This window comes from Schistocerca cancellata, chromosome 5 (genome assembly GCF_023864275.1).
Source record: "Schistocerca cancellata isolate TAMUIC-IGC-003103 chromosome 5, iqSchCanc2.1, whole genome shotgun sequence".
In the NCBI taxonomy this organism is placed as follows: domain Eukaryota; kingdom Metazoa; phylum Arthropoda; class Insecta; order Orthoptera; family Acrididae; genus Schistocerca; species Schistocerca cancellata.
In genome coordinates this window covers 374,680,063-374,824,241 of record NC_064630.1, presented here as the reverse complement: position 1 = coordinate 374,824,241, position 144,179 = coordinate 374,680,063, and the positions used below count along the sequence as shown (strand labels likewise).

The 144,179-nt window shown below is 40.1% G+C and overlaps 1 protein-coding gene across 1 annotated transcript; it reads left to right on the top strand.

The window, feature by feature from the left end:
- Positions 1–28,954: 28,954 nt before the first annotated feature.
- LOC126187466 (cytochrome P450 4C1-like) lies at positions 28,955–134,162 on the top strand. Its single transcript, XM_049928563.1, has 13 exons — positions 28,955–29,017; positions 67,115–67,297; positions 72,874–72,980; positions 73,781–73,871; positions 83,490–83,675; positions 86,280–86,349; positions 103,587–103,713; positions 120,109–120,187; positions 128,973–129,082; positions 131,989–132,057; positions 132,164–132,332; positions 133,222–133,401; positions 133,770–134,162. The coding sequence occupies exons 2-13, from the start codon at positions 67,123–67,125 to the stop codon at positions 133,925–133,927; spliced, it is 1,521 nt and encodes a 506-aa protein (XP_049784520.1). The 5' UTR covers positions 28,955–29,017; positions 67,115–67,122; the 3' UTR covers positions 133,928–134,162.
- Positions 134,163–144,179: the final 10,017 nt, after the last annotated feature.

Below are 144,179 nucleotides of genomic sequence, written 5' to 3'. Positions count from 1 at the left end.
CACTAAATTAACTTTCGATTTTTCCGGTTGTATTAATTCTTTTGCTAAATTAAGTCAGAGTGTAGCGAAATTTATTACTTCTGACAAACTTTCAGTTTTCACACTACACGTGTCAACCTTCAGTTGCCACGCTTTTAGTGCTAATTATATATGTAATAACCTTTCTTTTTCAGATACTATAGTGATTGTCCATAGGACTGGCGACCATAATTTCCCCCAAATCTCAAATATCTAATTACCGCTAGTTAATTGTTAACGTAACGGCCGCACATTTACTTTCTTTATTAACTTTACCCCTTTTCAAAATTAATTTCCACCAGTTTCATTTGCATTTTTCCTTTCATTTAGAAGTAACCCTTTCCTCCCTCTTTACCGACAAATTAACTTAGGTGACGATTGCTTTTCCTAAATTTCCATTAGGTACACGCGGTTTAATTTTTCACTGTCATTAAGGTCGATAAGTGAGGGGGAGGTTACAACCTGACCATGATATCTCGATTATGCGGTGTGGGATAGGGTGGTACCCGCAAGGGGCAGTCTCCCTCCGTGTCGCAACCACCTTGTACACAAAATAGCGGGACTGGGTTAGGAGTTGTGTAAGCTGTATGAGCGGAAATGACATGACCGGAAATTCTTGTCAATCGTTCCCTAATGCTCTCCCTGAAACTCTCTTCAACCTCTGGTTCTGTCAGTTTATCCAGGTCTCATCTCCTTAAATTTCCACCTTTTTGCAGTCTCTTCAGTTTTAATCTACAGTTCATAACCAATAGATTGTGGTCTGAGTCCACATCTGCCCCTGGAAATATCTTACACCTTCAAGTATATCCAGGCCTATTCCATATATACAACATTGTTTCATGATTCTTGAACCAAGTGTTAGCTATGATTAAGTTATACTCTGTGCAAAATTCTACCAGGCGGCTTCCTCTTTCATTCCTTACTCCCATTCCATATTCACCTACTACGTTTCCTTCTCTTCCTTTTCCTACTATCGAATTCCAGTCACCCATGACTATTAAATTTTCGCCTCTTTTCACTATCTGAATAATTTGTTTCATCTCATCATACATTTCATCAATCTCTTCATCTTCTGAGGAGCTAGCTGGCATATAAATCTGTATTACTGTGGTAGGCGAGGGCTTCGTGTCTATCTTGGCCACAATAATGCCTTCACTATGCTGTTTGTAGTAGCTTACCAGCGCTCCTATTTTTGTATTCATTATTAACCCTACTCCAGCATTACCCCTATTTGATTTTGTATTTATAACGCTGTAGTCACCTGACCAGAAGTCTTGTTCATCCTGCCACCGAACTTCACTAATTCCCACTATATCTAACTTCAACCTATCTATTTCCATTTCTAAATTTTCTAACCTACCTGCCCGATTAAGGGATCTGACATTCCAATCCGTAGAACGCCAGTTTTCTTTCTCCTGATAACGACGTCCTCCTGAGTAGTCCCCGCCCGGAGATCCGAATGGGGGACTATTTTACCTCCGGAATATTTTACCCAAGAGGACGTAATCATCATTTAACCATACAGTAAATCTGCATGTCCCCGGGAAAAATTACGGCTGTAGTTTTCCCTTGCTTCCCTCTTCAGGAACCACACGTTTGTCTGGCCTCTCAACAGATACCCCTCCGTTGTGGTTGCACCTACGGTATGGCTATCAGTATCGCTGAGGCAAGCAAGCCTCTCCACCAACGACAAGGTCCATGGTTCATGGGGGGGGGGGGGGGGGGGTGATCTCAGAATGGTCAGGTCAATATTTTTCCCTAAATAAATCGTTTTAAGAAAAAAATGAGTGGCGCTAAATAATAAAGCTAGAAGCCCAAAAATTGGTCATAATGTGCAGATGTATATCAAAATTAACTGGTACAAGTCTCAACGTGATTAAAGAAATATTTTGGTCAGAACCCGCGTTTTTAAGAAAAATTGAAGACGCTAAATATTAGACTTAGATATATGCAAACTTGTATGAAGCTTCAGTTCAACATAAAAACATTAATTATGCAACCCCATTGAGCTACCTCTAATAGTTTTCGAGTAATTTACAGAAAACTAGATTTGTAACTATAACGTCCTCATTTGCTGTAGATTAATTACCTGTTATATTAATGCTAGAAAGTTTTGGTTACAGCATTTGATGAAACCTATTAAACAATAGATCTATAACAAGTTTCAAGACCTGGATGTAAATAATCACAAATACAAGGTCTCTTAGAGTTGTAGTTCAGAGGCCAGGTTACACTTTCAGTTCCGTTCTGAAAATTCTAGACGGTAAAGTTTAAATACAGGTGAGCTAAAACTTTTTCTGTGGTTTTAACCAACTTTATCACATGCTTACAAAAATTACGAAAATCCCAAATTAATACACAACAGTGTTATAAAATATTATGTGTACGAGAAAGAGGACATTTAATGGCTACTACCATGGACATAGGGTGGATGGCAGAAGGTGTTCCTTTGGCCGTCCGCTGCGCGACATATATAAATACAGCCCGCGAGGCAAGACTGGCTTTACTTCGCACTCAGCCACTGCACGAACCATGTCCGCTCTGACTCGTATGTCGTCGGAGACAGGCTGTTACTAAACGCATATTTTCAGTAATATTAGAAAGTGAACTCGCGAGGACTGTACACCATCCTGGATTTCGCAGAAGTAACTGTTAGTATGGCGCCCGTAATGTTAACAAATCTGCGTGGCAAGTGGTGACATTTATTTTCCACTTTTGTGGCGAGTAATTATTTTGGTTATCAGAAGTCAGGGCGCAAGACGATTTAATAGGCCGTAGAGGTCGCCTCTGAACTGCTGATAGTGCTGTTTAGGACAAAGAGATTTATTGTCAGTACTAACATAATAAATATTATTGTGTAGACCGAGTGAAACATTACCAAATACGAGGGCCGTTCAGAAAGTGACCACCGGTTGATTTAAAAAAATTCACTAAGTTAAATAAAAATATTTTAATATATAAATCTTACAACTACATCTTTGCACTATTTTTCTACATAGTCTCCATAGCGATTGAGGCACTTATCGTATCTCTTCACAAGCTTTGAAATTCCTTCTGCATAAAAATCACCCGCTTGTGCCTGGAGCCAGTCTGTGACCGCATCTTTGAGCTCTTCGTCGTCATCAAACCGCTGTGACCCGAGCCATTTCTTCAAATGCATGAAGAGGTGATAATCACTTGGCGCCAGGTCTGGGCTGTAAGGTGGATGGTTGATAACGTCCCACTTGAAGGACTCAAGAAGGGCCGTTGTTCTGCTAGCAGAGTGAGGACGGGCGTTATCGTGCAAAGAAACGATACCGGAAGTCAGCATACCACGGCGTTTGTTCTGTATAGCCCGTCGTAACTTTTTTATTGTTTTACAGTACACGTCTTGATTAATGGTCGTACCACGTTCCATGAATTCAACCAACAACACCCCTTTGGCATCCCAAAACACCGTTGCCATCAGTTTTCTGGCAGAAAAATCTTGCGAGGCTTTTCTTGGTTTGGTAGGCGAATTTGAATGTGCCCACATCTTTGATTGTTCTTTTGTCTCAGGGTTCACGTACTTAATCCAGGTTTCGTCACCGGTCACGATTCTGTTTAATAATGGTTCTCCTTCGTCCTCATAACGTGACAGAAAGTCTAATGCAGAGGCCATTCTTTGAGTTTTGTCGTGGTCGGTAAGAATTTTGGGCACCCATCGTGCACAGAACTTACGGTAACCCAATCTTGCTGTCACTATCTCGTACAAGAGAGTCTTAGAAATCTGTGGAAAACCAGTAGACAACTCCGACATTGAGAAACGTCGATTTTCACGAACTTCTGCATCAACTGTCTGAACGAGTTCGTCAGTCACCAATGATGGTCTACCACTCCTCTCTTCATCATGAACGTTTTCTCGTCCACTTTTAAATAAACGTACCCATTCACGGACAACTCCTTCACTCATAACTCTTGGTCCGTACACGGCACAAAGCTCACGATGAATAGCTGCTGCAGAATATCCTTTGGCTGTAAAAAACCTTATGACAGCACGCACTTCACATTTGGCGGGGTTTTCTATTGCAGCACACATTTCAAACTGCCACAAAAACTAAACTAGCGCAGGTACGACGTTCACTCGACCACGGCTTGATGCCGACTGACCTGTTGAGTGCGTGAACGCACAGATGGCGTCGCTACTCCCCCCACAACCCGCACTGTGCCCGATCGGAGGTTACTTTCTGAACCGCCCTCGTATATCTATGAAGTATAACTTAAAACCTTAATTTATAATCATAGTCCTGATCCCGCTGAGCAAATAGAGAATAGAAACATTCTTTCAGTGAGCTGGACAAGCATGTGGACTTGCAAACTGGGAACTATGGTCAGTATGTTCTCTATCGCTTTCTGGCTGACCACAGAAATAGTTTCCAAGCTCTCGTAAAAGATGGCGAACAATATTCCAATATTTACAGCAATTCAGCAATATTCTAATAGTTGAAATATTTTCTCCTATTACTTATGACTGACACACACACACACACACACACACACACACATATATATATATATATATATATATATATATATATATATATATATGACTGATGGGCTGCCATATTTGACTTATATCCTCTACATCACGATCACATGACCAGATATAGCCTTTGCCCTCCTATTGACTCCTGAGGGATGTGGTGGGGATAGACAACAGCGCCCTCTGGTGGTGATATTATGAACCAACTCACTCAAGACCTGAATACCTCTTGCAGTTTCAGCAAAGGTAGGCAGCTCCAGCACAAGGATCTATGTTCATGATTCTGAAATGCATCTTCGCCCCATTCCACTGCATCACCATTATTTGTCAAAAAATATTCACCCTTCACTCATCCATTATCTTTTGTTTCTAGTCTTCATGTAGGAGGCTGTGGAAGCATATAGTGCACTTATTAAGCTCCTCTCTGTTCATGACCAACATCTCCTCAATTGAACACATTACACACAAATCAGTGCTTGCACCAGAGTGGGTGAATGTCTTGCCTCTTACGTTTGGAAGACTGACTGGGCATATCTCGAATGATCTACAGTTCAAGCACAGACATTTATCTATACGAGTTGTAAAGTGTAACTTAAGTCCATACACTTACATCTTCATTATTTGATGAAGTGTGTTCACGTTATTCATATGCTTGTTCAGTATCATCGCTTTCCAAGCATCGTGCAGGTGGCTATGGACACAGTCCTCAACTACGTGATTACAGCTAACATACCCATTGATCACCTCCTTGAGCGACACAGACATCTCGTCCATTGAACATACAATATACAGTAAACTCTTACATCAGTCCTGTCTGACGACTCAGTACCGACTGAAGCTCCCTCACAAGAGGAGGAGGGGAGGGGATGTGGGGTAGGGGGGGGGCTAACAGTGCTCTTTGGTGGCGGTATTGTGAACTAGGTCAGTTGGTCTCCGGACCTCTTGGTGAACACACAGAATTTGATATTTCCACCAATGAAATTTAATTTCCCAACTTTTTTTAATTTCTCGCCAAAATTTCAATTTTCCGCCATTTTCAGGGGAGGAGCTGGAATGTGTGGTCTTTCCAGTCCAACACATCGACACAGACTGAGCGAATTTCCCTCCTTTTTCCCAGGCCACTATCTTGGATTACGTCACGGGATTGGAGGAGGAGGGGGAGGGGTGGGGACATATGCAGGATAGGGAAACCCATGACATCATACATGGAGGGGTAATTAATTGATCAATTTAACTAATTTGCATGAGTTTGATATCAAAATTGGGATAGGAACTCCATCATCCCACTACTTGTGTCCTGTGTGTAGCTGATAGCAGGTCAGTTGAAGTAGTGCAGTGAGCGGCAACGGCTGTGTTTGGGTTAGTTGCAGTGTGTAATGTCTGAAAGTGTGGGAGGCTATATCTAGTACTCTAACAATGTGTTTAGGAAACACAAACAACACGCATGGATCCAGATTGAAGTGGCACATGGTGGAAGAGCACAACAATGTTTTCAGGGACTGTGTGAGACGTGTGGTGATGCAGCATTGCCGTATCGTATGGTGACAAGATGTGAATGTATTACTGGTTGGTAGGAATATCATTCATGATCGGCCCCATTCGGGACGTCCCTCCATGGGCAACATGACAATTGAGCTTCTTGACTGCCTGCTTTATGTTGCTCACCAATGGACTGCATCCCATCATCCCTCATTACAAAGCACGATGGAACATAGCAAATCCCAAGCAGGAGTTTCTACGTATGTGTGTGGGGGCGGAGGGGGGGGGGAGGGGGGGGGTTGATACTGGAACGCCGGCCGGGGTGGCCGAGCGGTTCCAGGCGCTTCAGTCTGGAACCTCGCGATCGCTACGGTCGCAGGTTCGAATCCTGCGTCGGGCATGGATGTGTGTGATGTCCTTAGGCTAGCTAGGTTCATGTAGTTCTAAAAAATGGTTCAAATGGCTCTGAGCACTATGGGACTCAACTGCTGAGATCATTAGTCCCCTAGAACTTAGAACTAGTTAAACCTAACTAACCTAAGGACATCACAAACATCCATGCCCGAGGCAGGATTCGAACCTGCGACCGTAGAGGTCTCGCGGTTCCAGACTGCAGCGCCAGAACCGCACGGCCACTTCGGCCGGCAGTAGTTCTAAGTTCTAGAGGACTGATGACCACAGATGTTAAGTCCCATAGTGCTCAGAGCCATTTGAACCATTTTTTGATACTGGAACATCTACTGTAAACATCCAATATGAGTCCATGCAGTTATGACCTATTACCCAAACTGAAGGAAACTCTTTGTGGCACGCTCTAAAACACAAGAAACGACATCATCCGCGCCATAGGGCGGTCCTTGCAAGACATTGACAGAGATGGACGCGCTTACGATGTACGACGCCTTCCACCTGTGTGGGGGAAGGTGATCGAGATTCAGGGTGATTTATTGACGACATTTAATACGGTGAACGTCTGTCAGTGAAGTCTGGTGCGAATTGTAACAGTGTTGTCACTCCATTGTATCCATCTCTAGTGTTGTGAAATGTGCGTTTGTGGGAAATGCCACAGGTAAAAGGCTCCCCCTAAATCACTACATTGGCTTTAGCCAAACTTGGTACACATATTTGTTACGACCTGGAAAGAAATACTGTGGGAGTAAGAACCAGCAACCTCACATTGGGTGTAAATGATAACGTGGATAGGGAAGGGGGAGAAGGAGACCGAGATGGAGCGAAGGAGAGGGGGAAAGAGAAGATAGAAGAAGATGGGGGGGGGGCGAGGAGAAGATGGGCATAGGTACAGGGGAGGAAGAGACTGACAGCGTGCGGGGGAATATACAGAAAGGGAAGAGGAAAACATGGACAGAGAGAGGGGAAAGGAAGAGATGGACAAAGACGGGGAGGAGTGGGAGATGGACAAAGAGAGGGAGAGGAGGAGATGGACACAGAGAGAAAGAAGGAAGAGACTGATACAGGAAATGGGAAGAGGAAATGAACGGAGGAAGAGGGGAGAGGAAGAGATGGACAGAGAGAGCGGAGAGGAGGAAATGGACAGACAGAGAGGGAGAAGCGGACAGAGAGAGAAATGGGTGGAGCAGATGGAGAGAAAAGAGGCAGGAGGAGATGGACAGTGGGGAGTGGAGGAGGTGTACAGAGAGAAAGAGGAGGAGGAGATGGACACAGTGAGCAGAAGGACTAACAGAAGACATACCTCGGGCAACACCAGGTACTCGGCCAGTTATGTACAAACGGTCAAAACGATAACGTCGGAAGCTTCACAGTGCTCTTGAAAATTTCTCGGGTATTCAGTCGGGTAGCGTCATCCAAAAGGCGCCTTTTGGACGACGCTACCCGGCTGAATACCCGAGAAATTTTCATTATTTCTGTACGCCGGGAAAACCTCAGATCACACTTCACAGTGCTGTTCCCAGTTGACACGGTTGTCTATAAGAAGGTAGCAAGGCCATAATACTGTAGGGATTTGCAAGAACATCCGCAAAGGACTATTGAATGATGCAGTGACTGACAGTTGTTCCTGATCGTAAATAAATGCAACATAATGCGCACATACAGGAAAAGAACTCCACCTTTGTACAACTATACTATCGATGACAAATTGTTGGGAACAGTATCCACCGTAAAATATCTAGGAGTAGCTATCCAGAGCGACCTTAAGTAAAATGACAACATAAAATAAATAGTATGAGAAGCAGATGCCACACCCGGATTCACAGGAAGAATGTTAAGGAAACGGATCTCATCCACGAAAGAAGTGGCTTACAAGGGGCTTGTTCTTGAGTATTGCTCATAGTCTGGGACCCTTATCAGGTTGGGTTAATAGAAGAGGCAGACGAGATCCAACGAAGAGCGTTTCGTCACGGGTTCGTTTAGTCGGCCCGAGAGCATTACGGAATTGCTCAATAACCCCTCCAGTCCACCTTCTGCCAGCACAGTAGCTCAGCGTGTTCTGCCAGAGGGTTAGTCCCCATATGTAACCAAAAAACTGAGTAAATAGGTCAACGATGATGTTGAATGGAACGAACAATAACGAAAAAACTAGATTAAAAAAAAAGTGGGAACATGCTTACCTACGATGCATTGGGCCCGGGTTTGATTCCCGGTTGGGTTGGAGATTTTTCGCTGCCTGTGGACTGGATACTGTATTGTCTTCATCATCTCATCATTACCGACGAGCAAGTCGCCGAATGTGGTGTCACCTTAATACGATTTGCACGCGGTGATCGAACTTTCCCGGAAAGGGTCGCCTAGCCAGCAAAGCCACACGATCATTTTTTTTTTCAATGAACTCCAGTGGCTGACGCTACAAAGAGAGGTATTGTGAATCACAGAGACGTTTACTATTGAAATTCTGAGACGACACGTTCCGGAAAGACTCGGACAACACATTACTTCCTCCCACTTACGTCTCGCGAAACCACGACGAGAAAATTCTAGAAATTAGAGCTAATACAGAGGTTTGCCGACAATCATTCTTTCCACAAGCCTTTCGCGAAGGGAACAGGGAATGGGGCATCACTTAGTGGTACAAGAAGTGCTCTCCGTCAAACACCGTCAAGTGGCTTGTGGAGTATAGATATACAGGGTGTTACAAAAAGGTACGGCCAAACTTTCAGGAAACATTCCTCACACACAAATAAAGAAAAGATGTTATGTGGACATGTGTCCGGAAACGCTTAATTTCCATGTTAGAGCTCATTTTAGTTTCGTCAGTACGTTCTTCCATCTACGCTCAATGGAGCACGTTATCATGATTTCATACGGGATACTCTACCTGTGTTGCTAGAACATGTGCCTTTACAAGTACGACACAACATGTGGTTCATGCACGATGGAGCTCCTGCACATTTCAGTCGAAGTGTCCGTACGCTTCTCAACAACAGAGGCGGTGACCGATGGATTGGTAGAGGCAGACCAATTCCATGGCTTCCATGCTCTCTTGACCTCAACCCTCTTGACTTTTATTTATGGGGGCATTTGAAAGCTCTTGTCTACGCAACCCCGGTACCAAATATAGAGACTCTTCGTGGTCATATTGTGGACGGCTGTGATACAATACGCCATTCTCCAGGGCTGCATCAGCGCATCAGGGATTCCATGCTACGGAGGGTTGATGCATGTATCCTCGCTAACGGAGGACATTTTGAACATTTCCTGTACCAAGTGTTTGAAGTCACGCTGGTACATTCTGTTGCTGTGTGTTTCCATTCCATGATTAATGTGATTTGAAGAGAAGTAATAAAATGAGCTCTAACATGGAAAGTAAGCGTTTCCGGACACATGTGCACATAACATATTTTCTTTCTTTGTGTGTGAGGAATGTTTCCTGAAAGTTTGGCCGTACCTTTTTGTAACACCCTGTAGATGTAGAGGTCGCAAACAAGCGAAATGACCTGATTCCAGACATCGAATGCAAATTATTAAGACGCTTGTAAATCGCGGGTATCTTTCAAAGTGGTCTGTCTGTATTTTGCGATGTAATGACAGTCAGAACCTGTACAGCACGTGCTGGCAAATCTTATGCCGGGCTATAGACACGTCGCTTTTGGAGTCAATGTATGTTGTCAACAAAAGTTCTGTTCTGCACCTCTGAATGCATACTACCCTTGGCATTATTACTCTACGGTCTTACTAGAGATATGGACACAATTTATACCACACCATGCTGACCTTCTAAATGTAGAAAACAGGAATTCTGGACAATGACTAAATAAATTTTATTACTAAATAAAGCATATTTTCCTTGCTGCAAAATTGGTGTTTAAGTTTACAGACGCGGTTGGCCCTTTGTATGAAATACATCTTCTGTGAAACCAGTAATTTATTGCTTGTGTTGACGGACTCTTTGCCTCCTGTCACGGATTCACAGCTTAAAACAGCCACTTCCACTTCACGTATGAAAGTTCGAAACATATTCACATTGTAATTTTCCGTTTTTTTGCGTTTCCAGGTCGTGTTGTGCCTATAATATTTCACAGACGCTCAGGCAATCATTTAAGATGGTCAATGCGCAAACTGGGGCGGTTTTAAGAAAATGGAAAAGACCCTTCGTGGAAGGATCGCTCTCAGAACTTTTGTAATAAGTCTTTGAATAACGTACTTCGTCTTTCCACTTTAACGATCAGAAGTTACCTGTGAAGTACATCGTTCAGTTTCATCGGTCTATTTAGATAATATAGGGCAAAGTACATGCAAATGCTGATATGCGAATACTCGTTGACTTCAGATAATGAGCTCTCCTTGAAAATTACAAGATAACTCATGTTCTTTGCTCGTAACCTTGAAACTACGCCCTTGAAAAGAAAAGAACGGGGACATTATACTATTTTGAACACATTAAACGTTACCAAACGTAATTATTTTGTGTTTGTTATTCCATACTCGAAAAGGGGTCAATTGTGTGATTTAGAAATCTGTTGTTTTCAGGCACGTCCCAGTGAGGGTAAGGAGAGTCGTGTTTGGGAAATAGGAACGTGTGATGGAGGACTTCCAGTTTCGAATTTGCCATGACTGGAACCAGGGGATTTGGAACTCTCCTTTATTCTGTTATTCGGGCAATACTGCCACATATAAAAGTCTGTTAATATAGTGTTTTGCATTACTGTTCTTTTTCTATAAAGGAGTAATTTGGAATACTCACTTAAGACCGCAGGTATGGGGATTGTAATGCAGTTCTGATTATGTGAAAAGTACTCTCTGTCTCGAAGTCACTGCAGAAACTTTCAAGCATATTACAGCAGTTTTCTTACTGCTGACCAGGAAAAATTTAAAATATCCGGAAGAGTCTCATTACATCATAAATCACTGAAAAGAGTCATTGAGTCATTACAAGTACATGGGAGTAATATCCCGGATGACAGCAAAGCGGAACGAGGACACAAATCTCTATATGTCCACCTTTCCAGAGATGGTTGTTGGACTCGGCCGCTCGATACAGGATGTCAAATCAAAAACCTTGCAGCCGTCTAGTTTCTAAACTTATTTTATTTGGCAACCAGTTTCGGCGATTTACTACGCCATCTTGTAGGCGGATGATGGTTAAAGTGATCGCTATAGCAATCAGAAACCTACTAATACTTGGTGGCCCTATTTTGATCAGAACCGAGGTGAAATCTTCCTAAATATCGGTCAGTGGCCTGAAGATGGCGTAGTAAATCGCCGAAACTGGTTGCCAAATAAAATAAGTTCGGAAACTAGATGGCTAAAAGGCGTTTGATTTGATATCCCGAGAACACAAATGTTACTGGGGAGATGTTGTGGACTGAGGGTTATTGGAAGAACACTAAAGAAGTGTAACTCATCAGCCAGGGAAATTATTTACGAAACAGTGCACTTACGGGTACTGTTTGGCAGTTGGACCCATAACAATTTGGATTAACGGATGAGATAGAGAAATTTCAGAAAATAGCTACACGAGTCATCAAGGGTCTGTTACATCAACCAAACGTCATTGAAAGACGTTAAGCACAAATTTTAAAATGATGAGATCAGACGTTCATCACAAGTCAGGGTCATATCGCGCACTTATGACACAACTACCGTGACGCTAATATTCGAGAAAATCGGAACAACATAGTCCGGAAGGTAGCGACATTAAGATGAATTACAAGAACAGAGAACTGTCAGCAGGAACAAGCTCTCGTTCATACCATTTGGATTTTCTTGAAGTTGCTGCTCCTTTCCTTTGCTCCTCTAAACGTAAATTGATAAATTGGAAAACAGAATCCACCCCAGACTATAAAAGCTACGCTTTATCCTTTTGTGGGAAGAGTAGGGTTGTAAATGAAAAGTTTGACCCAACTACCTAACTTATCAGAAGGGCGAGTATGAGAACATAATCGATCCTCACAATAAAAATACGACCAATCTCCATTACAGAAACCAAAACATTAGAGGCCTTATGATTTCGACTGCAATTTCGAGCGTGGTCCTACGTGAGTTTATATGCAAGGTCTGATAAGCCATGTTCTCTAGAAACTAATATTTCGAACTATAGATCCTCCAAAGCTAATTACATTAGACTAATCCGCGCGTGCTATCCTTTTTTTATCACAGGAGACGTTCCGTGGTGTGACTGTTATCATAATGAAAGGTATTTGTATCTTATCTCACGTACTTGCAACGAAGTCCACGCGAGAGATAAATGCGAAATTCAATAATTGAAAGAAATTCTACGGTAAGGCTGCCGAGAAACATTACTTCTATGGAGGAAACGTAGTATCTAGGATAATGGTTGCCAACCTTTCTGACACTATTACCCCTCAATTTAACCGGTATTAGAGAGTACCTTCCCCCCTTCCTCACCTCCCGCTAATCAACATCAACATTAGCGCTTAATTACTCTACAATATAAAACAATTTTCTTTGAATACTTATTTTTGAAATGGCGAAAGATAAGTGATATTTAGTTTTTGTAGGTATTTTATTGAACCACGAACTAATGAGTCAATGAAACAATTGGTACTGCCTATTTCGAATAACCTTTTTTGTTATAGAATGTTGAAACAATTCTCAGTGCATCGCGACTGATACTTGCAGCTCCTTCTCTGAAAAGAAAGCTATCAGCCCTGAGACTAACCACATGTTACTGAACATTGAACATGCTTCCTGTGCGCCATTCCTCTGCCTAGTGAAACTTGCATCGCCCATAATCTGCACTCTCATTTAAGGTCAACCAAGTGAAATGTCTGCAGTACACTTGCTTATTGTTAATAACTTGGTTGCTTGCCTCCTTACTTCTGAACTGGCAGAAGTTGAAGACTTTAGGCTGCCAATGCTTTGTGTCTGACCCTGTCTCAAATACACTCCTGGAAATGGAAAAAAGAACACATTGACACCGGTGTGTCAGACCCACCATACTTGCTCCGGACACTGCGAGAGGGCTGTACAAGCAATGATCACACGCACGGCACAGCGGACACACCAGGAACCGCGGTGTTGGCCGTCGAATGGCGCTAGCTGCGCAGCATTTGTGCACCGCCGCCGTCAGTGTCAGCCAGTTTGCCGTGGCATACGGAGCTCCATCGCAGTCTTTAACACTGGTAGCATGCCGCGACAGTGTGGACGTGAACCGTATGTGCAGTTGACGGACTTTGAGCGAGGGCGTATAGTGGGCATGCGGGAGGCCGGGTGGACGTACCGCCGAATTGCTCAACACGTGGGGCGTGAGGTCTCCACAGTACATCGATGTTGTCGCCAGTGGTCGGCGGAAGGTGCACGTGCCCGTCGACCTGGGACCGGACCGCAGCGACGCACGGATGCACGCCAAGACCGTAGGATCCTACGCAGTGCCGTAGGGGACCGCACCGCCACTTCCCAGCAAATTAGGGACACTGTTGCTCCTGGGGTATCGGCGAGGACCATTCGCAACCGTCTCCATGAAGCTGGGCTACGGTCCCGCACACCGTTAGGCCGTCTTCCGCTCACGCCCCAACATCGTGCAGCCCGCCTCCAGTGGTGTCGCGACAGGCGTGAATGGAGGGACGAATGGAGACGTGTCGTCTTCAGCGATGAGAGTCGCTTCTGCCTTGGTGCCAATGATGGTCGTATGCGTGTTTGGCGCCGTGCAGGTGAGCGCCACAATCAGGATTGCATACGACCGAGGCACACAGGGCCAACATCCGGCATCATGGTGTGGGGAGCGATCTCCTACACTGGCCGTACACCACTGGTGATCGTCGAGGGGACACTGAATAGTGCACGGTACATCCAAACCGTCATCGAACCCATCGTTCTACCATTCCTAGACCGGCAAGGGAACTTGCTGTTCCAACAGGACAATGCACGTCCGCATTGTATCCCGTGCCACCCAACGTGCTCTAGAAGGTGTAAGTCAACTACCCTGGCCAGCAAGATCTCCGGATCTGTCCCCCATTGAGCATGTTTGGGACTGGATGAAGCGTCGTCTCACGCGGTCTGCACGTCCAGCACGAACGCTGGTCCAACTGAGGCGCCAGGTGGAAATGGCATGGCAAGCCATTCCACAGGACTACATCCAGCATCTCTACGATCGTCTCCATGGGAGAATAGCAGCCTGCATTGCTGCGAAAGGTGGATATACACTGTACTAGTGCCGACATTATGCATGCTCTGTTGCCTGTGTCTATGTGCGTGTGGTTCTGTCAGTGTGATCATGTGATGTATCTGACCCCAGGAATGTGTCAATAAAGTTTCCCCTTCCAGGGACAATGAATTCACGGTGTTCTTATTTCAATTTCCAGGAGTGTAATAATAATACAGTGTAAGAGTTATTACATAGTTACTTTTGTGTTGTGCTGTCACTTATTTCGTTTATGTGATGCGAAGTGAATGATGAAGTAATCTCTGGTCCATTTCTGTAGCTAGTTAAAACTAGGAGATGTCACTTTCATGAAATATTTAAGCATATGCAACATGTATATCTCAGGCTCCAGCTGCCGGAGACTGTGGTCATGTGTGTGTGAGTTGCGTTTGCGTGAGAGTGTGCGTGTATGTATGTTGCCTATTTCTGACAATAGCCTTGTTGGACGAAAACTAACTTTCCGACAGTCTTTTAGTTGTGCCTTTCAGCGACTCAGCATCTCCGCTAAATGGTAAGTAGCAACTAACCTTATCCTTATAATGTATCATTCCATCCTGAATTTTCCACTGTTCAATTTTATTGTCATAAATAAGTGGTACAAAGTACGTGTGTAGTTAGTGGACTACGTGAGGAAAATGCTCATACGTTCGTTTCGCAAACTGCAACCTCCACCATATTGTGTCACGCATTGCTACTAGACATGAAACAAAAATTATTGGTAACGTCTGTAATCTATATTACAGCCTTATCAAATAGTGATAATAGCAACGATCTTCTAAAAATAATTTAGTTTCGTGACCGAAAATAAAGATGTTCAGTTATGTTTCGGTCACGAAACTAAATTATTTTTAGAAGATAACTTTTAGAAGATTACCGCCGGAAGGGAGCCACTAATCTAGGTCATACGTATTTTTTAAGGACAATGCCATGTCTCGGAGCTCTTGCTTTACGCAACAGAATTCCTGCAGAAGATTCTGCAAGCATGAAGTGGTTCCAATATCCAAGAATTTTTAACATCATCGACAGTGGCTGCGAAAGGCTACGTTCTTAATTAATTAATTAACAGTATCCTCAGACATTTTCCAGATGAAGTAGTTAGTTATAATGACGCACAATCTGAAAAATCTGCACAAACACTCTCAGACAGATCTTAACAAATTTTGCAAAAGTTGGCAACTTGCTTCAGATGTTTTGGAATGTACAAGTGTACACTTCACAAAACGCAAGAAAGAACGTAGTATATGATGACTGGGGTATCAATGAGTTACAATTGGGATATCTATGAGGAACTATTTATGGGGATATGAAAACAAATAATCACATAATTTCTCGTACGTAAAACGGATTCCATATTTTTAGATTTCCAGAAGGCTTTCGACACCGTTCCTCACAAGCATCTTCTAACCAAACTGCATACCTATGGAATAGCACCTCATTTGTGCGACAGGATTCGCGATTTCCTGTCAGAAAGGTCACAATTCGTAGAAATAGACGGAAACTCATCGAGTAAAACAGAAGTAATATCCGGCGTTCCCCAAGAAAGTGTTATAGGCCCTCTATTGTTCCTGATGTATATTAACAACATAGCAGACAATGTGAGTAGCCCTCTTATATTCAGATGATGCTGTCATTTACCGCCTTGTAAAGTCATCAGATGACAAAAACGTATTGCAAAATGATTTAGATATCTGTATGGTGCGAAAAGTGGCAATTAACACTGAATAAAGAAAAGTGTGAAGTTATTCACATGAGTACTAAAAGAAATCCGCCAAATTTCGATTAGGCGATGTTGTTGTTGTGGTCTTCAGTCCTGAGACTGGTTTGATGCAGCTCTCCATCCTACTCTATCCTGTGCAAGCTTCTTCATCTCCCAGTACCTACTGCAACCTACATCCTTCTGAATCTGCTTAGTGTATTCATCTCTTGGTCTCCCCCTACGATTTTTACCCTCCACGCTGCCCTCCAAAACTAAATTGGTGATCCCTTGATGCCTCAGAACATGTCCTACCAACCGATCCCTTCTTCTGGTCAAGTTGTGCCACAAACTTCTCTTCTCACCAATCCTATTCAATACTTCCTCATTAGTTATGTGATCTACCCATCTAATCTTCAGCATTCTTCTGTAGCACCACATTTCGAAAGCTTCTATTCTCTTCCTGTCCAAACTATTTACCGTCCATGTTTCACTTCCATACATGGCTACACTCCATACAAATACTTTCAGAAATGACTTCCTGACACTTAAATCTATACTCGATGTTAACAAATTTCTCTTCTTCAGAAACGCTTTCCTTGCCATTGCCAGTCTACATTTTATATCCTCTCTACTTCGACCATCATCAGTTATTTTGCTCCCCAAATAGCAAAACTCCTTTACTACTTTAAGTGCCTCATTTCCTAATCTAATTCCCTCAGCATCACCCGACTTAATTCGACTACATTCCATTATCCTCGTTTTGCTTTTGTTGATGTTCATCTTATATCCTCCTTTTAAGACACTGTCCATTCCGTTCAACTGCTCTTCCAGGTCCTTTGCTGTCTCTGACAGAATTACAATGTCATCGGCAAACCTCAAGGTTTTTATTTCTTCTCCATGGATTTTAATACCTACTCCGAATTTTTCTTTTGTTTCCTTTACTGCTTGCTCAATATACAGATTGAATAACATCGGGGAGAGGCTACAACCCTGCCTTACTCCCTTCCCAACAACTGCTTCCCTTTCATGTCCCTCGACTCTTATAACTGCCATCTGGTTTCTGTACAAGTTGTAAATAGCCTTTCGCTCCCTGTATTTTACCCCTGCCACCTTTAGAATTTGAAAGAGAGTATTCCAGTCAACATTATCAAAAGCTTTCTCTAAGTCTACAAATGCTAGAAACGTAGGTTTGCCTTTCCTTAATCTTTCTTCTAAGATAAGTCGTAAGGTCAGTATTGCCTCACGTGTTCCAGTATTTCTACGGAATCCAAACTGATCTTCCCCGAGGTCGGCTTCTACTAGTTTTTCCATTCGTCTGTAAAGAATTCGTGTTAGTACTTTGCAGCTGTGGCTTATTAAACTGATTGTTCGGTAATTTTCACATCTGTCAACACCTGCTTTCTTTGGGATTGGAATTATTATATTCTTCTTGAAGTCTGAGGGTATTTCGCCTGTTTCATACATCTTGCTCACCAGGTGGTAGAGTTTTGTCAGGACTGGCTCTCCCAAGGCCGTCAGTAGTTCCAATGGAATGTTGTCTACTCCCGGGGCCTTGTTTCGACTCAGGTCTTTCAGTGCTCTGTCAAACTCTTCACGCAGTATCTTATCTCCCATTTCATCTTCATCTACATCCTCTTCCATTTCCATAATATTGTCCTCAAGTGCGTCGCTCTTGTATAGACCCTCTATATACTCCTTCCACCTTTCTGCTTTCCCTTCTTTGCTTAGAACTGGGTTTCCATCTGAGCTCTTGATATTCATACATGTGGTTCTCTTATCTCCAAAGGTCTCTTTAATTCTCCTGTAGGCAGTATCTATCTTACCTTTAGTGAGATAAGCCTCTACATCCTTACATTTGTCCTCTAGCCATCCCTGCTTAGCCATTTTGCACTTCCTGTCGATCTCATTTTTGAGACGTTTGTATTCCTTTTTGCCTGCTTCATTTACTGCATTTTTATATTTTCTCCTTTCATCAATTAAATTCAATATTTCTTCTGTTACCCAAGGATTTCTACTAACCCTCTTCTTTTTACCTACTTGATCCTCTGCTGCCTTCACTACTTCATCCCTCAGAGCTACCCATTCTTCTTCTACTGTATTTCTTTCCCCCATTCCTTTCAATTGTTCCCTTATGCTCTCCCTGAAACTCAGTACAACCTCTGGTTCTTTCAGTTTATCCAGGTCCCATCTCCTTAAATTCCCACCTTTTTGCAGTTTCTTCAGTTTTACTCTACAGGTCATAACCAATAGATTGTGGTCAGAGTCCACATCTGCCCCTGGAAATGTCTTACAATTTAAAACCTGGTTCCTAAATCTCTGTCTTACCATTATATAATCTATCTGATACCTTTTAGTATCTCCAGGGTTCTTCCATGTATACAACCTTCTATCATGATTCTTAAACCAAGTGTTAGTTATGATTAAGTTGTGCTCTGTGCAAAATTCTATCAGGCGGCTTCCTCTTTCATTTCTTAGCCCCAATCCATATTCACCTACTACGTTTCCTTCTCTCCCTTTTCCTACACTCGAATTCCAGTCACCCATGACTATTAAATTTTCGTCTCCCTTCACTATCTGAATAATTTCTTTTATTTCATCATACATTTCTTCAATTTCTTCGTCATCTGCAGAGCTAGTTGGCATATAAACTTGTACTAATGTAGTAGGTGTGGGCTTCGTATCTATCTTGGCCACAATAATGCGTTCACTATGCTGTTTGTAGTAGCTTACCCGCATTCCTATTTTCCTATTCATTATTAAACCTACTCCTGCATTGCCCCTATTTGACTTTGTGTTTATAACCCTGTAGTCACCTGACCAGAAGTCTTGTTCCTCCTGCCACCGAACTTCACTAATTCCCACTATATCTAACTTTAACCTATCCATTTCCCTTTTTAAATTTTCTAACCTACCTGCCCGATTAAGGGATCTGACATTCCACGCTCCGATCCGTAGAACACCAGTTTTCTTTCTCCTGATAACGACATCCTCTTGAGTAGTCCCCGCCCGGAGATCCGAATGGGGGACTATTTTACCTCCGGAATATTTTACCCAAGAGGACGCCATCATCATTTAATCATACAGTAAAGCTGTTAAGTCACACAAATCTGAAGTCTGTAAATTCAACTAAATACTTAGGGATTACAATTACAAATAACCTAAATTGGAACGATCACATAGATAATGTTGTGGATAGAGCAAATCAAAGACCGCGATTCATTGGCAGAACACTTAGACGGTGCAACAGATCTACTAAAGAGACTGCTTACACCACAATTGTCCACCCTATTCTGGAGTATTGCTGTGCAGTGTGGGATTCACATCAGGCGGGACTGACGGATGACATTGAAAAAGTTTAAAGAAGGGCGGCTCGTTCTGTATTATCGCGAAATAGGGGAGGTAGTGCCACAGACATGATACGTGAATTGGAGTGGGAATCATTAAAACAAAGGCGTTTTTCGTTGCGGCGGTAATTTTTCATGAAATTTAAATAATCAGTTTTCTCTTCCAATTGCGAAACTATTCTTTTGGCACCCTCCTACATAGGGTGAAATGATCATCACGATAAAATAAGGGAAATTAGGGTTGGCACAGAAAAATTTAAGTGCTCATTTTTCCCGCGCGCCATTCGAGAATGGAACGGTAGAGAGACAGCTTGAAGTGGTTCATTGAACCATCTGCCAGGCACTTTATTGTGGATAGCAGAGTAATCACGTAGATGCAGGTGTAGATATAGGATGGCAGACTTCTGTTCATTTCTATGAGACTCTAAGCTTTGTGCGACCCATCCCAGAATACTTTTCAAGTGTGTGGGACCCATACCAAATAACAGCAACCGTGGATATTTAACGTATACGAAGAGAGGCAACATGAATGGTTGTAGTTTTGTTTGACCCATGGGAGAGGCTTAGGCAAGTACTGAAAAAACGTGGGCAGATGACTGAGAAAAGGTCTTAGTTAACCTACGAAAGGAAGTTTCCAAAGTGTGAAGAACAAGTAATAAGTGGGGAGTCTAGGAACATACCACAGCACCCTACGTATCGTTGCCCTAGGGACCGTGAGCCAAGATTAAACTATTTATAGCGTGCAGAGAGTACCCTCTGCCTTGCACTTAAGAGTGGTTTACAGTGCATGTATGTATATGTAGACCTGCTGCTACTTTACTGCGAAATATGTGTTGTAAGTTTTTAGTTTTATACAGCAGTATAGATGTCATTGTTGAAGGTTGAACGTTAGGAACTATTAACTTTCATCGAAGATTTTGTAGTTTGTCTACGACGCAGCCTTACAAATTTTTTGCAAAGTAATGAATGAAGACCATTTTTGTGGTGCAAACTGTTCAACTGTTTTTCAAAACATTCGCGTTTAAAATTTACACATGTTTTCATACATAATCTGATCAAAAGTATCCGGAGACCCCCAAAAACATATGTTTTTCATATTAGGTGCATTGTGCTGCCACCTACTGCCAGGTACTCCATATCAGCGACCTCAGTAGTCATTAGACATCGTGAGAGAGTAAAATGAAGCGCTCCGCGGAACTCACAGACTTCGAACGTCGTCAGGTGATTGGGTGTCACTTGTATCATACGTCTGTACGCGAGATTCCCACGCTCCTAAACATCCCTACGTCCACTGTTTCCGATGTGATTAGTGAGGTGGAAACGCAAAAGGGCCACGTACAGTACAAAAGCGTACAGGCTTTGTTAATTCTTCCTATTTGTGATCCCACTGTTTTTAATTCAGATTCCAACTGTGATCCCAAATTTAATATTGCACTCATTAACTGCTCCATATTGACTGGTTCGAAATTCTTTTTGCCTCTAACATTCCCCGCAAAACCAGCTTCGTTCGTCATAGCTGTAAAGCTATCTGTGTTCGATACTATTCCAGAATCTTCTGTCGTTAATCTCGTATTCTGAAAATTTTTTGATTGTGAAGAATTTTGAAATGGTTCCGGACTATTTTCCCGACTTATTAAATTGTTTTTCACTTCATTATTCATCATTCTGTTCTCCTGTGTTGGCGAGTTCGCCATGTCAACAATTTCGTCATTTTGACTATCCATCATTTTTGCCTCTTTCATCAATCGCGTAATCATTTACAAAACATACAAAACTCGTCACTATACGAAAATTACACACAATGACACTTTATCACCAACAATATCATTCACACAAAGTGCTTCCCTCAAACATGATTAACGAACAATTGAAATCTTCATAATTGCACAAAATTGTCAAACCCGTATACAAGACAACAAAAATTAAATTCTGCAAAAAATACCATTAGAAGAATGACAATTACCAAATCTACACATGACATATAGACTACAATTACTAAACTACAAATTACTACAACAATACTACTGTCTGCTATTTTTACTATCAGAAGATTCCAAAGGACAATCCTGGCAGGGCCGCCACGTGCATGGGGGCTTAATTAATTTTTTTTTATGCAAATATTTTTACTGTCTGTCCGGTTACACAGTCTTGTAACCGGTTGGCCCTGACCAGTATTAGTACGCAATCTGACTGCATAGAATAACAACAAAGAATGAAACAAAACTTCCGTTAACACAATTAATTAATTAAGTCCCCAGCAACTATAAAACCTACGAAACAACAAAGCCCAAGTGTAACTGTTCTGTGTGTGGAAGTGTGATTCAACGTACACATCTGGCACGGTAAAAAAAATGGCTCTGAGCACTATGGGACTTAACATCTATGGTCATCAGTCCCCTAAAACTTAGAACTACTTAAACCTAACTAACCTAAGGACATCACACAACACCCAGCCATCACGAGGCAGAGAAAATCCCTGACCCCGTCGGGAATCGAACCCGGGAACCCGGGCGTGGGAAGCGAGAACGCTACCGCACGACCACGAGATGTGGGCTCTGGCACGGTACTTCCTCCATAAGACAAGATATTTTAAACACTATTTATACTGAAGTAATTAAAAAAACCAGAAATACTATAATTGCACATAGAAACCAGAAACACAGTCTAATACATGAACACGAGCCAGATGCTTTGTTGACTGAACCTGTGACCAAGAGGCATTATTGTTTAAGACACTGAAATAATTAAAAAAAGGAATTTTTTACCTTCATATATATTGACGAAAAGTACACTCTAGTCCATCAAAGCAATATGACAACATCTGAACAAGCACTCTCCATGGGATATTCTCAACGACACGCTACTGCAACATCTCCACAAGCACTCTCTACCACCGCTTCTCGACAAGAACTCTCCACGACGACTTCACGACAAGCACTCTCCACTACCACATCTCAACAAACACTGCCAGTGGAGGCGGCTGAATAATACTCTTTGGCGCAATCTCTGGCGCTGTGACTCAGTGTAGCCACCTTTCAAGGTGTCCAGCAACGTATATAGGAAACACCGGCCGTCATGAGGAAATTACTCTCGCTGAAAGGCCACCATGTAGACACCGACCATAACGCACACAGGAGGATTTGTGAAAGACAGGCGCAACAGCTCCGGTCTGAAAAACCCCCTCCCTCGCAAACAGGTACAGACACAGGCGACTACAACAGCACAAAGGGCCAGTTAGGAGCCGGCCGCTGTGGCCTAGCGGTTCTAGGCGCTTCAGTCCGGAACCGCGCTGCTGCTACAGTCGCAGGTTCGAATCCTGCCTCGGGCGTGGATGTGCGTGATGTCCTTAGGTTAGATAGGTTTAAGTAGTTCTAAGTTCTAGGGGACTGATGACCTCAGCTGTTAAGTCCCGTAGTGCGTAGAGCCATTTGAACCTGTTAGGAAATTGTACGTTCGCAGTATCCAGAGAATATCGACATAGTTCCTCAGACAACCCATTTCCAATTCGTTCTCTCACACTTCTCCCTTCGAGATAATGTTCTGCCATGAATGACTTCGATGTTGAGAGATGCTAATCTCTATCCTTGTTTCGAACCTTCTTTTCGAGAGGGCGCTATCTCTCTTCATTGTACGTTTGCTCTTCGTGGAACTTTTGCCATTTCTGGTCCCCAGCTTCTAAATATGTCTTCACTCCGTCTACCCCTCATTTACTTGGTTCCTCTTTGTTCAGCTGCTCTTTGCATGCAGATTTTTGCAGCCCTGAGGTTCACTGTCATCGCATACCGACCACTAGAAACGTGAACTATAATTCCATACAGTAACTGGACAATCAGCATCTTACAGCAGGAAGGATCAATTACTTTATAACACGACGACAAGCAATACCACACTGACATACTGCATGTGTCTTTAATATAATATCTTAATGTAACAGAAGTCTTACTACAGCTCGATACATCCTTACAAATCATTTTTTTTTTCTAATGTTGCAAGGTTAATTTGAAATTTTAATCGGTTATATGTTCCGATACTAGACATTTGTCGCGTAAGTTTTTCGTAAGTCATTAGTTTTTCGTTATATAACAGCTGTTTAGTTCAACACTGTACTTCCCCTGAGAACACTTTATGCGAACAGGTTTGACGCGGGTGCGATTTTACAAGGAAGTAAGCTCCGTCCAGGACACATGCTTCAGGGAAGGAGAATTGGTGTGGAAGAATTAGGTCTACCTATTTCACGTAGTGTTAATACCATTTGCGTGCTGTATATTTGCACCGACTGCTGATAAAATTTATTTCTCGACAGAGACACCCTGGTAATGAGCACATTTCTCCGACCAAGAAACCAATTTGTTGACGCTGGTGTTGTAGAATGTTTGACTTTGTTGACAGAGCCACAACCTCTCCTCTGCTTGCACCGCTTCATCACTATCAAAGTGGAGCCCTCGAAGATGTTCTTTAAGTTTTGTAAACAGATGAAAATCGGATGGGGCCAAGTCGAGACTTTATGGAGGATAATCGATGACGACGAACCCAAGGTGTCGGATTGTTGTAGATGTCACAGCGCTGTGTGTAGCCTCACATTGCCATTGTGATGGAGAGGGTGCTCCATGTGTGGACGAACTTTCGAATTCGAAACGATTACAGCACGCTGCTTCTCACGCATCGACTATGTTGAGTGGTACTTAAGTAAATAAATTAGTGAAATCAAAGTGAAGTAGAAATTAGAATATAAAGGAAAAACTTGGTTTAGTTTAGAGAGTTACATACTGGCAAACAGCGAGCAGAACAGAAGAGACAACGACCGTGAAGTCAGCAAGTTCCACATAAGCGGGCGCTGTCGATTCAGCCGTCAGGGCATCGCCCGACCGGCTCACGTGTTTCTCAGTTGTCGCATGTGAGCAAAGGCCCTCGCCTACATCCCAAGAGCCAATGACCGACGTTAAGAAGATTCTTCGAGAAGCTTTTCAACGTGACAGAAGAGGCAATGACCGTGAAGTCGTTCACCTCCAGTAAACTGAAGTGAATAAATACGCGAGACGCAGTGGGCCCGAGAGACGGAGAGAGAGACGAGAGACGAAGAAGCGTAGCAGTAGTTTTCACTCAGTTTCGGTGCTGAAGACCGTCATGCAAGAAGAGACTACATCATGCACAGACGCACCAAGTCCGCCGCTGTAATGGAATATAGCAAGCAGCAGCCTCGGCGCCAGAAGACAGAAGTTAAAAGGTATTTGAAGTCTGATTTTTATGTACCCGGGTGACTCGTGAGGACGGGAAGGAGACGGCCTCACATCAGCAGTCACCTGTGAGCTGGGATGAAGATCTGACAGCCGAAGACTGGCAAGCGGGAGTCCGTTGTTCGAGTCCGGGACACTGGCCTTCCCTCGCCGCGCCGCTCCGCTGGCCGACGCACAATACACGCGGCCGCTTAGAGAAGAGAAGCACTGGGACGCCACATCCAAGGTATCACCATCCGATGCACGACTTCGCTCGCAATAATTAAACGGGCCACCTCGCGCTGCGCGTCTCCAGTCAGCTGGGCGAGACGGCGACACGAGATACACACCGCTACGCGTAATCAGACGCCGACGCCGCCGCCGATGCCGCAGCAGAAAGCTACGCAAACGACACAGCTGCCGTTCTCCGAACCAGAACATCCAGTAAGATACAGTTATATGAAACTTTCAATAAAAGTTATGTAAAAATGCTGTTTCATTCTACCTCATACCCGAGCCAAGGAAGAACCCACCCTGCCCACATGTTGTTAAGAGAGAAAAGTTAATTTATTTAGTATTTTCACCCTGACATAATGCTTTAGAATGCTCATCCTGGCAATTGACTAGCATCAAAAGAGAGAACCCAGTTACATTTAGTATCACAACTGTTACAACTAGTTACGTTTAAGGCGGGGTCCACACTGAGCCGCGCACTGTTTTTCTAGTTGGAGGGCGCGCACGGTCGCATATGGAACGGGCAAAGATGTTGAAACCTTCCCGTCTCCTCTATATCTCTTTTGTTACGCAACCTTCCCTTCTACAATAACCCATGAAACCTTCCCTTAGGATATCTATCTCTTGCTTAATAATAACAAATGAAATCTTTCCTTTGAAATTAATTCTCCTTTTCAATAATAATAATAAGTGCATTCTTCGCGTACAAATTTAAATGCTGCTTATTAAAAGTGATTTGCTGATTATTTCGACGAAACATAGAATGCGTCGTCGTGGTGGCCCTCAGTCGTTACCTGCAATAACCGAAAACTGTTCCTTACCTTTTTTACTGTTACTGGATCGCCACCTGACTGCTACACCGAACTGCGACATGAATATTCTTACTCTGTTTTACTATACTCTATTAGCTGCTGGTGGGCTGTCATAATAAGTGGCTGTATTTATTACCAAAGCTGACGTTATTCTTTAATTAATTTGACTGAAGTTACGTAATTCATAGTTAAACTTTTTCTTGACAACAATAAAATTTTGCAAAGTTTTACGTTGATGGTTTTTGGGATGGATTATAATCAGGAATGCAATATTGCTGGCAAAATTAATTATATTCTGAAAACGATTCTTTTCTTCAAATATTTACTGTTGTATCAATGCGCGGTCTTTCCCGCTCTTTTCTTCAAATGTATCCATAGGCGATCTCTCCCGCCCTTTTTAAAATTATGTCAATGTGCGGTGGTGCAGACATTCCCTGCTACCACAATTATTTCCAAAATGACAAATATTAATTATTCCTATTTAATCCTATTAAAAAATATAAACATCTTTCATAAATTGTGGTTTGACAATAGACAATAGAAATATACACGTCTTACAATGTAAGTGCCGCATTTATTGTGCTGTACCGTCAGTTAAAGAAGAAGAGCAAAAACCCGTCCTCGCTGGATAACACCAGTTTAAAGAGTAGGGCACTATATGGTGGAAATGATCTTTTTAGTGAACAGTTTGTAGACAACAGTGGACAGTTCGAAAAATTTTATCGAATGCCTTTCGAAGACTTTGAATGTGATCGAGCCAGACATAATGAAGAAGGGCACGAATGGTAGACGTGCTATATCTAGAAAAGAGAAAATGGCAAATAACTTTGCGCTTTCTGGCAACTGGAGATTCTTTTACGAGGTTGATGTATCTGATCTAAATATCTAATCAAAGTATGTCAACGATTGTCACCGAAGCTTGCACCGCTCTCAATGATTCACTGAAACTTTTTGTAAAGGTAAGAAGTTATTATTCTTCATTGTTTTTGAATGAAACCAACCTTTTTAAAAGATTTGTAGTTATTTGCATAAAGTTGATACCCGTCTGAAGCCAAATTTGTTCAAGGTAAAACAGATTGAAAGAACAGTTCTGTTTTTAGACAGGCTGTTACATCGGATCGAGGACAGTTCTTTACAAACAAATATTTACTGAATGCGTTTTTGTTATTGGTTACAAGCTTATGTACGTAAGTATTAACATACAAGTAAAAATGTTATTCTAATTATAGAACCACTTTCCTGTTAGTAGAATGTACTTAGGAATCAAAAGTATTTGCGAAGGTCTGCAAAACAGAATACGATGGAGCTTCTTGGAGCATAGCTGAATGTGGTAAACGGAGCGAGATACAGTGATGTTGTCCATTGCTACCTCATGGTTGATTAGTGGCGACTGTTTGAGTGAGAGGAGTATGAAGTCCATGTGAATAGCTGGAAATTGTCCCCAGGTAGCCGAACATAACCATTTCCAGTCAATGATCGGTTCAGTTGGATCAGAGGACTGAGTCCATTCCCAACACAGACGTAGCCGTTATGGAGCCACCGCCAGCTTGCGCAGTGCCTTGTTGGCAACTTGGGCCCATAGCTTCTGTCTGCGCCACACTCGATCCCTACCACCAGCTCTTACCAACTCAAATCGGGACTCATCTGCCCCCGCCACAGTTTTCCAGTCTTCTAGGGTTCAGCCGATATGGTCACGAGCCCATGAGAGACGCTGCAGGTGATGTGCTGTTAGCAGAGGCACTCGCGTCAGTCGTCTGCTGCCATAACCCATTAACGCCAGCGCACACTTTTAACGAATACGTTCGACGTATGTCCCACACTGATTTCTGTGGCTATTTCAAGCAGCACAGCCTGTCCCTGAGCACTGACAATTATACGCAAACGACGTTAAGTGAAGGCCGTCGGCCACTGCGTTGTCCGAGGTGAGCGGTAATGCCTGAAATTTGGTATTCTCGGCACACTCTTGGCACAGTGAATATTAAATTCTCTAACGATTTCCGAAATGCAATGTCCCATGCCTCTGGTTCCAGCTACCACTCCACGTTGAAAGTCTGTTAATTCACGTCGTGCGACCATAATCGCGTCGGAAATATTTTCACATGGACCATCTGAGTACAAATGACATCTCCGACAGTGTACTAGCCTTTCATACCTTGTGTGTATATGTGCATATCATTATCCCAAGACTTTTGTCACCTCAGTGGCCGGCCTCGGTGGCCGAACGGTTCTAGGCGCTTCAGGCTGGAACCGCGCGACTTCTACGGTCGCAGGTTCGAATCTTGCCTCGGCTATGGATGTGTGTGATGTCCTTACGTTAGTTAGGTTTAAGTAGTTCTAAGTTCTAGGGAACTGATGACCTCAGAGCCATTTTTTTCACCTCAGTGTATGATAATGAAAAATGCTCATTTCCAATTGTGATATCGCTCCTCTCGATTTTGAGCTGATTACGCGTCATAGGAGGTGATGATCCAAAGTCGTTTAGTCTTTCTTTTAGGTTGTACACAACCGAGTTGCCTAGTCTAAGGCCTTCCCCTCGTAGGTGTTCACAGTTGTCATTTTATTATTGAGTGCCAGAAGGAGTAGGTGACTGCATATAGGTCCCACTGTTCACGTGCTGAGTGAAGGTGTGAAACCACCTGAAAATCTTTCTGATGCGCTCAGAGTACGCTGTTTTCTGAGAGGAGTATTCTAAACGAGCTAACTACGCTTAGTGCCACGGTGATTAAAAGGCTAGAGTCGTAAACTGGAGGACAGGAATTCAGTGCTCTCTTGAGTATCTTGATTTGTGTTTTCCCGTAGTTTTACTCTAAATCGGTTGAGAGGGATGTTGGGATGGTTTCCCCGACAAAACCATTGCCGATTACTTCCCCCTCCTCGTCCTTTTCGGGAGATGCCCCAGTTATGATGTCGGTGGGACATTAAACTGTAATCTGCCCTTCTTCCTTCCTTCGAAAGTACTCCAACCGATACCTCGATAACACCTGCCAGTTAACGTTGCAAGTGGAGTGCCCGTGTGGGGGAGTCCAGTGGCCCCATTTGGTCTACCTTATCTCGTGGAGGACGCGCCTGTTACAAGAAGCACGTCTTCTGCTAGAGTAACACACACGGACGACTGCTTGCGTCTCTGCCGGTCGCCAAACACGTGAGTACTGGGCTCTCTTTCTTTATCTGTCTCTTCATTTAAATATTCTCCGCGCCCTCATGAGTAACGACTATCAGCCACGTTACCTCGAACAGCATTCGAAATTGCTTTCACCAGTCGTAATAATAGGGAAACCTCCCTTTTGATGGAAAATCTCCGAGTGTGTTATGCAGTAGGTCAAATCGTTCAAATGGCTCCAAGCACTATGGGACTTAACATCTGAGGTCATCAGTTCCCTAGACTTAGAACTACTTAAACCTAACTAACCTAAGGACATCACACACATCCATGCCCCAGGCAGGATTCGAACTTGCGACCGTAGCAGCAGCGCGGTTCGGGACTGAAGCGCCTAGAACCGCTTGGCCACAACGTCCGCCTATGTAGTAGCAAGAGTGGTAGTAGTAGTAGTGGCAGTAGTAGTTTTACTCAACCGTGGATCACTTTCACTGGACATGTGGTATTACAGTTTAGGAATAAAAAGTACATAACTTATACAGGATGTAACGGGTATAAGTGTAGATGTTTCTAATGGTAGCTGAGGACAGTGTACTGAAGAACATTACATCAGTATTTACGTCATTTGCAGACTAATAGTTGTAGTTATTACTAGTCACATGTTTTTAGGTTGGGTAGTACCTCCAAGTATATGTGGCAAGAGCATGCCTTTAATTCTTATTTTCCTTTAGGCAGCTGGTCAGGTGCTGAAGTGTGGAAATATTGATGCAAAACATTCAGTCTACACTGACGAATGTAGTCCACTTGGTGGTGCAGTATTACCATGCAGAAAACATCAGGTCGCAAAGTTTATGGCATGTTTATGGAAGACTATTCGACACAATAAAAACAACCAAATCACTGATGTGTCAACATATTAACAAATAAATATATCTGGACTTATACCTGTTACACACTGTATAGACAGCCATTCACACTCCTATAGGTCCAGATTGATAAGGATGGGACTTGTAATCGACCGTGGCCACAGAATAGTAAGCATCCCGCAGTTCATCTGAAGTAATTTAGGGAAACCACAGAATACTTAAATCGGAATGGGGGGATGGAGACTGGAGCCTCCATACTCCAGAATACAAGGCCAGTCTGTTTAAAACAGTACAACCACATTCTGTTTTATACGTAGCGTAAAATACTGTTTTGCAAACAAGTTATTTAATAATAAAAAAATCTAGTGTTAAACTGTTCATTTATATCTCAGTTCTCATAACTGCACACACTATGCATACATTATTCCTTGATGTAACTTTACACACACTATCAGCTGATAATAGGACCATGACGACCATGTTTGGTTTCCATTTATGTACCGAATCTTCCCATTTGTTTGCCCGAAAAATCGAGACAGCATCCCCCATTGCAAGTGAGACGTTGACCTCAGAAACAGGACAACAAGTTGGTATTATCAAATGGTTCAAATGGCTCTGAGCACTATGCGACTTAACTTCTGAGGTCATCAGTCGCCGAGAACTTAGAACTAATTAAACCTAACTAACCTAAAGACATCACACACATCCATGCCCGAGGCAGGATTCGAACCTGCGACCATAGCTGTCGCGTGGTTCCAAACTGTAGCGCCTAGAACCGCACGGCCACTCCAGCCGGCTGGTATTATCCATTGCAGAGATTTAGTGTAAAGTTTTCCAGAAAGGAAATAAAGAAAGACAGTACAATACAGAACTGAATAGTGAAATGACAGAGATGTTGATTATTGTTATTATTATTACCATTTACTTGTATTACATTTTTGTCAGACCCCTACTCTGATTATCTAATCAATCTTCCACTGTATTCCCTCAATGTAATAACGTACTTCATCTTAGCTGGGATCAGAGCTGTTACTTCATCAGCAGAATGTCGTCATGGAATCACCGAACTCTCTTGTAATGAATATTAGCTTCTGGATAACCATTTTCGGTCAAACAAGTATCTTGAAGTCATGGATTAACATTACATTGTGTTTAAGGTAGGTTCATTTGCGTCAAATCGTACTTAAAATCGATGTAACGTAATATGTGACTTGAGGATGATCACTTGATCTCCTTTCCTAAGAGGAAGGGCACAAATTTAAAATCATATCGCACAGGACTGTAAACGCTACCACGTACCTATTTCATGGAGACCATCAGGAACTATTTTGAGCTAACTGCTTTTGTTTTGAAGACGTAATTCATACCTTTTGCTTATTGGGATATTTGAAGAGTTTCGCTTCGGTTGTGTCTCAGCACATCCGATGCTCAATTTATACAGAAACGTCTGTGGCGAGTGCGTTCAATGATAACTGCAATCGACGAATAGTGGTTTCATTCATCCTATTGTGGCGCAGCTTATCGAAGCACTGGATAACCAGTAATCTGAACAGGGATTTCTGCTGACTTAATAAGGATTAAAGTTTCCTTCTGAATAAGAGTGGATCTATGATTACGTGAAATATTTCTTTTGTTCTTTATTGAACCTTTTACGTTAGACCGAATGATATTTTCTACAGAAAATGGAAATAAAGCCATACCTTGTTACGCTTCAAATCTTATACAAAGACTGACATCTTGTTCTCAAATAGGAAACGGTACAGCGAGCTCTTTTTGAGGAATATGTAAGTGTACTAGCCTTTGACTGAAGGGTAAAGAACAGAACGGGAATTATTCATGCCCTATACGTATGTGGGAGTAATAGTAAGTGGTCACACTCCGTATCTTAGCTGAGTTCACTAGCGCGCGCTTTCGCTATAGCACTCGACTCGGAGGTAGACGGTGCGGTAAATTTTTGTCGCCCGTATTTTTCAGGAAAGGGCAGTAGAGTTTCTAATCACCAAATTGTGCACCAACTCGAAAACTCTCCGCAGGAGTGGGGCATGTTACCCTGCCGAATGATGCGTCCGTCGGGTGTGTACGTTAAATCTTGGCTACTCAAGATGAGAAGGCTACGTGTTGTCACTGGGTTTCACCCTCTCCGTTCTCTCATCGTCATAAACAACACAAACACGACACTTCACTACAGACATACACGTACACACTCACCGCAGCGCGCAATACGAAGCAAGTACAACCGTGGGCACGCAAGCTAGAGAAGTGAATTAAGTGACACCTATTAGGTAATGGAAATGTCGTGTGGCTAGGGCCTCCCGTCGGGTAGACCGTTCGCCTGGTGGAGGTCTTTCGATTTGACGCCACTTCGGCGACCTGCGCGTCTATGGGGATGAAATGATGATGATTAGGACAACACAACACCCAGTCCCTGAGCGGAGAAAATTTCCGACCCAGCCGGGAATCGAACCCGGACCCTTAGGGTTGACAATCTGTCACGCTGACCACTCAGCTACCGGGGCGGACACCTATTAGGTGCCCCTGAGCAAAGCTGCAGTTTTTCTACAGATGTTGTTTTTGAAGTATGTTAGTGCATTCTTCTGCCATTGCTTCGTAGATTTCGACAAGGGCGAGCAAAAATACTAACTATGGATGTTTTACAGTCTATCTTGTCCAGCGACTTTGCGCTTAGCAGTCCATCCTCGATCAACTGTCTGATGATGGATTTGCGAGGCAAAAGCAGGTTAAAGGATAAATCAATACAGTGTGTTCTTCCATATGTCCTTATAAAACAATAGCTCAATTTATTCTGTAACACTGATCACGTATGTCAAATCGTAATCGGGTTAAACACACAGCTTCTTCGTCCATATACAAACTAGAAAGACTCAAATGGCCACAGATTCCATTAACCCATGAAATGTTAAATAACCCGGACTGATAGTTATTGCAAGAAAAATAACTAGCGGAGCTTACAAAATTTCAAGAAGGAAGGGTCTGAGTAAACACTAGACTATTAACCGTCCAGGAAAACGCATATAACGATATAATCTTACTATACTTCATACGAGAAAGGAATTCTCATTTTAGTGCAGGGTATAGTGAAACATAGCATTCACTAAATTGAAATGAATCCCTTCATTCGCGTGTTAGAGTGATTTATAGACCCACGGAAAATAGATGCAGAGGTAGCAGAATTTCGCTGTTGCCTATAACACTACTTTTTATCACAACAATGAAACAATGACTTTTTTCAACAAATATTTTGATTCGCAAGTGCAAACTCAAAGAATAACAGCACAAAATTATTTGCAATTGTCGCCAGAGTTTTATTAGTCCGCCCTTGCAAGTCTATTTCTAATTGTTCAACAGATGGTTAATTACTTACTTGTTCCAAAGATCATATCACGATAAACGTTATGATGCTACATGCTGGCCATTTACAGTTCTTTCTGTAAAAACTGACTAATTATTAAAACTCAAAAATTTGTTTATAGTTTAGAAGGAGTTGTTAAAGAGAAACATATTTAATCTATATTTGACAACACTTCTACTATCTACTCATGGGTGGAATGATGGAGAGTTTTATTTATAGTTGCATATTTCACCCCTTTCTGTGCCAAAGTCAGAATCATTGAAGGACAATGCACGTCATTAACCATCTAGCGTTGTGCTTGTGAATACATCTGTTACTCTCAGATTCTGATTGATTGGTTCAAATGGCTCTGAGCACTATGTGACTTAACTTCTGAGGTCATCAATCACCTAGAACTTAGAACTAATTAAACCTAACTAACCTAAGGACATCACACACATCCATGCCCGAGGCAGGATTCGAACCTGCGACCGTAGCAGTCGCTCGGCTCCAGACTGTAGCGCCTAGAACCGCACGGCCACTCCGGCCGGCTCTGATTGATTGTTGATACAAAATTCATTAAGTGAGGCTGTGGTTAATCTTTCCAGTTGCTTACAGAGATGCTTGCGTGATGCACGTATGTGAATCCTACACGTAATTACTTTCTTTTGTGAAAAGAATACATTTGCCTAAGCGAAGAGCTAACCAGAATATTATTTCATAAGACTCGGTGAATGGGAAGGCACAAAATGTGTTAGCTTACCGACCTCTGTATCCACATAGTTGACAATTACTCTTTTTGTACACGTATTTATTGTCTCTCGTTACTGGGTCTGTCCATCAGACAGAAGTAGTGAGGATAGAACCAGTAATATTCTACTGAGTCGTATGTTTTAAAATGGCCACACGGTCAGTGGAAATGTTCACTTCCTAACCGAGTAAAACCGATAAAAAGTTACTCGAACCCAGATCATTATTTTTGTAAAAAACATTCAACAAAATGAGGCATCTGGGGTGGTACACCACAGTGTCAAAGCAGTTTCCACTACATAATAAAATTTTAGTTATAATCACGAGAGTTGGTTGTTTTGGCATTGTTTTGGACACTAAACTGTAATTATTAACATTCAATTAACTGTAATAACTTTTCTGAATACAAATAACGTGATTTTATTCACCTCACAAAGAGGTGACCTGGAAGACTAAAATAACCACTATCCGGTACAGAATGAAAGTTAGTGTCGTTTGAAGTTCACCTCCATAGTATTGTTTCTATTCTGAGTACGCAACGAGGCATCGCAACTTGACTGACCTTCTCCGTGCCAACTAGCATCCAACTAGCATGAATTCCACAAACTTCGGTCATGTGAAATCCAACCAGCACTTTTCACATCTTGGATACGTCGATCAAGGCAGTCAGGTAGATGCAGTATGTTCTGATTTCTGACAAGCACTCGACTCAGTACCACACCTACGCCTATTACCTAAAGTGTAATCGTATGGGGTGTCAAGCGAAATTTCTTACTGTGTTGGTTATTTCTTGTTGGGGAAGACGCACCATGTTATCTTGAATGAAGTGCTATCAACAGATGTAGAAGCATTTTCACGTACGACCCATGGAGGTGTGTTAGAACCCTTACTGTTCATGCTTTATATTAAAAACATTCAAGACAGTAATAATAGTGACCTTAGATTTTTTTGCAAATAATGCAGTTAGCTACACACATCAAATAAAGTTTTGCATCACCCCAGTTCCCAGAACTCCTGAAGATAGACGTTGACTGTGCATATTGTATAACAGAGACAGTCCCCTTGACTGTTCAGAGAAGTAACTACCCGCCCAAAGATGTAAATAACCATGCATGAGCAGCACCTATTAGGACGTGGGGATCCGACAGCCATCAGTTCCAAACATTCCATCAGGAAAGAGGTCCACGGCTCGTGTTGTCTGTAGTTCAACCATGCCTAGATGGTCAATACCGTGGTTCGATCGCGTCCTAATTTTTACTTTGTGCCAGGAAGGGCTCTGAATAAGGGAAGTGTCCAGTCGTCTCAGAGTGAACCAAAGTGATGTTGTTCTGACATGGAGGAGATACAGAGAGACAGGAACTATCGATGGCATGCCCCGCTCAGGTCGCCCAAGGCCTACTACTGCAATGGATGACCGCTTCCTACGGATTATGGCTCGGAGGAACCCTGACAGCAACGCCACCATGTTGAATAATGCTTTTCGTGCAGCCACAGGACGTCGTGTTACGACTCAAACTGTGCACAGTAGGCTGCATGATGAGCAACTTCACTCCCGACGTCCATGGCGAGGTCCATCTTTGCAACCACGAGTGTCTTCAACCAGACAATCGTCGGAGACGTGTTTGCAGGCCACTCGGTCAGGCTGAACGCCTTAGACGCACTGCCCAACGAGTGCAGCAAGGTGGAGGTTCCCTGCTGTTTTGGGGTGGCATTATGTGGGGCCGACGTACGCCACCGATGGTCATGGAAGACGTCGTAACAGCTGTACGATACGCGAATACCATCCTCCGACCGACAGTGCAACCATATCGGCATCATATTGGCGAGGTATTCGTCTTCATGGACGACAATTCGCGCCCCCATCGTGCACATCGTGTGAATGACTTCCTCCAGGATAACGACATCGCTCGACTAGAGTGGCCAGCATCTTCTCCAGACATGAACCCTATCGACATGCCTGGGATAGATTGAAAAGGACTGTTTATGAACGACGTGACCCACCAACGACTCTGAGGGATCTACACCCAATCGCCGTTGAGGAGTGGGACAATCTGGACCAACAGTGCCTTGATGGACTTGTGGATAGTATGCCACGACGAATACAGGCATGCAACAATGCAAGAGGACGTGCTACTCGGCATTAGAGGTACTGGTGTGTACAGCAGTCTGGGCCACCACCTCTGAAGGTCTCGCTGCATGGTGGTGCGACATACAATGTGTGGTTTTCATGGGCAATAAAAAAGGGCGGAAATAATGTTTATGTTGATCTCTGTTCCAATTTTCTTTACAGGTTCCGGAACTCTCGGAACCGAGGTGAAGCAAAACTTTTTTTATGTGTTTATAATGAAGCAGGCGTTTATGAAGAAGGTTCTATCCAGTTATATTTTGATAAGATTTCAGAGTGGTGCAAATATTGGTTTAGATGTTCAGAAATGTAAAACTGCACACTTCACAAAACACGAAAACCTGGTATACAATGTTTACATAATTAACGAATCACAACTGGAATCAGCCAGCTCATAAAAAACACCTGGATGTAGCAATTTGTAGGTTTATTACATGTAATTACGCGATCCAGCCAAATTAATGCGACCACCGCCTACGTTCGAAGTCAACGTGCAATAACTGCTGACAGACCACAGGTGACAGCACTGTCGCCGTGGTTAAAGTGTACCGTGCAAGGCAAAATGGCGCTATCAAAAACATGTGCCGTGGTAGCTGTGGTGCACCATGGGCCACAGGTGACATGGGTGAACGACGGCTGCGGAGATTTGTACGGGCGAACAGATGTGCTACTGTTTCCAGCTGATCGCCCAGATTGTTGTGTACATAGTTCCGCGTAGTCAGCGCGTACACAACTTTCCCACTAGAGCGCGGCCCACTAAGCACAACAGCGCAGGCGCAGCGCTCGTCCGTCTCCGCACTACGAGATGGCGCTATCTTAGAGACGGACCAAATTCTGCTTCCGCCGATCCGCGTATTAATATGTAACGCAGCCAATGAGATTGCTGCTAACGTAGAACCTTTTCTCCTCACGGATCACACTCGCACAGTGATACCTGAACGCTCGAGGTATTATAACGAGTGTACAGACCTCCGATTAGTCAGTCTGCATTAGTCAGTGCCTAATAAGATTATCATATTCCTGTACATAGCCATGAAGAGAAATGTATAGACACTTTGTCAAGTATCAGAGATATGTGAGAATAAGATTAACGTACCAAGACCAAAGGAACTTCAGATTGTCAATTGTAAACAGCATCCAGAACCAAGTTAAGTTATTTTTATGCTTGTTATTATTTTAATAAATGTGTGTGAAAATTAATCAAGTTCTGTTTAAAGTTGGTCACCGTCAATCTGCTACTCTAAGCGTGCAAGTGGCACTTCTATCGTCTGACCTAACGGCAGAAGATAAACACGCCACAATAAGACCACGAGACATATTGCTGACACTCGCCTACTTCGCTAGAGCGACAAGTCAAATAATCTGATGGTGTGTGTACCGAAGGTCTTACAGTACGCACACCACGCAGATGAACCAAGGGGCTACCAACAGTATGTCCTCAACACGTGTTCAGCGAAAGTTGGCTGTGTAAGGGCCTCTGCATCAGGTGCCCGATTCCTGTCTACTGTTCATCGGCCCCGAAGGCGGAAATTGCACGCCAGTACCGCAACTGGTAGACTTTTTGAGTGGCGACAGGTGGCCTTTCCAGATGACCCACGTTTTATGCTCCATCGGACAGAGGGCCGTTGGCGTGTACGGAGCGAAACCTCTGGGAGCAAACATCCTGCAACCGGGAGGGAGCATTCTTATCTGGGGAATGTTTTGGAGGTATTCCCTGGGTAATCTCGTCATTCCGGAAGGCACAGTGGATCAAAACAACTACGCATCTATTCTTGAGGACCATGTCCACACATACATGCACTTTGTTTTTCCTCGGCACGACGGCATCTAGCAGCAGGACAATGCAACGTGTCACACAGCTCACAGTGTCTGTGCGTGGTTCAAACAGCTCCAGGACTAGTTTACCGTACTTCAGTGGCCACCAAGCTCCATGGATTTAAATTCGATCGAGAATCTATGGGGCCACCTCGTCTGGGCTGTTTTCGCTATGGATTATCAACCGATGGCTCAGAGCACTATGGGACTTAACATCTGAGGTCATCAGTCCCCTAGAACTTAGAACTACTTAAACCTAACTAACCTAAGGACATCACACACATCCATGCCCGAGGCAGGATTTGAACCTGCGACCGTAGCAGTCACGCGGTTCCAGACTGAAGCGCCTAGAACCGGCGATCATCAACCGAGAAACGTAGTACAGCTGGTCACAGCTATGGAGTCGGCATGTATCCACATCCTTCTCGGTACCTTTCTGAACCTCATTGACTCTTTTTCCTGCACCTCTCGCGCTGTAAAAGATGTTTCTTCTGGCTTTTGATAGGTAGTTACATTAATGTGATTAGACAGTGTATTACATAGGCTAGGACGTAGGTAAAGCAGGTGACAGACTTCGGTTTTTTGGTAGGATACTGGGAAAATGCGGTTTACAAAGGGGATTACTTACAAAACACTCGTATGACCCATCATAGAATACTGCTGAACTGTGTGAGATACATGCCAAATGGAGTAACAGGGGATACTGAACGCTTACAAAGTGGTTCAGCACGAATGATCACGGCTTTGTGTGATTCACGGCGAGTTTCAGGGATATCCGGAAAACTTGTACTGGTAGACGCTTGAAGGCTACTAATAAAGTTATAAGAATAATACTAAGTGAGGAATCTAAGAATATAGTACAGCACACTAATGTCGATCCATCAGGGACCGCTAAGACAAGATTATATTAATTACAGAACGCACAGAGTCATTTATGCAATAATTTTTCTCTGCTCCACACGCAGTGGGAATGGAAAGGAACTCCGTGGTACAATGATAAGTAGCCTCTACTACGCACTTTGGAGTGGTTTTCGTAGTGTGGTTGTAGAAGCAGATATAGAGGAAATCCGGTATAATTCTGTGAAGGGGCTACGGCCAGTTCTTAATCTTTGGTTGCGAAACCTTGCTAGGTTCCTTTATGCAAAAACTTTTTACCGAGAGAGGTAGCGGACTGGACTCGCATTCGGGAGGACGACTATTCAAATCCCCACCCGCCCATCTTGATTTAGGCTTATCGTGACTTTCCTAAAGCGCTTAAGGCAAATGGCGGGATGGATACTTTGAAATGACACGGCGGATTTCCTTCCCCATCCTTCAATAATCCGATCCTGGGCTCCGTCTCTAATGACCTGGATGTCGACGAGGCGCTAAACACTAATGTTTCTTACTTCCTCCAAAGATTCTGATGTTTGCTTGGCGTCAATCACGTAGATCTCCTTTTTTTATTAGCACTCAATGTACAAAGAAAAATTTTAGAATTCAAGTTAATTGAAGTTGTTGGCTCGCTTCAAATAAAATATATGTTTTGGACCATACAGAAAAACACAAGAATAGGAAGTTTTGGAGGAGCGAGTTTCCAATTAATCTGGAATGTTTCTGGGAATAAATTATTTAATCTTCCAGTGTCGAGATCTATCTGGATATGCCTTAGGTGACGTCGTTGGAGCGTTAGCAGGTGGCGTAGGATTACAGAAGAGCCTTCAGATGGACGGACTGTTCAGTAGTACGCGTTTAGTATTCTAATAAGCCAGGTGTACCAAAACATGCTAATTTTATAGAAAAGGCTGGAAATGATTGTAGAATCTGCAGTGGATACACTGACAGCAGACTATGGCAAAAAAGATCTCACAAAGCGAAGTTCCAAGAGTTCATATCTGACTCTTCCATTCCCTTCACAATAAACAGCAACAATCAACATCCATAGCACCTGCACTAAGCACAGTCGTCTACATTAAACATGTATACGATCCTAAAATCCTTCTGCACCTCCTGGCCTACGATGTTATACAACACTGTCTTTTTACATTGTCGATATACTAAAGTTCTACCCAGCATTAAGTCTCTCATCTCACAGTGGTTGACAGTCCTTCAGTTAATCCAACTAGCCGACTTATAACACACCGTCCAGTCACATTAATGTGACCACCTGTCAAAACCCTGAATAACCACCTCTTGCAGAGCGGACTGTTGGGCGACATGCAGGGAGTGAGTCAATGAGGTGTCAGAAGGTACCGACAGGGTTGTAGAGCCATTCCGACTCCAGTGCTTTGTCCAGTTGCACGAGGTTTCTCGAATAGGTATCCATGACGCGAAGACCGAGCGAGGTTGTGCGGTGGGTAGCACACTGGACTCGCATTCGGGAGGACGACGGTTCAATCTAGCATCGAGCCATCCTGATTTAGGTTTTCCGTGATTTCCCTAAATCGCTCTAGGCAAATGCCGAGATCGTTCCTTTGAAAGGGCACGGCCAACTTCCTTCCCCCTCCTCCCCTAATCCGATGAGACCTATGACTTCGCTGTCTGGTCTCCTCCCCCAAAGAACCCAACCCCATGACACGAACAGCACGATCAAGGTGATTCCACAGACTGAATTTAAATCCGAGGAGTTTGGTTGCCAGGTGAGCACGATAAACCCATCCTGGAGGTTTTCGAACCAGGCACCTACACAACAAGCTGTGAGACACGTTGCATTGTCCTGCTGGTAGATGCCACCGTGCCGAAGAAAAATAAACTGTATGTAGGTGGGGACATGGTCCCCAAGCATAGATACACATACTTCTGTTGATCCGTTGCGCCTTCCAAAATCACGAGATGGTCCAGGGAATGCCACGAAAACATTCCCCAGGCCACAACTCTATCTTCTCCAGCCTGGACCCATCCGGCGATGTTAGATGTTGTTTGCTTTCAGACTTCTAAGGCCGATGGAGTATAAAACGTGATTCATCTGAAAAAGCCGCCTGTCGCCACTCAACAGACGTCTAGTTGCGAATTGGCATGCAAATTCCAGCCTTCGTCGTCGATGAACAACAGTCAGTGTGGGTGCATGAACCAGGCGCCTGCCACAGAGGCCCACCCCCAGCAAAGTTCGCGTGAATGGTCGTGAGGACACACTGTTCATAACTCCTTGGTTCATCTGGGCGATCAGTTGCTGAACAGTTGCTCGCCTATTCGCCCGTGTACATCTCCACAGCCGTCGTTCATCCATGTCATCCATGGCCCGTGGAGCACCAGAGTTTCCCCAGTGCTGGTTTTGGATAGCACCATTTTGCCATGAACGGCATAATTTAACCGTGGCGACACGTGAACAGTTTACAAAGTAAGCCGTTTCGGAAATTCTTGGACTGTTAGCCCCAAAATCAACGATCGTGCCCATTTGGACGTCAGATAAGTCGCTCCAGTTCTACATTACGACAACGACTACACTGTTTTCCGTGTCCCCCACTCCCCTGTCCCCGACATACTTCATATAGCCCCCAATGCTGGTGTTGCCGTTTACTGTCTGTGAACGGTTATTGTACGTTGACGTCGAACAGAGGCAGTGTTGATATTAATAAGGTTGGTGAAAATCAAAATGTTGAACATGAGTATCCAGCAATGAAGAACACAGCAAAGTGCAACATACAGTTTGTGAGATCCTGCCACTCGTGCAATATAGGGTGCCCAGGAAGCTGCTTTCTCGAATGGCTAGACAAAATACAAGCAAATTATGTTAATAGAGTTTATTTCAGAATTTGAATTGACAATATCTAACTTGCGTATGTACAAGGTGGGTCGCAATCAATTGGCTACATGCGAACAGTGTTCTTCGATAGATACAGTTTTCATGTAAGCTAATTCCACAAGTTCGTAAGTCACGACTCTTCTAGTGTGGCTCTTCTAGTACGTCTTCTAGTGCCTCTCTTCTAGTGCCTGGCTTCTAGCGCTGCTCTTCTAGTCCGGGTCTACTAGTGCTCCTCTTCTAGTGCGGCCGGACTAGTCAGCATGCTGTTGGCTGACGTCGTCTCACATCCCTCTCTGTTGTATCGTTCTTCATCTTCGTACCGGCGCTTGTCGTTACGCTGGAACGCAGTTTATGATGTCGAATATTGCAAAGAATCGACTCTATATCTCTAAAATTACTGGAGAACGGAGGATAGCTACTTCATGTAAGTATTCTTGGAAATGTAAGGAAGCTTCACTGATTTTGGTAATGTAATCACCACGAGACTCTGTACGCCTTTGTTGTGTCAGTATTTCCTAATGCGTACAAGGGTGTACCCCACGAAAGGCAGCAGCCATCTCCCTCCCCTCCTCCTCATAAACACAGAAAAAAATGGTCTTCGCAAACCAAGTCGCATCCTGCCAAGCCACACAGTGCCGTATCAATTCAGGATCAATTTGAAGGCAGCCGGAACATGGTATGGACAGTGACTTGTAGCAAGTGTGCTCAGAGTCATTTGTCACGTAATACCCCACAACTACGAGGGGCATTTGAAAAGTGCGTGCAAAAATAAAAACTACTTACGTGCTTCTTGTAAACCTTTTTTGGTTTTCGACATAGTCTCCTTTTAGACTTATACACTTTGTCCAACACTGTTCTAAGTTGTTGATCCCTTCTGAACAATTGGAATTGTCCAATTCTGCAAAATAGCTATTAGTTGCCGCAATCACCTCCTCATTTGAATAAAATCTTTATCCCGTGTTTTGTGTTACCAGCCAACGTAAAAACAAAATAAAATATGATTAAAGAAAGTACTCTTACGTAACACAATGTAACCAGCGTGACAGTAGTATGTACAAATCCCATACGAACTCTGCTTTCTCAGTTACCCCTTTCGCAATTAAAATCACTTGACACATGGACTATCTGTTCAAACATATCTGGACAACTATTGGTGGACATTAATAAGGGGTGTGTTTAACCTTCGCCTTTATAACGGCTTGAAATCTGCTGCGGGCACTTTCGGTGAGGTATTTGAATGTCTGTGAAGGAATGGCAGGCCATTCTTCCTCAAGAGCCGAAACCAGAGAAGGTAGTGTATTGAACAGTGGGGTGTGGAGAGAAGTCCACGTTGTAACTCATCTCAAACGTGTTCCATTGGGTTCAGGTCAGTATTCTGAGCAGGTCGGTAAATGCTAGGAATCCTATTATACACAAACCATTGTTTCACAGATGCTACTTTTATGGTTGTCGTGCTGATGCAATAGTCATAAGTCACCAAACTGTTCCTTTACAGTATGCAGTACACACTACTCTAGAATGTGTTTATATCTTTCCGTAATTAGCGTTATATTCAGCGCAATAAGGGGCCATTCCCTAACCACGAAAAACGCTCCCCCTAACGTAACCTCATTCGCCAAACCCAGACCTTTCAGTCGGACTGCCACAGAGTACAGCATGATTCATCAGTCCAGGTCACTTGCTTCCACTCATCCGGTGTCCAGTGCCGCCGTTCTTTACACCACCTAAAGTGACACTTAGCACTGACTACAGAAATGTGTGGCGTATGAGAAGATGCTCGAAAACTGTACTCCATTACTTGGCACAGTCATTATGTTAGCAGAACTGCTGGCAGCACTTTGGAACTCACGAGTGATTTCCTCCGCTGAATTCATACGATATTTTTCAACCACCCTTCTCAGGACTCGACGGTCCCTGTCCGTTAGTACGTGAGATCTGCCTGGTTTTGGATCAGCTGTTATTGTCCCTTCGCGTTTACACTTAAGAATCACATCACCAAAAGTCGACTCTGGCAGCGTTAGAAGAACTGAAGTGCCCCTGATGGATTTGTTATTCAAGTGATATCTAATGAGTAGGCCACGTTCGAAGTCATAGATTTCTCCTGAACGACCCCTTTCGCTGTTACTGCTTCGCTACTGATAACAAACACTGGGAATCTTCTTCTGGAGCAATTCACCCCTGGTGTTGGTGGAGCACTAACTCAGCTGTGCAATAGAGTCTACAACAGAAATATTCATACCCCTGCTTTTTTGTTGTGTCTGCACTGCTTTCTTTTCCAGCACAATACTCAATACTCCCTGCGTCGATTTGTAGTGGCGAATCTGCCTCTCGTGACATCTATCGGTCAATTCCGTATTAAATAGAGATGACCGGATATTTTTGATCAGATAGTGTATTTGAAAAATAAATGGTCAATGGACAGTATTATGCTTTCGTAGTCAGAAACATTTTAATAAGCTGGCACAGATGTATCCTACAAACCTAACCCCCCCCCCCCCCCCCCCCCCCGAATTACACACTGCTGAAGCGCCAAAGGAACTGGAATAGGCATGCGTATTCAAATAAAGAGAAACAGGCAGAATACGGTGCTGCGGTCGACAACGCCTATATAAGACAACAAGTGTCAGGCGCAGTTGTTAGATCGGCAACTGCTGCTACAATGACAGGTTATCAAGATTTAAGTGAGTTTGAAGGTCGTGTTATAGCCGGCACACGAGCGATGGGACACAGCATCTCCGATGTATCGATGAAATGGGGATTTTCCCGTACGACCGTTTCACGAGTGTACTGTGAACATCAGAAATCTGGTGAAACATCAAATCTGCGACATCGCTGCGACCGAAAAAAGATCATGCAAGAACGAGACCAACGACGACTAAAGAGAATCATTCAACTTGACAGAAGTGCAACCCTTCCGTAATTATTGTAAATTTCAACGCTGGGCCATCGACAAGTGTCAGCGTGTGAACCATTCCACGAAATATCATCGATATGGGCTTTCGGAGCCGAAAGCCCACTCGTGTACCCTTGATAACTGCACGACAGAAAGCTTTACGCCTCTCCTGGGCCCGTCAACATCGACATTGGACTGTTGATTACTGGAAACATGTTGCCTGGTCGGACGAGTCTCGTTTCAAATTGCATCGAGTGGATGGACGTGTACGGGTACGGACACAACATCATAAATCCATGGACCCTGTATGTCAGCAGGAGACTGTTCAAGATGGTGGAGGCTCTGTAATGGTATGGGGCGTGTGCAGTTGGAGTGATATGGGGCCCCTGATACGTCTCGGTACGACTCTGACAGGTGACACGTACAAAAGATCCTGTCTGAATACCTGCATCTATTCACGTCCATTGTGCATTCATTCCGACGGTCTTGGGCGATGCCAACAGGACAATGCGACACTCCACACGTCCAGAAATGCTACAGAGTGGCTCCAGGAACTCTCTTCTGATTTTGAACAGTTCCGCTGGCCACCAAACTACCCAGACATGAACATTATTGAGCGTATCTGGATGCCTTTGCAACGTGCTGTTCAGAAGAGATCTCCACCCCCTCGTACTCTTCTGGATTTATGGACAAACCTGCAGGATTCATGGTCTCAATTCCATCCAGCATTACTTCAGACATTAGACGAATCCATACCACGTCGTGTTCGTGGAGACACTTTATCAGGATGGAAACCATAACAGAAGTATAACAAATCAGTAGCAAAACACGCTTATCCTCATGCCAACGAAAAACATGAAATACCACACAGAAATTTTCAACGTGTAATTTGAAGAAGGTTTCGACATATAAAATATAATTTTTTTTTTTAGATTTATGAAGTTTGCTAGAACTTATTATCCCTCCAACTACAAATGATGTACAAAGCCGCAGAAATATTCAGGAGTGTAACAATATTTTAAAATAATGTCTATAATGTAAAAGAAAATATAGTTACTCCATTCAGGCATTCTTGAACTGGGTGATACGGTGATGATTTTATTTCCCATCAACTACGAAATGGTTCGGTATATTGTAAGCATTAGATAGGCCTATGTATGATAAAACTGGTAGCATTACCTGTTTGGTGATGAATAAACAGAGTTATTCAGTAGATTTGAACTTTTATTTTGTAAGGAAGTGTTCTTCGTTTCCTCCGTCTCTCCCCTTCCCCACGAAGCTAATTTGAGTGTCCACCCTCCCCTCCCCCCCTCTACCCAGCCTTAGCACAAATCCTAGATACTTTCTCGAAGGAACACTGTGAAGGTCACGTAGCGATCTTCACGTCACACTAACCTTGAAAAAGATGCTCATGCCGATAACCATTTATCTTTTGATAAGTAGCCAGTTCATTCTTTTTGCCTTTCAGACTCCGTCACATTTTCTGGAAATAACACTGATGTAGTGAAAAGCCAATAACAACTAATCGCCCGTCGATAAGAGATAAAAAGCCACTTCCATCTGCCATTTGGAGGGGGTCTCTAACACGTGAGAAGTGCGAAGGTCGTACACAAGAAATCATGACACAACGACCAAAATGGGATTTGGTTGTACGTGTTCCTAATCTGTAAGGATGACAGTAAGATGCAACGCCTCTCACTTGACTAGAATGAAATCACCAAGACGCTCTTGCTCTGACCAAATGAACACACGACCTTGAGTTATAAACATCTCCGTGAGGCACAACGACTCTCTAATAATGTCTTCCACTATAGTTAAACAATGGAAACTCCAGTTAGGAATATCAACAATGCAAGAAAATATAGATCGCTACTTAACGTAAAGACAACATGTTAAGATGCAGACAGGCACAGTTAAAACACACTTACACAAAGCTTTCGGCCACAGCCTTTGTCAGAAAAAGAAAGAGAAACACACACCGTTCATTCACACACACAAGCACACCTCACTCGCACATGACAGCCAACTCCGGCAGCTCCGGCTGCAACAGTACGATCACCAAAATGTATCGGTGCATGCGCGACAGTGCACTGTGCCATGTTCCAAAATGCGATTTTTCACGGATTCATATCTCGTGGTCTATTGATCACAGATATGAAGGGTAAAGTGGTTTGGATAGCCTAGCGAACATTCGTATATTTATAGGAAGGACGGGCGTACTATAGCTATTCTACAAAACAGGGTCAAAATGTAAATGTTTTAGACTTCCTCCAGCCTAGGCAAATTGGGGAAATCGGTTGATTCTTTGACATTCCGTATGGTCTAGAGTGGATCTTAGGTGGCTCATAAAAGCAACAGTTTGTAATGCGCGGTTGCTTAGAAAATCCCGAAAAACCATGATTTTTGGCTACGAAAAGTACCAGTTGTGAGGATGGCCACCTCAATGATTTCTATTTATGGCAGATCGTCGTAGTTTTCATTAAATGTTCTTAAGATGATATCCTCGACGAACTGCGAAACTTTGTTCGATATCATTATCCGTTACAAAGATTCAGAGATTCAAGGTTGCCTTACTTATGCATAAAACAGCAAAAACCGGTTTTTAGCCGTTTTTGGACCGTGCATCACAATTATCTAAAAAATTAACCATAACAAACGGATCAAGTTTTAACTTCCATTCCTGATACATTAATCTAAAACTCGGTCTACTCTAGCAAGGTACACCCAAAAAACAATGATGTTTTGGTACCAAATGTACCAGTTGTGGTGATGGCCACTTCTAGAATTTCTATTCATGGTAAATCGTCGAAATTTTTACCTTATGTTCTTAAGATGATGTTCTCAGGGAACCTTGAAAGTTTTTTCGACATTATTATTCATCATCATTCAAATTTACTGAACTTACGCACGGAAAATATGCATCTAATGCGCAGTCTGGGGCGTAAAGGTAGCATTAACTGACGTGGTGAACGCATTGTAAGGGTTCTAGGGATATCGAAAGGCTTCTGTGGCCACCAAACTATTTTTTACACAGCGTTTTTTCACCAATAAAACTTTATGACTCCGGGGCTATACAGATATCTCCAAATTGGTACTGCAGTGACAAAAGATGGGCTAAAATAGTCTTAACATGCCTTAAAAAAACTTAAAATGACTGCCAAAAATTATGCAAAAGACTGCAAATTCAATAAAACATTTTAATAACATTTTCACTCTTTTAAGATACAAATCATAAGTCGGGCGTCTTCACTGAATTTCGGTCGATGAGAAAAGCATCTAGAAAACATGCAAGGCAAGCGATTTTGTGTTCACTTTATAGTATACATAATTATTTGTTATTTTTATGTGTCCAAGTATCAAAGTGTCAATACTTTAGTGGCCTACAGAATTCGTTTTTTTATAAGTATTTGTTTTTATTTAAAATATGTAATACATAGAAAAAAATTTCTAAATTTTAATCCAGTGTAAAATACCCATATTAAAAGAAGAAACAATTCATTTAATGGCTCTGAGCACTATGGGACTTAACATCTGAGGTCATCAGTCCCCTAGAACTTAGAACTAGTTAAACCTAACTAACCTAAGGACATCACACACATCCATGCCCGAGGCAGGATTCGAACCTAATTCATTTCCATTTAAAATAAATCCTGGGAATTTTAGCGAACACAGAAAGAACCAGTTGTCTTGTTCTAGCTCCGATGAAAATGTTATATCTATTAAAATGAGTGGAAAGAAACTACTTTTAACATTAGCGTCGTTCATGTTAAAACACTGCCGGTATGTGGCCTAGCTCACGCCATATTTCCTCTGTTCGACGATGCCTAACTAATTTTAACCTCTTGACGATGTCTGTTTGGCGTTGTTATTTTAGGTGGTTTTTAACAGATTTGAATATGGTCACCGCAGGCCAAAATCGATAGTCTGATGACAGTCTTTGTGATCGTAGACTGGAATTAAAAAAACAAATTCTGCACTTTCTGGATCTCTGATTTATTTGCGACTATGTCGTTAGTTGTAAAACTCAGTTATCAAATTTTAGAAAAATTGCCCTGAGAATTCTGGGAATTGATAAACATAGTCAAGCACCTAAATGTATACAAGTCAAAAGGAATTTCTTTGCTACTAGTTGCACATAAAATATTTTCCAAGATGCTATTAAACAGAATAGAAACAACAACGGGCAGTCATTTAGATTATGGTGGTTTTAGTTATGGTAGACCATTTTCTGAACAAATATTTAATTTATACGGGAGATTACTGTTTGCAAAAGATATTGTAGAAATGTTTGCTGATTTGAAAAAGGCCTTAGATTCTGTTGACGGAGAAACCAAATAAGATAATCTGAGAACTTGGTGTAAGGTAAGCATCTACATCTACACTCTACAAACCACCATGAGGTGCATCGCAGCAGGTACAAAGGATAGGCAAAATAATGTGAAAAGTGGTAATAATGGGATGGTTGTGTTTGACGGTCAACAATGCAGGTAAGGCGCGCGTCTCGCTGGAATGTGCGTTTTCAGTAGAGATGGGCAAACTGAAACACGTAACTGTTTAGAAACAAATGAAACAGTACATTGTAATGTTTCGATACGCTGTTTCGAAACAGTGAAACAGTTTGTGTTTTGTAATCTAATATACCTACACATTTGATCATCTTGAATGTCTACTGTATACGTATGTCCATATAAACATAAATGAGGTGCGAGAGCGCTAATCATATCGCAGAAAGTATGAAACTATCGCTTAGGCGTCTTGGCAGTTTCACCTGAAGCAAATGCGCTGCTTTCGTGTCGTGGTGACTTTCATACTTTTCAATTGGCTGAGGACAGCCATAGCTGAAAACAGAAGAACCACCACGAACGGAACTGGAGGTGGGAGCAAACTGCAGAAACAACGGATATGCTACTGGGATTCCCACATTCCGTTAGTATGGGTAATATACCCATCTTGCTAATTTCCATGCACACAAAGGGAATCACTGTGAATAATAGGCACAGTGGCTATAGACTCACAAATAATGCCAAATAATTCGAATAAATAACAAAATATAACAGAAAAAATTTTGTCTTTCAAGGTGTTTAGAACCGTTACTGTAAATTCACCATGCTTCCCAGCCCTTCCCGTTCACCATTACACTATCAGTGATATGTCAAACAGATTGCTTGCAATTATACCTACATCAAATTTATGTATATGTCTAATAACTGTCACTCTACGCCTTTTTTTTTATTCAAAATGTTGTAGGCTTACTTGCGTTTCTTAATATGATTACTGTACATGACCAGAGAAACGTGTGTTATAAAAAAGTGTAATTTAACTGAATGATTTTCACATATTTATTATTTTGTATGTGAATAGTATGCGTTGTTTTATTGTTTGGTTAGTGTTTATAAAGCAGATGTTACGCTATTTCGGAATAGGACAGTCAGATAGAAACGAAGCTTTATTTTCGGATATCTTAAGCTTCATGCTATTGCTTGTCAAAAAGATTTCGACACTCTTGAAAGTGTTTCACAAAGTGGTATGTTTTGTTTCAGTACCTGTGCCGAGCGCCGGCCGCGGTGGTCTAGCGGTTCTTGGCGCTCAGTCCGGAACCGCGGGACTGCTACGGTCGCAGGTTCGAATCCTGCCTCGGGCATGGATATGTGTGATGTCCTTAGGTTAGTTAGGTTTAAGTAGTTCTAGGGGACTGATGACCACAGATGTTAAGTCCCATAGTGCTCAGAGCCATTTGAACCTGTGCCGAGCCCGAATCTCGTCCGACACAGAGCGGAATGAAACATCACTGTGTCGATACAATTAGTCCGTTCCAAGCACAGGTGGACTGAAACAGCCTTATTTTGAAACAACGATACAGTTTCTGTGTCTGGCTCGAGATCGAATCTGGTCCGGTTAACCGAGACACGGACGGAAACACCACTGTTTCGAAACAGTGAACCACAGCCGTTCCGAAACACTGAAACAGTTCCACGTATCGATACACTGTGTCGAAACATAGAAACAGTGGCCAAGTCTAGTGTTCAGTACAGACTTGCCATCAGTGCAATTTGTTTACGAGTAGTGCACACTTCGTATTTGCTCTGAGGTTGACATGCAATGAAAGACCTAACAGAGTTCCAAAGAGGGCAGATTGCAGGGGGCCCGATTAGCTGGAGCATCAGTAACCAAGATAACCAACTTATTGAATGATTCCCGAGACTGTTTCAGCAGTCATGACAGCCTAGACAAAACATGGAAAGACATCATCCTATAAACGTGCTAGTGTACGCAAATGAAAACTAAGTGTCTATCGTCCGTCGTACGCTAACACGAATTGTGTCAAAACAACACAAAAATATGGCTGCTAAAGTGACTGCAGAGCTCAATAGCCATCTTCGAGACCCAGTATCTATCGACACTGTCCGCTGAGAACTCCATAAAGCGAATATTCATGGACGAGCTGCTATACAGACACCATTAGTGACGACGACAGACGCAAAGAAGCGTAATACATGGTGCCAGGAGCATAAATACCTGGACGGCTGATCAGTAGAAACACGTCATATGGTCCGACGAATCAACGTTTTCGTTATTTCCAACATCGGGCCAGTTTTATGTCTGGAGAACACCGAAAGAAGCTTACAATCCTGATTGCTTAATTCAATTGCATTGAGGTGGAAGTGTGATGGTGCGGGCAGCAATACTATGGTATTCTGCTGGTCCCATCATTACTCTCAAAGGCCGTGTTACAGCCAAAGATAGTGAACATTTTAGGCCGGTTGCACACACGGCGGATTTTTCCGCAGCGGTCAATTGACCGTCGCCGCCGTTCCCACAGTGGTGCGCAGGATTAAGTCAGAGCTTGCACATTAAGCGGAAGAAAAAACGAGCGGTAAATCTGACGTCGGCGGTAGCTGTGTGACCGCCGGCTGCCACTGGCGCCGACGGCAAATTCTACCGCCACGGCCAAAGTAGTGGGGCACTTGACCAAATGCACGCTTACACACGTAGCGGTTTTTATACCGTCTACAGCTGTTATGTTCAGTGTGAATAGAGTCGAGTCGTGGTGTTCACAGTTGTTAACTGGTTTCTTCTTTCAGACATGAGTAATCTAGACATAGATAATGAATTCGTCCACTACAATGGACATCAATTTCTAATACTATATTGTGTACTAATGTGTGTTTGTTTATTTAAAGTTTTGGTAATGTAGATATTTTGTATCTTTCTTCGGAATTTTATCATTAAATACCGTTACTTTAAAACTAGTTTGAAAATGATTATCCCAAACTTAGCTCAGTGTTACTGCCAGCATTTCTACAGGCTGAATACAATTCCTCATTTTGGTATTTTTCCGCTGAATAGTATCTCTCAACCGCCCATGGAGCCTGTCAAAAGTAGACACCGACATTCTGAAATAATTGAAGAATTTCGTGCCATCCTGCCTCAACTCTTCAAACAACGTGCAGAAAGCTCCAGCCTCCCTTATTCTTTCATTAATTGGATGCACCCAAATTAATCGATTATTTCTTCTCCTTTTCATTCGTCGACGTAATAACAATAAACTTATAATTCGCACTCTGTTCATTTCAGACGACACTATGTGCTTAAAAGCAACAAATACTTCAAATAAAGTAGTAAACTTGTGTGAACTGGTTTGATCATGAACGAGCACTGCCAGTAAAAAACTGACTGACTCGTTTAGATGCCCAAGCGCACCGCAAAGCGAATAGCCTGCAACACGTAAGCTGCTGACGACAGAGATTTTACCGCCGTGTGTGTAAACGTTAGAATTCTGCGAGTGGCGACGGTCAACTGACCGCGGCGGAAAAAATCCGCCGTGTGTGCAACCGGCCTTAGGTGATCAGAGATTCAAATGTTGTTCCCCAACAATGGTGCCATATTTCAGGACGATAATGCATCCATTCACACAGCCCGGACAGTACACTCGTGGTATGAGGAGCACGCAGCTGAACTGCAGCGTCTTCCCTGACCAGCTTATCCCCCGGACTTGAACGTTTCCGAACCCTTCTGGGCGGTATTGCAGCGCTGACTCCGGAATCGATTTTCGCCTCCCTCGTCAGTACAGGAGTTAGAAGAGGTTCTGATCGAACAGTGGCATAACATTCCACTGGAGACTATACAATCATTATATGCCAGTATCCAAGCAGAATCGCAGCTGTATTACGGGCAAATGGGGGTCCAACCCCCTATTAATAAACCATTCCCAAGTAAGTACAGGTGTTCACATTATTTTTTCTGTCCCCTGTATGTCCCACTATACCAGTTATTGGGGTTTTTTCTTGTTCCATTCATATATGGATATCGGGAAGAGTGATTGTTTGAATGCTTCTGCGCTTTCACTCATTTTTCTAGTCTTATCTTCATGATTCCTAAGAAGTGAGCGATACCTGGGGGGGGGGGGGGGCTGTAGTACATTTCTAGAGTAATCATTTAAAGCCGGTTTTGAAACTTTGTTAATAGACTTCCTCAGGATAGTTTACGCCTATCTTCAAGAGTATCTCAGTCAGTTCCTTCAGTATCTATGTGACTCTCCCATGGGTTAAACAAACCTGTGGCCATTCGTGCTGCCCTTCTCTGTATAAGTTCAGTATCCCCTTTTAGTCCTATCTGGTGAGCGTGTTCCACACACTTGAGCAACTTTCCAGAACTGATTGCACAAATGATTTGTAAGCAATCTCTTTTGTAGATTGATTGTAGATTGATTCTACCAAGAAACCAAAGCAAATGTAATTCGTAAAAACATTTACAGACACAGTATCGAAAGTGAATTTCATGGTAACAATATCAAGGTGATGGCTGATCCCAAATTCTTTTCAATTGTGTTCTAAAAAAATATTGAGAATTTGCATTGAAATACGGAATGTGTAGGAGATTTCATCAACAAGGTTGGAAAGAGGAAAGTATTGGAATAAACTGTTATGCAGTTGCAGATGACTGCTATATTTTCTGAAAAAGTGACATCTTCTGTAACACAAATGTATCTTTTAGAAGATATAGTCAGGAGAGCCGGCTTAAGAATTTCTGCAGAAAAAAGAAACAAATTTTTAACTAACATTAAAAATGCACGAGAACTTCTGAAAACTTATTGGCCAAAAGGGAGTGTTTCAAAATTTAAATATTTTGGGTTGATTATCCAAAGAGATGGTTGGAAAAAACGGCTATAGAAGAAAGGATACATAAAATGAAAAGGGTATGTGGACTAAAGACTTTTACAGTAAAAAATGCCTGTCTAAAAATGCAAATAAGACTTTACACCACGGTAGTGATACCAGAACGTCAATATGCAATCGAAAGTCTAACATTAAAATATAATTTACATAAATTTGGAATACAAGTAAGGCGAATCATTTGGACAATATTAGGTCCACGAAAAATTATGGGAAGTTGGAAATTACGAAGTATCGGTAATGATGAAATTTATGGAAACATAGGTAATGAGAAAAAGAAGCCATATTTTTGGACATTTATATCGAACGCAAGACAATACATGAAAGAAAGAGATTACTGACAAGATTAATCCACGAAGTAAAAAGAGGATTTAGAAAGAAATAACATAAAGCTTCAGAAACATCTACCGGAGAGATATTTAGGGAAAAAGTAATTTTCTAGCCTTTAACTTCGCAGACTCTTTCAGAATAGAAGTTGAATCTATTGACTTTAAAATACCGGTATGGCTTTTAGTGAGAGTCCACAGAATCGTGTTTAAGAAAGTGTTGCTCTAGGGTCGTGGTCGTCAAACTGCATGCGGCCCAAATAACGTATTCGTGCGGCCCGCGGTTCTCAGCCGTATTTTATGATTAAAAAATAGAAAAAAGATAATATCGTGTAAAGAAAACTTACGTTAAACTAGCACTTTCCACATCATTATGAAATGTCGTATTCGCGATCTATGGAACAAGTATTAACGAAATGTAGTGTAATGTATGCGTCTAGCAACTATAAACTGAATTCAGAAACGTCCACTAACGTTAAGAGCTTCTTAATAGTGTGGTTTTCCTCCTCAGTAAGAAATAAAAATTCTTTCAGGGACACTGATATTATATCATCAATTCTAATTGACACTCGTGCATCCGGCCATGAGCTAAGAAAAGTTAGCCGTTGGCCGCTTACCTCAGAAGCACAGAGAAGTTGCAGCATTTGCAGCGAAATGCAGGAAGATCTGCAGCGGATAGGCACTTGGTGCAGGGAGTGGCAACTGACCCTTAACATAGACAAATGTAATGTATTGCGAATACATAGAAAGAAGGATCCTTTATTGTATGATTATATGATAGCGGAACAAACACTGGTAGCAGTTATTTCTGTAAGATATCTGGGAGTATGCGTGTGGAACGATTTGAAGTGGAATGATCACATAAAAGTAATTGTTGACAAGGTGGGTGCCAGGTTGAGATTCATTGGGAGAGTCCTTAGAAAATGTAGTCCATCAACAAAGGAGGTGGCTTACAAAACACTCGTTCGACCTATATTCGAGTATTGCTCATCAGTGTGGGATCCGTACCAGGTCGGGTTGACAGAGGAGATAGAGAAGATCCAAAGAAGAGCGGCGCGTTTCGTCACAGAGTTATTTGGTAAGCGTGATAGCGTTACGGAGATGTTTAGTAAACTCAAGTGACAGACTCTGCAAGAGAGGCACTCTGCATCGCTGTGTAGCTTGCTGTCCAGGTTTCGAGAGGGTGCGTTTCTGGATGAGGTACCGAATATATTGCTTCCCCCTACTTATACCTCCCGAGGAGATCACGAATGTAAAATTAGAGAGATTCGAACGCGCACGGAGGCTTTCCGGCAGTCGTTCTTCCCGCGAACCATACGCGACAGGAACAGGAAAGGGAGGTAATGGTGATGGCACGTAACGTGCCCTCCGCCACGCACCGTTGGGTGGCTTGCGGAGTATAAATGTAGATGTAGATCTTAAGTGGCGTCGCCACCTAGGGTGGGGGTGGGAGGAGGGTTAGAGGATGTGAGAGGGGAATGTTTTATCGTTTGTGTTCCAGTATTAACAACTCACAGGCGTGCAAGATCACGAACCAGTCAGATGCTATCACCCAATTTACATGAGGCTGCCAAAACCGGATTTCGTAAAACGCATCAAAATTGATTCTGGAAATCCGCTTCTAGTTGCCGGTTTTACAATTTCGCAATCGTTTTTCGCTTCCGGTTTTGAACGTGGTTGGGTTGTCACGTTGTGTCTTGCTTTCAGAATATTCGGTTAGTATGGACTTACTGTACAGTGAAGGAGAAGCAGAAAGGTTAGACTGAGCATGAAGCCGTATTGTTTCAGTGAAGAGAATTAACGATTGTGCTGACTGAATCAGAAACTGGATCAGCTGTTTTCCAGACGTCATATTTAACTGGGATAGCAAATCAGCTGCAGACCTTAACATGAAAACACGACAAGCAAAAACGATTTCCGAAATTCGGTTTTCGTCTTTCAGAAGATGTGGCGCATGTAAACGCAGTGAATAGCATAAATTCTGACACACTGATTACATGGATTCATGAATACTCATTATAAAAACAATCTTCTTGAAGTGTGATAACTGATCATGATATCTTGTTGCAGAAGCTAAGAAATTATGGAATACGAGGCCTACCAAACAGGTGGATCCATTCTTACTTGTATGAGCCTTGAGAGACCACTCAAACGAAATACAAAGATATAAAAATGCACACAGTTTCTAATTTTTATAGTTATGCACAAAAAAAAATCAGATAAGGTGCCCCTCAAGGATAAGTCCTTGGGCCCATTATTTTTATTCTTTATGTTAATGATCTGTCAGAAAAAAATTAACGAAAGTGACAACAGTACTTTTTCCATATGACACAAATAACCTAATTAAGTCATGTGATGAAGGCAGCATTCAAAAAACAGCTGCATATGTAATACAAGATTTAAAACAATGGTTCAGTCCAAATAAGCTAATAATAAATTCTGAAAAAACTGTGTCAATCAATTTTCACACTTCACAGAAACTCCATCCAGCAACAACAATTTTTTACATTGATGGAAAAACTGTCACATCTACGAATGTAATAAAATTTTTAGGTTTACGTATTCCGGATAACCTGAAATGAGAGACACGTATGTATAATTTAAATAAAGACCTAAGTACAGTTACACATGCTGTAAAAATCCTCTCACAAAATACAAGTCGTACATCACTGCTCACGATGTACCACAGCAGTATCTATTCACTAGCGATGTATGGAATTATCTTTTGGGGGAACTCCATATGTAGCAGAAAAAAATTAGGCTACAAAAAATATTGTTAGAATAATAACACAGGCTAAATTCAGAGACTCGTGTAGACCAGTATACTGCCTCTTTCTCGTTTATACAGAAAGTTTCAACGTTTTTGGCAGGTGAGAATTGAGGGTTTCAGAAGCGGTCGGTAGAGTTCGCGTGGCAATATGGCCATCATTCCGTTTCACTGTTAGTTGTGAGCGAGATGGTGACTGACGAGCACAAGATTTTCTGTGTTCTTGAGTTTGTGAAAAGTGAGTCACAAATTGCAGTGCAGTGGGCATTCCGTACCAGATCTGGTGTTCAACCATCAACTAACAAAAGTATTAGCTGTTGGTTTAAAAAATTTAAATAGACTGGGAGTGTGTGCAAAGGAAAAAAGCACAGGTCGACCTCGTGTGTCAGAGGATGATGCCTGACGGATTCAAGAAAGTTTTGTGCACAGTCCCAGTAAGTCTACCAACAGAGCCAGTCGAGAACTTGGAATACCGCAACCAACTGTATAGAAAGTTCTGAGATGGCGTTTGCTGTACAAGCTCTGCCAATTACAACTTGTGCAGGCTATCAACCCCAATAACAAAGAGAAGCGTCTCGCATTGTGTGGTAATGTGCTAGCAAAGATTAAGGATGACGCATTTGTGTAATTTTTAGCGATGAAGCGACGTTCCATCTTAGTTGAAAAGTCAAAAGACACAATGTTCACCTGTTTGGTATGGAAAATCCACATTCACCATTGAAACACGAAAGAGACTCACCGAAGATCAACGTGTTCTGTGCCATATCCTGTACAGAGGGTTATGGACCATTTTTCTTTGCAGAAAGAACTGTAACAGGAATCATGTACCTGGACATGCTGGAACAATGTCTGTTCCCTCAAGTTATGGAAGATACCCAGAACTTCCTTTTGCAACAGGGTGGAGTTCCGCCCCATTGACACCGTGATGTACGAGGCTTTTTGAATGACTCCCTTCCTCAGCACTGTATCAGTCACAGGGGACTTGAGATCCTGGATCTGCACTTTCGGCCACCGAGATCTCCTGATCTCACACCCTGAGACTATTTCTTATGGGGTTATGTGAAGGAAGATGTTTACATCCCACCTCTACCAACCACTCTGAATGATCTGCGGAACTGAAGCACTGCTGCCGTGCCCTCAGTAACAGCAGATATGCTTTCGTGTGTGTGGGACAAGTTAGGCTACCGTGCTGATGTTTGCTGTGTAGCCAGCAGTGGCCACATTGGACATTTATAACATTTATCACATTTCTAATTATTCAATAATCATTAAAAACTAATTAATTACAAATTATTAAATTGATATCAAACATTATGAAAAAAATACTTTCTCTTTTCATTGGTATAAAGCTGGTTCATTTTGGATTGGCACTTGAATAAATATGAAGTTTTGAAAACGGGTTCATCATTTAGAATAACTCTGTATGTCTAGGAAGTACTTATCTTCATAAAAATAAACATATTAAAAGAAGAAAATATCTTGAAGCATAATTGTGATTTCCAGTCTCATGATACTTGACAGAAGCACTACCCTCATGTCACTTCAGAAAGCACAAACATTTAAAGGGGAGGAGTGTATCATACTGGCATTATGTTATACAACCACATGCCATCCTTTGTGAAGATACAAAATTTACCTAAATTTAAAGTGAAACTAAGAGAGTACTTACTTGATTACTGCTTCTGTTCTGTTTCTGAGTTTTTGTAGCACCAGAAAATACAGTGTAATTGATCACATAATTATTCTTAACCATATTATTCTTTGAATCATCTTATTGTGTTCATAATTATATTACCAGTAGTCAACTTATATTGACTGATTTTTTTCTAAACCACAGTATGTATAAATTTGTGTGTAGTATATCAAACTTGACTTATCCTGTATCGTTTGTCAAACTACATACTTAATAACAATTTATGGGATGAATAAAGAAATACAGATATACATTTGTAGCGAGGAATATGGAAATTAAATTGAGAGTGTTGTAATACAAAGCAATGAACATATTGCTTAATGCACTTAAATACTAGTACAATTGCCATTATTAATCGGTTAATTATAGAAAATAGATTAAGGAAAGGCAAACCTATGTTTCTAGCATTTGTAGACTTAGAGAAAGCTTTTGACAATGTTGACTGGAATACTCTCTTTCAAATTCTAAAGGTGGCAGGGGTAAAATACAGGGAGCGAAAGGTATTTACAATTTGTACATAGATCAGATGGCATTTATAAGAGTCGAGGGACATGAAAAGGAAGCAGTGGTTGGGAAGGGAGTGAGACAGGGTTGTAGCCTCTCCCCGACATTATTCAATCTTTATATTGAGCAAGCAGTAAAAGAAACAAAAGAAAAATTCGGAGTAGGTATTAAAATCCATGGAGAAGAAATAAAAACTTTGAGGTTCGCCGATGACATTGTAATTCTGTCAGAGACAGCAAAGGACTTGGAAGAGCAGTTCAACGGAATGGACAGTGACTTGAAAGGAAGATATAAGATGAACATCAACAAAAGCAAAAGAAGGATAATGGAATTTAATCGAATTAAGTTGGGTGATGCTGAGGGAATTAGATTAGGAAATGAGACACTTAAAGTAATAAATGAGTTTTGCTATTTGGGGAGCAAAATAACTGATGATGGTCGAAGTAGAGAGGATATAAAATGTAGACTAGCAATGGCAAGGAAAGCGCATCTGAAGAAGAGAAATTTGTTAACATCGAGTATAGATTTAAGTGTCAGGAAGTCGTTTCTGAAAGTATTTCTACGGAGTGTAGCCATGTATGGAAGTGAAACATGGATGATAAATAGTTTGGACAAGAAGAGAATAGGAGCTTTTGAAATGAGGTGCTACAGAAGAATGCTGAAGATTAAATGGGTAGATCACATAACTAATGAGGAGGTACTGAATAGAATTGGGGGAAGAGGAGTTTGTGGCACAACTTGACAAGAAGAAGGGACTGGTTGGTAGGACATGTTCTGAGGCATCAAGGGATCACAAATTTAGCATTGGAGCGCAGAGTGGATGGTAAAAATCGTAGAGGGAGACCAAGAGATGAATACACTAAGCAGATTCAGAAGGATGTATGTTCCAGTAGGTACTGGGAAATGAAGAAGCTTGCACAGGATAGAGTAGCATGGAGAGCTGCATCAAACCAGTCTCAGGATTGAAGACCACAACAACAACAACATACGATTACACAGGTAACAGAGCAACCAAGCATTTTCAGTGCAACAACTTCGGGCTTGCTGAGGGTGGCAACAATCAGAAACAATGACCAGTTGACAAGAAGTGTCAATACTTGGAGTTCGGCGAACAACTTACTGTCCCCTTGCTGTAACTAGTCTCTTGGGGGTCATAACATACTAACGTATGTAGGTTATCAATCAATAATAATATCGGCACATACGCGGCCCGAGGTGCATCTTCACAAAGTCAGTATTGACTACCGAGCGAAAAGGCTTAACAACGATTGCTCTAAAGTATGTCTATTTGAGGAACTAATGTCTTTACAAGATTTTTTTGCTGCTTGGTGGCGACATAAAAAAATAAAAATAAAAAAAACACCGCCATAGTGTCGGCATGTTTTTCAGTTTCCTTACTTTCTTTATCGCTGATATGTGCAGACAGTTTCTTTTTTCAGACGTGTTTGCGTCAGTTGGTTCATCGGTATGAAGACTGAAAACTGTAAAAATAAGGAGCTATTTCACAAAGTGCTGGACAAGCAGACACAAAACAATGCGCTGGCACAAAACAATTGAACACTGCGATCTGGAATCAACGCAGCTGTCACTTTTTTAAGTCGTTGTTGCCTGTGCAGTAGGGAAGGAGAACAGTTAGGCTCTGCAATTGGTTAGCGTGTTCAGTTCTGTGTCTGTAAACAGTTTATTCCTTATCATGGTCAAGCGTTTGATCTCCAGCTGTGGAGATCAGCTGAAATTTATCAGGTACAGTGCTCTGAAGTTCGTAATATCCAATCAGCAGCATTTTTGTCACGTCCTACATTATTATATATGATAATTCCCCATCTTAGCTGAGCAGTAGTGTTCATGCATTTTTGTGGTAGACATTGGTTCGATTGTTCGGTGACAGCCCCAATTTAAACTAATACGCCCCTCAATGAAATGGTGGGAGGTGAAAATACTTACACAAAGCCATGAGTGACAGAAAAGGTATTATCTACTTATTTATAAACAAAATACAAATTTTGCTGGCACCCCTCCGCCCCCAGCCCTCTTTTCTCCCGTACTCTTAAACCCCTTGGAAGTCTTCACCAGAAATGGTAATACACAATGTGTACAAATTTCGCTTTTTGGCTCCCCAAGCAGCGGCTTGAGTCGTTTGGCCCTTAAGTCAGTCCTCCATGTGAAATTATACAATAACAGAAACAAAAATGTTCCTAATTCTTTTATTTTTTTCTTTAGTCTTCAGCCTTTGACTGGTTTGATGCAGTCCACCACGAATTATCTCCTGTGCCAACCTCTTCATCTCAGAGTAGCACTTGCACCCTACGTTTTCAATTATTTGCTGGATGTATTGTAATCTCTGTCTTCCCCTACAATTCTTACCCTCTGCAGTTCCCTCTAGTAACATGGCGACTATTTCCTGATGTCTCAACACACATCCTATCAACCTGCCCCTTCTTGCTGTCAGGATTTTCCGTATGTTCCTTTCTTCGCCAATTCTACGGTTTTTTGGGGAAATTTTAAGTGTATGTCAAAAGGACAGTCTGATTCGAAATGGAGGTGGCATGTGTAGTCAAAACACTGAAATTCGCCGAGTTTGAAACTGAAGCTGCATTCGAGATTGTTTGTGCAAGACTCAGTATCAGTGGTGGACAAAAAATTGTAACTGAATCTTTCTATCGACCGCCAGCTTTGCCACCAGATATAACCAAGAACTTTTGAAAAACCCTCAGTTCACTTGTACGGTGATGATGTTTGGTTTGTGGGACGCTTCACTGCGCAGTCATCAGTGTCTGTACAAAGTCCCAATTTTTTCACAGTCCAATTTTGAATACAGTCCAATCTATTCACTGTCAGGAATGATGATGATGAAATGATGAGGACAACACAAACATCCAGTTCCCAGACAGAGAAAATCCCCAACCCAGCCGGGAATTGTACCCGGGACTCCACGATCCAGAGGCAGCAACGCTAGCCACTAGACTATGAGCTGTGGACTTAGTTCGCTTGTATGTAAGTTCCCCAGTCATACTTAACCATTGGTGGAGACTTTACTCATCCAGCAATCAACTGGTGAGATTGCAGTGTTATTACTGGTGGGTACGACAAGACATCTTATGAAACATTACAGAATGCCTTCTCTAAAAACTACCTGGAACAGATGATTTGCAACCCCACTCATGATGGAAACATATTAGATGTAATGACAAAAAAGAGACCTGATCTCTTTGAAGACGTTCACATCAAAACTGGTATCAGCGACTATGACATTGTTGTGGCAACAATGATTAACAAAGTACAAATGGGTAGAAAGATGAATATGTTCAGTAAACTAGATAAAAAACCAGTAGTGTCACAACTCAGTGAGGAAATTGAGCACAGAATAGGGGCATGTAGAGGAGCTATCGCTCAAGTTAAAAAAATTAGTTGACCATGCATTGGGTAGAAATGTACCTTGTAAAATGGTCCATAGTGGAAGGGACCCTCTGTGGTATTCAGTCTCTGTAAAGACATTTCCAAAGAAACAGAGGCTACTTACTGCACAATAGGCATAAAACAAAATGTAGAGCTGCAGGTAGAGAGGTGCTCAATGAAACACATTTGGCCGTCAAGTGAGCAATGTGTAAAGCCTTCAGTGACTACTATAGCAGAATTTCATCTTATGATCTTCCACAAAAACCAAAGAAATTCTAGTCACATGTAAAGGCTGTTAGTGGCACCACAGTTAGTGTCCAATCACTCAGGATGAGACAGGAACTGAAACTGAGGGTAGCAAAGCAAAAGCTGAAATACTTAACTCCATTCTCAAATGTTCCTTTACAGAGGAAAGCCCAGGAGAATTGACCCAATTTTATCTGTACCACTGAAAAGATGAATGAAATAAGTATTAATGTCAGTGGTGTTGAGAAACAGCTGAAATTGTTGAAACTGGAAAAAGTTCCAGGGCCTGATGGTATCCCTTTCAGATTCTGTACTGAATTTTTGGCTGAGTTAGCCCCTCTTCTAACTATAATCTATATAGATCTCTCAAACAAAAATCCATGCCCATATGTCACAACAGTCTACAACAAGGGTAGTAGAAGTAATCCACAAAACTACCGTCCAATATCCTTGACAGTGATTTGTTGTAGAATATTAGAGCATATTTGAACTCACCCATAATGAGGTATCTAGAAAGAATCACCTCCTCAATCGCAACCAGCATGGATTTTGAAAACATTGATCATGTGAAACCCAACTCACACTTTTCCCACATGACAAACTGAAAGCTTTGGATCAAGGCAATCAGGTGGGTGCCGTATTTCTTGATTTCCGAAAAGCATTTGACTCAGTGTCACATCTACACTTATTGTCAAAAATATGATCATATGGGGTATCAAGTAAAATTTGTGACTGGATTGAGGACATTTTGGTAGGGAGGACACAACATATTATCTTGGATGGAGAGTGATTGTCAGATGCAAGTAATTTGGGTGTGCCCCAGGGAAGTGTGTTGAGGCCCTTGCTATGATGTTGCAGACTATATTAATAGTAAAATCATGCTTTTTGCAGATGATACATTTATCTATAATGAAGTACTATCTGAAAGAAGGTGCATAAATATTCAGTCAGATATTGATAAGACTTCAAAGTGGTGCAGAGATTGGCAACTTGCTTTAAATGTTCAGAAATGTAAAATTTTGCACTTCACAAAATGAAAAATCCTGTTATGTTATTACTATAATATCAATGAGTCACCATTGGACTGGAATCTGCCAACTCATGTAAATACCTTGGTGTGACACTTTGTAGGTATATGAAATGGTATGATCGCATAGGTTCGGCATGGGTAAAGCAGCTGATAGACTTCGGTTTATTGGCAGACTACTGGGAAGATGCAATCAATCTATAAAGGAGATTGGTTACAAATCACTCATGCAACTGGTTCTGGCATATTGCTCAAGTGTGTGGGCCCTGTATCAGATAGTACTAACAGAGGTCACCGAATGTATACAGAGCAGAGCAGCATGACAGGTCACAAGTTTGTTTACTCCATGCGAGAGTGTTGCAGAGATTCTGAAGGAATTGAACTGGAAGACTTTTGAAGAAAGATGTAAACTATTCTGAGAAAGTCTATTAACATAGTTTCAAGAACCAGCTTTAAATGATTACTCTGGGAATATACTACAACACTCTATGTATTGCTCAGATAAGTATCATGAAGATAAGATTAGAATAACTACTGCATGCACAGAAGCATTCAAACTATCTTTCTTCCCATGTTCCATATGTGAACAGAACAGGAAGAAACACTCTTAACAGGTACATTGGCCCATACCCCCTGCTATGCACATCACAGTGGTTTTCATTGTACAGATGTAGCTGTAGATACTTCTTTGCCCACAATGTTGTCTCAAAACTGATGCACTGGTACAGGTATTGAAACTATGTATGTTGGTAGTTGAGTGCCATCATCTGCGATCTAGACTGGTAACACTTGTACCACTGAGTTTCTTTCAGTCTCTAAAAACCACCAACACTTCAGACACAATGGGCTCCTAAATGCTGCCACTCAGATGTATTGTTTTTGTAGAAGCCCCACTTGGAGCTGTCATATAGTGGGGGCCAAATATATGTTAGATGACTATTCTGACAGCCAGTGTTTTTGTGTGGCATTCAGACATATACTATTGGTGTTAGTTTGATATTCCTTCACATACAACTTGCAGACTTGACTCCTTTTTACCATGAGCTGTCAGAACACTACCCACTATATTATGGGAGCTCTTGGAGCCTGAACTACCACCCCTCATTAGACAACTACATATCCTACATTCCAGCTAGAAATTTCTGAGCCCATGTATGAGGAAGTGGAAACCTTCTTCAAATAGTGACTGGAACCCTATACACCGGACTCCTACATGACCCAGAGGACGTGTGGGATATGACTGGCATGTCTCTAATCACCATGATCCTCCAGCACTTACTTAACTGATTCTTTTACTCCTTACTGGTATTTCTGCTTAGTAATAAAAGTGAATTTTGCATGAATTGTGAAATTCACAGACACAATACTAGAACTAAAAATAAACACAAAGAATAGTTGTATAACACTGACTGTGTTTTCTTTTTTGTTATTTTTTTGATGTTCTGTGAAGCACTAACAAAGAATTTAGTCAACAGCCTTAATTGCTTAAATGAAATTGTTGTCTAGATTATTGTGTCCGCAGTCAATAATTACAATATTATTTTGTTTGTCAGGATCTCGTACTAGGTGGTCCATATCTCATTGCCAGTTGACATCATTCAGCCCTGTAATTCTACTAAAAATACTAATTACCTGATATTCACAACTCAAAATGTTCTGTACCAATTCCCACAGCTTATAGGAATCACTACTACTTAGCAATAAGGCCCTCTTGGTTTTTTAATACTTTTTTCCTATTCAACTTGTTCCACATAACTGGTATATTTATACAACTCTGTGGCCTAATTTGCATTCCATTTAATTTTGCGTTAATGCCCAAAGAACTAAAGCAGTTGAAGACAGTTTGAATGAAGATATGGCTATTATAGCTTTTCCCAAATCTTTTTACCAATCTGGAATATCTGACTAGAATCCACTATCTTATCAGGCATAATATTAACACAGGTGTTCTAATTCTAACTGCACAACTGCCAAATCAGGTTGGAGTTAAAGATTAGACATTCTTTGTCCATAATTGTACAGTGATTACATCAATAAGAGGGACCTGTATTATTTTTAATCAGGTCATAATAATTATGCTATTCTACATTAAGAGACAGGAATAATCTTCACAAGGCTTTCTTTTCCTGGTGAGTTTGCAACAGTTCCCAAACACGTTCATTTAAAAAATCCCATTTTGTTTAAAATTTTCAGTTAAATATATTAGATCAATGAAAAATAATAATCACTGCTGTTCTTTCACCCCTTAACAGCATTCCATGCTCAATAATGAGATTCAGTTTCAAATGAACTTTCGTTTTCACAAACAATGTATGATATTGTTCATAGCTGTAGTTTAGCAGTTGATATTTCAAAAAAGATAAAAAGTCAGTTGTCAGCCACACAAGAAAACTTTTATTTGGTTCACTTTATGTGAAATAGGCTCAAGTCATTGGTAAGCCAAAACTGTAATAAGAATCAAACGGTAGTGTCCTTTGCTACAGAACCAATAAAATAGAGTGACATTGCCAAAAATATGTGCTATGTGTGATGAGTATCAAACAAAGAACTGTCAAACTGCAAATAATACATTATATTTGTGTCACTGATAGACTTTTGTTGCACATATTATCTATTATTCACAATTTGGCAGGTACACATAGCATATATTTTCAGCAATGTCACTCTATTTTATTGATTCTGTAGCAAAGTACACTACTGTCTGATTCTTATTTTGAAATGGGCTTACCAATGATTTGAGACTATTTCACTTCAGAAGATGACAGTTTAAAATGTTGAAACTGGTTAAGTGAACCAAATAAAGGTTTTCTTGTGCAGTTGAGGATTGATTATATATCTTTTTCGACAAACTATATACTTGACCTCTAATTTCAAGCTGGACTTGGTTACCTTATTTAGAGTTCATAGTGAGTTTCTTTATTCTATTGCATAAGGGTTCCTACCTTTCTATGGATACAAGCAAGAAATTACAACCCACTCATTCTCTCAATTTTTGTGGTTTGTTATCGCTTTTTGAGGACTGAAATTTATTATCAATAGCACAATCAGTAACAGTGCTCATTGTAACTAGACTATAACATGTACATTATGCTCTTTCTTGCCACGTATCAGTGTAATTAGGTAAATGTTGAGCAAACAGTACTAAATAAATAACACTTACTAAGTACTATTAGAAAGGTTTAAAGATGAACTAGTCCTGCTAATTGAATTAGTGTATTAGTAACTGCTCTAAGCACAAATAAGACCTAGAAGATTAATGATAGTTAATTAGTAATACTGCCTGCACAATAATTTTTGATAGATACTTATCACTACTAATATATAACATATCATATTTGATTATCCTTCATGATGCATTCATGAATAAATGAACAGTTATTCTCTGATGTAAGTTATGTATGGATATTATGTCTTTCTTCTCTGCAGAGTGTACAGGGAAACTGAAGAACTCTTCTATTAATTCCTTTCTTTCTCTTCCATTTTTGTTTCAGCTGTGACCATGGACTTACTAACAGCTGTACTCACACTAGTGCTAATTTTGGTTCCTCTAACAATGTTTATCCAAAAGAGACGTAAAAGAGCAGAATACTGTAAACTCATAGATAGATTACCTGGTCCTGTTGCCTATCCACTTATTGGAACTGCATGGGAAATGCTATTTGCTGAACGCAGAGGTATGTTCTGATTAAATTCAGGTCATTCACTAATTATCTTTAAAACATGAGGTGTGTGAGAAAAGTTTTTATTTTTTCAAACAACAATATTGTCTCCTTGGAAGTAGCTTCCTTTGGCTTTTCCAGAGTCAAAAAATGATGTGCTTTTGCAATATTTTTCAATTTTGAGAAAAGGAGGAAGTCACAAGGACTCTGATCAGGTGAATATGAGGGTTCTGGAACAACAGGAAGGCCCTTTGAGGCCAAAAATTCCATGATGGAATTGCCCATGTGTCATGGGACATTGTCATGATGCAGTGCCCACTTGTCTACAATGTCAGGTCTCACTCGACTCACCCTTTTCCTGACCCTTTCAAGGACATCTTTGTAAAACACTTTGTTGACAGTTTGTCCTGCAGGAATAAATTCTTTATGCACAATACCCCTTCTGTCAAAAAAGCAAATCATCATTGCTTTGATCTTTGATTTACTCATTCGTGTTTTTTTGGTAGAGAACATTTATCAGTACGCCACTCTTCACTTTGCCACTTTGTCTCAAGATTGTACTCAAAAAACCAGATTTTTCAGCACAATTTTGGCACAAAGCTTTTGCATGTGCAGAACTTTGGTCGACATATTATGTACGGCGAAAGTGTTTAAGTTTAAAAGATCACCCATAATCCTTACTGTTAAACATTGGTCTAATCTCACAAGGGCATGCACACATTCAATATTTTTGTCAGTTTTTGTGGCTGAAGGTCTCCCTGAGTGAGGTTCATCTTCAAAGTGTTTTCGGCCTTCCAAAAATGATTTGTACCAGTGAAAAACTTGTGCTCTTGATAAGGAATGTTTCCCACAGGCTTCATTCAATTTTTCAAAGGCCATACTCATGGATTCCACATGTTTAACACAAAACCATTGCTCTAAATTCATTGTCTCATTTTCATAACAGACAACAAAAACATTTCTTTACTGATGGCACTCTCAAATATCACATGTTGACTGTTTCAACCTGAAACTTGGACTGTTCTTCTGTAAGGGATGAACACACTGGTCTACACAAACAGAGAGCAACACAACATTGCCAGATCGCTCGCAGTGTTGTCAGTCTCATTGCTTTTCTCACACACCTCCTACATTATATATAACAATTAAATAAGAATCTTAATTCTATTATAGTACTGCATATGTTACAGTCTGAATGAAAGTCTCTTAATAGGTTCCTTCAATAGGAGACAAAAAAAACATTTCACATTTTTTTAAACACCAGTTTGAAAGGAAAGAGTGACGTAGATTAATTACTTCCACCTTCTTTCATCTTATTCTGTAAATTTTCATTATTAATGGTTGTAAGTCATCCATAACTTACTTACTGCTCAGCTGTTTTCAACAATGAAGGGGCTTTCTGAGAATATTTAATTAACATTTTAATTAGTGAACACACACAGAAGTAATACAAAAATATGGAAACACCATGAGAAATACATGTTTGAACATAAAAGTAGATATTAACCAAGCCTGCAGGTTGTGCTGCTGTATTTGACCCTAAACAGTGGCTCTGCAATGTCCTTAATATGTTGCAAGTATCTCTCATGTTCAGGATGGTGTTCTGTGTAGTTGCGAATGCATTATGTCAAAGCTAAGTGAATTTGATTGTGGGAAGATTGGTGGTGATCTTACTGTGGGTGCTTCTGAAACCAAGGTAGCTGAAGTGTTTGGTGTTTCAAGATGTATCATATCAAAGATTTACATCCCATACAGGGAAAGCAGAAAAACATCATCTGCTGAGTCACAACATGAACGAAAGTGTGTGTTGTGTGATTGTAACAGATGGCCAATAAATAGGATTTGACAAAAAAATGTGAGAACAGTAGTTGCAAAAGTCTCTGCAGAACTGATTGTTGCACTCATGGACCCTATCAGCACCAAAACAACACGATCCTTAAACTGGGAACTACAAGGAGAGTTTGAATTACAGAGCCACTTATCAGTGATGCAAATGCCCATAATAGGAAAACATGTTGCCGAAGCCATAAAACCTGGACTATGGTGCATTGGAAGAAAGTCATTTGGTCTAATGAGTCTTGTTTCCCACTGTTTCTCACTTCTGACCAATTTTACATCCCACTGAGTTAACTATGGCTAGGGTTCCATGATGATTTGGACTGCCTTATCATGGTATCCTACGGGCCCTGTGATTACTCTGCAAGGTTGCATTACTGGCAATGATTATATGACTATTTTGACAAATAAGGTCCATCCCATGGTACAATGTTTGTTCTGCAATGGTGACGCTGTGTTGCAAGATGACAGGGTCCCTGTTCACACTCCTCCAAGACTGGTTTGGTGAGCATGAGGATGAATTACTGCATCTCTCCTGTCTACCACAATCACCAGATCTCAATATTATTGACACTTTGTGGTCTACTTTGGGGAGAAGGGTTCATGATCACTATTCACTTCCATCATCATTACCTGAACTGCCACTATTTTGCAGGAAGATTGGAAACCACACAGGACCTGTAGTTATCCATTCCAAGACAACTGGAAGCTGTTTTGAATGCCAGTGGGCTTCCTACACTGTGGTAGGCAAGGTAATGTGTTGTTTTTGGAGTTTCCAAATTTTTGTCCACCCCCTGTAGTTCAGTTCCTCTTTAGACCATCTATTGGAAAAAAAAAGTATTTTCACAATGTGGCTAGGGAATTACTTCTGTCACCTTACAGTGTGTGTGTGTGTGTGTGTGTGTGTGTGTGTGTGTGTGTGTGTGTGAGTGAGAGAGAGACAGAGAGAGAGAGAGAGAGAGAGAGAGAGAGAGAGAGAGAGAAAGATAGAGGAAGGGGGGGGGGGGAGAAGGAAAGAAGAGAGAGAAGGAAAAATAGGACATTCATTTGTAGGTGAATTGAACATGTGCATAATTTTATTAACAATGATGTCAGAAAAGTTAGTAGCGACAGAGATTATGAGTTGTCTCTTGTTAAGAAAAATTATAAAAGTATGAAAAATTCCATAGAGAAGACAATCTTTGTGTGTCATTTGGTTTGCCAAAGACGAAGCAAAAGTTGTGGCCAAAATAAAGCTGCCTTAATTGATCAGAGGGAATTCTGAAAAATATAGACTTCATAACATGACATGCCATACAGTCTAGGTGGAGTAGCCCTAATGAGTAAATAAATTTGAGTCATCATTTTAAGTCACATGAAAAAGATTATTTTCATCCTGGAGAGTTTTTTCAGCTATGTTCAAGAATGGAACACTCACAAATATTTATGTATGAATAAAACAATTGCAGAAGGAAACTGATGGACTGTAAGAAGTCCAGGGTGCGTCACAAAACATGACCGGGAGGGGTCCGTGAGTTGCATTTGCCAGCTGTTGCTGCTGTGTCTGCAGGTTGTTGCTATGCATGGTTCTCTAACACCAGTACTTTGCACATGCCAGCTATGCTGTGTGACTGAGTGTACTGGCATTTTCTTTCGAGTTTTTTGTCAAGTTTAATTGCTTCAGATATTGTTTCTAGACAACATTATTGCAACTGCGCTGAGTCTGGGGCTTTCCCGTCCATATGCCACTGGGCCCATCCTCAAGTCAGAAACAATGTGCACAAGTCTTCTATACTGTGCGATTGAGTGTTCAGCTGTTTTTCTTTTTTTTAAGTTTCCTGTCGAGTTTCCCTTCAGTTTGGTATACATGAAGGGTTAATTAATGTTTCTTGTATTGATCTATGCAAAAACAGAATCATATGTGGAATGTCATCTTGAATTCATACGAAAATTTTACAGTGTGCATGTTCCCAGTGATTCAATGACAGGCAGACTAGTGAAGAAATTTGAAGAGACTGGATCTGTGCTACAAAAATGAAGGCCTAGACAACCTAATGTTTTAACCAAAAATAAATTAGATGATATAGGGGAGGCATTGGAAAGAAGTCAAAGAGTGCTGTTTGGCACTTCAGACTGGTGTGTCAAGAGCATCTGCTCACAGAGCTGTGCACAAACTGAAATTGAAACCATAGAAAATAACAGTAGTGCATCAACTGAGGAACTCAGATACTGTTGCTTGACATCATTTTTCCATCTGGTTGTTACAGTCTGTGTACGATGGAAAAGTTGATCCTGAAATGCTTTTCTTTTTTCTGATGAACCATGGCTGCATTTGTCAGGGTACACAAATTTTCAGAACAGTTGATGTTGGAGCTCCAAAAATCCTCATGAATTGCATCAACAACCACTGCATGATGTGAAAATACGAGTGTGGTGTGGAATTAGTGCCAGCGGACGCAGTGGCAGTGTCCAGAGGCCATACCATGCGACCCATAGACCCCTCGTGGGCCTCTTTCATGGGACACAGTATTTTACATCTGTGACCTGTTGCAGTCAACCTGAGGTTCTAAAGATCTTTTTGCATGAAACGATACATTCTGACAGGTATGTGAAAAATATACTGTGTCCTTTTTTTTTTTTAGAACACCCAACAAAAATGTATATGGTTATTTCAAGCAGGATAACGTAAGACAACACATCACCAATGCTTATATGACAACAGTACCAAGTGCTTTTGATGATACGATAGTTGATTGGCCTTCTCATTCTCCAGATCTAAGTCCACGTGATTTTTATCTGTGGGGCATGTTAAAAGACAAGGTGTATGCAACCAATCCTCACACGCTTGAAGAGTTGGAAGATAGGGTTTGGCTAATCATTTCCTAGATTTCAGCAGTTGAAATTTATGGAGTGTTCACTAATTTGTTCAAGAGATGTCAGGCTGCTCTTGCCACAGAGTGACATCATTTTGAGCACATACTGTAAATAAAGGTAAGCTTAAGTTAATTTTATGGCAAAGTTATTTATACTTAACTCAGGGGAAGAGCACATACAGCCAATTACTGGCAGATTAGTGTCTGAGAGATGGGCGTGGCGGTGGCCGGCGGACGCGGTGGCAATGGCTGGAGGCCATGCCATGCGACCCATAGACCCCTCGTGGGCCTCTTTCATGGGACACAGTATTTGACATCTGTGACCTGTTGCAGTCAATCTGAGGTTCTAAAGAAAGATCATTTGATATGATGAGGGTGACAACCATAAAAATGAAAGTGATGTCTATTATTTGTCAGCAGGTTTGATTTATATGTGAGTTAGTGTAGATTTTTGCTGAAATGTAAATAAACCTGAATATCAAGGAAGAGGGCACGGATTTTTTTTTTTTTTTTTTTTTTTTTTTTGGAAATTCAGTACTTAATTCATAAAACAAATGAAAATATAGTAAAAATAATTTAGGAAATTATTTAAGAAGGAATCTAGAGTTTGTGTGTGCCAGTCCACTTTTTAACAATGCTAGGAGTCCTTCAGTATAGCGCTGTGAATGGCAAACATGACTCCCAGGACTATATTTAGAATGTATCCAGGTATACAATCTTCAGAAGCGAAATAATTAATGGAATATGAAAGTGCATGACATCAAGAAGGGGAACAAATTCTTGGTTTTAATCCAACAAGCTGGTAATAAAAAATAACGGCCATTCATTTTATTTCTTGTGTTACATAACATTAATTTCCCCTTTCCTGGAAATAATTTTAAAATTGTGAAATAATACTTACAGATATTTTCCGAATGGCTGATGAGAGAGGAAGGAAATATTGGCCTCTATTCAGAACTTGGATGGGTCCACTTGCAGAAATTCATGTTATAAAACCACAGCATGTAGAGGTAAATATTTTTATGTACACATTACATCAGTACTACATTCCCAAACAAATTTCTTTTAGAATGCAAAAAAAATGGCTCTGAGCACTATGGGACTTAACTTCTGAGGTCATCAGTCTTTAGAATGCAATTAAGATATTTTTGTTATTATTATATTAATACAGATTTTAAAATTATTAGTGCATCAGATAATTGTTTTATAAATCTTAACATTTACTAGGTTATAAAATACCCATCTTCAAAAATAGCACAGAATAATTCTTTTAATTCAGAGTGAATATTTGAAAAAAATGACTGACACTAATAATAAATCAGCTCAATAATTTCACTATATGCTGACTGAGATATTAACAAGCAGTTTCTCCAAGTAGGGTATGTGAATGTTCATGGCTAATAACAGCTAATTTCTTTATTAAAAATTTAAGCCAGTCACAAGAAGCAAATTACTTCTTTGCTGCTTTAGCTGCACAATTAGGAATTAGCTGATGAATACGAGATGGAACATAACTATCTACATAATGACAAACCACTACCCCTCACATAGGTAAGAGGTGTGGAGCAGTAGGCAAACACATAGGGAAGATCATTAATTATCTGAGCTTCTGGACAATATAGTCCTTCGTTGATGCACATGTGCAGTTTGCGCATTTGTGGCAGCTGTCTGAAGAACATTGCTAAATAATTCAACTATTTATTTTCATTTCTATGGACTTATCTGATGCTGATCACATATTTTGTTTTGTGAACAACTATTTTTAAGAGATATCAGTATACTATGTAATTATGCTTAACACAATTTTCAGATAATTATGAGCAGCACAGACCATATTGAAAAATCTCTTGTTTATCGATTCCTTCATCCTTGGTTGGGACAAGGTCTGCTAACAAGCAAAGGTATGTTGCTTTGAATTAGTAATGAAAAAAAAAAAAAAAGCATTTTGAGGGTAAATTATTTCTGAAAATGAGAACCAAAAGGTAAAAGAGAATTAACTGATGTTCTCCTTTCTTATCATCTATGTTGTTTCTTTGTCAGTGACTGGTGTGCAACAGACTGAAATACCCATGCATTTCAGAACAGAAACTATGATCTTACTGAGACTTCATTATGATTTTCTTTTGTAATTTAACCCTTTGACTGCTGCAGGCATGCCCTCTACAGTCTGTACTGAGAGTGGCTTTGTTGTTGTTGCTGCCTGTCCTGAGATACAGCATTCCAGCCACTGATAAATACTTATCATCCAATTTTAAGAAAACTATTCAGTAGAAAAATTTGATTTTTGCACATCTTACAGTCTGATACCTTCACTCGATGAACAACAAAATTTCTTTTTTTGTTATTTGTCATAGTTATTGTGCTGCAGCAAATTAAGTAAAGTATTGCACAAAAAATTTTAAAAAGTTTGCAGAGGTAAAAATGTGTTGCATAAACTTTGCATATGGTTGATTTTAGCACATATGTTCCTTTACATGAAATGTAGATAAGGATATTATGAAAAGGATAGTTGCTACTCACCATATAGCAGAGATGCTGAGTCACAGATAGGCACAATGAAAAGAGCTTTGAGCCAACAAGGCTGTAGGATTTGGGTAATGAACATAATGTTCATGATGTGAAGTGACTGTCAACATTACCGATTCACATACACAATATTTATTTACACACATTATACCGACAGATACAACTTAAACACTTGGCATCTCAGAACACACTGCCCCATGTCAAGAAATACTGTTCTTGCAGTGATATTCTTGGGGATGGAAGTCTACAGATCTTGTGTCCCCACAGGGCTCTCCCCACCCCTCACCCCCAAAGCCATGGAATGCTGAAGTTGGTGCGGTGCAGGTCATCTCTGGAGATGCTGTCTAGCTCATATTCATCTCAATGTCTTGGTCGGCACAGCAGTCTGCCTGTTTGTGACATTGGTACTGGCTGAGTAGATGGTACAGGGGGTGTCATCGTTAGGTCGTCCACCAGTGGATGTATGTGATTTTGTGGTAGGGGTGTTGACTGATCCTGTGTCCAGTTTTCCGTGTTGTGAACTGGGGCTGACATGTGTAGGATGCCGTCCCTGGATAGCATAGATAACAGTGCAGCTGTATCAGCTGACTGTGGTGTCGGTGTGGAGTGGTACAATGCTCACGACACCATGCTGTTGCCGAACTGTCGGTTTTTATACGTGGCAGACACCACGATCATCATGTCATGTGGAGACACTGTGATATCTTCTGGAAGGTAGGGTCTGACATCAGTTATGATGAAAGAGAGAGGGGGTTGTGTCGTGGCGTGATGTCAAAGGGGCGGTATTGTTCCTTGGCGTCTCCACAAAAGTCCATGCTGGCTTCAGTGTATTGACGGACAGAGTAGTGGGTTTGCGTGATTTTGAATGTGTTTGGTCCCTGTCTTAGTACATTATATGGTCCACTGTACGCTGGGTGCAGTGATAGCTTGATGGTGTCTGTGCATAGTATTACGTGAGTGCAAGTCAGTTGGGTTTTGTGCACAAATACTGTGGGTATTGTGTGGTGTGATGGCGGTGGGACTCAGAGGCTGCGTATCCATTTCTGACCCATCATACGAGGTCTGGTAAGTCCTTGTTGTCTTTTGTCTGTGGCCTGTGTGACAAATTCTGCTGGGAGGCTAATCGCTGTAGAGGATCTCCAGTGGTGAGGCATCAAGGTCCTCTTTGTGGACCGCTCTGATACCCAGCAGCACCCAGGGTAGGGCATCTGACCATTCGTTATCATAGCACACCAGTGGTGTTTTCAGCATGCAGTGCCACTGTTCCACAAGGATGGTAGGCTGTTGTATGTAATCAGTGGCAGCCGCAGAGGTGGCACAGTTCCGTAAACAGGGTCGATTCGAATTGTCCAATCTGATTGATTGTTAGCGACTCATGGCAGCCAAATTTTGCTATCCATAGGTCGGTGAATGACCTCACCACTGTCACTGCTGGTATGTCCCTGAGTGAAGCAGCACCACTGTCACTGCTGGTATGTCCCTGAGTGAAGCAGCCTCCACCCACCAAGTTGTTCGGTCATTGACAAATAGGATATAACGAAATCTGTTAGATTCAGGTAGTGGCCCCACTAAATCTATATGTGTGAGGTAAAAACAGCCCTTTGGGACAGGGAAACTCCCTAACGGTGACTGGTTGTGTCGTCCTGTCTTTGCCCTCTGGCAAGGAATGCACGCTCGTGTCCAAGAGGCACAATCCCTCTTCATATTCAGCCACACATAAAACTCGAAAACTAGTTTCATTATGGGATGCACTCCTGGGTGACCTAAGTTATCGAGCAAGTCGAATACTGTTCGGCGACAGTTGGCGGGGGTGGAAGGTCATTGCCTCCCTGTTGACACGTCGCACCAAACTAGTTTGTTGGTTCCGACACTGGGCATTGTCATAGCTGTAATCCCATGTTGCTGCTTGACAAGAATCATTCCAAGTCCATATCTGTTGCCTGCGTGACCGTGAGGTTATCGAAATCCAGTTGAGTGGTTACGGCTGCTAGGTGGGACAGGTAGTCCACAACCATATTGTCTGCTCCACACATGTGGCAAACATCTGTTGTGAACTGTGAGATGTGGTCCAAGTGCCTAAACCTGCTTGGTGTGGCATTGACGGATGGATTCTTTACTGCGTCAGCTAATGGTCAATGGTATGTGTAGTTAGTAAGTGGTCTCCCTTCAATATCGTCACAGAAATAGCACAGCACTTCATACACAGCCAGTAGTTCTTTGTCAAAGGTTGACCACTTCCTTTGAGAGTTTGTCAGTTTCCTTGGGAAAAAATGGAGAGGTTGTGTCATCCCTGGCACACCCTACTGTAATACAGTGCCTGTTGCTCAGTCATTTGCGTCTGATGTAATGATAAGATGGTAGTGTGAGTGTGATGGAGTGGGCTAGTTGAGCTTTAATGTTGTCGAATGCAGTTTGCATCTCAGCTGTCCATGTTAGCTTCCTTCTTCCCGATGTATTTTTCCCCCATAGACCTTCAGTGATGGGAAGCAGAGTTTCAGCTGCATGGGATAGGTGTCTTCACTAGAAATTGGTAATGCTGAGAAATTTACATAGTTCTTGGCAATTTTGTGGGAGGTGACCAGTTAGTAATCTGCTCAATTTTGTCCTGTGTGGGCCATATGCCTATTACGTCGACTAGGTGGCCGATGAACATGACACAAGGCTGTCGCAGTTGGCATTTTCCAGTACTAATTTCCACCCCATGTTGTTACAGCTTGTTGTATACTGCATGCAGGTGTCATTCATGCTCCTGTGTAGATTTTGAGAATATAATTAAATTGTCTAAATAGCAGTAAAAGTGTGGCACATTGAAAAACAACCCATTAAAGAATCTTTGCCATGACTGCGGCATTTTTAATCCAAAGAGCATGAATAAGAATTCATATAAACTGAATGGAGTGATAATGGCCATTTTGTGAACGTCCTCCAGGGCCATAGGTATTTGGGAGTATGCTCTTTTACAGTCCAGTATGCCCTGCCAACTCATGTGCAAAGTCTTGGATATTTGGGACTGGGTAGCTATCTGTAATGGTTCTGGCATTGAGGTACCGGTAGTTGCCACAAAGGTACCTTGTACCATTTTTCTTTGGCCACATAGTGATAGGTGATGCCCATGCACTGTCCAAAAGTGTGATTATACCATCCTGGAGATATTCTTCAATGGATGCTTTGGCCTCATTGAGTTTGTGGGGGCTAGACAGTGGGGAAAGTGGCATACAGGTGGTCCCGGAGTTGTATTAATTCTGTGGACAGTGCCGTCCGTAACTATGCTAACTGTTTTGTTTGGTAGGAGTGGTCCAAGGGGTGGAATCCTGTTGTCTGATCTGTCCACAGGGGTGGTAGCCTTGTTGGTGGGTAATCCACTCGTGAGAGGAGAAACACTGTCACTGTTCAGCCCGATCGTGGGAGCTGAGTCACCAAGTATAATAGGCACTGTACTAACTTGTGTATCTGTGCTAGTGGTTGTACAGTTATCCTGTGGTTTTCAGGTGTGCCAGGCTGTCTGTAGTTGCTGGCAGATTCATTGCAGCTGGCTATCCAGTTTGTGATGGCAGATGCATAGCTGCTTGTTCTCTGTACATGCTTTGTTGTTCTCTTTGCTGATGTTCTTATAGGCCGTGATCCTTTGGTGGGGTTTGTCACACAGTGTTGCATGGCATAATGCAATATCTGCTGTGGTCTCCATGTCTAACGCTGGAGGGGAAGGGTCTGTGGTGGGTGGCAGACTGTCACTGCAGACACCCCCTATAGGGTGTAGTCCATCACCTTGCAATAACAGAGCCCCACTGAGATATGGGATTAGGCAGTAATGACGGTTCCACCATTTTGGCCACAAAGAAAGTCCATGGTCGTGGTGCATGGTCATCTAGCCGGAGCACCATGGAGGTCGTCCCCGTTAGCGGTATTATTGAATCATTTGCTGCTCAGAGTTGTATGGTTGAGGGCTTGTAATCTCCTGTGGTGAGATGTGGGGGTAGCAGGCTGACGTTTGCACTCATATTGACCAGCAGGTACTGGTGTAGCTGGCAGTTGTAAACAAACAGCCATGCACCAACTGCCTGTGTGTGTGTGTGTGTGGCATGTTATGTTTTTTGACATGTCCAGTAGAAAGGTGGCTTTTTGTAGGGAGGCAGGCTGGTGCACCTAGGCCAGTCCACCAGTGTAGTTTGGGCTGTCAGCAATGGCATGCATTGGCGCCCAATCACATGTGAAACCAGCAGTAGCCGCTTGTCATTTTGTTTTGGCTGGACTGTGCTGTGGCAGCCCACGTGTCGGCTGTCTCCCTTGTTTGTTTATTTCCTGCAGGAGGTGGATCCATGCACTGTGATTGTTGTGGTGCTGCAGCGGTCTTGGCCTGCAAGGCGGGGTCCAGCTGTGGGGGGAGGAGGAGGTTGCCCGGGGTCTGCGTGCAGTGCTTTGCACTGTGTCTGCCACTGCTGCCATCCTTGTCTGTTGTGCACCATATCTGTCGTTGGCATGGCAGTCGTAGATAGGTGTCCTGGCACTGATCAGTGTCTGGTGGCATGCGAGTGCCAACGTCCTATTGGCCAGTTGTAGACACATTTCCAGTGGTTTGTCTGCATGTAATAAAACTGCTGTCTGTATTTGCTCTGGGAGTTTGGGTAACTGTAATGACAATAGGGCCCAGTCTGGTAGTAGGTTATCAATTTTCGGTTGCAGTTTTCACCATAATGCCAATGGTGTGTCATCGCCCAGCATTGTCTCATTTGTGGGAAGGGGCAGTTATTGCTTGATAATCATTGCAACATTAGTGACTTCACCGTCTCATACTTGTGCGCAGTCGGAGTATTCAGCAGTAGATTGCTGACGAGCTCCATGTGTTCACTGAGATGGTTGAGAAGTATTAACAGCTTGCTCTGGCCATCCTCAATCTCTGCTATCCTGATCATACATTCATATAAAGCAAACCACACTTCTGGTGAGTCTGTGTGAATGGGCAGCAGGTGGAGTGTGATAAACGGTGGTGGTTCCTGTAGTGGTTGTTTTGTGTTGGCCCCACTGAGTTGTTGCCATGCGTTAGTTGCATGATGTTGCTCAGACAGACTGTGGTGGCCTGATGAGGTATGGCCATTGTTTGTTGTACCTGTCGGCATGGTGTGGTTGACGTTCTGGTTGGAGCTGTGGTCCAGCATGTGGCACAGCCGGCTAGGCAGTGACGTCACGCACATGGAGTGGTGAGTGTCATGGCGCAGGTGATATCTCTGTGCCATCACCCTTGTAATGTATAGAGGCATCAGAAAACTGTGGAGAAATATATTTCTGTTGGATATCACAGTTTTTTGGCAGTGTTTGGTCGTGTGTCCACAGTGGACACTGTTCCGTTAGTCGCATTGCGCCCGTTGTGGTTGCTGTAGTGGCATTGGTGTAACGAAAATGAAGTGCACGGTGTGGATTATGTAACAAGTAAGCCCGTGTTAATGGCATTGCTCCACTTGGTCGTAGGATGCCTCACGGTAGGTGGGGCAAAGTCACGGTTGGTCGGAGGACATTGCAGTGTGGGAGGTCTCTGTGGTGTGCCCACAGTATTGGCGGCGTGTCATGTAATCATCATCGACTGGATAAATTCATGGTAGATCGTTGGCCCACATGGTATGGGGTTCACTGTAAACATGGTGGTGATGTCTGACTCCAACTTTATGTCCTTTGTTGTCAGTGTGGGTGGAATAGCAATCAGTTAGTAATTCTGATATCCATCTTGTGGTCATAGTGCTGTTGGTGCATCTGTTGGTAGTTGTTGATGGCTAGTCATGGGAAAACGGTCATGTCGTGCATCCATACCAGCATGCAGTGGCGTCAGCGTATCCCAGAACGAGCTGGGGTGTGGGGAGTGGTGCTTGACGTCACGTCTGAGGTGCACTGTGGTACGCTGCACGGCTGCCATGACGTCACCCATGTGATGTGTGAGAGCAAAAGTAGTTTGTGGAAATATGCCATTCTGTATAAAATCACTGTTAACCAGCACTGTCTGTCCCAGAGACCGCCTAATACACTGACCTGCATGTTTGTTAGTTGTCACTGATTGTTCGCCGTATGTTACGTCACTGTGGTTGGTGTCCATAATTAGCCTGTCAATGCCAGACATCTCAATAATGATAGAGTCACTTGGCTGATAGGGAGACTTGTGAGTAGCATTAGTACTAGCTGAATGTATATCAATTAGAATATTGCACTCAAGAATGGCAGGGGCTGCAGGGTAGTGCCATTATTCATTACTGCTGATCATTGTTGTCCCTTCGTTGTGTAGTCTGACGAGGTTAGTGTCCACATAAGCACTCGTAGCACTATTTTCAGTGTTTGTTAAAGGCACTGTGGTTGATGGAATCCATATGTGTGCGCTGATGTGTCAATGGTTGCATTGTTGTGTGGGTATTAAACACAGAAAAATTGCAATTTCCATCTTGTAGCTGTTGAAATTTGTTAGATAAACACTCACAACACTTGCTGTCATTGACTGTAGCTGACTGACTGTCGGTGTGTGTATGATCCATGTCAGTGAGATGTTGGAATCTCACATTGGATGGAGGTGGAGCAAATTGTCAAACAAAAATGTCGCTGTGTGTTTGTCAAAAGACTCGGGGTCACCATTGTAGGATTTGAGTAATGAACACGATGTTCATGATATCTAATGACTGTCAATGTAACTGATTCACATACACAATATTTATTTACACACATTATACGGACAGATACAACTTAAACACTTGGCATCTCGGAACGCACTGCCCCATGTCCAGAGATACTGTTCTTGCAGCGATATTGTTGGGGACAGAAATATGTCCCCACAAGGCCTTCATCAACACACACACACACACACACACACACACACACACACACACACACACACACACACATGTGACCAAATTCTTTGGCTGCTGTGGCCTACCTTCAACAATAGCCTCGTTTGCTGAAAGCTCATTTTCTGACAGTCTTTTCATTGTGCCTATCTGCAACTCAGTATCTCTGCTATATGGTGAGTAGCAACTGTCCTTTTCTTAATAATGTTATATTGCATCCTGGATTTTTTATTGTTGAAATGCAGACAATGTATAGAAATTTTATGCAAAATTGAGAACATAATGACATCTCATTTCATTCTTGAGTTATTAGTTTTCTTAAATGGCTGATGGTCATGTACAGTGCCCGCATTTCCATCCCTGTGCATTGGGAGTCATATGGTCATAACAATCATCATATTTCATAAATGATTCAAGATATCGAAACAAGGTTTTTTGTAAATAATAGCATGTAAAGTGGCAGGTATGTTGCATGATAGATACTTGAAACATTTTCATTTACCAAGATATGGAAGTACTTCATCCGCAGCAGTGAGAGGGTCAGTGGAATAGGATGTGTAAACATGTCAGTAGTGTTTAATGATAAATCAGGCCATATTTAAACATGTCCTCAGCACCTGGGGAGTGGCAGAGCATGCTGCGTTAATTTGTCCACAGGAGTCAAAGGGCTTTAGAGACCCATTTATCTTCATCAAGTGTTTTATTCTTGATTTTTTTATTTTTAATGACTTGTTATTTATATTAGGCTATTTACTTAATTTCCTTTCTTGATACAGTGCTTTATACTCCTCAGCTCACTTTGTTATACATAGTATTGGGAGCTATAACCAACATTGAAAGTTCCTGGTTGATGAAAACTGTGTGCAGGACTGAGACTTGAACTCAGGACTTTTGCCTTTTGCAGACAAGTGCTTTAACCAACATTATCTGTCATAATTTCTATTTCATCCATGGGAACCGTATATGAAAATGATTGACTACACTATTGTACAAAGTCTACTTTCTTCTATTCCATTCTGAGGTTCCTTTTTTATACATGTGAGGAGGGCATATTGCCTGATGGGTTTGTTGTAATAGCTTCTACTGGAGTTTGTCAAAATCTTTTCAGTTTCATCAGTCATTCCAACTTGATAACAGTCCAGAGCAAACAAGCAATAATCAGTGATGAATCATGGAAGTGTTTTGTTTATTTGTTTTGTAGGTAGGTAAGCTCATCCCAGAATACTCTGAATGATAAACAGTGTAACTTCTGCCTTCTTGTTAGTTAGAAGAAATGAACTTTAGGATTTAATGCCCTGTCAAAATAAAGGTCATTAGAGACAGAAGACAATCTCAGAAAGGACAATAATGAGGCAAGAAACTTTTGCAGCATCCACCACAGCTCAGTCTGCCCTGAAGGAGTGTGAGGAGTTAATTTAGGTGACAACTTAGATCTGTTGTTGATCTTTTGGCTCAGTGCAACAATTGTGTCTCAAAGCGAGGTTGTCTGACTTTTTTTCCTCAAACTGCACTATCAAATGTCTTCTAGCGAAAGGGGCACAGATACATATGTCTCAACAGCGCTTTCTTGTTTTCATTTTAACTCATTTTTCTTAGTAGTTAACCTTTTGGTCAATGGATGAGTACATTCAACTTAGCAAATTTTTTGGATTTAATAATGTGTCATTGACTGCAATCATGTAAATATAATTAGCTTTAAATATTTAAATTTCCAAACTCCAAATTGGATACAGTGATTTCTCATAATACCTTTTCAAAGCTATTGCTCATTATAGTTCATATTAACACATAATAATAATGAGAAATATGATGTTAAACTGAAAATAACTGGATACAGATAGAAGATATGCACAATTTATTTTGAATATAAAAGTGAAAAATATACTGCAAGGTTTTTCATGCCAGTCCTTTATTTTCAGAAGAAGTTGTCATTGTACCATCAAATTTGTTGATAATTTAATTTTGGGTGCATCATTACAGATCTTCATTCCATTTCTTTAAAGTTGCATAATTTGATGTCAGTGCATTGTACAAGAAACTGAAAGTCAACTTTCTGTTCTTACAGGCATTGTTGTAGTTCATTGCTACCATTTTTTCCTTTAATTACTAATTGATCAAAAGTTTTCTATGTTTTAATCCAGGAACATTGCATTAAGCTTATATATTTATGATTTACAGGGTCTAAATGGCATTCTCACAGAAAGATGATCACACCAACCTTTCACTTCAAAATTCTAGAGACATTTTTTGAAGTCTTTGAAGACAAGAGTCAACTGCTTGTTAAAAAATTAAAAGATGAGGCCAATGGTCAAGTATTCAACATTCATCCTTATGTTACACGGTGTGCGCTCGATGTTATTTGTGGTAAGGAAAAAATTATATTAATGCAGTATGTGTCACACTGATGAACCAAAACATGATGATCACTAGCCACAGTGAGACTGAAGTCCCAATGATGGCATTTTGGGCACATGACATGATAAGGAAAGTATACAAGCTGAGCCTAGATGAATGGGGAATCCTTTTAGTGATAATACAGTCAAAAAGTGGAAAAAGTCCAGAGATAAGTAATTTTGACAGCAGATTTTTATGCCCAGCACCTAGCAACAAACATCTCAGAAATGGTGAAGCCGGTCAGCTGCTCATGCGCCATTGTTCTGAACTTTATTAAAAGTGGTTGGAGGATGCTGAAACCACAAATAGTGTCAAGTGTGGAGGTTGATGGCTTTCCAAGTCTGTAAAGTGGGGTACATGGCAGTCTACATCAGATCTGATGACAGAGTACAGTGATGGTGCAGGCACAAAGTGTGCAGTGTGCATTGTTCAACATGGGGCTCTGCAGTAAATACCCCTATGTGTTTCCATGTTAACTCAACAACACTATCAGTACAATTGCAGTGGGTGCAGGTTAATTGACATTGGACCTGAATTGATCAAAATGAGATGCTTGATCAGATGAATCATGTTTCTTTTTACACTGTGCTGGAGGTCATGTCTGGATACCCCATCATCTAGGTGAATGGCTGCTAGAAGTATGCACAGCACTACCGACACTCACTGGTGAGGACTGTGGTAGTAATTGAAGGCAACATGACAGCTGTGAATTACATGAAAATAATTGTGGACCATCTGTATACCATCACACTTGATGTCTTCCCTTACTGCGATGGGATCTTCCAGCAGGATAACTGCCTGCTTCAAAAGGCCAGAATTATGCAACAATGGTTTGAGGAGTCTCATAGTGAGATCATGCTGATGACTTTGCCACCTAATTTGCCTGATCTGAACTCCGTGGAACATACCTGGGGTACAGTCAGGCACCAAATCAGATCCACAAACCTCCAGCCCATAATTTAGGGAAATATATGACCTATGTTTGGATATCTGGTGCCACATACCTCTAAAAACCTAGCAAGGACTGTAAAATCTGTGCCACACAGAATTGCTACTGTATTGCATGACTTGGAATTAAGCAGGTGGTTATAAGGTTTTGACTCATCAGTGTACTTTATGCATTTATTTTTCATTTATACTATCTGTCCAGACATTCATGAAAATATTCTTTCATTTATTTGTTCTCTTTTCTCCTTTTTTCAAATCCAGTTGTGCCCAATAACACCAACCTTCAAATTATGGTCTTCTGTGAACATTGTGGATTGATTGCAGTTATATTATGTAATACACATTGATGAATGGTTCCAATAGCATCATCCACAATTACATTCACTATGATATTGCACAGTCAATACAAAATAACAAAAATTCTTTCTTACAATATTCAAATCATTTATCTCTCATACACAGTCCACTCACATTAATGTGACATCACCTATGTTTGACATCAATGTACAATAACCACTCACAGAGGGCAGTGACAGCACTAAATGTGGAGGGTATGTAAATGGTTGTGGGAGACACGTAAAACAGTGCAGTCATTGTTGAAATGTGGAAATGGAATGATTTAGCTGACATCCAAAGGGGCATGATCATTGGCTTTTGGGCCAAGGGTGGAAGCATTTCAGAAATGGCCAAGCTTGTAAACTGTTTGCATGAATACAATGGTTAAAGCATATTGTGCATGACAAAATGGTGCTAGCAAAACCAGTACCAAGGCAGCTGTGGTGCACCATGAGCCCTAGATGATGGCATCAGCAATGACTGTGGAGACATATAGAGGCAAATAGGTGTACAGCTGCCTAGATGAATGAAGGGACTACCAACAGTCTCTCCTCAATGAGCATTCAGCGAATGTTGTTGCATATGGGTCCCTGCAGCAAGTGCCTGGTTCATGCACCCATGCTGACTGCTGGTCATCAGTGACAAAGGCTGGAATTTGCACACCAGCACCACAACTGGAGATCCACACAGTGGTGGCCTTTTCAAAGAAGTCACATTTTATGCTCCATTGGACAGATGGCCGTTTATGTGTATGGCATGAAACAGCTGAAAAGAAACATGCTGCAAGTATTGTTGCCAGGGTACAGGCGATTGTAGGAGGTGTTATGGTCTGTGGAGCATTCTTGTGGCATTCCCCTGGTGACTTTGTCATTCTGGAATGCACAGTGTATCAATACAAGCATGTGTCTATCCTTGGGGACCATAGCCACCCCAGCTCGCATTGTACATGTGTGGGTCAAAGAGCGCCTGGGTGAGTTTACCATACTCATGTTGTCACCAAACTCAGCAGATTTAAAACCAATCAGGAATCTATGGGACCACCTCAGTGGGCTGTTCATGCCCTGGAATCTCAACTGAAAAACCTAGGGCAGCTGCCTACAGCAGTGGTCAGCATGGCTCCACATCCCTGTCAGCACCTTCCAGAACCTCACTGACTCTCTTCCTGCATGTCTTCTAGCATTTGATGCTTCAAAAGTTGGTTCTTCAGGTGTTTGAGAGGTGGTCACATTAATGCAACTGGACAGTGTATAAACTGTAGAATATAAAGTAAACTCAGTTTTTCTCCACCAGAAACTGCAATGGGGACACCAGTTAATGCACAGGAAGAGACAGATTCCGCCTATGTATCAGCTGTTTATGCGTAAGTAAAGAAGTTAATTTTATCCTGAGGTTGGAATGAAATGTCCATATGTAGAGTGAGTATGGGCCAGTGAGTAGCTAACAAATCAATGTCAGTTAAATAAAGAATGAAGATCTTCTGTTTATCTTTCAGCATCAGACTGATATGCAAAAGCATAGTGTGTTAGAAAGATTGGCATATTAAATTGGGTTCTCTTAATGTCAAAAATAAAGAATGTAGCTCCTCTTTTCTGCCAGATGGAAGAACTTCTGGTTCCGAAACTGGAGTAATTATGATCTATCAGTCTGCTAACTCATTTTTTGTATTGCTGTCTATCTTTATACAGCTGTAGTTCTGTTTGGAGATTAAAAATTTTACAACAGATTTCTCACTTCCTTACAATGTGGGTTAAGGGCATGCTGAACAAATGTCAACTGTAGTTACAATGAAGCGTATCTGTCTTTGGAAGGGAAAAATACTGTTAATGTAAAATTCCATATATATGATATTTACACAGGTTGCTAAGATAATCTGATAGTAAGGTCAAAGTAGGATAGATAATGACAAGTTCAAATTTTCTGCCAGATAATGATAGGACAGAAATGCACTGTTACAGAGCTACAGCTGTAAAGTGGCAACCAGTCTACAATAAGCTGGAAGTTTATCTGGTAAGCGAATGGAGTTTAATATGTCCAGCAAAGCAGTTCTGTTTGACTAAGCTGTTACTGCGTAATGTTATGGTTTTTGGGCTAAACTACATTTATTGTCATGTGTGGCATGATGCATAAATTATCATGAACAGCTGCACAAACAACGACCTACTGATATTGACATTGCTATTGCAGGAATGGGCATCAGTTTTTTTTTTGTTTTTTTTTTTTTTTTTTTTTTTTTTTAGAAAATAATCATTTTTAGGGTTGTTAGGGTTGTGGACCAGGTCTTAATGGAAACAGGTATGTTTAGACTCAAACAGGCCACTGCGTGCACATGCAGTTCAGTGAAGATTCTGGCATTTGATGAGTCTTGCACTAAAACCCTGAAGGAAGTAAAGGAATGTAGGTCGAATATAGTTTCAACGCAAGGCTTAGTGATAGATTAAGTTTTATTACACATAAAATATGTTTGTAAGATGCCTCAACTGGCATTTTGGCATTTAACCCTCGAGCAGACGCGCTGATTTTCATAACATGAGCAGGCGCACTGCGCACTTTGTACACATGTAGTCAAAAGCTGTCATCATGCTACCAAGGGAAACATGTATGAGCTAAATCACAGTTTGATTTTAGTTTATTTAAACAACAACATGAGAAACTTATATTAAATCACTAATTCACTATTTGATTAAACAAATAAGAAACTTTCATATCATTCTGTTGTTGCAGCTGAAATATCAATCTATTCCAACACTTTTTAAGTATATACTGAGCAAAAACACTCTTTCTTTGCCATATAAAAGAACAAGTTCCAGAATCTGTACAGAAAATTGGAATAGAGATCAACATAAACATCATTTCCACCCTTTTTATTTCTTGTGAAAACCACACATTGCATGTTGTACCACCATACAGTGAGACCTTCAGAAATGGTGGTCCAGATTGCTGTACATATACCCAGTAGCACACTGTCTTGCATTGATGCATGCCTGTATTCATCATGGCATACTATTCACAAGTTCATCAAGGCATTGTTGGTCCAGATTGTCCCACTCCTCAATGGCAGTTTGGCATAGATTCCTCAGAATGGTTGGTGGGTCGCATCATCCATAAACAGCCCTTTTCAATCTATCCCAGGCATGTTCAATAGGGTTCATGTCTGGAGAATATGCTGGCCACTCTAGTCGAGTGATGTCGTTATCCTGAAGGAAGTCATTCACAAGATGTGCACGATGAGGGCGTGAACTGTCAGCCATGAAGACAAGTGCCTCGCCAATAAGCTACCGATATGGTTGCACGATTGGTTGGAGGATGGCATTCACACATCATACAGCCATTACCACACCTTCCATGAACAACAGCACCATATGTCGGCCCCACGTGATGCTACCCCAAAACAGCAGGGAATCTCCACCTTTCTGCAACCACTGGACAGTGTGTCTAATGCGTTCACCCTAACTGGGTTGCCTCCAAACACATCTCCAATGATTGTCTGGTTGAAGGCATATGCGACACTCATCGGTAAAGAGAACATGATGCGAATCCTGAGCGATCCATTCGGCATATTGTTAGGTCCATCTGTACCGCCCTGCATGGTGTCTTGGTTGCAACGATGGACCTTGCCATGGACATTGGGAGTGAAGTTGCACATCATGCAGGCTATTGCACACTATTTGAGTCATAACATGAAGTCTTGTGGCTACACAAAAAGCATTATTCAACGTGGTGGTGTTGTTGTCAGGGTTTCTTCGAGCCATAATCCATAGGTTGTGTTCAACTGCTGCAGTAGTAGCCCTTAGTCAGCCTGAGCGAGGCATGTCATCGACAGTTCCTGTCTCTCTGTATCTACTCCATGTTCGAACAATATCACTTTGGTTCACTCTGAGACGCCTGGACACTTCTCTTGTTGAGAGCACTTCCTGGCACAAAGTAACAATGCGGACACGATCGAACCGCGGTATTGACCCTCTAGGCAGGGTTGAACTATAGACAACACAAGCCATGAACCTCCTTCCTGGTGGATTGACTGGAACTGATTGGCTGTTGGGCCCCCTCCATTTAATAGGCACTGCTCATGCATGGTTGTTTACATCTTTGGGCGGGTTCTCTGAACAGTCAAAGGGACTATGTTGGTGATACAATATCCACAGTCAATGTCTGTCTTCAGGAGTTCTGGGGACTGGGATAATGCAGAACTGTTTTTATGTGTGTATATTGAAGAAGTATCAGTTATCACAAAGTTCCTTCCATCTACACACTTAATTGCGTTGCACATTTTCGGGAAATTGTGACGTTCACTTGCTTTAATATCTTCATTTGTTGTCCTTGGTGTTGATGTACTGCGTTGCTACATTGGCTGAAAAATGGGGTTTGGAAGTTCAACACTGACCACTTTAAATGATGTAGTTGACAGACGCACATTTGCGTTTCACAGTTATTTACTTTCACAGTTCACAACCCCCCAATAATGCATAGCTATATGGCCAGTGAACTATTGTTTAACTCTCGATAAGCCTCATTAATAGGTTGAAGGCTAACATCCACATACTGCTACAATAGTTTACTGTAGAACATCTATGAGCAGTAAAAGCCTAATCACACAGTTCAAAGTTCTTATAGAATAATAAGGTAACCGAGCAAAAGTTTTTAGGGTGCAAAAGCATGTGATAAGAATCATTTGTGGTGTAAATTCAAGAACATCTTGTAGAAACCTGATCAAGGAACTTTGTATTCTAACCACTGCTTCTCAGTATATTTATTCCTTAATGAAATTTGTTAGCACTGAATAGGGGATCATGAAGGAACTGTATAAGGGGGGCTATGCTCCAGACTGAACGCTGAAAGGCATAATCAGTCTTAAATGATGATGATGATGATGAAATTTGTTGCAAGTAATACATCTCTGTTTCCAACCAATAGCTCAATACATAGTATCAATACTAGGAATAAGAACAAGTTACATAAAGATCTAAAATCACTTACCTTGGCCCAAAAAGGGGACCAATATTCAGGAACACACATTTTCAATAAATTGCCAGCAACCATTAAAAACTTGGTTTCAGATAAAGCACGGTTTAAACAGAGTTTGAAAGACTTTTTGATAGGCAACTCCTTCTACTCCATAGATGAATATCTTAACAGAAACAGTTAAGACAGCTTAAGTAAAAAAAAGTGGGAATTTAAGGAGAAGGGACCTGGATAAACTGAATAAACCAGAGGTTGTACAGAGTTTCAGGGAGAGCATAACAGAACAATTGACAGGAACGGGGGACAGAAATACGGTAGAAGAAGAATGGGTAGCTCTGAGGGATGAAGTAGTGAAGGCAGCAGAGGATCAAGTAGGTAAAAAGACGAGGGCTAGTAGAAATCCTTGTGTAACAGAAGAAATATTGAATTTAATTGATGAAAGAAGAAAATATAAAAATGCAGTAAATGAAGCAGGCAAAAATGAATACAAACGTCTGAAAAAAGAGATCGACAGGAAGTGCAAAATGGCTAAGCAGGGATGGCTAGAGGACAAATGTAAGGATGTAGAGGCTTATCTCACTAGGGGTAAGATTGATACTGCCTACAGGAAAATTAAAGAGACCTTTGGAGAAAAGAGAACCACTTGTATGAATATCAAGAGCTCAGATGGAAACCCAGTTCTAAGCAAAGTAGGGAAAGCAGAAAGGTGGAAGGAGTATATAGAGGGTCTATACAAGGGCAATGTACTTGAGGACAATATTATGTAAATGGAGGAGGATGCAGATGAAGATGAAATGGGAGATACGATACTGCGTGAAGAGTTTGACAGAGCACTGAAAGACCTGAGTCGAAACAAGGGCCCGGGGGTAGACAACATTCCATTAGAACTACTGACTGCCTTGGGAGAGCCAGTCATGACAAAACTCTACCATCTGGTGAGCAAGATGTATGAGACAAGCGAAATACCCTCAGATTTCAAGAAGAATATAATAATTCCAATCCCAAAGAAAGCAGGTGTTGACAGATGTGAAAATTACCGAACTATCAGTTTAATAAGTCACAGCTGCAAAATACTAACGTGAATTCTTTACAGACAAATGGAAAAACTGGTAGAAGCCGACCTCAGGGATGATCAGTCTGGATTCCGTAGAAATGTTGGAACACATGAGGCAATACTGACCTTACGACTTATCTTAGAAGAAAGGTTAAGGAAAGGCAAACCTACGTTTCTAGCATTTGTAGACTTAGAGAAAGCTTTTGACAAGGTTGACTGGAATACTCTCTTTCAAATTCTGAAGGTGGCAGGGGTAAAATACAGGGAGCGAAAGGCTATTTACAATTTATACAGAAACCAGATGGCAGTTATAAGAGTCGAGGGACACGAAAGGGAAGCAGTGGTTGGGAAGGGAGTGAGACAGGGTTGTAGCCTCTCCCCGATGTTATTTAATCTGCATTCAGTGCAAGCAGTGAAGGAAACAAAAGAAAAATTTGAAGTAGGTATTAAAATCTATGGAGAAGAAATAAAAACTTTGAGGTTTGCCGATGACATTGTAATTCTGCCAGAGACAGCAAAGGTCTTGGAAGAGCAGTTGAACAGAATGGATAGTGTCTTGAAAGGAGGATATAAGATGAACATCAACAAAAGCAAAATGAGGATAATGGAATGTAGTCGAATTAAGTCGGGTGCTGCTGAGGGGATTAGATTAGGAAATGAGACACTTAAAGTAGTAAAGGAGTTTTGCTATTTGGGGAGCAAAATAACTGATGATGGTCGAAGTAGAGAGGATATAAAATGTAGACTGGCAATGGCAAGGAAAGCATTTCTGAAGAAGAGAAATTTGTTAACATCGAGTATAGATTTAAGTGTCAGGAAGACGTTTCTGAAAGTATTTGTATGGAGTGTAGCCATGTATGGAAGTGAAACATGGATGATAAGTAGCTTAGACAAGAAGAGAATAGAAGCTTTCGAAATGTGGTGCTACAGAAGAAAGCTGAAGATTAGATGGGTAGATCACATAACTAATGAGGCAGTATTGAATAGAATTGGGGAGAAGAGGAATTTGTGGCACAACTTGACAAGAAGAAGGGACCAGTTGGTAGGACATGTTCTGAGGCATCAAGGGATCACAAATTTAGTATTGGAGGGCAGTGTGGAGGGTAAAAATCGTAGAGGGAGACCAAGAGATGAATACACTAAGCAGATTCAGAAGGATGTAGGTTGCAGTAAGTACCGGGAGATGAAGAAGTTTGCACAGGATAGAGTAGCATGGAGAGTTGCATCAAACCAGTCTCAGGACTGTGGACCACAACAACAACAACAAGTAAAAATATCTGTTATATTTCAGTTTTGACAACACTTGGTCACAACAGTCATGATTAGATATTTTGTGTATGATAAATTTATTAATAGTGCATAACAGTGTTTCATTCTGACAGCATGTTAGTTCTGTAAATATTAGCTGTTCCAGTTTACTGCATTGCATTAACCTATTTTGACTATCTCCTGACAAATGATCAGGGTAGTAAGTAATATATTCAAATGTTCTATATTTTTATGTTATACTTGCTGACATGTTACACACCTACGAGATTCTGACATGTTTCCACACCTACAAGAATCATCTCATTTTTTGGGTCTATGGAACGAAAACTTAATGCAATGTAATCTGACACTGTCTTTGTTTTAAAACATGGCCTAATTGTGTTACACTTATTTCACAGATTCATTATTGTTGATCTAACCAATACAGGTTCCTTGTCTGAAACTCGGCCATGGACTGACTGTCCCAGGACCAAAAATCAGGCCCTTATATATCCTCACAATAATAGGTGCTGAAACTACACATTGTTCAATGTTTAATTTACAGAAATTAAAATTAAAACTTACTTCATTCAATTAACTGAATACATAGAAAACTTCAGTTTTTTCTACTACATAGGTTAAGCCGTATTATTTGTTTAAACTATGAACATAACAAATATAGTTGTGAAAACAATATTTTTGACAAAACTGTTAATTACTTTGGAATTGATTAATGGCTGTCTTTGCTAACATGTTTTTGAATAGAGCCAAATAGATCCTTTAGGAATACTTTTAGTTGTTTCCCCAAATGTTTATAATTATTATAGAATTTATATTTGTTTATATGTCCTTCACTTTGTTTTCCACACTATACTTCAATATTACTAATGAAGAACGTTTTAGCATCTGCTAAAACAAATATCTTTATCCCATACTTCACTGGTTTTCTTGGGATATACTGAACAAAAGAACAGCAACCCCTGAAAGCTTGCAACTTTTTGTCTACTGTCACAAAATGTCCTACAATGTAAGTGTTCTTGCAGTTCACCCACCACATATGCATCCAATATTAATGCATCCTTATTGCAGCAAGTTTATCAGTTACTCCTCTTTCTTGCCTTGTACTCATGTCGTCAAACCAGATACATCATAAAAGGAACAGAAATCTTCTGTAGCTCATAACAAATCTCATAATCTCCATACCAGTACCACCTGCTATCCACAGTTCAATGACATTTGTGTGGTTTGCTTTCTTATTCCCGATGAGATACAGTTTCCTTGTAGTTTCCTTAGGTACCTTTCTCTGGGATATTATACACATTATTTCTTAGATTGAATGTATATGTTCATGTATTTTAAAATTTCATCAGTCATTTCCAGGCTAAGATTGTGCATAAAGCCACTGTTTCACTTGTGACCCCTTTGGCAACACATGTAGGCCCAGGGAATATTTTCACAATATTCTTTCTTTTTGTTTTCAAAGTCACATTAGGACATGTTTTATTCCATTTGCACATTTTGTGCCTCTCAATAAAAATACCACCAGTGGAGAGCGGCTAGTCAGACATCATCTGAATCGTGGACTTCATCAGAATCTGAATCATGGTCACTTCCTGTGATAAATTCCTCTTCTTCTTCAGAGTCGTCATCGTTTTTGTTGCCTGGTACAGAGTTGAACTCTGGATCCTCGCTGAGTAACCAATCGAGCTCGTTGTCTGTCAGCTTTGATCTTGCCCTGCTTATTATGTGTTATCTTTTGATTCGATTAAAAAGGAACGAAATAAAAGTGAAGGAAAAATTACTTACACGACCGAGCTCATGGTGTACTTTGTACACGTTTGCAGTTTATTTTAAATTACTTCAGCTCATGTGAACCTATGACAACACAGCTTCTCACTGTGCTAGCGGAAACACTCATGCAGGAATAGTTAAGGGTGTGCTATTGTAAAACAACAGTGGAACTGTGCATGACAATGTTATTTGCGGTTGGTGCGCTTTATACTCAGGTGCGCCTGCTCAAGGTTTAATGGGGTCTGTTGCCTGACATAACTTTAGTGTTGCTGCTTGTTTCAATCAGCTGTGGAGAATCTACACTAATATAAGTTTGTTCATAAATTAGTTTGTTCAAAATCAGCAAAACTGATACACAACTACAATGCTTGTTAGCAGAGTAAGGTTAGGCATTGAAAAAGATAAGTAACAGATTGTTCATAATACTTATATTCTGATAACCACACATTACATGTAGCACACTTAAAGAGAGTGGACATCAAGAGCAAAGATAGTGTACTTGTCATACTCAATGTATACTAACAAAAGAACCAAAGAGCCAGATTACCAAACAAACACTACCACTTAATCTGGTGACAATTTCAATTTATGAACAAGATACATGCGTTGCTCTCTGGCAAGTGGTTTAGTTAATACATCAGCAGGCATTTCCTTTGACTGCAAATACTTAACAACAGTCTCATTTCTTTTAACACATTGTCTAATAAAATGTCCCTTAGCACAAACATGTTTTAATCTAGAATGCAACACAGGATTTTGTGACAGTCTAATAGAACTCTGGTTGTCATGGAAAATGATTACAGGATTTTGGTGCCTATTATTTAACAATTCACTTATTAGCTGTTTCAAATAAAGTGCCTCTTTGGCTGCAGAATTCATCTACAAAATTCAAATCAACAAAATCAGTTATATTCAGATCCTTGATATCTCCTTTGTCAAACACAATGCCATAATCTATAGTACCTTTGAGATAATAAAGCACAATTTTTGCTGCCTTCCAGTGAACACTAGTAAACTTACAATTATACTGGCTTAAAACACTTGCTGCACAAGATATGTCAGGTCTTGTATTAGTGCTGATATACAGCAAACAACCTATAAGTTCTTGACATGACACTTGAACCTTATCACCCTGCATATCCCAAAGCTTTAATCCAGCTTCCATTGGTGTTCTAACAGGAACACAATCGACCATAAGCATTTCAGCACATCTGCAATATCCTTCTGGTCAAGTTTTAAACTACCTTCCTCCCAATTTCTGGTTATACACATACCCAGACAGGACTTCGCTTCTCCTACGTCTTTAACTTCAAAATTCTCAGGCAATCCCTGATACAACTTGTCTTCCATCACACTGTTATTACACAAGACATAAAAATCATCTACATACAAAGCAATAATTTCAACATTTTTACCTGACTGTTTAATGAACACACAATCTTCATTGGTATTTGCAACATAACCCAGGTAATTTTGCCTTTTCATTCCACTGTCTGGCTGATTGTTTCAAACCGTAAATGGCCTTAGTTTATAGACTTTACCTTCACTCCTTTTTAAAACAAAACCATCTGGTTGATTTGTGAGAATAGTTTCCTCGAAGTCCCCATACAGAAAATCAGTCTTAATATCAAAATGGTAGATCTTAAAATCAAGATTTACTGCTAAACTAATGAGAGCTCTAAGAGTACTATGTCTCACAACAGGTGAAAAAGTCTCACAATAATCAATGCCAATTTTTTGTGTAAACCCTTTAGAAAAAAGTCTAACATGCTGGAGTGCTGTATCATCCACATTCCTTTTCAGCTTAAATACCCACTTGTTACCTACAATACTTTTATTACTCTTTGGTGGATCCACAAGTTCCCAAACACCACTGTTCTGGAAACACTTAATTTCTTCTTCCATGGCCTTTATCCAGTCTTCTTTGTCACTCCTCGACATGGCATCCTCCAAGTTCACAGGATCTTCTCCCAAACTAGAAAAATCACTTACCAAATAGGTGACATAATTCAGGTACTCCTTGGGTTTGGATGCATGGGCTAACCTTCTGACTGGTTGGTCCACTTCTGAAGCATCAGAGTCCATCAGCTGCACCACAGTCTCTTTTGTGTCTGCCACAGACTGAGCATATGGGATGTAGTGTGGGTCTTGATCTCTATCACTTCCAGCACTGCTGACTTCTTCTTCTTCCTCTGCCTCTCCCCATTCAGTATACTGTTTATTTGACTAGAACATACAGTAATCTTCATTATTAACAGCTGGTGTCCTGGTATTGTCAGTCATGCACTCATTCTCCAGAAAAACAACACTCCTGCCTTTCACTATTATCTTGGGGTTCTGTGGATCAATTAGTCTGTAACCCTTGGTCATTTCATCATAACCTACAAAATCAACTTCTTTAGCTTTGGCATCCCACTTTCTTCCGTTTTGATCTGGTATATGGAGAAGAGCTCGACAACCAAACACCTTTAAATGGTTCAAACAAGATACTTTTCCAGTCAATAATTTCTGTGGAGTCTTAGCATTAAGTGCTCTGTGTGGAACATGGTTCTTTATGTAAACAGCTGTAATGCATGCCTCTGCCCAAAACTGCTTAGGCAGACCACATTCAAATAGCGTACACCGTGCCATCTCACAAATTGATCTGTTGGTCCTCTCCACAGCCCCATTCTGTTCTGGGCTATAGGGCACACTAATCTGATGCTCTATTCCATTCTCTCTAAGAAATAAATCAAAATTTGAGTTCACCAATTCACTGCCATTGTCAGCTCTAACTGATTTTATCTCTGCACCAATTCTATTTTCTAACCAAGTATTAAACTCACAAAAAAATTCAAATGTTTGATCTTTATTCTTGAGAAAATAACAGAATGTCCTTCTGGAATAATCATCCACTAGTATATACATGTACTTAGCCATACCATGTGACATTTGCTCCATGGGGCCACATAAATCCGTATGCAAAGACTGAGCAACTCAGATGCACGTTGCCCTCCAGTCTTAGGAAATGGGAATTTCAACATCTTACCTAGTACACACAATTTACACTTGTCAAGAGTTTCAGAGTTACAACACTCCAACTTTATGCCACCACTCTGTAAACATAGCTTAAGTCCAGTGTCAACTCTAACATGACCAAGTCTACGGTGCCATAAGTCTTCCAGATTACTAAAATTTTTAACAGCAAGAGCATGCTCATCTGGCAACACAGGTTCAACGTTTTTTAGTTTATAAATGCCATTTGACTCTGATCCAGAACAAAGTATCTCACCTCTTTTGAGCACTTTACATCCATCTTTGTCAAAAACAACATTTATGCCTTTCTTGACTAAAGCATAAACTGACAACAAATTAGTCACTAAGCCAGGGACAAGAATAACATTCTTTATTGAGGATATATCTGATGAATTGACAATAACATTACCTTTCCCTTTCCACTAATTATTAGCACACTTCACAAGTTTTTGTTTGCTATTTTCTGTTTCAAAATCTTTAAGCCATTCCTTTCTTGATGTCATGTGTGACGATGCTCCAGAATCAATGATCCACTCATTCAGGTTGAAATCTGAGATACCAAGTGCACAAAACAATGACTTTTCTGTTCCCTTTGATTCTTTCTTTGACGATTCTTGCTTCTGAGGACATTCGGACTTGGAGTGACCATGCTTCCAGCAATTGAATCATTTCACTTTCTTCTTTTCTTGCTTGTCTTTCGAGAAACCCTGTTGTGATTTCTTATAATTCTTTGAAAATAAGGCACTATCACTGCCATCTTTGTCCAACTTGAGGTATTCTTCCACCCTACCATTCAGCAACTTTGTTGTGATATTTTCTGATGTGAAATTTTTGTCCATTGTACTGGACTCTATACCCATCCAGTGTGGTAAATAAACTTTTGGTAAACCTCTAATCATAATCAGTGCAATTAGCCCATCATCAACTGGTTTGCACATGCTTTGCATTTTGTTGGCTACATCCGAAATGTGAGTAACATAATTTTGAATATTTCCTTCACATTTGGATAATGTAGTATCCAGTAGAACATCCCAGAGATTCATCCATCTGGTTTTATTCTTACCAGCAAGCAGGTTTTCCGAAGTATCCCAAGATTCCTTTGCTTTTGTTTGTGTTTTCCACGTGTGCTGCATACAGAGATTTATCCACATGCAAAAGAATAAGTGTCCACGCATCTATATCCTTGTCTGCATTTGTGTCCGCCCCCGGTAGCTGAATGGTCAGCATAACAGATTGTCAGTCCACTGGGCCCGGGTTCGATTCCTGGCTGGATTGGGGAATTTTCTCCACCCAGGGACTGGGTGTTGTGCTGTCCTCATCATCATCCTATCACCCTCATCGACTGCAGGTCACCAGAGTGGCATCAAATTGAAAGACCGGCACCCAGCGAATGGTCTGCCCTACAGGGGGCACTAGCCATACGATTAAATAAATTAAATAAATCTGCATTTGTAGCAGTACTTGCACCTATGGTATAATCCCATAACTTCTCGCACAGTAGAATGAGTTTCATTCCGAACTTCTACGTGTTATAATCGTCCTAGTTTCTCAGTTAGTCTACCATTGGAGTTGTGGTTTTTGTCAAACTTACATTTGAAGCCATTTTCAGACACTTGAATTCAAAGCACTAGAATACGTGACTGATTTCTTCTGAAAAATGAGTGTTCAAACGCTGATGAAGTTGACAAAACACAAACCAAAACAAGTATACACACAATGTGGGCACATAACCTAACACGCTTCTTCAGTTATTTATCTTCCTACCCACACAACAAACATAGTCCACTGCGCAGATTTACCATTCTGGGCCCATAACCTGTTAGCAGAGCAAGGTTAGGCATTGAAAAAGATAAGTAACAGAGTGTTCATAATACTTATATTCTGATAACCACTCATTACATGTAGCACACTTAAGAGAGTGAACATCAAGAGCAAAGATAGTGTACTCGTCATACTCGACGTATACAAACAAAAAAACCAAGGAGCCAGATTACCAACATAACGATGCTGTCCTAAAATATTTTAGCCTATTTTTGAACCATAGTGAAATTTGCAACTTAGAGGGCTTTTGCCTAGTACCATTCAATACGGTAGCTGTTTCATGCATAATGAAACTGTTCAACTGAAGTTGGGTATGCTTTTTTATTTTGCTGTTCCAGACATTATTTAAATGGCCTTGTTTATGGCAATATTTGCACCATGAATTTGTACATGGGTACTCCTGCCAGGAATGTTCCGTAAAACAGTCAAGACAGGATAGCAGTCATGAATGGCAATTGGGTGTGATACTGCTATAAATATTCTGGCTGGGTTGGACAGTGTAGTGAGTTAAGCTGCTGTGAAACAAACTCTACCAAAGATGGACACTGGTGCCCCAATGTGATGTCTGTAACATGACTACATATATCTGGTCTTCTAAATGCTATTTTGCTAAACATCATATTTCAGACACTTGTGTGATTGTTAATATTTTGTCCAACCACAGCTCTGGAAGCATGAGAACTGCAGATAATCATGGGATAGTGCACCACCACTCATCTGCCTATGACTGCCTACTGGCAGGGTCCAGGCAGACAGGCACATAAAACAAGTAAATTGGCTACCCAAGCCTTCTGTGCAATTTCTGTCAGTGGTTTAGTTCTAATATAGTGGCTGCTACATTTGTCTATGTGATGTAGTGAGCAAGCAATCTTCAACAAATTTCTAAAAAAGACAACATCATAGGAGTGGCTTCTAAAAACTGTTTATGCAAAAGACACAAAATTGTTGAAGGGTACCATGACAAGAAAAATGCATGTAGCTGGGTGAGAAATTTACATTGCAGTTCTCAAAATATACCACTCTGTAACTAGATGCTCCATTCTTCTGTACTTCCTTGAATGGAGCAAAAGTTGTATAGTTACTTGCAATAGTGTTTGCTGCAGTTGTGGCTAGAATAAAACTAGTTGCTGTTAATGACAGTGCTCCAGCAGTTAATTATGCTGTTACATGGCAGGTGGTTGCTGCTGCATGTGTTCCATTTTGGAACATGTAAATTGAAACTTCTCATATTCTCAGTTAGGGGCAATTCTTCAGCTATTTATTGAGACAAACTTACTGTTAAACAAAACACAACCAAAGTTTGGTGTGAGTGTCAGAAGTGCAGAGTCCAGTGATTGTTTCAAGAGTTGTCAAGTCTGAAGTTCAAGTTTTCATCAGAAAAGCACTCACTAAGTCCAAGTAGACAGTCATGAACTGTAACTCAAATTTATAGCCACAGATCAATAAATCATTGGTGCAGTGATGTTAGAAGACAATATTAAGCCTGGAGCAGTGAGCTGAGCTCCGTAGCTGGGCCTATCCCCTTAAAATGAGTTCCAGTCCTCATTTGGCATGGCCACCATTAGCCATGGTTGCTGGGCATGGTACAGCTGTGAGTATTATGCTTGAGAGGTGGTGGTAGTTATCAGCCTCATGTCTTCCTTACTGTCCATGGATATGAATACCACACAATGCATAGTTGCCTGCTGCTTCATAAGGCAGCAGTTGGCTAGCTCATTGTTTGTGTACCTATTTATAGTGACTTTGGCATAATAAACAATGAGTGTACTGCAGCACAACAACCACAGGATTACACAGCAGTAGCTCAGAGAGATTTAACAGTACAGCTGGATATGCCCAGCCCTGTTCAATTACTGGACATGCTTCCATGCTCATCACCAACTGGGTGCCATTTTATGACTGTGACTCCACAGTGGTGCATTTGTTACAATCTATGGCAAATTGTTCTTGATTCAATTACCCCTATCTCAACCTGATACAATTTTTGTCTTTTTTCCTGTGTGAATAGGGTAGGGTCCTAAAAATTAAACTAAAGGCAAATAAAAAAACTACAAATTTCTGCTTATCTGGTGTCAGTAGATATAGACATTAAAAATAATGCATAACAAAGATCAGCTCCTGAAACTTGATGTCATTTGATCTGACAAAACAGAGGAAAGAATAATAGAAAACATAAATACTCAAGCATTAAGTACAGAAGTCCTCAAGAGCTCTGGCCTACAAAGATACAACAAATAGCACAAAAGAAAAAGTGTTGATATGCATTTCATTCTGACCTGCTGCCTCTCCTTCTACATGAGCTACAGATAAAAAAACCTATCTATCTAAATGTTACAATTTGTGTAACTTTTTTTTTGTAAGTCTGTCTGCTAGCACCTGATTACTATATATTCAAATGAGGGACCACTATGTACAGTTAAAATATCCTGCAATAAGTACTCACAAGGTGGAGGATAGATTATCAATTTTATTTCTAGATTCAATAATTTCCTGTTAAAGTTTGCTGATGAACAAAAGTGAGATATAGTCCATGTACACTTCTAATCATAAATCAGCTAATTTAATTTAGTCAGCAGTATGCTGATGTAACAATTATTATAAACAGTCAGGAAGAGTATAAATTAATATAATACAACTAGCAGAAAAGCTGCTACTTTCTACAACATTGCTACTTTTCCATAACTACTAAATACCTGTTGTTTATATACTTCTGCTTGCTTTCATACTTGATATTAATAAAGAATAACAGCTGTCTAGGGGCTGGAAGAAGAGAGGTCTTTTTTTACACTGAGCATTGTTATTTATCACACTGCTCATAAGAGTTTTTACTCCTTGAATCTAGATAATAATTACAGTTGGAGATGGAGAGGCGATTAAGATATATTTTTCATCTACTTCTTGTTTATAACCTAAGAGATCTTCGAGGTTTATGAAAAAAACATTGTGTCATTGTGACACTCTGCAGACTAAACTCTGGTAAGATGACATGGAAACAAGTGACACATATGTTATATTTGTATGAAGCTACTTCAAGTGTCTACAATGGTCTATTTATAGTGGTTTCTTTTCTATGTTAAGTGACTTTCTACACTATGTTGAAGTTGTATGACAGCAGGATGGTTCAGTGAATGCAGTCAGGTGAGGTTATACCCAGCTAGATCATTGGACGAGCTACAATCAGTGTAACAATATTATTAAAAGGATAGTTGCTACTCAGTCAAATAGCAGAGATGCTGAGTCACAGATAGGCACAACAAAAAGACTGTCATAAAATAAGCTTTCGGCCAACAAGGCCTTTATCAAAACTAGGGAACAGACACAGACACACACATACAAGCACACATGCAAATGCTTCTGACACACACATGACCATAGTCTCTAGTAGCAGTTTGGCTTCAGCTGCCAGCGACTGTGGTCACGTGTGTGTCAGTGTGACTTGTGTGTGTGTGTTTTGTTTACTGCTTGACTATGATCTAGTCTTATCATGGGGATCATTACCTTGCCTTAAGTGGCTGAAGATGCCCAACCACCATAGCTGGTGTCCTGTGCGGAGATACCTGGCAAGTCTAGGGGTTACAGATCTCCCATCAGACCGTGCGTTGTTGGTTTCAACAAATATTTTGGCAACCTGCTGGATACATTTGCCTTGCATAAAGGCACAATGTGGCTTGGCAATGCAGTGTCTTGCATCCTCTAAGTGGATTAAGGAGTAAAGTGTTGTTCACAAATAAGTTGCTGTTTATCCAACAGAGTTGTACTCAACATCCATTCATCTGACATGCCAGTATTGTCAAAAATCATAAATCTGTTGATGCTACTGTTCTCATCTCAGTGCACAGTGTTAGAAATGTGTGTTTCATTGGGTGCTGTGACAGCTGCAGTCAGTAGAGACGACATCCTACATCGGTGTGTGCATCTTTCCCCATAGCATATAAGGACTTTGGACCCATGGAGGGTAACACTTGTCCACACAAGACCTGCATGGTGCATTCAAATCTGAGACATGATAATGCCACAAGCCTAGGATGGCTAGCTCACTGCAGAGATAGCTAGAAAGAAGTCAGACCTTTATGGCCTAAATTTACTTCAGTGTGCATGGAGTACTATGGGCCAAACCATTACAGCCATGACACAGCCACCACAGACCACCGTTTACCTCCTGAGAGAAATATTTTGTAAATAATAGGCATTAATACAAGTCATGCTGGACAGCCTGATGCACAACATGGGGAGCTGCTGTGTGTCCTCTGTTGCTTGCGAAAGCTTTACATCCCACACCAGCATCCTTTCTGCCACAAAAGTTGAACATCTCCTACTGGAAATAGTTCGGATGGGTTAGTGACAAGATGGGAGGATTAAATGCAGTCTGTAGTTTCAAGAATACAAGAGTATTTCATCAAAAGCAGAATAAAAGGGTTTTTCATTGACAAATAAATAGGAAAATGACAAAGGGAAGGACAGAGATATGTAATAATGATCATTACCATCTAGGAGTGGTAAACAAATTTTTGTTTTGGCAAATTTAAATTTTTTAAGCGTAAGTGCAGTGTGCATGTGTTTCTGTCAGTAGAGATGAATTTCTAAAAACTGCTTGCATCTGTTGTGTGTTACTCAAGTAAAATAGTCAGTCTGTGTAGCAGCATTGTTACTACAATCATCTTGTGTTATTCATTTTGTGATCATCTAATATTACACTAAACCATTTGCAGCATGAGTGAAATTACACTTCAGCGAATTGTTCGTCCATGGCTACATCCTGATTTTATATACAAGAGAACAAAATATGGGAAGATTTATTATGAAAGCCTTAATGTTCTCCATGGCTTTACAGAAAAGGTAATCAGTATATTGTATTACAAAGTGTTATTTCTATATTGCATGCTGAAAAAGGGAATGGGATGCAGCATTTAAAGTGACACTGTAAAATTTGATATTCTTAGGAATGCTTCTGATCTATGCATTTTATCATATTTTAACAATATTATGAAAAGAGTTGCTACTCCCCATATAGTGGTGATGCTGAGTTGCAGATAGGCACTACAAAAAGACTGTCACAAATAAAGGCCTTTGTCAACAATAAACAACACACACACACACACACACACACACACACACACACACACACACGTAAACACAAAACACACACACACACACACACACACACAATTGCAGTCTCAGGCAACACTGCGAGCAACAGCACCAGTGCATGATGGAATTGGCGACTGGGTGGGGGCCCAGATCAGTAAGAAACAGATTGACCGTCCTTACGGCGAAACAGGCAACCGTAAAAATAGTTTTCCCATCGATCAACAGATGTCGCAGGTGACGCTAAAATGCTAACTGACCTGTCCATGTCGCACAATTGGTAACGCTGTATCTTCGGTGATGTGAATGACGCTGATTTGTGTTCGGCTAGAGAGCTGCGCACGAAATGCATTCGTCACACAGCTGACTGTAGCTCATGATCGGCTGTGGTTTCTCCCGAGTTTTCAATCAAAGAATGTAGATTATCTCCTGTAATACTACAAACCAAGTTTATTTCTACTGTAGGGATATTTCTCACAATCATATGCGAAATGAAAAGTAACACACAAACATTTCTCATGAGTTACTGTTTAAATGCAGACTGGATTGCAGTCGCATAGGTTTTACACTCGCCTTCCATGCCGTCTATTTCCTTTTTGTTATACAGCTCTTCTGATACAGATTATGGTGGTAAAAAAGATCTCCATGTGCAGATTAAGACTAGAAAGTTTTCAGAATCTTCTCAACATCTTTGAAATATAATGAGTTAATTTACTGACAAATATTGCACTGAGCAGTGGGTTTCGCATCCTGACATTACCGACATAATTATTTGTTTTGCGTAGAGTATCTGTAGGGATTAGGTGAGTTATAACGACAATATATTTTTCACTTTGAGACTGTAAATAAGTTTAAGAAACAGATTTTGCATCCTTTCTAAGTATTTCTGTAAGCGTTTTTAAGTATAATCACATTTTGCATATGATTACTGTTAGTTGTAAACAAATATAATTTCATGTACGCACTTAACAACGATATCTTCGACAAATATTCTGAAACTTTAAATATTGTGACTAAAAGAAATTCTGTGATGGTAAACATATTAACTTTGTGGTCAGCACATCTACTATTGTCACAAGCAGTACTGTTTTGCTCAGATTTAACACATTACTTCTTTCTAGTTAAACATGGTAGAGTGATCAAGGAAAGGCAATGAAACTTATTTGTGCAGCCTAACATAGAATCTTTATTTGGTACTTAAATACAATATGAATAAACTACGTATTTTTTATAATTTTCTGTTCTGAGACAGTTCTACTACATTTTTAGTTCAGAATTTGTCTGTCTACTCCTTCCACAGTTGATATACTCGCAGACCCTTGGCATGATGACTCGATCCACAACCATCGGTATGTCAGAAACAGCTGTACTTTACAGACGCCAAATGGTGGAAAGCTCCACGCATTCGGACAATGTTGCCACATATTTCACAGAACGGAGTGCCATCTAGTGGTTGGTGCCACAAGTAAGGGTGTAACGCTGTTGCCGCCTGGTGGCCGTTCCTTGACAAGGGTTGCCTGCTAGACCAAGCGATCGGGCAATCTGTTTCTTACGTGATCTAGGGTGGGGGTAAGGAGAAGGCTGGGGCAGGGAGGGGGAGGGATGGTATGGGGGGGGGGGGGGGGGTGAACAGTGAAGTGCTGCAGGAGGGCTCCCAACCCCTTACCTCACGGCTCATACCCCTGCAATAGACCTAGATACAAGACCTGTCCCATACATCCTCCCAACACCACCTAGTCACAAACATCACCTATCTCAGCAAAGGCAGGGCTACGTGTGAAACCAGTCATGTGATCTACAAACTAAGCTGCAACCACTTTGCTGCATTCTATGTGGGCATGACAACCAACAAGCTGTCTGTCCGCATGAATGTCCACTAACAAACTGTGGCCAAGAAACAAGTGCACCACCTTGTTGCTGTACATGCTGCCAAAATAACCTCCTTCATTTCAATGACTGCTTCACAGCCTGTGCCATCTGGATTCTTCCCACCAACAGCAGCTTTTCTGAATTGTGCAGATGGGAACTTCCCCTGCAATACATCCTATTTTCCCGTAACCCTCCTGGCCTCAACCTTCAATAGTCGCTGTCCTCACCCATCCCTGTTCCCATTCCAGCACTACACAGCTGTCATTCCACCATCACACCTAGTCTTTTTATTTCTCTCCTTTTCCACTACTCCCTTCCCCCCTCTCCCCTGCTCTCTGTCTAATCTGCAGCACTTCACTGTCCACCACCCCCACCATACTATCCCTCCCCCTCCCCACTTCCTCCCCCCCCAGCCTCCTTCTTACCCCCACCTAGTTGCCACTCCCATCATGCACTGGTGCTGCTGCTCACAGTGTGGTTTCAGTTGCCTGAGACAGCAGTCATGTGTGTGAGTTGCGTTTGCATCTGTGTGTGTGTGTGTGTGTGTGTGTGTGTGTGTGTGTCTCCTATTGTTGACAAAGGCATTAATGGCCAAAAATTTTATTTGTGATAGTCTTTTTGTTGTGCCTATCTGTAACTCAGCATCTCCACTTTACGATGAGTAGCAACTTTCCTTTTCATAATATTGTTACATTCCATCCTGGATTTTCCATTGTTTGATTATTATATTTTAAGTCAGTGGAATGCATACTGTTTTAATTTAGTCACCACATTTTCTATTATTAATCTGACAATCCCACTTGCTGTTCATTAGAAGAACTGAATATTTCCATGGTCATGAACTTATCTATTACCATGATGTTCATTGACTGTGTAGATCATAAAATTCTATAAGGGAAAATAAAACAGAATGGCATTAAATGTCTTCCCTTCACAGGGCTAAAATCATATCTTAGCAACAGAAAATGGACAGTGACATTAGCAAATGATGTGCCAGGAATAAGAAAAAATTATACAATTCAGAATTAGAGAATATTAAATATGGTGTGCTGCAAGGTTCAGTGCTTCGTCCTCTCCTGTTCTTACATAAGCAATTTAAGCAGGGCATTGGAGATCATTTCCAAAACTTTTGTATTTGCTGATGACACAAGTGTATTAATAAATGGTCCAAACACATCATTGCCAGACACAGCTAGGAGAACACAGCTAGGAGGCACACGACTGGTTGATAGCCAACAATTTAACACTTAATCTTACAAAAATTCATATTATGTAATTCCATACAAATAAAAATGACTGGTGTACTGGAAGTGGAGATCAATGGGCATATTCTGTATGAGGCACCATGTGTGAAGTTCCTGGGTAACCAGATGGATAAATAAACTGAGGTGACACCACTCTGTGGATAAGCTAACCAAAAAGCTCAGTTCTGGCTACTTTGTACTTAGAAATCTCTCTCACTGTGTTGAACTGCAGGCAGGTTGCTTTTCATGTGTTCACTCAATTCCATACTATGGCATAATCTTCTGTGACACTGGAGTTAAAGTGAAAAATATTGTGCGGAAATATGCAATAAGAATACTGTGTTAAGTTAATAACTGTCATCTTGCAGGAGCCTCTTCAGTGATCTAGATAATATTACACTTACATATCAATATACTTCCTTTGTAATAGCACTTGTGGTTAATAAAAAGAGTATATTTACGATAAACTCTGCAATTCACAACCACAATACTATGCATAGAAATAATTTCCATGTACGCTATTTATCTCTCTCTAGTTTTATAATCTGATGTAAAAGTCTATAACAGACTGGCAGTGGACATTAAGCAGGAACTCAAAAATCGCCAAATATTTAAATGCAAAGTAAAAGAATACCTCATAAGCCACTCCTACAATATAGCTGAATACTTGGACTCAAAAATATGAATTCTACCCAGTTCTACCTAAATCTCTGGATCAGATAGATCTTGATTTTTCCAGTATATAAACAGCTAATAGTGGTCTGTACAAAGTTAAAATATTTTGCGTGAAGTATTGGATAGGAACAGCTCCTGATTAGTATAGGAGGAGGACCAGTGGGTCTTTTCAGAATAGTTTTTTCTCCTCACACACACACACACACACACACATACACACACACACACACACACACACACACACACACACACACATACTTGTACTTCTCAGTAATGTTACTCAATGTCTCAGTGACTTATGTGACCTGATATCTGTACTTTAGGTATGACAGTAAGAGATTTTCAGTTATTCCTTTGAGACCATAAGTTTCCAGTTTATCAAGTAGCAGCTCATGAGATACTGTGTCAAACACATGTGACAGATCTAGGAACAAACATGCCACCCATTCTTTCTGATCTAATTTCATAAATTATGTATAGGTCACATATGCCAGATGATGTTGAGTAGCCTTTTCTAAAACCATGTTGGGTTTCTCATAACACTTTTTCTTTCACAAGAAAGTTTTCAAATCTTAGTGCAATAATCATTTCTGATACTTTGGTTAGGACCAGAATTAAGCTGATGGCTCAGCAGTTTTTTGTGTAATGGCTGGACTATTGCACATGTTAATTCAGATGGGAGTACAACTTTATTTAAACTTTCACTGAAGAGGTGGAGCAGAACAAGAATGAGTGAATGTTCACATTTTCTAAGATAATGGAGGAAATTTCATCCCACCCAATAGAGACATGTTGTTGTTGTGGTATTCAGTCCAGAGACTTGTTTGATGCAGCTCTCCATGGTACTCTATCCTTTGCAAGCTTCTGCATTTCCAGGTAACTACTGCAGCCTACAAGCTCCTGAATCTGTTTAGCTTATTCATCTCTTGGTCTCCCTCTACAATTTTTACCCTCCACACTGCCCTCCAGTACTAAATTGGTGATCCCTTGATGCCTCAGAACATGTCCTGCCAATCAATCTCTTCTTCTTGTCAAGTTGTGCCACAAATTCTTCTTCTTCCCAATTCAATTCAGTACCTTCTCATTAGTTGCATGATCTATCCATCTAATCTTCAACATTCTTCTGTAGCACATTTCAAAAGCTTGCGTTCTCTTCTTGTCTAAACTATTTATCGTCCACCGACCATCATCAATTATTTTGCTCCCCAAATAGCAAAAATCATCAACTATAGTCCATTATCCTCATTTTGCTTTTGTTGGTCCTTTGCTGTCTCTGACAGAATTACAATGCTGTCGGCAAACGTCAAAGATTTTATTTCTTATCCATGAATTTTAATTCCTACTACAAATTTTTCTTTTGTTTCCATTATTGCGTGCTCAATAACATAGGGGACAGGCTACAACCCTGTCTCACTCCCTTCTATACCACTGCTTCTTCCCTTTCATGCCCCTCGACTCTTATGATTGTCATCTGGTTTCTGTACAAATTGTAAATAGCTTATCGCCCCCTGTATTTTATCCTGCATATTCAGAATCTGAAAGAGAGTATTCTAGTCAACATTGTCAAAAGCTTTTTCTGAGTCTACAAATGCTAGAAACATAGGTTTGCCTTTCCTTAACCTACCTTCTAAGATCAGTTGTAGAGTCAGTATTGCCTCATGTGTTCCTACATTTCTACGGAATCCAAACTGATCTTCCACAAGGTCAGCTTTTACTAGTTTTTCTATTTGTCTGTAAAGAATTCGTATTAAAATTTTGCAACTGTGACTTATTGAACTGATAATTTGGTAGTTTTCACACCTGTCAACACCTGCTTTCTTTGATATTGTAATTATTATAAAAATTCTTCAAGCAGTATCATATCTCCCACTTCATCTTCATGTACGCCCTCTTGCATTTCCATAATATTGCCCTCAAGTACATTGCCCTTGTGTAGACCCTCTATATACTCCTTCCACCTTTCTGTTTTCCCTTCTTCGCTTAGGACTGGTTTTCCATCTGAGTTCTTGATATTTATACAGGTGTTCCTCTTTCCTCCAAAGGTCTCTTTAGTTTTCCTGTAGACAATATCTGCCTTACGTGCTTCTAAATATTTACATTTGTCCTCTAGCCATCCCTGCTTAGTCACTTTGCACTTGCTGTTGATCTCAGTTTTGAGGCATTTGTATTCCTTTTCACCTGCTTCATTTACTGCATTGTTATATTTTCTCCTTTCATCAATTAAATTCTATATATCTTCTGTTACCCAAGGATTTCTACAATCCCTCTTCTTTTTAACTGCTTGATTCTCTGCTGCCTACACTATTTCAGCTCTCGAAGCTACCCACTCTTCTTCTACTGTATTTCTTTCCCCTCTTCTTGTCAGTTGTTCCCTAATACTCTCTCTGAAACTCTCTATAACCTCTGATTCTTTCGGTTTATCCAGATCCCATTTCCTTAAATTCCTATCTTTTTGCAGTTTCTTCAGTTTCAATCTACACTTCATAACCAATAAATTGTGGTCAGAGTCCACATCTGCCCCTGGAAATGTCTTACAATTTAAAACCTGGTTCCTAAATCTCTGTCTTACTATTACATAATCTATCTGAAACCTTCCAGTGTCTCCATGCCTCTTCCATGTAAACAACCTTCTTTCATGATTCTTAAACCAAGTGTTAGCTATGATTAAGTTATGGTCTGCGCAGAATTCTACCAGGTGGCTTCCCCTTTCATTCCTTACTGCCAGTCCATATTCACCTACTGCTTTTCCTTCTCTTCCTTTACTTACTATTGCATCATACATTTCTCCAATCTCTTCATTAACTGTGGAGCTAGTTGGCATATAAACTTGTGCGAGGCATGGGCTTCATGTCTATCTTTGCTACAATAATAATTCAGTATGCTGTTCATAGTAGCTTATCCGTGTACCTATTTCTTTAATCATTACTAGACCCACGCATTAGTGTTATTTGATTTTGTATTTACAACCCTGTATTCACTGACCAGAAGTCTTGTTCCTCATGCCACTGAACTTCACCAATTCCCACTATATCTAACTTCAACCTATCCATTTACCTTTTTAAATTTTCTAACCTACCTGCCCGATTAAGGGATCTGACATTCCGTGCTCCAATCCGTAGAATGCCAGTTTTATTTCTGCTGATGATGACATCCTCCTGAGCAGTCCCTGCCCGGAGATCCGAATGGGGGACTATTTTACCTCCAGAATATTTTACCCGAGAGGATGCGATCATCATTTAACCATACAGTAAAGCTGCATGCCCTCAGGAAAAATTGTGGGTGTAGTTTCCCCTTGCTTTCAGCCGTTTGCAGTACCAGCACAGCAAGGCCATTTCTATTGATGTTAAAAAGCCAGATCAGTTGATCATCCATACTATTGCCTCTGCAACTACTGAAAAAGCTGCTGCTCCTCTTCAGGAATCACACATTTGTCTGGCTCCTCAACAGATACCACTCTGTTGTGGTTGCACCTACAGTACAGCTATCTGTATCGCTGAGGCATGCAAGCCTCCCCTCCAATGGCAAGGTGCATGGTTCATGGGGAGGGGGAGTAGAGACATATATTGGCATTTTATATGTAATTTTCTCTGTACCTGTTTCATACACATACACTGGTTTTTGTACCCGGTAAGGAGTTCTGTAGTCATCAGCACCAGACTTCACACCTATGCTATTTGAGTTAATAAAGTGGGTATTAAAAGCGTTGCTGACTACATAAGGGTCTAAGGCATTCACACCATCACTCTTCAGTTGGAATGTTGTTGACACTAGGCTTAGGTTATCTTCTGAGTCTCCCATTTACACAGTTCCATATTGATTTGTTTATGTTATTTGAGTTTGCTATTTTTTGTTGTAAGATTTCCTTTGTGAATAAATTCAGTGCTTGTTTGTAGGCTTTTCAACATGTTTGGTAGTTAGCTCTAGCTGATGTATTTTCCAAGTAATAAACATTTTCTCTTACAGTTGTTTCTTTTCTGAAGGCAGTCTTGTACAATTTTGAGCATGTTTCTTTTTGAAAGTAATTGCACATGTTACATTTGAATTGGTAAGCAAAACATTACAGAAGTTCATCCATTTGTCTGCAACATTTTCTGTACAGTATAATTCATTCCACGTCCCAAGTTGCAAAAGACTCTAAAGATTTTTCATTCAGACATCTAATTTTCCTCATCTCATATGTACTTTGTGAATCATACCATGTTCAGTATTTCCATTGTCTGGCAAGACAATCAGAAAAGTGAAGGTTTATTATATCAAATCTACAGTTTAAGATTAAAAACAGTCTTGATTGCAATAACATTTATTTCAGTGGTACCCAGTTTTGGTCATTGTTTGACCATCCTCAGATCCTCATACTGAAATATGAACATAAAATGGATTTATAGGGATGTCTGATAATAATGGCATCATAAAATACTTTGTATGTAACAAATATTAAAGGAAGAAATTATACCCACGGTAGTAGGTAATGGCAGTGAATGGAGGAGATCTTGTAACTCCACAAACATCAACTATTAGTTGAGCAACACAGCTGTTGCTTAAATATGTGATGCTCCACCCACTGCATACCGAATTGCATGAGTGATAGCCAGTCAGGTATACAGGATGTAAAACAGTTGTTACAATAAGGTGAATACAGAATAGTTGCATGAAGCTGATAACAAATGAAGAAATAAGTATATTACATCATATAAAGTACCTGATATTAACAGAATTTTATCAGTATGTGATAAAAATATACATGATGTTTCAGAATTGATGGTCAATAATTCACACATGGGAAGTACAAGCCAAAAGTAGATTAAAAGCCCCAATAAACATGGGTCTGAAAATCAACCATTGCCAAGGTATCGCATTAATTTGAGTTTGGAACCAACAGTAAACACCCCTGGATACCATGGTATTTATGATCGTATCTCAAAGTTTACAAATGCGCATCTACTTCCCTTTCTCCCTCTGTGCACTGTGTTGCACTGGGCTCACAATCAGTTATGAACATGAAGGCACCATGGACAGAGGTAACAACAATGAAGAGTATACTGATATGCACTTCTTGTATCGCAAAGCAAATGGCAGTGCCCTTGAGGCTGCACGATTGTATGAAAAAGCTTTTCCTCTCCACAGGCAGCCTGACAGGTGTACATTTAGCTGGTTACTTCAGTGCCTTAGAGAAACCAGGAGTTTCACACACCATGTACAAGAAGTTTGACCCAGATTCATAACACCTGATGTTGAGGAAAGAGTGTTACACATTGTACACAAATGTCTGAATACTTCAACAAGGAGGATTGCTACCCAAGAGCTTGTCCTGAGTCATAGCAGTGTGTGGTACATTTTACATCAGCAAATACTCTATCCATATCATCTCCAGTGAGTGCAAGTCCTCAACAACCTAAGAGCTTGTCCTGAGTCATAGCAGTGTGTGGTAGATTTTACATCAGCAAATACTCTATCCATATCATCTTCAGTGAGTACAAGCCCTCCTAGAGAGAATTTCTACCAATGGGTGCAACAACAGTGTATTCTGAATCCCCTGTTTGTAAGCAGTATTCTGTTCATGGATGAGGCTGGATTTACCCATGATGGTATTGTTAGCTACCACAACTGTCACATTCAGGCTGATGTCAATCCTAATGCAACACATGTATCACAACATCATCAACATTATTTCCTTAATGTCTGGGCAGGACTGCTCGGAGACTGCATAACTGGAAAACACTTCCTACCACAGAGACTAACCAGACAGCAGGATATGTGCTTTCTGCAGACTGTACTTCCAGATGTACATGATGATGACCCACTGCCCAAACATGTGGCTCATGTACGATGATGTTCCAGCACATTTTCATTTACAAGTACGCCACATTCTAACCCAGACATATGGTCAACATTAGATAGGTAGAGGAGGGCTGGTGCCATGTCCTCCAAGTTTTAAATCCATGGATTTGTGTGTGTGGGGTGATGTCAGAAGCCTGGTCTATGCTACCGACGTCAACGCTCTTGAGGAATTATGCTTGTGGATTGAAGCAGCCTTCCAGGATTTACGAAATTTCCCAGTACTGTCTGAGAGGATTCACAATTCATTTCAGAGATGAGTTCAATGTTGCTTTCAGATGCATGGACAACATTTTGAACACCTACTTTAATGTTTAGAGATGCCATGTGTTCCTAGACACTGATGAACTGCAACAGAAAATATGCTGTACTTTGACAATAATTGATTTGTGGACCCATGTTCATTCAAGCTTTTTTGCTACTTTTGGTCTGTACTTTCCATGAATGAATTACTGACCATCATTTCTGAAACATCCATTTTATAAAAGATATAACTAATCAAAATCAGTTGTGAGAACACTGATAGTGATCTGTGGGGGTTTATCACAAACTCATAGATTTTACGCCACAAAAAATATTGGCTATGTGATGCCAATGGTTCCCATGGAGATGGCCTTGCCGTATCGACATGTACCATCCAGCAGAAGATGATTTCAGAGCTGTGACAGTGACTGGATGTTAAATCCATGCTGCCATGCAAGCTGACATGTAGAAATGCATGCCAGGTATTGCAAATTGCTCCTAGATCATAGTGCCAGTGAAAATACAGCTTGAGTGATGTCGTTATTTACTACATAAACTGTGTGGTTGTGTTGATATGCAAGATTCAACAGTTGCAATAACAGCTAAGTGTTACAAAATACTGGCATGCAAGAAAGACAACTGGCATAATATGTGTCAGGTCCTCCGTATGACATTGCCCAAGTACCCAACATGATAACAAGCAAAGTAGGTACATAATACCCAAAGCATGAAAAATAAGTTACATCAAAAGAATTATGGCACAAAATCTCATTGACCCAGGAGATAGTCAAAAGCAAAAAACAATAAGTATGAGAAACTGAAGTTTAAAAGAACTGTGAATATAGTTGTTTACATTTATAAGTATTCCACAAAATTCCTTAACATAGTGTATATAATGTCAGATGTACGGATATATAGACTACATCACTATGATATAATACATCAAGGACCCATATAAGGGGTCATAAATGTAAAACAAACGCATAAGCAGTCAGAAGTTAAAAGATACTGTGAATATAGTTGTTTACAGTCACAAAATGTCCATAAGACTTCTGCTGAAATGTGAAGATCAATTCCTCTACACTGTTTCTATGGTAAACAATGATGTTTCTCAAACAGTATTTTCATGATCTAGGAGCAATTTTCAATACTTGGCATGAATTTCTACTGCTAGCCTGCATGTCGGTGCATATTTAACATCCAGTCAGATTTGCGGCTCTGAAATCACCTTCTGCTGGATGGCACATATTGATACGACAAGGCTGTCTCCATGGGAACCATTGGCATTGCTTAACCACTGTCTTTGCTGGGATAACTCTATGAGTTTATGATAAATCCCCAAAGATGGCTATCGGTGTTTTCACAAGCAATTATGATTGATTCTCTCCTTTACATTCTGTTTGTAGCAGTTATTTTATGCAACGTAATGTGTCCACTTCTTCATTTTTTATTAGCTTTTATGTAACTATTTTGTCTATCCCTTACTGTGATGGCTGTTTTACATCCTGTATGCCTGACTGGGTATCGCTGATGTAATTTAGTGTGCTGTGGGAGGAGCATTGTGTATTTAAACAACTTTGTTGCTCTCCTTAGCAGATATGTTCATGGAGTTACAAGACCCACTCCATTCACCACCAACACTTACCATCATGGGTATAATTTCTTCTTTTAATATTTGTTATATATGTTGTATTTTACATGTTACTACTATTATCAGACATCCTTCTAAATCCACTCTTATGTTTGTATTTCATTATCAGGGTCTGAGGATGGTCAAACACTAACTGAAACTGGTTACCAGCAAAATAAATGTTTTTGCAATTGACACTGTTTTTAATCCATTTTGAAAGTAGTTTTAGCCAGACCACTGTTTCTCCACAAGAAATGTTCTCAAAAACAAAATTACTAACTCTGCAGATATCTAAGAAGGTGTAAAAGTGATGTATAGAGCTAGAGGTGTCTAGTTAATCCAGTTGGCCCATCAACTCTGTCTACAGGTTATAACTACATAGAAAATCATTTAGTTTTTCATAAACTGTAATGTACTTTAAGGAATCTGTATTGAAATCACCAGCTAAATCATATTGTCTTACATGTGAAACAATGCTATATTAGAGTGGAAGACACAGTACATGCAGAAATTATTTTTCTATTTTGTACTGCAGTTGAATGTATCGCACTTCATTTGTAACTCATATCTATTGTTTACTGAGACTGCACAATGAGAATATTATGCGGAGTTGATAATGAAAAGCGTGCTTACAGAACCTTAGAATTCTTACACTTACATTGGAGTTATAAGTGTAAGTGTAAGAATCCCAAGGTATTTTCTGCAAGATAATTAGTTAACAACTCTGCACGTTATTCTTACTGCACAGCTTGAAAGAAAAATACTTTATTGGCCACAGAAGATTATGCTGTAAAGCAGGAAGGAGAGAAAATGTGAAAACATGCAAGAACTTTTGTCTGAACATTAACAAAATGACAGACATACAGTTTTAAGTGAAAAGCAAAAGTAAAAATAACAAAACTGTTCTGGAACAATGACATTTAGATTATTGACAAAATATTCAGAGTAAGCTTACATATGTTTAGAATGACATGAAACAACTTGAAACTACAGTGGATTCTGTCTTCTAATACATCATGTGCTCATCTCTCATGGATTCACAGACTGTGTGTCAGTAATATGACAGACTTTCAAAGAAGTCACTGATATGCATAGACATCATAATGTTGCTACTGCCACATGAGATCTTCTCTAACATGTTGTACAGATTGTAACATGTTTCCTGTTCTCTCTAGCTTAACACTTACTGTGAACTGGCTTTTAAATTGGATCATGAGTATTCATTCAAGAAGGTATTAGGACATTTATTCGTGTTCCATGTATCATAATTTCCACCACAATTTGTACAGTTTTACCATTGTATTATGGTGAGTATAACACAAAATACTGGTCTTTTGACACAGATGGCTAACAATTCAGTTTGCCTCAAAGTATCTTGTCCTGGTGTTTCTCTGAAGTCTGCTGCTTGTTGAGGATCAGACTTCTGTCCATTACATCTTATGCAAATTAAGTTCTACTGAGATTCTGTCACCCATGACCAACCTAATAAGGGCAGTCAAATGAAAACAAGACAGACTATATAACAAGCATGTAGTGAACATTGGCAAGGCTGGTAGAAGTATGTATAGAAGTGTCCTCTTTTGGTAGTCAGGAAGGAACACAGAAACATTAACTGTTGCACCATTTCTCTGTTATATGTGTTCGACATAAGGTCAGCGAGTCATATGTGCATCTGACTCCACTGCCAAGACTGGGAAACAAGAACAGCAAGGTGAAGTGCAGTTTTTGACTGTGTATGGAGTGTCAGGAAGAGAAATTCAAGCCCAAATGTGTGCTGTGTATGGAAAAAAAAGTATGTCACTTGCAAGTGTGTTTGCATGGACTAAATGATTTTGAGAAGGACAGGTGTCATTTAAAGACAGCAGTCAAGCTCATTGTGTCACTTACCTTCTGTCCTTGCTGTGGTGGATGCTGCTATCAAAAATGAGCGACGATGGACATGGCTCATGTTGGGCATCACTCATGGTACCACTCATGCCCTTGTAACAGGGCACCTGAAGTTCAGCAAAATCTGTGCACAGTGGGTTTCCCGCAGCCTGATGGAGGAGCAGAAATTGAATAGAACCTCAACATTCCTGCAACACCTGGAATGGTTTCATGATGAAGAATATTGTTTCCTGTTCCAGATGGTCATGAGAGATGAAACATAGTGTCATCATTTTGAGCTGGAGAGCAACAATAGAAGCATATGGATTCATCTCCACTAAAAAAAATCTGAAGATGTGCATGCCAGTGCCAAGAAAGTCATGCTGACCTTTTGCTTCAACTGTAAGGGCCTACTGCTAATTAACTTTCTTGAACATGGCACCACAATTAACGCACAGCAGTACATGGCCACTATGCAAAAATTGAAGAGCGCCATCAAGTCCAAGCACCTAAGAGTGTTACAGGTAGCATCAGTCTGCTGCAGGATAATGCTTGCCTGAATGTTGTGTCTACACTATAGAAGTTTTGCTGGAAAGCCCTCACTCATCCACTATACAATCCCAATCTCTCCTGATGTGATTTCCATATTTTTTGAGCTCCGTAGAAAGACATTCATGGCCATCAGTTTGTTTTGGATGAAGAGTTGACACCTGGGTTCAATCAAGGGTCCATAGGCGACCAAAAACAATTTTCCATGAAGGCATTGACAGTCATCTCTCACAGTGGGGTGAAGTAGTAACACTTATGGTGATTAATTTTGAAACGGTAAACAGTTTACTTACTTTTCTCCCATCTGATCTGTTTTCATTTGACTGCCCCTTATAGCTTGATAGTGAACATAATCAGTGATTTAAAATTTGTGCCATGTGGCACCAGCTATATAAATAATCACCCTTTCTCTTATTCTTAGGCACAATGGTCAGATTGTGTCCTCATGATATGATCCAGTCAAAACTGGATGACATAGACACATGACAAACAACAACACTGCACTTAATACAAGATTGAGCTTGAAATAATTATGGTGAAATGCTATCAGATCCATGAAAATGATTTGATAATACAATCTTGAGTAAGCACAGTTCACTGTTTTAAGAGATATTTCCGATGTAACTATAAAAAAACACAAAAGTGCTTCTTATACAAGTCCATAAAATTTTTTAATACCATACCCCAACATATCAGGGATCTTCCAATTCAATAATTAAAAAAAAAAAAAAAAAAAAGTAAAAGAATTTCTTCTTGAGCTCAGCATTTATGAAACTGATGAATTTTTAAGGGAGACAAAGAATATGGTATGACTACACTTTTTGACCAGTTTTTATATGCTTCTATATATGAGTAAGTCTGGAATTGGCTAAATTTACTATGCAATATCAATTTGTACCAGAAGTTTCTCTGTTTTGTTTTTGTGTGAAGGTACCATAATTATTTGTGTAATATTTATATTGCATAATATTTTTCTTGTTTTTGTAATTATTTGTGTAACATTTATACTATGTAATATTGACTTTTGTAATGCCTCAGATGATCTCTGAGGTCTCTACAACAATAAAAATCAATCAATCTATCTATCTATCACATGGTTATGCTGATACCGGTTCCCTGATTTTCACACTTTCCTGCATTCATTATCGAGTTCCTTAATTATGTTATACTTTTTATTAATTCTGCTATATAAAATGTATTTGTTTATTTCACTATACTACATTCCCAGATATGCAACTTTCCATAGTTTTATTTGCATATCATATTTAAGTGACTTCACTCAAGTCAGTTACAAGCATTTTCATTTCCCCGTTTCTTGTTCCATTCCCAACCAGCTTCCTAATATTCATTTATTATGTTTTATCCCCTTATTTTGTGAGTCTCTTTCATTATAAGCTTGTATCCTTTGTTTTTATCATTTTATCATTCCACTTGCTATTCCATCGACTGGAAACTGCTGTTCTGTGATACATCAAATACTTTTTGTTTTAACAGATATTATTGGCTTCAAAAATTTTAAATCTTTTCTGTTTCATTCTGTGCTTTTCTTCCAACTTGCGTTTTAATTCTAAATATATTGGCAGTGTGTTAGCACTTTTTGCTGTCTGCCTATTCGTTCCCCTTTTCTTTCTGATATTTAATTCAGAAACTTGCAGAAGATAATATTTGAAATATCATATGCAACTACTAAATTGTATAAAAAAGTAACATATTTACCAAAAATAGTTTGATTACAACTGTGTATCTGCATTTCAGGTGTCTCAATGCAAAGTTATACGATGAGATGTTTTCTGAATCAAGTCATAACAGTCATCTAACAATATGTGTATCTTAATCATTAGATGAGAAAGTGCATGTGGCAATATTCTATTAATAACAGCACACTAGTGTATTTGAAGTTAATGTCATACACAGTTTGTATCATGATTTGTATAAAATGAATTTCATACAGTGGTGGATGTCACAGAGCAGATTATAATTATTTTTTTCTTTTGTAAACTGTGTTGAACAATTTTTCAGTATCAGGGATTACTATTGATTTGTTTCCAAAATAGGCTTTTTTCTCTGATGGTTACTTTCATAAATCAGCTCTCAAAGAGTAATACAATGTTTTGTGAACTGTCAAGGTTATTCATTACTGATATGCATTACTGTAGTTCTACAACAGTTGTAAAATATATCACACAAGTACACAGTTTCAATATTTTTAAGGTAATGTGAAGCCCAATGTTACAGGTAATTAGGGAGAGAAAGGCCTCAAGACTGAACAATAATAAAGATCTGAATCCCAAAGATGATGAGGAGGAAGTCTTTGGTAGGTACACATGACACAATATTGATATAATTATGTGTACTGTAATATGTAGACCTTACAAAGTTTAAACACTAGTTGAAAATGTGACTATAAATGTTGTCGGTGCATTTGTCACATTATTTCTCTGTAAAAATCTGAGCTTTCAATAATATCCACCGTGTCTTCATTAGAAAGCAACTGACTGTCAAAGAAGTAAGTGGATCACACAAACACTAATGATGCAGTAATGTCAACTGCTCACTGTGAGCAGAGATTACACTGTGCCATAGCATCTTCATTTATACACTATGTTCAATAGGAGGCCTACTCCTACACAGTCTCTTGGTATTAAATTCTTGCTTCTATGTTTTGTTGAGGACTAGCACACATCTCCAATGAAGTCACTCACACACATTCTGATTTCTATAGGCTCTTTGATTATTGTATTCCATTAGTTTGAAGTGTAGGCAACGATTCATGTCTGCTGAAACAAGATATTGTCCTTACTTGTGTATGTTTGCCAACAGCAGATTTTTCTAGATTTTTGTACTCGGTGTGTCACTGACATTCAGTACAGCACTAAGAAGTGGTTCAGATAGATTGGCCCATTTAGTGACATGGAAAACTGTAAAAACTTGAGACTTTGAGGCCATGACTAATCTTCACAGGCTGCAACATCTCTTTGATTTTCTTAGGCAGCTAAGAAAATTAAATTACTGGGTCTCAACCATCAAAGAGGCTGTGGAAATCAGAATTCATACCAACAACTTCTTTAATTTGGACCACTTTAGTAAATTACTTCCATAGTAATATACTTTTCTAGAAACACTTCCATAGTAATATACTTTTCTAGAAACACTTCCATAGTAATATACTTTTCTAGTAACTGTCGGAAAGCTCAATTTCCATTTACTTCTTTAGTTGTAACTAAAGTAAAAATGCCTTTTTACTAAAGAAGTAAGCCATTTCAGCATTTTGCTGGCATTTCAGTTCCTCTCAGAAATATTGCCACAAACATTGCACCATGAATAACAATAACAACACTCAATGCTCAAATTATCATAAAAATTACAACAATCAAAGTAAAGAAGGATGAGGTGTTTTCAAAAGCTGCATAGTTGTAAGAAGTGCTTTATTCGCAGCTACTGATTTCACATCAGTGTAGGAACATCTTCAGGTTTATCTATTAAAAATACAAATCACTGTGAAAAAGTTTTGAAATGGTAGGAATACAGAACCATAGTTTTGACATTTAACAAGACACAATGACAAGTACTCAAAATGGTTATATGTCCATAATGTTGGTGACAGTTATGGAGTCCCGGCTTTCAGGAAGTTATCCACGTTAAAAGCTAAACCACAATGGTGGGTTGTCATAATAAAATTGATGACACCCAAAAGATGCTTGTAAAAATGTACAAAGCATGCCTGCTGAATGAGTCAGACCTAGAAAAAAATGAGAGAAAAACTAATAATGAATGGAACATGTGGTGTATGCAGCCCATGGATGCAATGAACAACGTAAGTCCATAGTGCCATCTCCCTTCTTTTTCACTTCCATCTGATTTCCTCTTCCAGCTGCTCATGTGTTTACTTTGGTTACCTCTTAGCCAATGTGGCCTTCCACTTTCCTGTGTATTGCTTGTCTCCACAGACTCCTTACACCACATCAACCACTTATCAGTGTGACAGAAGTACACACATTGCATGCGATTTTAACTTTTACTACATCGGTTTTACGCAGCTGGTGTCTACCGGATCTTATGATAAATCCTATGTGGTGTTATCCAGTAAGCTATTTTTCAGATTTCTTTCATTTGCAATATTTTGTTTTCGTACTGGATTATTATTTTCGGGATAATATTTCTTGTATACTTTCCCTAGACATCAGTTATTTTTAGGCAGTTTATCCCTGCTCACAGCAGTTCCATTCATTATTAGTCCCCCCCCCCCCCCTCCCCCACTTTTTTCTAGGCCTGGCTCATTCAGCAGCCATGCTTTGTACATTTTTACTAACATCTTTCGGGTGTACTCAATTTTGTTATGACAACCCACCATTGTGGTTTGACTTTTAACGTGGATAACTTCTGAAAACTGGGACTCCACCCACATTATGGAAATATAATCATTGCGAGTACTCATAATTGTTTCTTGTTGAATGTCAACACTACAGTTCTATATTTCTGCCATTTCAAAAATTTCACACTGTGATTTGTATTTTTGACAGATAAACCTGTAGATGCATCTATACTTTGCAGCTTTTGGAAACATCTCATCATTCTTGAGTTTTTAATTGTTGTAATTTTTAAACAACTGTTGAATGTTGATTGTTGTTATTGTTACTGCTAATGTCTCTAAGCTGTGGTTGCCCTCCTCAGAAAGTTGTTTGTATTATTGCATCACTTTCTGATAATAATATCATGTTAGCTTAATTTATCGGTGGGTGACACGTGTTAATTCAAGGAGCACTTGCAGGTTGGAGTATGAGCTAACAGCAACATGGAGATGGCCAAGAACAATTAAGTATTAAGAAACATATTCCGGATATTTGCGGTACACTCGTGAAACGGTCGTAGGGGAAAATGCCAACTTCATCGCTTCCTCGGAGATGCTGTGTGCCATCGCCAATGTGCCAACTATAACATCAAGTTCAAACTCACTTAAACCTTGATAACCTGTCATTGTAGCAGCAGTAACCAGTCTAATAAATGCGCCAGACACTTGTTTTCTTATACAGGCATTGCTGACGGCAGGGATGTATTCTGCCTCTTTACATATCTCTGTATATGAATAAGTGTGCCTATACCAGTTTCTTTGGTGCTTCAGTATACATTTTATTTGCTTGATATTTTTTCCAATGGTTACTATGTTCTTGTTTTTCACATGACATAATATTTATGTTTATTATTTCAGTATCAGTACGTTTAATTTTTGTAATCACCACATTCTAATATTTACTTGTATTACCAAATTTATAAAAGTAGACATATTTTTTTCTGTAGAAATAATCAAAACATCTTTATTGTACAATTCTGTGAACTGAAGTAAGAAACAAAATGAAAATGTTAATCCCGTAGCTGGAAAAAAGATACAGAGAAACATAACTATAAAATAGGGCATATTTCATTGATGCAGTGATGATCCAGAGCCTTATTTATTCATTGCAGAAGGAAAAGTCTTTACATGAACTTGTTATTTTAGTAGCAAATTAGGTACAATTTGAATTAACACCATCAAGTATACTAGACCTTCTGCCTGCAGCATCTGCTTTTGGCTGAAATGTGTATTGAGCACATTGATCAGTGTCATTCATCTCCACAGCATCAGGATGAAACACATCTCCAACTTCTATTCCAAAGTTGTGCAGCATTCACAATAAATTTCCACACTTGTGTTGTCTATGTTGTATTGTTTTAGCGAGAATATGGAAATGTTTTTTTCCAAATGATGAATGTATACCCTTTTACATGTCTGGTAGCAATGTGGTATTTGTTGTAGTGCCCTTCGGCTCCCATGTGAGGTTTAAACACAGGAATCATAAGATGTTTCTCTAACAAGCAACTCATTATATTGTCCATTTTCAAATTCTGCAGCAACTCTTCTAATGTTCCAAACACATGCATCATGCATGGAGACCAGCCAGTGGCTTACCATGTTCAAAATCTTCATATTGACATCACAGATAATTTGTGTATTGAAGGAAAAAAATTCTTTTGATTTCTATGTAGTTCTGCTTGTGCTCCAGAAGGAAAAAGTATGAATATATGTACGCAATCTATGGCCCCTATGACATTTGGAAATCCACCAATTCAATAGAGTCCCTTTTGTTCTGTGATAGAGTTTCTTTGTTCTGTGGCATGGACACATACAGTGGCTTTAAGGTAATTAAACTATTTACCACACTATTACAAGCTCTTCCAGCAGTAGTGCGATGGGTGTTAATGAGAGCCCCTGCTACAATTTGATAAGTAGTTGTGTGAAAGATTCACAGACCACAGAGAAGTTGCAGTCTAGGAGACAAACCATGGTTCCTGTCAGAATTATGCTGCAGTAATGACCCCAGCATACCAAGCAGCGACTCAACAGATTTCTCACGAAACCCAAACCGCTCTTTGAAGTCATTGTCACTATACTTCACAAGTAGGTCCCTTCTCTCAATTAAAACCCTCATCCTTGGGATGTCTACCTCTTCCTCCATTTCCATATATTCTTTGTAGTCCAGATAATTTTATAGAATTTGGTATTTAACACACAGAAACCTGTCAACACACCTTATTCTCTAACTTTTCTCCTACTACTGCTTATGAGTAAATTTTGGCCTTCTTTCCTCCTTAAGTTACTGACATAGTATGTATTCTTTCATGGTGCTCTCCACCAGGTATTAAGTAAATAAATTTACTGTGGGAATAAATCAAAAATTTGATCTTGTAGTAATTTACTTCTTTAGTTTAGTTCTGTTGCCTGTAAGCCACCAATTTCCTTCTCTGTTAATAACTTAGTACTTCAGTTTCACTTACTCTTGGTTGGTGTTTGCCACCCTAACGGAAATATAGACTAAGAACTTGGCAATGTGTGGATGTGGGCACTTGATACTGATGAACTGCTTAGGAGTGTATCCCATATTATACATCCTAATGGAAACAAGATGCCCCAGATGAATCATCATTGTTGATGCCACTGTATTCCCTCGTCCCAGTGGACAAAACTCATGAAAGTATGATAGGGGCAAATGACACTTAATGAAGCTGTAAATTGTTTTGAAGCCAGCATGGCCATGTTAGATGGCCCAAAACATTAGCAGGCTATTGTTTATGATTGCTACTTGTTCTTAATTTCTGATGTGTGCATGCACCAGTCATTTTAAATAGAAAATGTTACAGTCCTTTCATGGATAACACAGCATCAGAAAGGCATTTTCAGACTTTTTTTAGTCTTAAATGCATGTTTGATACAGCAATACAATCCATCTTACCTCATTAATGTAACTTTATTTTTGTTGTATGTTTCAAATAACTAAGAAGAGACATATGTGATATGAAAAGGCTGCTTTTGTAATCCACCATTTTCATTAATATGTACTAAAGAAACTGATGTTCGGTCCATGTTCTATTCTTGAAATTACTATGACAATATTTTGCTGTGTTTGGTCAGTTTCTAAGCTCACAGCATTCACTCAAAAAGCTTTTTAAGTTGGACAGATAGGAAATCTAAAGTCACACGAGAGAAATAAAACTATTACAGTAAAAGTAAATAGAGTAGCCAACACTGATGTATATAAAAGAAAATATTGCTTGAATGATTCCACTTACAAATGAAATGTGATTCCTTTACACTGTAATCAGAATGATAAGTATACCCATACCTGATGCAACCTGGCATGTTTGAGTAAAAACTTCCACCAGAACCTAATATTCAGGGCAACTAATATGGCTAACGTTGGCTTCAAGTTTGTGACAGCATGACAACTCCCGTTATTACATGTCCATGGTACAACTACATCAGTTACATCCATGTGACTCTATTACTCCTATTACACTCACAAGTCAGTTCATTTTCTGATGAAGACAATGATGGATATTATCGAAAGCTTAGATTTTCATGTAGAATTAACACAGTTTCACCTAGAACATTTAATACAGCAAGTCTGTCATGAAAGACTTCATGGTTATAAATTGGACCATAAGCTCACCATAAAGAATATGCTGAAGTAAATTCTGAATCACAAAAGGTTGGAACCCAATATTTCTTCTTAAGGGTTTCATGGGAGTTATGAAGCTGAACAGAGATACAGTTAATTGATGACAGAAGGTATAATTCACCTGTAAGCTCTGTGGACATGCCAGCTCCAAGGGAAACAGCAAGTAATGAAAATTAGATGACAGTTGGTGTTAGAACACAACAAAATCTACAGAGCATGTGTAAAACAAGTGATTTGCATGCCACACTGTATCATTAAAGCACAGAAATGTACAAGATTTATAGAAATGTAAAATGAGACTGAAGTGAAAAAGTATGATATCAAAATAACTACAGATTCTTGCAATAACTGTCAGTTTGTTAGAGTGAGCTAAGTCAAAAGGTAGTTCTTGCAAATCTGATAAACTACTAATTAATTATTCATCTGATTATCTGGAAATTTCACAAGTTGGCTCACAATTTCAGTCTGTGTTAATGATGATTCTTGACCAGTTGGTATATTTGTCACACTGATAATATTTTAATACTATTTTTAGAATTTATTTATTCCAGCAAGTGTAACAATTCTCTCTGATATTCTTTCATTTTTGTTAGCTAATATTGTGATAAACTGATTGTAGTATGAACTCAAATCTTTCCTCAGTAATATAAGTGAGAAGTAATAAAGATCCTTAAACACTCACAAAAGAATAAAACATGGTCCTATTACCAATAATATTTGTGGATGATTGGCAGTCATACCCAATGTCACACATCAAACTTTTGTAGTCTCCAATTTAAATCACTAAAGTAATTTATTAATAAAATATTGAATACGCTGATACACAGACTAAATGATAAATAGCTCATAAAAGTTACTGGCCCTGTGAATTTCCCTGGACTACAAATGAAAACAATTGGAATTAAGACAATTTGAATTATGGTGGAGGGTATCAGTCATGGACAAGACTGAAACCAGTCACTTGTCCAAAATGATATCACAGTCCACAGAATAAGAACTTAATAGTGGTAGCTGGAAGTCACTATACTCAGAACCTTAGCAGGTCCAGTTGTCATGAACAAATAACACAGTCATTCTAATGAATATCCAGATAAAACCTATATTGTGTAGAGCCATCATCAACACTCCAGTGCAGGAGAAAACATTAACTATTAAATAAATGTGAGACTGGGCCTGGGGCCACTTGACTTAATAAAGTTGGCTAGCTGGCGGGTCCATGTGACTTACCATCCGGAGATGCTGCACTGCTCACTGTGATCGTGCTGTATGTAGGCTTAATTGGGTGTATTGATAGTATTGCACCATCCATCAATACACTGCATGAGATTAAAAGAGAAACAAAATAGAGCTGTTAATAGTTTATGAGCCTTCCACATTCTTGGAATCAGAACATTAAGTAAGAGCTTAGCACAAAACCAGAAATACTTTTGTGTCAATATGGTCAACAACTTATTTAGAATTCAAAGATGAAGTGTTTTATAAACTGGGGGAGAAGAAACCTATTTTGGTGCTGCACTCCTCATTAGCGGCATATCACTGCATAAGCATGCCCCACAAAATCGTACTAGGTGTAGAATACATTTTCTGAAATTTTCTTTCATCATTCTTAATTAAATTATTAAAATGTACTCAGTGGTAGTGAACAGTCATTTAATTTTAATATTTGATGATCATTAACAGCTGCTACTTACAAACTGTTGAGTTTGGTGGTCTAGGGCATGTGTGGAAACTGAAAAGTCACAGGACCGAATCCTGTTTGGTTCACCGAATATTTCAGTCTGCCTTTAACCTGGCCTTCTCCTCTCAGTGATGTGAAGATTTGGCTGGAATGACATGTGGTTTTGAGTCCATGTTACAATGTAGGTTCCCTTTCCACAGTGGTAATACTGAGGTAGGCTAGGGTCACATGTCACCATAGACCATTGAGTGACGTGCTGTTGCATATTTGTGTTTCAGTTGATAACAAATACATTGACATCAATAATTTCCAACATTTCCTGTACTCAGAACTGTGGAAAGAACAGATGAACAGCATTATAGAGCAATATTATTATTTGCAAATCCATTTCAATAGGAATTATCTTTAAACTTGAAGCACATATTTTGATTTTTATTCCATAACTAGCTGAGAAATCCAACATTGCCCAGAGATTTATTTACAGCTGTACCCAAGATTCTGTATGTGTGGGATTTATTATTGGTTAATAAATCCTCTTTGTGTACAACATTTGAAGTAGATTGATTGGAGATATGAACAAAGAGATTGCTTGCTTCACTAAAACAGGAGAAGGCCACTTACACACACACACACACACACACACACACACATACACATACACACACAAAACTGACATTAAGTTTCAAACCTGCAGTATGCAGTGTGTGGCAACCAAAACACACAGCAAACTTACTAGATAGGTTTTTTCAAAACCTATTGAAAGAAGCAAAGCAATGACATTAAGTTTTTAATACACAATGCAAAGTAAATTCAATGTTAGTTTGTATTCATAAAGATATGATTGCAGTGCTTAATTCTGTTACTTTGGAAATTAACATGTCCAAATAGACAGACATGACAGTTTTATAATTAGTATGATTGGCTTCCAACAGAAGTTCTAAAAGATGGCAGAGTGTTATTCTCTTGTCTCCTATGATGAAGAAGGTCTGAAATTTGGAAATATGTGTTGGCTTAAAAATGCACATTTGATTATGAACAGTGAGGCTTTGAACTGCTAGAAATTAACACATGCACAACATATAACATTTCCATTTTAGTTGCTGTCTACCTTAGCGAAAGTCGTATGTTACACTAGATCCATCCACTAGGTTGAATATCCTGCTCCACTATCACGATGCAGATAGTTTCTGTCTTCATGTAACTGACCATTGTTGCTAATTAACAAATTAACTTGTGGAAATCCACAACTGATATTTAAACTCATAATTTTTACAACCATGTTTTTATTGCCAACTGGATGTTATACAACCAGAACAGCCTTAGTTTACTTTTTAAAAGTGTATCTGATAAACCTTTGTCATAGCAGTTACTTTATAATAAATTTCTTTCTCTTTTGTTTTGAATTTGCTGATAAATGTTGTCTTTGATAGGAAAGAAGAAACGAGTAGCTTTCTTGGATTTGTTGCTGGAAGCTTCTGATGGTGGGAAAAATCTGACAGACCTGGAAATAAGAGAGGAAGTGGATACTTTCATGTTTGAGGTAACAATTCTGGCAGGACATGTATATGTAATGTAAATGGATAACTAAAAAATCTACTCACCAAGTGCTGTCAGAGGAACACACACACACACAAAAGGGTTTAACTTCTTCAAGCTCTTGGAGAAAAGTCAGGGTAGACTTATCGGTCAGGATGGGAGAAAAAAAAAGTTGCAGGCTCAACAAAATACATCTATAATGTGCAGGATGAAGTGCATGACAGAGGGTACTTTCCTTTGTACCACTTATTAAGGCTTCTTCCAATCCATCTGCATGTGGAGCAGAGTAATAATGATGGCTTAAATGGTTCTGTGCATACTGTAATAGAGTTCTCTTGTCTTCACAGTCTGTATGGGGGTTATAGTAAATTCCAAGATTTCTCACTTAATGTTGGTTCTTGAGACTTTGTAAGTGGGCTTTCACAGGATATTTTGCACCTGCCAGTTCAAGTTTTTCAGCATCTCCATGACATTCTCTCATATGTCAAACATGTGAACGAATATTTGTGTTGCCCTTCTCTGTGTTTTCCTTCTGTCCTCTGTTAGCCCTATTTGGTACATACCTCACACTCTTGAACTACATTCTAGGATGGGTTACACAAGTGTTTTGTGAGCAATCTGCTTTGTGGACTCATTGCATTTTCCTAGTATTCTACCAATAAACAGATGTCTACCATCTGTTTTACCTGTGATTGAGCCTATGTGGTTGTTTCATGTCATATCCCTGCAAATTGCCACACCCAGATATTTGTATGAGTTGACTGATTCCAGTTGTGACTCACTGATATTGTAATCATAGGATACTACACTTTTTTGTTTTGTGAAGTGTAGAACTTTATACTTCTGGACATTTAAAGCAAGTTGCTAATCTTTGCACTATTTTGAAATCTTATCAGTATCTGACTGAAAATCTATGCAGTTTCTTTCTGATAGACAATTATATCATACTATATACTAACTCAGTAACAGTATCTGAGTGCTTGAATATTACCGTACCAGTTGATAAAAATATGTTGCCATCAACAGTTTCCAGCGTCACTAGTCTAGTGACTGGAAAAGAGTCCAGGTCACTCCTGTATACAAAAACTATAAAAGAACAGATGCACGGAATTATAAAGTAATATTGCTGGAGGAAAACGTATTCTCAAAGAATCAGCACAGACTCATGGAAAACCACCACTGTGAAACCCAGCTTGTTTTATACATTCTAAGTATCTTGAAAACAGTAAATGTAAGTGGATTTGCAGATTCTGTCTTCCTCGATTTTGGAAAGGTGTTTGACAGTGTACCACATTTTGACTAATAACAAAGATACAATCATCTCAGTAGATATTATGTGACGGCCTCAATGAACTTTTGCTTACAGAACTGAGTATTATATACTGAGCATCAAATATTCAAGAGAAACAAAAGTAATTCTGGGTTGCGCCAAAGAGGAACAACGACAACACTAATGTTCTCAAGCTCTATAAACAATTTATCAAATATGGTCAGCAGCACAATCAGATTAATGACTTAAGTTAATAATAATTTGTAAATTTTGTAGGGACATTTCAAACCCACTTGAAAATGGATCTATGCCTGAAATTGGCCAATATTTGTGTTGCTGTACACTCCAGTGTATTTGAAAATGATTCTGCAGCTGAAATTGGCCAATAGTAGAATAAATAAAAATTATTCTCAACAATTATATAGTCAGAGCAGGTGGGAATCCAGAAGGAATTGAAAAAAATCTCTTGCTTCATGCAATGAATGGCAACTATCTTTATAAATGGATAAATGCAAGACAATGTCCATAACAAAGAGAAAGACCCAACAGTATCTGATTATGAGATTAGTGTTGAACTTTTGATGTCCATAACATTGTTTAAATATTTAGAGGAAACACTAAGAAGAGATATAAAATGGGGTGAACATGTAAAATGTGTGTTACATTAGGAAGTGTGAATCGCATTCTTAGATTTGTACAAAAGTTCTGGGAATGTAGATGATATATGTAAGGAAAATGAGATACAGTTTCTAGACTATTACACTAGCCAACATTTTTCTTGGATGATGAGTAAATTTAGAGAACCAGTATTCAAGGAAGACTGCATGATACCTCTGTCATGTAATGTTCAGTGGATTGCAGAACAAATGTAGGTCTAGGACATTTCCTTGATAGCAGTTATGTCTTCAAGAGGGTTCAACTGCTCCCTATGTTGTACTTTTGATGTGTTAGAGATATACTCTCATGTGCCCTCAGTATTGCATTGTTCCTAATTCATTGTAATTTCAATATGACACTAAGAAAATCAACCCTGAAGTGAGTAAGGATTGTGCAGATGAGTCCTCTAGGCATCATTTTACCTGGAGCACAATTTGTGCTTATTAAATGTAGTGTTGAGACAGCCAGCATGTTATGGCATGTTTGACAACAGATGAGAAATTTTTTAAATTTACTATAAATTAACTCCACAAAAGCATGGTTATATGATACTTGGATCCATTGTGATGAATGATTCCCCAATATTGCTATTTACCACAGTGTCTGCAATATAGACTCTCTTCTTGTGTGTGTGTGTGTGTGTGTGTGTGTGTGTGTGTGTGTGTGTGTGACGGGGGTGGGGGGTGCAATGTTGTCCATTTTCCCTGGTGTATATATTCCTTTGATTATTTTATACCTCATAGCCAAAACTACATTTGCATAATTGTGGGTTTAAACAAAGTTTGACGATGAAGATGTATCAAATTTACAACAGTGAAGTGTTAATATGGAGCCAACAGCAACCACGAAGTCTCATATGCCTCAGTTAGTAATATATTTTAACAATAAAATGAAGTAGACTCTCTCATAGTTAGATTTTTCAGAATTTGAAAAACTCTATTTTCATTTATGTACATGTAATGTGATAAAAATTCATTTACTAGGGTCATGACACCACAGCAGCTAGCATGTCATGGATTCTGTATCTTCTGGGACTTCATCAGGATGTACAGGTCAGTTTGGAGCAACTGTAACAGATGAGTCTACAGTGACAGTTGTGTTTATTTTCTGTTGCCTAAGATTGTTTGTTGTTGACTAACATCATCTTGATTTTCACAGGAAAAGGTAGCAGAAGAACTGTTTGACATATTCCAAGGTTCTGATAGACCTACAACTATGCAGGATATTCAAGCTATGAAGTATTTAGAACGTGTCATCAAAGAAGGTTTAAGGCTTTATCCCAGTGTACCATTTATTGGACGTATACTCCGTAAGGAAACAAAAATAGGTATGTCACTATCAGTTTTTTCCTTCTGAGTAAACTGTAACCTAAGAAAGGAGTATTTTTCATGTGTTCCCAAAACTTTGAGGCTGTTGCCCAGTGTAGCATCATCCACAGCCAGCATGAGGCACCTCACTTTCCCTGCCTGCCGATTGGTTACTTGCCAAACTGGCCTTTGGTCTCTGCTGCATTATATTCTGTCTTTCCCTGCAAAGCTGTGTATTATCTATCCCTTATTATCATTTCTATTAAATGTGCAAAGGCAGATTGGCATCCGTTTCAATTAATGTTAGAGCGTGCATGCTTCAAATAGTGCCAGTGTATTTAATTTTTTATTTACAATCAATTACAGTGTCCATATAACATATTTCAGAAGCACTAAATTAAAAACCAGAAAATAATTATTTAAATAAAAAACTTTTTAATGTACTGCATTTTTAAAATGGGACTAAAAAGTATAAAATAATCAGTATGCACTCTATCTCAACTTCTGGTATTCTTTCCTGTTTTGACCTACTTCTCTCTCACTTTTTTCATGTTTCCATCCTTCTATCCAGAGTTCCAAAAGAATGAGGTTTGTTTGCCTTAGTACAATATACCTATCCTTGAGTGTGCTGTAACATTTCTGAGTGGTAAGTTGATTCTCTAACTGTCTGTACATAACTGAATTGATATCTTATGCTGCAATTTTTATCTAGTCTTGGTACATTGATTCTGATTTAGCTTTGTTCTTATTGATTCTTCAGCGAGTAAGAATAATAGGGAGCAAAAGTATATATGGTGGTTCTGCAGACTGCTGATTGCATTAAAATTTATAGTAGTTACATGTCATCTGTCTGACTATAGGAAAGTTCTTTCTGAACTGAAAAGTAATTTGTTGTAATATTTCTTGCAGATGACTATACAATCCCACCAGACACCCTTGTAAACATTCACATATATCATACTCATCGTGATCCAGAACAGTGGCCTAATCCTGAGCGCTTTGACCCAGATAATTTCTTGCCAGAACGAATACAAGGAAGGCATCCATTTGCATATGTACCATTTAGTGGTGGACCAAGAAATTGCATAGGTAAGAACTTGTTTATAGAAGACAAGGAAGGTATTAACTTATATGTATGCACAAATATTTTTGATGCTGCATCTATTGTGCCACAGGGCCTTTTCATAGTATTGTTACATTCCATCCTGGATTTTCCATTGTTTGATACATCAAGAAATTAGTAGATACTGTTTTTCAGACAATGATACTGTCTTATAATATTTCTTCAAATATTTCTATAGTATTACTTTATTGAACCTTAATTAATATATGAAAAGTAACTCTTCTGAATTTTTCAATAAGTTGTATTTGTGAATAACTATGGTTTTAATACAAAAATGCATTAACACTTTGTACATTGAATTTTATTTACAAGTAACTTATGTTTTGCTGCACAGGTCAGAAATTTGCACTGCTAGAAGAAAAAGTTGTTTTGTCCAACATAATAAGAAAATTTAAAATAGAATCTGTAGAAGATAGAGAAAAGATGACACTAATTGGAGAACTGATTCTGCGGCCAGAAAACGGAGTTCTTGTCAAGATGAAATCAAGATGATGAATGTGAAAACTTGGATGCATTCTCGAGAAGTCTACTGTAACAAGCATGTTTAAAAATGAACACTCATCAATCAACATTTGAATATCTATTAAGCTTCATTTTATAGCTAAATGCAAAGGAATTTCCTACAGGAGGAATCTGAAACATGATTTTTACATGTTTTATACCTATGTAATGTTCTTATATGGATATTACCTATCAACAGGTAATTTGTTACTGCTTTCTTTTAATAAAAGCCTCAGAAACAGGATGTTGGAGTGCTTCTCTATGTTCATAGTCCCTACATAAACAAAATAATATTTCTTGCAGCAACAGACATTCTACAGTTGCAAGGGAGGGGGCCCGCCTCTCTTACATGACAGTTTTCTGTGGTTTCCCTAAAACAATTACGACAACTGCCAGGATGATTCTTTTGAAAAGTATACAACTCATTTCCTCATCCTTCCCCAATCTGAGCTTGTGCTCTGACTAATGACCTCACCATCAATGAGACACTGAATTCACTTTTCCTTCTTCTCTCCTTTTTCCTACAAGGCACAGTGACAGATTTTTTGCATAAAGTTGACAATGTATTATGATATTATACTAATTTAGCTGACAGAATTGCTAATTTCTGAGTTGTAACTTTACTACATGACACCTTACAGTGTGTGGCCGAGGATACTTTTGGTACCACCATCATTTCCCCTTTTCCTTGTTTCATCTGCAGACGGTACATAGGACAAATGTTACTGAATGAGCCCAAATTTCTCCGATTTTCTTGTGAAGGTCATTTCAAAAGGTGTACGTGGCAGCCAGCAATGCACTGCCTGACTCTACATGGAATGAATGCTCTTGGAATTTTAACAGTAAACCTCTTGCGATGCAGAATACCTCTCTTGGAGTGCCTGCTTCTGGAGTTTGGGTTAGATGAGCAAGCCCATGATGCTCTCATGTTTACTAAACAAACCCATGATAGAGCTCAATAATCAGTTGAATGAGAGCTTTCTAAGCTAATTTCATGTTATCTGTATCAAGATTGGTGAGGTGATTGTTATAACCAAAATAATGTTACTTTCAAAACAATAGGATAAATGTTGTTAAACACTGACCTTCCAGAATCAGAAGGTTCATTAGCTTGCCCTCTGACCACTTTGCACTTTACTATGAGATGCATCACATACGAATTTGTGCACAGTAACAAGCATGTATGTCATAGTATGCTTATATCCAAACACACACACACAAAATAGAAAACTAACAGCTTAAACATCCATATGTGAAAACACAAAGTATAAACAGTATACCTACAATCTGGTTGTAAATATACCGAGCAAAGTTAAGGTTTGAAAAACTGTGAAGTAGAAATGTGTTTTAATTGTGCCTTAACCAAACCCTCTCCGTAAGGTGTCAGTCCATTATTCTGATGTGGTTCACATGCTTTTGAGTGCAGATTTTATTTAATCAACATACATGTATGACCTTTAAGTTGCTAGTGTTGTAGCTATGATAGTATTTATTTACAAGTCTGTAAACCTGGCTTTGATCATGAACAAGCACAAGGTGGTCCTCTGAGGTAGATTCTGAGGTACAGTGGTAGATGCTGATGACAGAACAAGATGATTACTTTCTAGCTGAGGTTGATTAAGAAAAGGAAGACTGAGACTTTTCTGGATTTCTTTGGTTATCATGTTTTCCGCCAAGGTAGGATGGTGTGTTACAAATAATTGGCTCATTGCTATACATTCTGGGTGTTCACAAATTTACAAATTCAGATAACTATGACAGTTCGAAATTAATAGCATCTGCTGTATAACAGTTATGCTTATCAACATATTTATAAAACTTCAGCCATTGTCAATAATAATAATAATAATAATAATAACATGCATAACCTGTCTGAAAAAAAGAAGAAATGTTTATGTGGAATTTTGTTATTTTGTACATAATTAAGTACAGTTTATGGCAAGAATGAAATAATGTTTAAGCTTTCGTTACTCCCAGTTTCGCATTTTTGTGTAAGTTGGAGTTTTTGTGTCTTTTTTTTCATCAAATGTACAAGAGTGCTAATTCATGTATTAGTTAACAAATTAACTTCTGTGTTGAAAATCACATATTCTTACACTGCAGACACACAACAACTTACACTCTTGTTAAACTTTCACTTAAAGTCATGCTTATTTGATTTCATCACTTTCTCAGACGACGGATCTGGTGTGCAATGCCCTAGTTTTTTCGCGGTTAACTTTTACTGGTAATTTTCTTTTCTGTTAGTGCTTAATATAGATTCAACAGAGTCCATGTTGCCTGTCCCCAGGAAAGCAGCTTCCTGCACAGCAGACTGCCAACACCAAACACAAACTGCCATTTGTGGAAATGATTAAATTCAAGTAGTACTATATACCAACAAGGTCACTTGACTAAAATACAAATGAGGTGTTGAGAGTCATAAGGGCCAAAAGCACACCTTCTTTGACCCCTGTATTTAAGTGAATATTAGAGAAACCAGCAAGACAGCTTTCGTGAATGTTCAGATATATATGTACAATATGAGCCTACAGAATAGAAGTTTTTTGTCTCGTAACATATAATTTCAAGCCATTGACTTAATGTACAGGAGACTCATCAAAACACAAAAACTAGTTTACAATTTTCCTTATAACATCAGTAATATAATATACTGCACTGAATAATTAATCAATTAATAATTTTTCCTCAAAAGTAACACACTTTTTAAAAATTAACAGTACAGATAAACCAGACCCACCATATGATCAACAGATGTCAGATGCCTGAATAAATGCTACAGTCTCACAATCGATGATAATACGCTTTATGGTTCTCAGCGCTTCAAATGAATTACTCTGTGATAAAATCCTGAACTTAATGGACTATATCTCATTCAGAGTCCCACAAAATAGGCTTTTCCATCAGTATAACTATAACATATACTGATGTCTGGTCCAATTTTACTATATAGTGAGTGGATTCACTTATCTGTTGAGCATGCTGCCGCCTAGCAGGATTTATGCTAAGTGAACATAGATAAAAATTTGCTGCAGTGTGCTACCACCTGGTGGCACTGATGTAAACTTGTAGTTGAGTGGTAAGGGCTAGCATGCTGTGAATGGTGCACATTGTTTATCAAATCTGTCTGTACCTTGCCCGTAAGGGAATTACATCACGCCAGTTGCAAATGCGCAGAAGCTTCTTAAAACGTGCACAAGTAAATGTGTGCTCGGGACCCTGATGCCAAGTTTCACTGAGCCTAGAGGAGCAAATGTAGCACAGTGTGGTAAACTTAGTGCTGTGTATTTCATATTACTGCATCTACATCACATTTAACAGTATAATCAGTAAATCTGCAAGGTGGCAAAATGGTGTTCACATGCTCTTACACAGCAGCTGCCACTGCAAATAATCTCGACACGTAATCACCAAAAATCATATGTATGTTACAGGGATAGGTTTCAACTTTCTTAAATATCTATTAATCATGTTGCTTGTGTTAAATGCATGTAAGTAATTTGTACTTTTCCTGTTCCTCGGTAACAGGAAGGACTCTCTCTCTCAGAGTGTAATCGGCGGTTTTGAGAATAAGTGAAAAGTCTGTATTTTTTATGTGTGTAGAACAAATAATATATTCATATTTTGTTAGTGAAAAATTGAGTTATTATTGCAAGTATTACTGAAATATAGAAGAACTGAAGAAGACCACCTGTGTACTTCGGAGTTATCATGAAGATCCGATTCCCATATCATGGACATGGTCAAGATTTTGCAGGTGGATAAGGCGATTGGACATAGTATTATTAATTGTAAGCATAAATCTACAACAAGAGAAAAACTATTTCATCCATGCAGAACTAATATGAACCCATTTACAGGCATAGCCCAGCTTATTGTGCTTGTCTGAGTGCTGAAAAATTAATCTCATTATTTCCATATATCTAAACATTTTTGTATTATATATTTTTATTATATTATACTGTATTATGCTGTATGATGACACCATTTTTTAAAAATTGAACAATATTCTTTTTTCTGTGTCACTGGGGAGAGCAAAAAGGACTTCAGCAGCATAATATGCATGGAACTTATGAAAGCATAACTAGATAACAGCATCACAAAGTGATGTTCTTTTGTCAGGAGAATAAGCCCCTCAAATGTCTGCATTACAATATACACCAACAAGCATCCTTGTTGGTACTTCACATTTGAAGTTTGTTCTGTGACATTTGTTCTGTGGGCTGGTGAAGTTTCAAACCGATGGCAGAGTCATAGTACAGTGTCAAAATGGTGTATACGTACGACTCATATTACAAGCAGCATGCTGTTATTGAATTCTTGTGTGCAGAAAAAGAAACTGTAGTGAACATCCATAAACATTTGTGTGCAGTGTATGGTGATGCTGCAATTGATAGGAGTACATTTGGGTGATGGGTAAAGAAACTTACAGCCTCAGGAAATGCAGAAGCAGAGCTCCATGATCAGCCACACTCAGAACGTCCTGTCACAGCCATTGCTACAGTTGTCGGTCAGCATTAGAAGTGCGTATGCACTGATCGAGACTTTTGGATACTCAGAGTTGCTCACAATGGGTTCCACGAATGCTCACAGTGGACCACAAGATTGAAAGAAAGGCCATTTCATCTGAATTGTAGGCGCATTTTGAGGCTGACAGAGAGGCTGTCACAGATTGTTACGGGGGACGAAAGCTGGGTGCACCACTTTGCGCTGTAAGCAAAAAGGCAGCCCATGAAGTGGGATCGTCCTCATTCACCACATAAGAAGAAATTCATGACAACCCCCTCTGCGGAAAAGTCATGGTGACAGTCTTCTGGGATTGTGATGGCATTATTCTTGTGGATGTGATGCCAAGAGGGTCAACCATCAATTCAGAGGCATATGTGAAGACTCCAACATGTTTGATTGGAGAAGAATCCAGCAGAAATGTTGCTCCAGCAGAAATTTTGCTCCAGCACGATAATGCACACCCACACCCAAGTCTGAGAACCCATGAACACATCGCCAAATTGGGCTGGACATCATTACCTCAACCAACCTACAGTCCAGACCTGGCACCCTTGGACTTCCATCTCTTTCGGCCGCTTAAAGATTATCTGCAGGGAACACGCTTTAAAGATGACAAGAGTGTCAGTCATGCACAGAAAACATGGTTACACCTACAGGACGAGAGCTTTTACCAGCAGGGAATACCTGCTCTTCCACAACATTGGCATACAGCCATAGAATGTGATAGAGACTACATAGAAAAATAGGACATGAACAGGACATCTTGATATATATTGTCACCAAATTCTGACTCGTAACGATAAATGTGTTCTGAGATAAGAAAAATGTTGGGCATTATTATTATTGAACGACCCTCGTATGTGTAGCTCAGTTACAGTCTGTGAGCTGATTATTACAACTGACACTTCAAATACTCACATTAAGTACTTATATGTGCAATAAGGTGATTACACATAGAAAATAATGCATGTTAAATTTCATCTGCACTTCCCACAGCATTTCATGTGTTATACAGCATTTCATGTCTTTGGAAATCATCATTTTCACTTAGATATATTGTTTTAATTTTCTCCACAGATAAAATTCCAGAAGTGTTAATTCTGGCAAGTGTGTGCGCTATTTTGGGTTTCCTGAGTGACAAACCCAATGATGTCTGTAATTATCTGTACAGAATGGGTATGAAATCCAACATGTTGGTACCACATGGGCTGCCTTAGGTCCAGTGGGATGTCTATCAATAACAGTGGCAGCATGTTTGTTAGAAACTGTATATATTTGTGGCTACTTTAAGAGTTCCATCAATAAAACAGGGATTAATGATGCAGTTCTTAAAAAGCCCACACCACAATTGACAGACCAAGGTCCTTGTTTACCCAGATCACCAAGCCAGTGTGGATTTTCTACTGCCAAATAATGCATAGTGTTAAGGTTAATTTGCCCATGGTTTGTAAACAATACTTCGCTTATAAACACAGAATCACTTTGCAGTTTACATAGGTCCAATTTAGAGAACTATAACTGATTTTGAAAACCATTGCCGTGTAGCTGTTGATGCAGTAATTTCTGGAAAGGGTGAAATGTGTTGGACTACAGTATTTGCATCACTCTTCAGTGGCTGGTATCACTCACACATTCAAGCTACCTTGTAGTGAAGTGTGGTTTGTGTATTCCATGCTGAAACGTTGGTTGAATTTCTCTAATCAGCAGCTGTTCATTTTCATTTGTGTATTTTGTTTTTCATATTTCCAGTTTCCTAAAATTCTTTTCTAATGTTTGCAGTGACAGACTATGAGGGCTTGGCACAATCAGGATAAAGTGCACAATACAAATGCACTACCACTAAGAGTTTGGTGACACTGACCATACACAAAATGGATATCCAATTTTATTTATTTATTTTTTTTTTTCACGCATTGTGTAAGCCTGAATAACTTCAAGCACAAGCTGTCTGATGAGTACAACAGTACAGCAAAGACCAATGAGCCCAAGTGCACAGGTAATCTCGTTATCTGAGTTATATTGCATTGCAGTGTGCTTCTTCCTGTGAGGTAGGCTGACTGAGCAAAACACCTACCCCCCATCTTTTTATTGGTGACCAGACAGTATACAACAGAGATCAGGAACGATCTCCATATACTCGCTTTAAACTCTAAAGTGCAGCCTATGATGTAGCAGAAATGAATGATGAGCTACACAGCTCAATGTTAGCCCATAAATGCAAGTTGCCATAACCAAAAGAATACGCAAATAGAATGTTTTTTGGTTGTATGGAGATAAAAGTGATGTTTCCCTGTGCCCTGTTTCCATTTGACAGAGCACATATGTTTTTCTTGGTGGATGTGGAACAAATAAGAAACAACCTTTTCACTGTGGCTACTCAAACTTGGGGAAAAAACAGTTCTGAGAATTCCAGGTGTGAGGAGGAAGATGGTGTCAAGACACTTCTGACAAATTAATGGTGTGCAGCTTGGGGGGGATTGAGGGGGAGGGGGGGGGGCGGAGATGGGAGGCCAGAGCTGCACACCACGATAGTGACTTTTCTTTCCTCTCAGGTGAGCTATAAGCTACATATTTTTAAACATTGATAATTTATGTGAAATAATATTAATATAATTAACACACACAGATATTCAGTTCCTTAAAATTTGTGATTTATAAATACTAATAAAATTCAATTTCAATGCTAGGTTAAAAACACAGAATTCCCTGAGATTTTATGAAATTCCCTGATTTTCCCACATAAAATGTAATCCTAGGTTTTTCAGAAGAATTGCCACCCCACTTTTGTTTACATTGGAGGAACTTTGTATGAAGCATCGACTACAGCATCAAACTTTCTCCACAAATTACTCTTCGTCTTTTGCAGCACATTTGCTGTTGTATATACTTCATACCCTCCAGTCTCACAAAACATAGCTTCATTAGAGGCCGTCTGATCCTGAGAGTAAGTCAGTTTCAGTAGGAGTAGGAAGCAAATACCAGTGTCAACGTTCTCGGACTCGCCATACTCCTGGAACTGTAGCAGGAAGGAAGCAAGCCAATATAGCACCAACATAAAAGCGCCATCTTGATTTCTAATATGTGCAACCCTCAACTTTAGACTCCTCATTGCTCTGTTCCAGATCTCTAGTGTGCAAATGAATCCACTTTCAAAAGCACTTACCTTGAATTTGTACGTCACAACCACTGACTTGAGGGCTGGAGTCCTGCAACATCTACCTGCTACTTGTTGTTTGCAAAAATGAGCATGTCATACACTGTGTCTGTTACACCTGTGAATAAGGGGCAACAAGAGCTTTCAGTCTGGTCTCAGCAGCCAGAGACTGTGTGTGTGTGTGTGTGTGTGTGTGTGTGTGTGTGTGTGCTCACATTAATCTTAGTTCTGCCGTGTGGGCCTTACACTCTAAGAAGTGACTTGCTAAATCTCACTAAATATCTGAGCACTTTCAGAAGATCGTTATTTGTCAAGACCGAGTGGCTATCAGCAATTTAAGTACCGTTGTCCAGAAGACACAAATATGAAGTGCAAGTGCATAATACATTTACTTGTGAGGTGTGGCAAGATGCAGAGCTGTGTAGCCTTCTCTAACCCAAAGGGATGCTTTTCACATCATTTGCTGGAATTCTTCAATGACACTGGAGCTTCCTTTGCCATATCACATCACAATAAAATTACCAACACCGCAACATGCCTGGAGCTTGATAAACCCCAGAATATCTTGACTATCAGCCATGTCGTTTTCCTGATGGGCATCCAACACAGAAATGTAAGTCGAGTCCCCTGTCACAATGCCTTCTCCCCAAAAAGCCAGAAGATGCCTCTACTTATAGTGTCTCTTAAGTAATGAGCAGCTACTATTTTGAACAAATCTCTGTTGTCTGTATGTACACAGGGAGCTTAATAAAGTTCATTCATGCATCTTGATTTGAAGACAAAACAAGAGTAGCCTTAGCCCCTTGTGACCTATGGTGTAATTGAGTTGGCTGAGTGGTTTCTGTCCCTGTCATTCCTTAAGGCCAACCAGTACCCATAAAAGCAGTGGGAGACATTTTACGTGGTCTTTATTAGACACAATTTCTTCAGTAATTAACGACCCAAATATTTTATCTTTTGGCCTCTAATGCTTCATCCCCACCCACATAGTCTGCACATATGGGCTTCTTTCTCTATACCCATCATGTGCAGGTGTTTTCTGAAGTTCCCATGGCCAGTTTCAAGCCCAGGACTGCAGAACTTCTCTTAAAACACAGTTTTGGCATCATTAGCTTGCCACATTTTTGTTTTTGGATCTTAGTCCAATATTCTGCATCTGCCTTCTGATCCAGCTGAATAGTTTTTATTTTGCCATAATCTTTATGATGGTTAAGACAGATCCTGCTCCAACAAATGGTGTGCTAGAATTCTGCTCCAATAAATGGAGTCATCAGTCCTGTCCTGGCCAGTCTGTCATTTGTTCATTACCACTAATTCCTGAGTGAACAAGGACACACAAATGGTTTACTCTGTTGCTTCACCCCCAACTCACAAGGAGTGCATGGCTTTCTGCAATGATCTTTGAACCCATGGATGACAGAAATTTCAGAGCTGCTTGGCTGTGAACGAATACAGCTGCCCAATCTTTGTAGCAGCTATGTATGTTCACCTCCACGCATACTCTGATAGAAAATATCTGTTCCTTCCCTAGAGGTATTGTGCTCTCTTGTCTAGGCCTGTATACCCCAGTACCAGCACCTTGTCTGTTTCCAAACAGTCAGAAAACCGCATTATTTCTCCTGAACAGTATCGTGGTTTATTCTTCCACTGCTCCCTACTTCCAAATGTTATATTGAACGGTATATTGAGGCAGCTGCATGTTAGGTTACAAATTATTACAGATGTCAGCTGGAGATGGAACCAAATTTGATAAACAATAATTACAAAAATGTTTTAGAAGAGTATACCCACCCGTGAAATCACATATTGACACAAATGGATGTCAAATGGATGTCTTGTCTAGTACAGTGTGCATGATGCCCTCAAATGTCAACAATTAAAATGCACACATACAACTAGTGCTACGAACTGATTGACTCAGATGTGGAGACACTGGTGATACGTAAACTACGATAGGTGGCACTTCTTGTGCGGACCAGTGTGTCCGTAGCCAACCTGAGCAGCTAATGTCCATTTCAGCAAATAAAATGGTTAATAGCTAAAGTTAAAACGAATAAAACTAACAAAAAATGGGAGGAAGGAGGCATTACGCATATGGTATGAGAAGAACCTGTAGGCTCAGATAAACAGTGGAGTGCATATGAGTGGGTAGAAAGCTGCACAAGAAGTACTTGTAAATAAATATGGGAACTTGCCAAGTACCAATAGGCCTTATAAAGTCACTAACTTCATGAAACACGTTGTCATAATGTAAAAAAGGCAAAAATACGTAGAGCTGCATTAATCAGCACATAACTAATGTGAAAGAAAAGGTACTTTTATGAAGGAATGTAACAGATTAAAATACAAGCAAAAGGCAGAGGAGGAGGGATAATTATAACATATGAAGTAACAACTAGGAAAGTAACTTTGATAATAAAGCATACTATGTAAACAGAATAAAATCAGACAGAAGTATCATTCTGTGGAAAACATAGTGAATACATCGTGACCTGTTACGATAATGAACAAAACAAAGATGTGTAAAGCCACAATGATCAGTACGTACTTTACTTGAAAGAATAAGATACTTAAAATGGG

Bases quoted from the DNA above. Each gene is read 5' to 3' on its own strand.
- LOC126187466 (XM_049928563.1), top strand. From the start codon at position 67,123: ATGGACTTACTAACAGCTGTACTCACACTAGTGCTAATTTTGGTTCCT. The intron at 72,981-73,780 runs GTAAATATTTTT...CACAATTTTCAG, and splicing joins TAAAACCACAGCATGTAGAG to ATAATTATGAGCAGCACAGA. The intron at 132,333-133,221 runs GTATGTCACTAT...TATTTCTTGCAG, and splicing joins CCGTAAGGAAACAAAAATAG to ATGACTATACAATCCCACCA.